Source organism: Schistocerca piceifrons, unplaced genomic scaffold (assembly GCF_021461385.2).
Source record: "Schistocerca piceifrons isolate TAMUIC-IGC-003096 unplaced genomic scaffold, iqSchPice1.1 HiC_scaffold_1887, whole genome shotgun sequence".
NCBI lineage: Eukaryota > Metazoa > Arthropoda > Insecta > Orthoptera > Acrididae > Schistocerca > Schistocerca piceifrons.
Genome location: NW_025727775.1, coordinates 1,508,136 through 1,652,314, shown reverse-complemented (window position 1 = coordinate 1,652,314; position 144,179 = coordinate 1,508,136).

The window sequence follows — 144,179 nt, the reverse complement described above, 5'->3', positions numbered from 1 at the left end:
CGGCGGTCGCTGAAAGTGTTACCTGGCTGAATTCTCGGAAGTTATTTGAAAGTTGTATACGCCAGAAGAAACTCAGGTCTATATGATTGTAAATCAGTGCCAGTACTCATTTCGGTCAGTCCTCGATTCACAGCTGTGCTTTAATAGAAGTCGTCTTCCATGTCTGCACCCATGTCACCGAGCGTTCCTGTATCGCGTCTGCCACCGTGTGTTGCTGGCAGATTACACTCTTCCATTTCTTCATGCCTACGTGTATTGTCGTGTAATGTTGCAGACACGTCCTTGCTGTACGGAATGAGATTTTCAATACGTCCCTGTGTTCCACGCCAGCCATTTGGCATTCTTTGCTTTGGGGTTTCTCCTGAAATTTTTTCCAATTCTTCGAGCCTCATCTCCTAGAGTCGCCGCCATTGCCTGGTTATGAACACCTTCTTCCTTATCGTCTTCCGATACCTGTGGATGGTTGGCTTTCCGTGTTTCCTTTTTCTCATTTCGTGCCTCCGCGGGTTGGTTGTTCGTATTTGCTGAATTTTTTTTTTTAATTTTTGTGGTGTTTTTGTATTCCTCTAATTTTCCTATTTCACGGTCTGACAGTTCTGCCACCCATGATTTCTTCGCCATTTATTGGTGATCTTATTGTCTTTCCGATGGTGTGTCATGTAGTTTCTGTAGTGCTTGCTTCGCTTTTCCTCTCAGGTGGGCGCACTTTTTTCAATTCCGTGATGGGCAATCCTCCGTTTTTTGTTTTCTGTGGTGGAGCTTTCTGTCGTTTCGTCGTTTGTCATCTGTGATACAGTCTCATGTGCGGACTTCTGCTGAGTATTTGGAGCTGCGGCCATGTCGTCGTCGTTTGCGCTGTTGTGCGCAGTATCTACACCACTGCCTTGTTTATTGTCGTGGGGCCGCATATCTGCATTTTCTGCTTTGGTCTTTTCCATCCGTGTGTCCTCTTCGAAGTGGCCCGCAGGATCATCAGTAACTTCCTCTGATGTCTTAGCTAGGGTTCCAAGAACTACTGGGACGTACGTTATCAGTAGTTGGCAGTTGCGACATAGTGGGTGATACAGCTGCCTCCCTCGTCCGTAGTTGGCTCACTCGGCGCTCCGGACACTGAAAGGGTACATGCCGCGTGGAACCACATCCAGTGCATGCTGTAGGCTGCCCCTCATAAATATTAATAGCCCTATATCCACAGACGATTATACGTGAGGGAACAGTCCAAGTCTCGTTTTCATAACAGTAACATCACCGACATTGCCGACAGAATGTTCAGTATAATCCACAAGTAGGTCACATTTTTCGGGATTCTTTAACTTAAGATAGACGGATTACTACTGGTCGACGGATGAATTTCAGTAAGTCTATGTGATCAAAAGTATCCTGACACCACCAAAAACATACGTTTTTCATATTAGGTGCATTGTGCTGCCACCTGCTGCCAGGTACTCCATATAAGTGACCTCAGTAGCCATTAGACATCGTGAGACACGAGAGTGGGCCGCTCCGCTGAACTCACGGACTTCGAACGTGGTCGGGTGATTGGGTGTCACTAGTCATTCGCCTGTACGCGAAATTTCCACACTAGGTCACTGTTTCCAATGTGACAGTAATATGGAAACGTGAAGGGGCACGCACAGCACAAAAGCGTACAGGCCGACGTCGTCTGTTGACTGACAGAGACCGCCAACAGTTGAAGACGGTCGTAATGTGTAATAGGCAGACATCTATCCACAGGAGTTCCAAAGTGCATCATGATCCACTGCAAGCACTATGATAGTTAGGCGGGAGGTGAGAAAACATGAATTTCATGGTCGAGCGGCTGCTCATAAGACACACATCACGCCAGTAAATGCCAAACGACAGCCTCCCTTGGTGCAAGGAGCGTAAACATTGGACGATTGAACAGTGGAAAAACCTTGTATGGAGTGATAAATCAGAGTAAACAATGTGGCGATCCGATGGCAGGCTGTGGTTATGGCGAATGCCCGGTGACCGTCATCTGCCAACGTTTGTAGTGAAATTAGTAAAATTCGGAGGCGTTAGTGTTATGGTATGGTCGTATTTTTCATGGAGAGGGCTAGTACCTCTTGTTGTTTTGCGTGGCACTATCACAGCACAGGCCTACATTGTTGTTCTACGCAACTTCTTGCTTCTCACTATTGAAGAGCAATTCGGGGATGGCGATTGCATCTTTCAACACGATCGAGCACCTGTTCATAATGCACGGCCTGTGGCGGAGTGGTTACACGACAATAATACCCCTGTAATGGACTGGCCTGCACAGAGTCCTCACCTGAATCCTATAGAACACCTTTGGGATGTTTTGGAACACCGACTTCGTGCCAAGCCTCACCGACCGACATCGATACCTCTCCTCAGTGCAGCACTCTGTGAAGAACGGGCTGCCATTCCTCAAGAAACCTTTCAGCACCTGACTGAACGTATACCTGCGAGAGTGTAAGCTGTCATCAAGGCTAAGGGTGGGCCAACACCATGCTAAATTCCAGCATTACCGATGAAGTGCGCCACGAACGTGTAGTTCATTTTCAGCCAAGTGTCCGGATACTTTTGATCACTTGGTGTATAATTCCACAATTAGATCACATTTTTCGGGATTCTTTAGCTTAAGATAGTCTACTACTGGTCGAAGGAAGGATTCCACTTATATCCTCAACTGTTAACTGCTTCTTCCATAAAGTCCTCTACCACAAACGGCTTAGGTCGTGCATAGTTATTGTCAAACATAAACTTCAAAGTGTTCTTCCTTACAGGTTCTGCCATCAAAAATGCTGTCTGATCTGTGGCAATAAGTTACGAAAGTTCAACGGCGTTAAACTCACTGACAACACCACACGGCCAGCTGGTGTGGCCGAGCGGTTCTAAGCGCTTCAGTCTGGAACCGCGCGACCTCTACGGTCGCAGGTTCGAATCCTGCCTCGGGCATGGATGTGTGTGATGTCCTTAGGTTAGTTAAGTTTAAGTAGTTACAAGTTCCAGGGAACTGATGACCTCAGATGTTAAGTCCCATAGAGCTCAGAGCCATTTGAGCCATTTTTGAACACCACACGACTGCCAGCAGCGGAGACGTAAGCACAACCCGCTTCTCTCGCCACAGCCGCCGGGGCCAAATGCGCTAGTCAGCTATCCCGAGCACGTCCTCACAGCTTTACACCCTTCAGTGCCTCATTAGGCAAGATTAGCACTCCTGGGATAAAGGATATTGCGGTGGCACGGATTATCCATAGCCTAGAGCTAAGCCGTGTCTCCGCAATATTCTTTCTTCCAGGCGTGTTAGTGTTGTATGTTCCGCAGGAGAGCTTCTGTGAAGTTTGGGAAGTATTAGATGAGATACTGGCGGAAGTATAGCTGTGAGAAGCGGCTGTAAGTCGCGCTTGGATAGCTCTGGTGGTAGTGTACTTGTCAGTGAAATGCAAAGGCTCCGATTTAGGTTTTCGATCCCGAAAACAATTTTTAATCTACCGAGAAGTTTCAAGAAATTATTTTGATTACGTTAACGTAGCGAAAACTTTGTTTTGGCTGATTCATTTTACCATTTTTATCCATCTTTCCCTCCTGTTTTAATGTTTCATTATATGTTTTCTGATTTCCTTCGTTCGGGCACCAGGCAGACCTAGTTCTCGGCGGCATTGCCCCTGTCATTATCGGTTGCAGTTTCTTTAATTGTACGGTGATAACTGTCCGCGTACCCTCTTAGAGTAAAGAACACAAATCGCGATGTGACGCAGTTTTCAACAATACTGCGGTCTCTTTAACGGCCCGGGCCGTATCTCAGCAACAGTCTGAGACGATTCGAATGGTGAGCAACTCGGGTGTTCCTGACCGCATTCAGCAAAACCTTCAAGGCTCGTGAAATGCAGTAGGGGCACGGGCAACAATGGCGGTGTCTGGTAAGTCACGAACAAGCATCTTACTTCTGTGAATGCTTAGCAGCCAAAACTAGAGGCGTCGATCAATTGTTCCTTTCTGCGGACGCATAACACAAATTCTCACGTCATATATGTTTAATGAAATAGAGACCTTCGACACAGCAATTATATTCAGGGCGATTTAATTATGCAAACCAATCGTCCAGACTGTTTATCGCGGTTAGTCTAAAGCAGTTTGTACTGGAGACAAATTAATTTTATAAATCTTGTAATTAGAGTGAGATCGGAATACTACAAATTGTAAATGCTCATATGGAGCTGCCCGTGCCACGTGCTTGTCGTATTCGCTCGTTTAAATAACGTTCGACAAGTCTGGTACATCGCCAAGCTGTCTTGAAACACACGTTTTCTAGGGTCCTATCATAAGAAATAATATACGTTTAAAAGAATTTCTAACGGGTTGTAGATGAATTTCAAGTATTAAGTGCTATTTGTGATTCCAACTGTCAGCTTTTACCAGTCACATCCTGTGTGATGCCATGAGTTCACGATCTGAGGAATGTACTGCATGATGTACTGGCGTTGTTATGAAATGTTATCTGTGGTTCTCTTAGTAACTGACGTAAAATATGCTGTTTTTTGCAAATATGTCGCTATTTTCGAGCGTGTGGCTAGGCAGGAACCTAAGTGAACAGCCCGAATTGCTGTGAGTGAATCAAGTAGCACTCGTATTTATAATCTTGGTTCTCCTAAATATATATGGCTACTTTTTTCCGAGTATGGCATGATTTCCGAAGGTGACTTTAAGTAAGAACCTAAGAGCAAAGCTTAAATTGCTACATGTGAAACGATTTGCAGCTATATTTATAATCTTGGTTCTCACAAAAATTTGGCTGTTTTTCTTTTTTTAGTATGTCGCACGATCGCCGAACGTGTGGTTACGCAGCAACCTAATAGCTTAATTTCAGTTCTCCATTTCACGGTTGATTATTTTTCCTGATTTTTCTTAGTGTTTATGTTTATTTCTGCTACGACTTTTTTGTGTCTCTATACGAGTCAAGTCGTGATTTTTCATAGAGTGTTTGTGTTTATATCTGCTGCGACTTTTTTTGTGTCTCTATACGAGTCAAGTCGTGATTTTTCATAGAGTGTTTGCGTTAATTTCTGCTGCGACTTTTTTTGTGCCTCTATACGAGTCTAGTTGTCGATTCCAACATTTGTTATTTTTAGCGTTTTACCAGTAGCTTAGTGAGCGATACGAACAAGTCAAATCCTTAACGAAATAATTAACAGCCAGTAAAAATGAAGAATAACGGAATGTGGAATCAACAATTAGAGTGATAGCATGGATGACAATTCTCAAAGAATGCACAATACACACCTACTGTAACAACAGCACTACAGAAAGCAACACCAAGAAAGCATAATCTACAGTGCATTCTTTTAGAGTTTTCGTATGTGGTACCGCTCTAATTGCCGATTCTACGTTCCTTTATTACGTCATTTTCTTTACGCGAAGGTTGCTAATTCCTTTAGGATTCAACTTATGATATTAATTCCTTTACTACTGCAAAAACGCTATAAATAACAAACCATGGAATCGATGACTGGAATTGACCTATGTAGGTGAAATCGAGTTACCGGTTCCTAGATATTTTATTTATCACGGTAGTACTGAAAGCGACACCAAAAACAGAAATCCTGTAGCAAAGAACTGCACACACCTACTACGAAAACAACGCTGAAAATAATGAATGTTGGAATCGATCAGAAGAGGAGGAGGATATTAGTGTTTAACGTCCCGTCGACAACGAGGTCATTAGAGACGGTCGATCAGAAGAACTATCCTATATAGCTCCATTCTAGTTATCGATTCCAAGATTTGTTTCTGCATTTTCGTTACCTGTGTAGTGCCCTTACTCTATGGAATTCAGTATTTTTTTCTCCTTATTTCCTGCTTATGTCCTTGTTACGCTTTCTGTATATTTTCCGTTGCAAGTGTTGTGTTAGATGTTAGTTGCCCCCGCCCAAAACCCCCACCTTCCCACTTTAATCCCGTTAGATTCAATACCTATTACTGAGAAGTACCACTATTCCATAACATTACGTGTTTACTATGCGTAATATTGTAGTGAACTGTAAATATCGTATATGGTTCTTTCACGACTACTCACGTAAACTCTGACCATAATTGAGGCATTGAGAACCATAAGGGCCCAAATAACATACACAAAGTTTTGAGAAAAGTAGATGTTTGTGAAAATCAAATTTATAGGGCAACCACCAGTTTCATAGCTTTGACTTTTCGGTTGTAAACCGTAACACATCAACTAAGATGGTGTTCAGATTTAAATTATCTGCTCTTCTTCTTCTTTTTCCTAGGCTGTATCCTGTATCTTCACGGGGCCAGTATGTTAATTTGTTAGTGGTACAGGGAGCACGATGCCCCTTCCCGTTGCCAACTCTTCTCCCCCCCCCCCCTCCTCCTGCAACCTTTTTTGGAAACAGTTTTGGCAGATCTATCAAGGGCGCAGGATTACCTCGGTACTACTTATATCAACTTTTATGCTGTGCTACATTTTTGTCAGTTAATCTTTCTCAAAATTGCCCTGGGAACGAAGTACTCAAGACAAATCAAATGTATTAGTGCAAAATACGTGTTTTGGCAAACTCATACGCATTTTTAAGTCGTGATATCTAGAAACACGCAAGGAATAAAAGAATTGTACACACAACTTTATCGTAAGTTTTATCATCTACAAAATTTATTCAGGCTATTTTAAACGAAATTCCACTGGACGGGAGATATGTGGGGGGAAAAGCATTTTGCCATGATTTCGGCTGGTTTGCTGAAACATGGCCGAATGCACACATGCGCTCCAATGACGAGATTTGGATTTTAAAACAGGAGGCCAGTGCATGCAACACACTAAAAAACTGGAACAACAGGGATGATAACGATCACGGATCATTAACTTCACTGGACAGCACACCTGCGTATGTCAGATATATTCTAGTGTATAGTTCTAACGTAAACAACAGCCTGACGGAGTCAGTTCACGCTGTGGAATATACTGTACGGTATTATTGCACCAAGTGGGCGTCACCAACACGAATTCCAAAGTAGTCATTTTGTTCACCATAGAGTTTTCGAATCCAGATCATTAACGTGTCACACGATGTACCATAAGATGAACATAAAATTGTCGTCTGTGTCAAAATAGACGTCATCAGATTCGTGCCGTGTATTTCCTGAGTCTCACATAGGAAGAACGGAAGCGACAAGAAATATTCGAAATGACTGCAACGGAATGCTGTTACGTCATTAATAACAACACATCTAACTTTTTTACCTGTTCCGACGCACAATCAATAAATAGAAAAGCAATTTCACTTACTGTATAGGTTTTGCCCATGGGTTAACGTGATGGATAACGACTGCCATGAAAGAGCGAGAACTCTTGAAATGTCAGCATTTCGAGTATATGTGTGACTCATACATGTTGCACTGACTACATGTGAGCATTTCATCACGTATCGTAGCTCATCTGGATGGAAGTAACACACATCTCAAAGACCTGCAGTTCTTACTGGGCACAATCACAGTTGTCCACACTCTCTTACTGGTAATACTCGTATATTCTGACCTTTATGCCAAGGAAACTTCCTCGTCCACACTGAAATACGAAATTCAAATTTTGTGTTACTGATCTCCTTAAAACAAAACTAGTTACTTGCGATTCAGCTTTTCTATTGCTGTCAACTGGTACATCATAGGATAGATCATTTACGATTCTCTTGTAACACTCACCTAGCAGCTTGTGAGTAGTGGAACAAAGCAGTCACCAGCGCATTTTGCTAGTGCCAGTTGCCTAGGTAAGGGACAGGTATGCACTCAGAGGCAAATCTACTGTTCTCCTTTGATTGACAGCTCATTAACCTCTTGTTCTCCTTTGATTGACAGAACCTTAACCTATTGTTCTGCTAAAAGGATCCTTCCTTTTGATTGACAGGTCCTTAACTTATTGTTCCTCGCCTCCTCCACCTCCCCCCCACCTCTCAGGAAAGTTCTCCCCTCGCTGCTATAGGTATACTTTCAGGTCTGAGTTATTGTAATAGCCCCTCTCACTCTTATCAATTCGATTGACTACTTAATTAAATTGATCAATTAATTAACCTCTGCCGGCCGCAGTGGTCTCACGGTTCTAGGTGCGCAGTCCGGAACCGTGCGACTGCTACGATCGCAGGTTCGAATCCTGCCTCGGGCATGGATGTGTGTGCTGTCCTTAGGTTAGTTAGGTTTAAGTAGTTCTAAGTTCTAGGGGACTGATGACCACAGCAGTTGAGTCCCATAGTGCTCAGAGCCATTTGAACCATTTTTTTTGGAAACCAGACCGCGCTATGGTTGGCCCGCTAGATGGCGCTGCCATAGGTCAAATGATATCAATTGCGTTTTTTAAATAGGAACCCCAGCATTTTATTGCATATTCGTGTAATACGTAAAGAAATATGAATGTTTTAGTTGGAGCACTTTTTTCGTTTTGTGATAGATGGCGCTGTAATAGTCCCAAACATATGGCTCACAATTTTAGATGAACAGTTGGTAACAGGTAGGTTTTTTTAAATTAAAATACTGAACGTGGGTACATTTGAACATTTTATTTCGGTTGTTCCAATGTGATACATGTACCTTAGTGAACTTATCATTTCTGATAACGCATGCTGTTACAGTGTGATTACCTGTAAATACCACATTAATGCAATAAATGCTCAAAATGATGTCCGTCAACCTCAATGCATTCGGCAATACGTGTAACAACAATTCCTCTCAAGAGCGAGTAGTTCACCTTCCGTAATGTTCGCACATGCATTGACAATGCGCTGATCCTGTGGTCAGGCGTTGTCGGTGGATCACTATAGCAAATATCCTTCAACTTTCCCCACAGAAAGAAATCCGGGGACGTCAGATCCGGTGAATGTGCGGGCCATGGTAGGGTGCTTCGACGACCAATCCACCTGTCATGAAATATGCTATTCAATACCACTTCAACTGCATGCGAGCTATGTGCCGGACATCCACCATGTTGGAAGTACATCGCCATTCTGTCGTGCAGTGAAACATCTTGTAGTAACATCGGTAGAACATTATGTAGGAAATTAGCATACATTGCACCATTTAGATTGCCATAGATAAAATGGGGCCACTTATCCTTCCTCCCATAATGCCGCACGATATGTTAACCCGCCAAGGTCGCTAATGTTCCACTTGTCGCAGCCATCATGGATTTTCCGTTGCCCAATAGTGCATATTATGCCAGTTTATGTTACCACTGTTGGTGAATGACGCTTCATCACTAAATAGAACGCATGTAAAAAATCTGTCATCGTCCCGCAGTTTCTCTTGTGCCCAGTGGCAGAACTGTACACGATGTTCAAAGTCGTCGCCATGCAATTCCTGGTGCGTAGAAATATGGTACGCCGGCCGCGGTGGTCTAGCGGTTCTAGGCGCTCAGTCCGGAACCGCGAGACTGCTACGGTCGCAGGTTCGAATCCTGCCTCGGGCATGGATGTGTGTGCTGTCCTTAGGTTAGTTAGGTTTAAGTAGTTCTAAGTTCTAGGGGACTGATGACCACAGATGTTAAGTCCCATAGTGCTCAGAGCCATTTGAACCAAATATGGTACGGGTGCAATCGATGTTGATGTAGCATTCTCAACACACGTTTTTGAGATTCCCGATTCTCGCGCAATTTGTCTGCTAATGATGTGCGGATTAGCCATGATCGTGATCGTTAGTGTTTAACGTCCCGTCGACAACGAGGTCATTAGAGACGGAGCGCAAGCTCGGGTTAGGGAAGGATTGGGAAGGAAATCGGCCGTGCCCTTTCAAAGGAACCATCCCGGCATTTGCCTGAAACGATTTAGGGAAATCACGGAAAACCTAAATCAGGATGGCCGGAGACGGGATTGAACCGTCGTCCTCCCGAATGCGAGTCCAGTGTGCTAACCGGATTAGCCATGACAGCAGGTAAAACACCTACTTGGGTATCATCAATTGTTGTGGTTGACGTATCAAATGTGTCTGAACACTTCCTGTTTTCTTAAATAACGTAACTATCCGGCGAATGGTCCCGACACTTGGATGATGTCATTCAGGATACCGAGCAGCATACATAGCACACCCCTGTTGGGCATTTTGATCACAATAGCCATACATCAACACGATATTGACCTTTTCTGCAATTGGTAAATGGCCCATTTCAACACAGGTAATGCATCACGAAGCAAATACTGTCTGCACTGGCGCAATGTTACGTGATACCACGTACTTATATGTTTGTGACTATTACAGTGCCATCTATCACAAAGCGAAAAAAGTGGTCCAACTAAAACATTCATATTTCTTTATGTACTACACGAATATGTAATAAAAATGGGGGTTCCTATTAAAAAAAAACGCTGTTGATATCCGTTTGACCTGTGGCAGCGCCATCTAGAGGGCCAATCATAGCGCCATCTGGTTTCCCCCTTCAAGCTAGACGAGTTTCGTTCTTTGTAGTTTTTTTCGTTTGATGTTTATTTCGTGAAATATTTGGCTCGGTCACTATCAATGGACCACCCTGTATAGAGGCTCCTATGTACTGTCACACAGGATATCTTGTGAATGAATGGAGCATTAGGATCAGCACTCACTGAATTTACCTGCCAAATTACTGATGCTGTCAGTATAGAACCACTGTCCGCCTTTTTCTTTCTGCAGACAAGACTTTCAGTCCCGAAACTATTTTGTACAGATCGCTATATTGCACTGACAGTTAAACCCTGCTAAAGTGAGCTACAGATCGTCAAATATGGAAAGATTCTTACTCAATTACACTGCTCCACAAATGAGGACGGAAGTTTGAACATAAGAGCATGAAACAGACCTCCAACCCAAAAATATGCCACCGCGTACTGTGTCGATGTAGTAAACATACAATTCGTATCTTGCGCCATACAAAATCGGCCCTTTCGCATCATTCATACAGCTATCGACCACCAGACACTCGTACATATACCGTGAAGAATCATTGTACAAAGGCCGCGTCGGTTCCCCTTGGCACAAAGGCGTCACTGTTCATGGTCCCAGCCTGCTTGCTTTGCTTGTTTTCTACATCAGTCTCCAGACTCTGGGGTTACAAGATCACATGTTATTTCACACGGCTTGCCAGAATATCATACCATTTTCGTGATACTTCTCGATATCTAGTACATAGCAATAGTGCGTGCTTAGCGTAAATGAGGTGGAGCTTGCTGTAAACAATCGAGTAACTAGAAAATGATCTCGCAGATAGATCATTGGAACAGATTTCTAAAGCGCTAGACCTGCAGCTCTGCATCATTGCGCCAGCAACGGTGCCGAGTTGAGCACATACTGCGACAAGTATTTCTCAGCTATCATGTGTCAAAGGGATGCCACCATCTCATCCTTGCGGGACCCGAGCTGACACCTGCATGTGGTTCAGCAGTTGATGGCCACGTCAACACTTTACGGTGCATCCTGACTCCTAGGAGCATGTGCGGTAGCTTCCTGTGCGGTCCAGTGGACAGGGTACGGTGGGCGGTGCGTGCTTCGCGATCGAAGGATTTTTAACTGTGTGATGGGTGTTTCATGACGCTATTCCTCACGCAACCAGAATAAAAAAAAGAAATGAGATCGATATAATTACTTCTCACAAAACCTGCATCTCTCCAAACAGCAGAAAATGATGAGCAAGTGAAATCCAAGCCCCACAAACTCTTTTATTTTATAAAAAACAATATACCCCTGAATTTCGCTTCATGAGATCCTTCCTCTCCACTGCTAATTTCCAGGTAGCAGATGGAAGGGAGAGAGTGAAGGGGGCGAGAGGGACGGTGATGGGGTGGCGGGGGTGGTGATCGATTTCCTGAAAATCTCTTTAAATAAATAAATAAACTTTTTAATAGTAATAATAAATAAAAAACTCGAGGACACTATTGGCAAGATCCCAGAGAGGAATACAATCAAATTACTGCATGATTTTAATGCCCAGTTAGGGAAAGAGCGGAAGTATAAGTATATAGTGGGGAAATACCCAGCTCACATGCGCACTAACAGAAATGGAGAATGGCTTGTGGGACTCTGTAAACCATTTAACCTAGTAATGAAATCAACAGCCTTTAAGCATCTACCAAGAAAGCAGATGACATGGACTTCACCCAATAAACTTCTAGGAGAGTTTCAAAAAGATCATGTGGTCATTTCAAGAAAGGCCTGTAGAGAAGTCCAGAATGTGAGAGTGTTAAGAAAGGTTAACTTGGACTCACACCACTACCTCTCCGATTTCTATCTAGGAATACAAGAAAGTCTCAAACTCCCAAACTCACCAAGTTTGACTTTGAAAAACTGAAAACCTGCAATATGCTTACAGAGAGAATGCAAACACTAGATCATGAAAGCAACAACTGGGACCAATTACCTGCGACCAAGCGATCACAAACAGACAAGCAGCTTGGCTAAGATGGAGCTCACAGAAGTCCAAAACAAATAAGGAGAAGTTCATAGAACAGCCCTGGCTAACTGCCAAAACCATCAAGCACGTTAAACATCAGTACACCCAGGACCAATTGACTAAAGTAGATGAAGATATCAAGGAGAAAACACTAGAAACTTTTACCAGACTTTCAAGCGAAACATTAGAAGCTATGCCCCACCCAGCTTACACTTCAGAGGACCAGATGGAAACATAGCCTATAATGACAAAGACAACTGCCACATATTAGCCAAATATTTTGTCATATATTTTGAGAATCTCCTCAACTGTGAGTCCCCTAAAACCTCCTTTATCTATTGAGACAGTCCCAGACAACCAAACTCTCGCCCTCCAACAGAAGAAGAAGTGAAAAGCATCATTCAGTCCCTGAAGAATAACAAAGCACCAGGAGAAGACGCTATAGTTGCAGAGCTGTGGAAGCAGACTGGAGACAAAGCAATTAGCAAGTTGACCGAGATCCTATGAAACATAGAGTGGCGAAAAGAAATGGAAGATCAAAATATACCGAGCGGTATTTACCTGGACACAAATGGAAGGGACTGGTAGTAGACTGTTTAGCTTTCACAGATGATCTGGCACTTATAGCAAGCTGAGTGGAAGTAGCAGTAAAGCAGCTCAATATGCCTAAACTCCAAGCTGCCAAGGTAGGACTTCAAATGTCACTAGAAAAGACAAAATTCCTCACCAACATCAGTGATACTCCCAGTGTTCTCCCCACCAACATCAGTCATGGAAGTGTGATGTTGTCGACAAAGTGGTTACGCGAGGGAACCTGTTCCGAGTTGGAGTGGCACCGGATCCATATTTCACTAAGTGTACTCTATAACACATCCAGGAACACCGTTCCGTGTGCGCAAATCAAAAGAAAATGTGGGCGTGGGTTCGCAAAAGAATGGCCCATATTACCTGCACAGCACCTTTATCAATACCAATAAAAATTTATTACAACCAGACTGGCACTGCTAAACGACTGCAAAGCTATTAAAAAAGAAGTCACAACAGAAACATAAAGAATTTATCTGCAATTTTTTGCAACTCCTTCAGATAGATTGAGGGTTTACACAAGAGATTTGCTCTTACTCTTCGAGGAAATCCTTATTGTTTTCTTTCAAGAAAAATTTCCACCATCTCCGATAGAGAGTCTTTGCGCTGTGTTTCTTCCCAACATGTTTCAGTTATTTCTTTAAGGGGAGTGGCAACTGTTTTTTTTAGGAGCGTTTTCTTTTCAGTGTCTTCCAGACTAATTTGGCATAACGTCTCTTCTTCCCATAATGAAATTACTTAATTTTCCTAGAGCAGATTTGTTTATTTTTCTTTCAATGGAGAGGTTATTTTATTCATGTACATGAAGAAGTTATTTCGAAGTTCTTCGTGAAGAAGCTCGTCTTCTACTACGATGAGTAACTTAAAAGAGTCTGGAAGACACCTCAGGAAAATTTCTCCGTTCGGGACTGGGCGTGTGTGTTGTCCTCACCATCATTTCGTCATCATCAACGCGCAAGTTGCCGAAGTGGCGTCAACTAAAAAGATCTGCACCAGGCAGCGGAAAATCCCCAATCCCCGCCAGTACTTCCATACGCATTTTTAATTTTTTTTTAACTTGTAGATATTTACTGAAGAATGTCGCTTTCCTTTAAGAACAAAAAGTGACTGGTAAACAGCAAGAGACCTGACCTTTTGCAGAAGGATCTCGTGTAACTACCCAACAACGTGAAGTTTTTTCGTTACATTTCCAGCCATTTAAGTGAACGCAGAACATAGGAAGCTTATATGGAATGCAATATCTGCCCTATTTAACGTACCAAACAAGCCAACACAACAACTTTCACTGAAGAGGACACCACAGAGACGTGATAATAAAACGTCAAAAGCTATAAAACAGTTTCCCGACACAGAAGAAACGTATGCTGCAGTTTTTGCTAGAAAGCGATAATCTTCAGCACAGTCGTCTTTTGAAGAAAAATTAATTACATTTACTTAATATCCGTGTGTTAGAAAGTCGAGTGACGTGTACGAAAGTGCTAATCATTAGACGTGTCAAGAAAGTGGCAATCATAATAAGAACAGGCAGCTGCATAAGTACCTACATGCTTCTTATTCATGAAACACTGTGATTACGTTATACTGCTTTCAGTGGAGTAAGCTACAGTTATTCAGTATACGAAAGTATTTCTTCACTGAATAAGCTGTTCACTGGATCAGCGAGATTTGGCTCTTTTTACATTTATTTCACGATAATTCATGTCTTAGTTAAGCAGAAATACAATCAAAAGCAAACATTAATTTCTCGAAGTTAGGGGGTGTTTATCTTGGTCAGACTGTGGACCTACTGTGTTGCAACAAAACAATGAGAGAATAGTAAATAACTCGTGGCGGAAAAAATAATCTTGTAGCGAAGGCCATTAAGTGTTTGCTGTCAGTTGTCTACATGGATTATATTTTTTTAAAAATTTGTATGATTATATCATAATCAGAAATAAGACAGACAATAAATAAGTGGACTACCGATTTGAAAACAACTACGTCTTTATCCAGTATATTTAGAGAAATGGTCCTCCAGTTTTATCCAGTTACTGTCGTTTCGCCACTTATGAAGAAAAAAGTTCGATAGTCGAAACTGAATTTTGAACATGGCTTCATTCTCACAAACACAAAGTTACGTACACGTATGTTATCATGTTTTGTTAGTTTGCTGTGGGTGACGTTAATCAGATTTATATAAAGTTTCTCACCTTCATCAGTTTTTCACCCTGCATTCAACACGAAACATTTTCTCGGAAACGTACTTGATATTGCGTTGTACTTATTGTTCCACGTCGTGTGCATCTCTACATATTCGGAATAGACACAACTGAGACAAAGTATCTCATGTTTCGGAAAAACGTATTCTTTATGCATCAACAGAGATGCCAACGGAGTGGATTACGAATGGAACTCTTTACCAAATGAGCAGTAGTGAATCAACAACTAATTCGACGGTGTTTGCTTATACGGGGTAGGTCCCACAACTCTCTTGCCTGACTACATATAATGGTACTATTTTTCAACGTAACCACTCTTTATGTCAATATACTTTTCACACCTCTATGCCTTTCAAAAAATAATCTTATACTGTATCGGCAAAATGTCCCACTACAGCAGCTTTCACTTTATCATCATCAAATTTCCTTCTTCGAAGAAATGGCTCAAATGGTTCTGAGCACTACGGGACTTAACATCTGAGGCCATCAGTCCGCTAGAACTTAGAACTACTTAAACCTAACTAACGTAAAGACATCACACACATCCAAGCCCAAGGCAGGATTTTAACCTACGACCGTAGCAGTCACGCGATTCCAGACTGAAGAGCCTAGAACCGCTCGGCCACAACAGATGGCTTTCTTCGAAGAACGTTCTTTAGTTTGGAGAAGAGGAGTAGTCACTGTTGGCTAGATCTGGACTACAGGTGGGTGGTCAGTCTCGTAGAAGCCACATTCCTTTACTGCAGCCTTCGCAACTGCCCCTGTGCGCACTGGCGCAGTGCCGTGGAGAAGACGAATACCATGTCACAACCTTCATCACCCCTGTAGTATGACGGACTCGCGGTATTTGTGCAGAAATGAAGCATAGTACTGTGCGTTCACAGTGGTATCCCTTTCTTTGAAATGAACTAGAAGAATTCCTCTGGAATCACAGAAGATTGTTCCGTGACCTTCTTTGTGGACTGAGTAGCCTTCGCCTTTCTTTGAGGAGCATCATCTGGTTTATGCCATTCAAGAGATTTTCTTTTGGACAGAGGATCGTAATAAAGAACCATAGATTCATCCCCTGTAACATACATTCCAGAACTTCTTTCTGGTTGCCACGGCACAGCTCCAAAAACTCGGTGTACGAGTCACGCACTGTTCCTTCTGCACTGCAAAGAGAAGTCTGGGCATCCGACTTGCACTAACCTTTTTCATGTGCAAATGACCATGCACGACCCGGAAAACGCTTGTTTTAGATAACTCTAACCTTGCTGCAATGTCCTTAACTTTCAACCGCCTGTCGCTCAGAACTTCACTTTCAGAAATAGCTATAGTTTTCTCAGTCGCCATCTCAGCTGGCCGACCAGCCTTTTTTTTATTATATGTCGCCTCCCCCCCCCCCCCCCATAGGGAGGGGGCGGACTGGCAGCAGTGTAATACGCCGCTCTGCAGCCTACAGATATAGTTAAAAACATAATGAGGAGACATAACAATAAAAAGAGGTGATAAAACGGTGACTGTTTAAAACTGGTGCCATACATGGCGAAAAAGTTGTGAAGAAAACATAAAAAACAAAGAGGTCAGTGATGCTCATTAAAAACACTTAGGAAATAGACAGGCACAATTAAGAAACATGGCGACAGTCTGGTTCTGTTCGCAACACTTCCAAAAGGGACGCACAACACTGAACACTACACTATGGCATATGCGCATGGGGGGGGGGGGAAGGACCCAGGCAGATTGGGGGGGGGGGGGGGGATCAGCAACGCTCTCTCTGCCTAGGCGAAACTGTTTAGACCATTCCTTCACTGTGAAGTATGATGGGGAAAAATCATCATAATACCATCCAAGTGGACACAGCCAGTGGAAACCCGAGGAACTTTATTCCTGCACGGTACTCGATTTTATCCATTGCAGCACCGCAGCAAGCAACACCTTACTGAAAGGAGTGTCACCATACGCCTGAGGCTAGCAGCGGACTGCAGTTTGTGTGAGCATCTACTGGCAGATGTCGCTAGCTCCCCTTCGCCCTCGTATTCAAGGCGAGGCCGGAAACTAATGGAACCTAATTCTAGGTGGCCTTCGATACTTGTATTATCTATAACTGCGAATGGAGTAAACTATTACATACACGTAAGACAGTTCTTCTTTAAAATACTTTGAGCAGCACATGAGCCCATTATAACCCTGAAAATTAATTTTAAATGTGCATGGCAAATACAACTTTTCTTCCGCCATTTTTCCCCGTCATTTGAGGCTTTAATGAAACAAATTGGTTACACATGTACCATTCAAAGTATTTTCCATCTCTGGTCACTACTTTCTCCCATCTTTTCGGCAGTGAACTAATCCCGCATCGAAAAAATTGTGCATCTTTTGAAGCGATCCACGAATTGATCCAATTTGTGATTTCTTCATGAGATCGGAAGTGTTGGTCAGCCAGGCCATGCGCCATTGATCTAAACAGGTGATAGAGAGTGCAATGTCTGGTGAATACGGCGGGTGGGGTAGGACTTCCCATTTTAACGTTTCCAAGTACGTTTTGACCTCTTTTGCAATGTAGGGTCGATCGTTGTCGTGCTGCAAAATCACTTTATCGAGTCTCTCGCTGTTTTGCGGCCGTTTGTCTTTTAATGCTCTGCTCAAACGCATTAATTGCGTTCTATAACGAGCACCTGTGGTTGTGTCACTTGGTTCTAACACCTCATAGTACTCGACGCCGAGCTGGTCCCACCAATGCAGAGCATGATCTTCGAGCCGTGAATATTAGGTTTGGCCGTCGACGTGGAAGCATTGCCGGGATACCACATTGATTTGCGTTTAGGGTTATCATAATTAACCCATTTTTCGTCCCCGGTCGCAATACAATGCAGAAATTCTTCCATTTTTGCCTCTGAAGCAACTGTTCACAAACACACAAACGCCATTCAACGTCTCTCGGTTTCAGCTCTCACGGGACCCAAGTTCCTTCTTTCTGTGAATCATGCCACTAGCCTTGAGACGTTTTGAAATGGCTTACTGTGTCACTCCCACTAATCGTGCCAATTCTTCTTGAGTTTGACCCGAGTCTTCACTCAGCAATGTCTCCAATTCTGCATCTTCGAAAACATTCTCTCTTCCACCACTATGCCGGTCTACGACAATAAAACCCACCGTTCTTGAAGCGTTGAAACCACTCACAAGACGTTCTTTCGCTAATAGCGTCCTTACCATGAGTACTTGAGAGCATTCGATGATACTCAACCGTTGTTTTCTTCATATTGAAACAAAATAGTAACACCTCCCGCAAATGACGAGAATTAGGCTCGTAAACTGACATTTTCAATCAAGAACGACTTTATAATGCAGACACAAATCGACTTATGTTTGAATGAGGTTATGTTGACCGTGGTCCAAGCCAACTGCCTGGCGTCTGCGATCGCTAAGCTTAGCAGACGTTACTCAGTCCAGCTCTGCATAAAACCGTAGGAGTGACAGGTCTGACTCAGACGCCGTCTTTCAGTTTCCCAGTTCCGAACACATCGAGACTGGGATGACAGGGGCGCTGTTGCATGGACCCGGATGGTGAAGTAAATGGTGGAGCAAGAGCGGTTGATCTTGACCATCCAAAGTAGACGGTGATGGCATTAAAAAGAAAGGAAACAGAAATAAATACTGAAACACTATCTAATTCAACGCGCATAAATGATTTTGGTGGTTGGCCTAGTGTCGGGCTTTTAAAAGGTATTAAATGATCCTTGCCCGACCTGCCGATAGCCCACAGATATTCACACGTGTAAGGCAGGCATGACCCTAGGGAGAAACAAGCACTTTCCTTCTAGTGGCGTATACGTTCATCACAAATAGTGCTGCCCTGTTTGGGGTGAAATTGTACACTTTGATTTGAAACTTTGGGTCGGATAGTGTAATAATTACTTAAACGGAATATTGGATGTCCATTATTTTCTGCCAACTACTGTGAAAACTTTCCGAGGCAAAGTATCTCATTCAAAGTGCTTTATCAGTATTACTGGATATTACAAAATCGATATCTCATCCGCACAGTTTGTCATATGAGCGATTCGATATATTGTACTATCAGTGAACGACGCCAGTATTCGGTGTCATTTTCCGGATTGCTTCTGAATTTTTGCTAGCATCCAGAACATAGAACATTAATTTCTATTTTCAATTCCTCTACAGTATTTACTTAAAACTTCCGGGCTGATAGGCCGTGATCGAAGTATAAAACTCTCCCCTGACGTTTCGACTGGGGGAGACATCCTCGGAGCTACAGTTGCGAACTGCTAAGAGAACTCGAGGAAGCGCTGATTATACAGGCGGTACAGAGGGCGCCACTGTCGATCACGTGGCGTCGGCTATGACATTGTCTCTGGTAATGCCAACATTCTCGATTGAAAGTAATCGATCGTCACGCTTGCGGTGCAACGCTGACATCCAAGCTGTACCTCCGAGGATGTCTCCCGCAGTCGGAGACGAAACGTCAGGGGAGAGTTCCACGACCTATCAGCCCGGAAGTTTTAAGTGAAGACAATACTGGCCGTGAAACCTTCCATTGTATGATCCCCTAGAGTAGTTCGTGTTTTTCCAAGTAATGCTGTAATTATTCTATCTGCTTCCTTCCGGTCGTTACTGAGAACGTCAAGGATTCCTGTGATGTTTTCCCTCGCCAAGGTCATATCTATAGACTTGTTAGATAGTTGGACATGAACTACTGGTTCCGAAACTGCTGGGCACTTGGTTATTGTTTGTAAAGCTAAGATCAACACTGGTTTGGCTGAATGTAACTGATACACAGATACTCTCGTTGCATAATATCCGTCTGTAGAATTTTTTTTTCCAGCTCCCACGATGTTGAGAAAATAGTCTGATGGTTTCATATTTCTCAGGCCATCTCGTCTTATACACTCCTGGAAATTGAAATAAGAACACTGTGAATTCATTGTCCCAGGAAGGGGAAACTTTATTGACACATTCCTGGGGTCAGATACATCACATGATCACACTGACAGAACCACAGGCACATAGACACAGGCAACAGAGCATGCACAATGTCGGCACTAGTACAGTGTATATCCACCTTTCGCAGCAATGCAGGCTGCTATTCTCCCATGGAGACGATCGTAGAGATGCTGGATGTAGTCCTGTGGAACGGCTTGCCATGCCATTTCCACCTGGCGCCTCAGTTGGACCAGCGTTCGTGCTGGACGTGCAGACCGCGTGAGACGACGCTTCATCCAGTCCCAAACATGCTCAATGGGGGACAGATCCGGAGATCTTGCTGGCCAGGGTAGTTGACTTACACCTTCTAGAGCACGTTGGGTGGCACGGGATACATGCGGACGTGCATTGTCCTGTTGGAACAGCAAGTTCCCTTGCCGGTCTAGGAATGGTAGAACGATGGGTTCGATGACGGTTTGGATGTACCGTGCACTATTCAGTGTCCCCTCGACGATCACCAGTGGTGTACGGCCAGTGTAGGAGATCGCTCCCCACACCATGATGCCGGGTGTTGGCCCTGTGTGCCTCGGTCGTATGCAGTCCTGATTGTGGCGCTCACCTGCACGGCGCCAAACACGCATACGACCATCATCGGCACCAAGGCAGAAGCGACTCTCATCGCTGAAGACGACACGTCTCCATTCGTCCCTTCATTCACGCCTGTCGCGACACCACTGGAGGCGGGCTGCACGATGTTGGGGCGTGAGCGGAGGACGGCCTAACGGTGTGCGGGGCCGTAGCCCAGCTTCATGGAGACAGTTGCGAATGGTCCTCGCCGATACCCCAGGAGCAACAGTGTCCCTAATTTGCTGGGAAGTGGCGGTGCGGTCCCCTACGGCACTGCGTAGGATCCTACGGTCTTGGCGTGCATCCGTGCGTCGCTGCGGTCCGGTCCCAGGTCGACGGGCACGTGCACCTTCCGCCGACCACTGGCGACAACATCGATGTACTGTGGAGACCTCACGCCCCACGTGTTGAACAATTCGGCGGTACGTCCACCCGGCCTCCCGCATGCCCACTATACGCCCTCGCTCAAAGTCCGTCAACTGCACATAAGGTTCACGTCCACGCTGTCGCGGCCTGCTACCAGTGTTAAAGACTGCGATGGAGCTCCGTATGCCACGGCAAACTGGCTGACACTGACGGCGGCGGTGCACAAATGCTGCGCAGCTAGCGCCATTCGACGGCCAACACCGCGGTTCCAGGTGTGTCCGCTGTGCCGTGCGTGTGATCATTGCTTGTACAGCCCTCTCGCAGTGTCCGGAGCAAGTATGGTGGGTCTGACACACCGGTGTCAATGTGTTCTTTTTTCCATTTCCAGGAGTGTACATTCGTGATAAATTCGAATCATATTTACAGCGTGTAGTCGATTCTCTAAAAATGTTTATAGTGTCTTTTACAATGGCAACAATATTCCTAATTTTCGGCACTGTGTTTGTATCTTAACCCATTTTGTAAAGCCTCGCCGCCAATTTTGTAAAGGCCTCGTCGCTACTGCTGTGGAGATCGAGCTTGTGAGTTGGTGAAACGGCTTCTGGTGCAATACAACGCTAAGACAATTTCTCCCTGCCACATATTACACAGCTATGCGCTAGGGCCAGGTAGCAGGATACGTTCTACAACACCCTAACAAATTAGTAACGAAGTGACACAAATGACTTGAAAAGGTTGATTTATCTTTGTGACTTGTTGAACAATGAAGTCTGCAACACTGCTTGTAATATAACACAAAAAGTCCCTCAATGGCTAAATGCAAATAATTGTAGGTAACCTTCACAGTACATAGCAAATGCAATTACAACAACAGTCTTGGTTCAAATGGCTCTGAGCACTATGGGACTTAACATCTGAGGTCATCAGTCCCCTAGAACTTAGAACTACTTAAACCTAAGGATTCGAACCTGCGACCAAAGCAGTCGCGCGGTTCCGGACTGAAGCGCCTAGAACCGCATGGCCACCGCGGCCGGCTACAACACTCTGTTCGCTAAGAGTTCGCTAAACGACGTTCCCTGACTAAGTCAGGACTGGACGATGATCTTTAACCAACTGGGCGAGAGCTGCTCGGCTCGCATCTTTGCGCCTGTGGTGATTTTGCCCTGACTGTGTCTTGTTCAGACGACACAGCAAGCCACAAGATTGAGTTTGTGGCTTGACCGAAGAAAGTGTGAGGATCGATAATGTTCTGTCTTAAAATGGCTTGTACACCGCTCTCTCTGCCCGCCATTGTAGAACATCCATCGAAGCAAAATCCTACACAGTCTCCAGCGTTGCACAGTTAATGTTCCCCCATGGTGGACGCCACAGGTTCCTTGAAATGAGGCTGGATTCCCACTTAGAAGTGTGCCTCGTGTCGAATCGCGACCAGCACAAAAAGTCTTGCGCCATTCCACAACGGCACATTCTCCATTCTCTGGTGGATGTCTACTGGTGTTCGTCCTTCAGCAATCACAAACAGAATAACAAAGGGTTGGTGCCTTTGGACACATTTGGTAATAACGTCGTCGTATTTCAGGTTTCCTCATTTACAACACGAGTGTCGGGAAGACACGAATGTCACACTAACCCCTTACCAACATGTTGGTGCTTGTATACTCTCATCCGAGTCGCGCGATGTTGCATATACGCTGCAGCAGCTCCTCAAACGGAAACTTTTTAAGCGGCCCTTACACTACCTGATGAAAATGACTTACAAGTTTGTGGCGCCCTCCATCGGTAATGCTGGAATTCAGTATGGTGTTGGTCCACCCTTAGCCTTGATGACAGCTTCCACTCTCACAGGCATACGTTCAATCAGGTCATGGAAGGCTTCTTGGGGAATGGCAACCCATTTTTCACGGAGTGCTGCACTGAGGAAAGGTATCGGTGTTGGTCGGTAAGACCTGGTACGAAGTTGGCGTTCCAAAACATCCCAAAGCTGTTCTATAGAATTCAGGTGAGGACTCTGTGCAGGCCGGTCCATTACAGGGATGTTATTGTCGTGTAACCACTCCGCCACAGGCCATGCATTATGAACAGGTGCTCGATGGTGTTGAAAGATGCAATCGCCATTCCCAAATTGCTCTTCAACAGTGGGAAGCAAGAAGCTGCTTAAAACATCAATATAGGCCTGTGCTGTGGTAGTGCCACGCAAAACAACAAGGGGTGCTAGCCCCCTCCATGAAACACACGACCACACCATAACACCACCACATTCAAATTTTAACGTTGCACTACACACGCTGGCAGATCAAGTTCACTGGGCATTCGCCATACCCACACCCTGCCTTCGGATCGCCACATTGTGTAGTGTGATTCGTCACTACACACAACGTTTTTCCACTGTTCAATCGTCCAATGTTCACGCTCCTTACACCAAGCGAGACTACGTTTGGCATTTACCGGCGTGATGTGTGACTTATGAGCAGCCGCTCGACCACGAAATGCAAGTTTTCTCACTTCCCACCTAACTTTCATAGTACTTGCAGTGAATCCTGATGCAGTTTGAAATTCCTGTGTGACGGTCTGGATAGATGCCTGCCTATAACACATTACGACCATCTTCAACTGTCGGCGGTCTCTGTTAGTCAACAGACGAGGTCGGCCTGTACGGTTTTGTGCTATACTTGTCCCTCCACGTTTCCACTTCACTGTCACATCGGAAACAGTGGATCTGTGGATGTTTAGTATTGTGGAAATCTCGCATACAGACGTATGACACATGTTACACCCATACACCTGACTGCGATCAAAGTTCGTGAGTTCCGCTTTCTTATTCTCTCACAATGTCTAATGACTACTGAGGTCGCTGATGTGGAGTACCTGGCAGTAGGTGGCAGCACAATGCCCCTAACATGAAAAAGTATGTTTTTGGGGGTGTCAGGATACTATTAAAAACATTCGTGGTAAGGTCTTATAGTACCAAACTACTTAGGTCATCGGTCCCTAAGCCTACATACCACTTAAACCAACTTACGCTATGGACAACACACATACCAAGGCTCGCGTGCGGACTCGAACCACCGACGGGGGTTGCCGCACGGACCGCGACAATGCGCGCAGACATCGCGCACGATTCTTTTGATCACATAGCGTGTATAATAATTTTCCGCGCAATAACAATGGCTATGCCACTGATGACAGTGCCTCTAAATCAGAGTTATTAAACACGGTTTTCAGAAACTCGTTCACCAAATGGGGCGAAGTAAATCTTCCAGAATTCGAATCCAGAACACCTGCCAACATGAGTTTCTTAGAAGTAGATATCATCAGTGTAGTGAAGCATCTTAAATCACTTAATAAAGGCAAGGTATCCGGTCCAAATTGCATACCAGTCGGATTCCTTTCAACAACAGTTCCGCATCTAACAATGACACACAAACGCTCGCTCATTGAAAAATCTGTACCTAAAGACTGGAAGGTCGTACAATTCGCATCGAGAAAGGAAACATGAGTAATCCGTTGAATAACAGACCCCTATCACTAACGTCCATTTGCAGTAGGTTTTCGGAACGTACTCTGTGTTCAAACATAATGAATTAGATCGAAGAAAACGATTTACTGACTAATAGCACGGATTCAGAAAACATCGTTCTTGTGAAACACAACTAGCTCTCTGTTCTCATGAAGTAATGAGTGCTGTCGACAGGGGTTGTAAAACTGATTCCGTATTTTTATATTTCCAGAAGGCTTTCGGCACCGTTCCTCACAAGTGTCTTCTAATCAACTCGCGTGCCTATGAAGTATCGTGTCAGTTGTGCGGCTGGATTCGTGTGTTCCTGTTGGGCAAGTCACAGTTCATAGTAACTGATGTAAAATCATCTAGTAAAATAGAAGTAATGTATGGTGTTTCCCAAGGAAGTGTTTAGGCCCTCCTAGATTGTTTGCAGAAAATACTGACATTTACCGTCTTGTAAGTCAAAAGATGACCAAAAGGAATTCGATAAAATATCTGTATGGTGCAAAAAGTGGCAGTTGAGCCTGAATAAAGAGAAGTGTGAAGTTATTCATATGAGTACTAAAAGAAATCCGCTAAATTTCGGTTACGCTATGAATCACACGAATCTAAAGGCTGTAAACTCAACTACATTCTTGGGGATTACAGTTACGAATAACTTCAGTTGTAATGGTCATATAGATAATGCTGTGGGTAAAGCAAACTGAAGACTGCGATTTATTGGTAGAGAATGTAGAAAATGCAACAGATCGACTAAAGAGACTGCGTACACATTGCTTGTGCGCCCTCTTCTGGAGTATTGATGTGCGGTGTGTGATCCGCATCAGGTGGGACTGACGCAGGACATCGAAAACGTTCAAAGAAGGGCAGCTCGTTTTTCATTGTTGCGAAATATGGGAGAGAGTGCAGCGCACATGATGCCCGAATTAGGGTGAAAGTCATTAAAAGGCGCTTTCCGTTGCGGTAGAATCTTCTCGTGAAATTTCGATCACCAACATTCTCCTCCGAATGCGAAAATATTTTGTTGGCACCCACCCACATAGCGAGAAATCATAATCATGATCAGAGCTCGCACAGCGCTCGTTTTTCCTGTGCGCTGTTAGACAGTGGAACCGTACAGAAATAGCTCGAAGGTGGTTCGATGAACCCTCTGCCACGAACTTAATTGCGAAGTGCAGAGTAATCACGTAGATGTAGATGTAGACAAGTGGGATGTTTCTTGTTCTTGTTGATGTCGGCTAACCACAATAGAGCACATACTCTGAGACAAGAAATCAATGTGAGCTCGTAGCAGACCGTTCACTATGTTATCATTAAAACTTGTTGAGGTACGACTGTGCAAACAAATGTCGGCTATGAATAATGTGGTATGCTGAGTTTTCTATTTTGTCTTTGACACATTTCCTAGTTCCTGGTAACACCTCTTCTCGTGAGACTACTTTTAAAAACCACATACTCAACAGGAATAAATCGTTAATAGCCCAGAACCACATGAATCATGTGTAAAGGTTGCTTTTTATGAGAATAAACAAAGGCTTTTGCAAAAGTTTATTTCTTTGTTACGCAAGTCTGCAACAAACAAAGGAAAAGTAAAATTTGACATCTCTTTCGCGTGCATGTTTAGCTATCGGTGTAACAAACTGTCAGCTAAAAATTTAAAGTTGCGGCACTGAGTCAACCAAAAACGAATTTCGAATCTTTGGTCTTTATAAATAGCTGGTCTTTATAAATGGATGGAAGAATTTGGCCATAATTTCTGTAAACATACAGGTCGACAGAGGGCTACTGCAATCGACGTTGCTATTTACAAAACAGTACATTACTCGAATTCATATATTATATTTTAAGCTCATGTCAACAATCTGTACGACTGATACGTAGCTTTTAGTCATGTTCGCTACGAGATTGTTTTTCCCGCCACGTATATTTACTCTTTGGCTGTTTTCCCGCAACGTATTAATTACTATCTGTTTTCCCGCAAGGAATAACTGCTCTTTGAATGGTGTATGTATACAAGTAGCTGTCACTTCGCAAGACTTGTCTTTTTTGCTCCGCCTTCGACAGTTACATACAAGACGTTTCGAAACTTCCAGTATTCTATAAAGGACTTCTGTAACAGAAGATTTTATTTTCTGTTTCCACCGTCAAGCAGAAATCTACTCGGCATGAAGGTAAGAGATACTCCTCTTTTGTAGCCCAGGATGAGACTGACGTATTATCATTAGCGGCTGTGCTTACAGGTACTTGCAAAAAATTGTCATGTTTCTGTTCTTCGAAGGTGTTAAGTTTGTTGGATTTGTATTGGACATTTTTTACATGAAAAAATTATGCGGGCGCATTGTACGCATTGTCAATTGAAAGTAATCGATCGTCACGCTTGCGCTGCAACGCTGACATCCAAGCTGAACCTCCGAGGATGTCTCCCGTAGTCGGAGACGAAACGTCATGGGAGAGTTTTATACTTCGAGCACTGTTTCACCACAGGGCAGGGAGGAGGGTCCAGAGCACAATACATTTTCTTTCTTTGGTAAGCATTTTTTCCGGTTTTATACATTTGGAATTTTAGCTTATCATGTTGATTTTAAAATAACCTTTTTCATGTTTGAAATGTACTAACTCGTTTTTTCCTCACAGCAGGTCAACTTGTGTGTGGTTGCAACATTACGCTCCCATTGAGTACATTTTTGGAGAAAGGGACATCTGTTGCACCACAAGGCAGGGAGGAGGGTGCGGAGCACGATACATTTTCTTTCGTCGGTAAGCATTTTTTTGTGTTTTATACTTCTGGAATTTTGGTTTTTCATATTGATTTTAAAATGACCTTTTTCATGTTTGAAATGTACTAACTCGTTTTTTCCTCACAGCAGGTCAACTTGTGTCTGCTTGCAGCATTACACTCCCTTGAGTACATATTTGGAGAAAGGGACATCTGTTGCACCACAGGGCGGGAGGAGGGTGCAGAGCACGACACATTCCTTTTCTTTGGTAATCATTTTCTTGTGTTTTATACATTTGGAATTTTGGTTTTTCATGTTGATTTAAAAATGACCTTTTTCATGTTTGAAATGTACTAACTCGTTTTTTTCTCACAGCAGGTCAACCTGTGTGTGGTTGCAACACTACAGTCCCATTGAGTACATTTTTGGAGAAAGGGACATCAGTTGCACCACAGGGCGGGAGGAGGGTGCCTAGCACGATACATTTTCTTCCTTCGGTAAGCATTTTTTTGTGTTTTGTACTTTTGGAATGTTGGTTTTTCATGTTGATTTTAAAATGGCCTTTTTCATCTTTGAAATGTACTAACTCGTTTGTTCCTCACAGCAGGTCAACTTGTGTGTGGTTGCAACACTACAGTCCCATTGAGTACATTTTTGGAGAAAGGGACATCAGTTTCACCACAGGGCGGGAGGAGGGTGCCTAGCACAATACATTTTCTTTCTTCGGTAAGCATTTTTTTGTGTTCTATACTTTTGAAATTTTGGTTTTTCATGTTGATTTTAAAAGGACCTTTTTCATGTTTGAAATGTACTAACTCGTTTTTTCCTCACAGCAGGTCAACTTGTGTGTGGTTGCAACATTACGGTCCCATTGAGAACATTTTTGGAGAAAGGGACATCAGTTGCACCACAGGGCGGGAGGAGGGTGCCTAGCACATTACATTTTCTTTCTTCGGTAAGCATTTTTTTGTGTTTTATACTTTTGGAATTTGGTTTCTCATGTTGATTTTAAAATGACCTTTTTCATGTTTGAAATGTACTAACTCGTTTTTTTCCTCACAGCAGGTCAACTTGTGTGTGGTTGCAACATTACGGTCCCATTGAGTACATTTTGGGTGAAAGGGACATCAGTTTCACCACAGGGCGGGAGGAGGGTGCCTAGCACGATACATTTTCTTTCTTCGGTAAGCATTTTTTTGTGTTTTATACGTTTGGAATTTTGGTTTTTCATGTTGATTTTAAAATGACCTTTTTCATGTCTGAAATTTACTAACTCGTTTTTTTCCTCACAGCAGGTCAACGTGTGTGTTGTTGCGACATTACGGTCCCATTGAGTATATTTTTTGGGAAAGGGACATCAGTTTCGCCACACGGCGGGTGGAGGGTGCCCAGCACATTACATTTTCTTTCTTCGGTAAGCATTTTTTTGTGTTTTATACTTTTGGAATTTTGGTTAATCATGTTGATTTTGAAATGACCTTTTTCATGTTTGAAATGTACTAACTCTTTTTTTTCCTCACAGCAGGTCAACTTGTGTGTGGTTGCAACATTACGGTCCCATTGAGTACATTTTTGGAGAAAGGGACATCAGTTTCACCACAGGGCGGGAGGAGGGTGCTAGGCACGATACATCTCCTTTCTTCGGTAAGCATTTTTTTGTGTTCTATACTTTCGGAATTTTGGTTTTTCATGTTCATTTTAAAAAGACCTTTCTCATGTTTGAAATGTACTAACTCGTTTTTTCCTCACAGCAGGTCAACTTGTGTGTGGTTGCAATATTACGGTCCCATTGAGTACATTTTTGGAGAAAGAGACATCAGTTTCACCACAGGGCGGGCGGAGGGTGCCTAGCATGATACATTTTCTTTCTTCGGTAAGCATTTTTTTGTGTTTTATACTTTTGGAATGTTGGTTTTTCATGTTGATTTTAAAATGACCTTTATCATGTTTGAAATGTACTAACTCGTTTTTTCCTCACAGCAGGTCAACTTGTGTGTGGTTGCAACATTACGGTCCCATTGAGTACATTTTTTAGAAAGGGATAGCATGATACATTTTCTTTCTTCGGTAAGCATTTTTTTGTGTTTTATACTTTTGGAATTTTCGTTTTTCATGTTGATTTTAAAATGACCTTTTTCATGTTTGAAATGTACTAACTCGTTTTTTCCTCACAGCAGGTCAACTTGTGTGTGGTTGCAACATTACGGTCCCATTGAGTACATTTTTTAGAAAGGGACATCAAATTGACCACATGGCGGGAGGTGGGTGCCTAGCACGATACATTTTCTTTCTTCGGTAAGCATTTTTTTGTGTTTTATACTTTTGGAATTTTGGTTTTTCATGTTGTTTTTAAAATGACCTTTCTCATGTTTGAAATGTACTGACTTGTTTTTTCCTCACAGCAGGTCAACTTGTGTGTGGTTGCAACTTTACGGTCCCATTGAGTACATTTTTGGAGAAAGGGACATCAGTTTCACCACAGGGCGGGAAGAAGGTTCCTAGCATGATACATTTTCTTTCTCCGGTAAGCATTTTTTTATTTTTTATACTTTTGGAATTTTGGTTTTTCATTTTGATATTAAAATGACCTTCTTCATGTTTGAAATGTACTAACTCGCTTTTTTCTCACAGCAGGGCAACTTGTGTGTGGTTGCAACATTACGGTCCCATTGAGTACATTTTTCGAGAAAGGGACATCAGTTTCACCACAGAGTGGGAGGAGGGTGCCTAGCACGATACATTTTCTTTCTTCGGTATGCATATTTTTGTGTTTTATACTTTTGGAATTTTGGTTAATCATGTTGATTTGAAAATGACCTTTTTCATGTTTGAAATGTACTAACTCTTTTTTTTCCTCACAGCAGGTCAACTTGTGTGTGGTTGCAACATTACGGTCCCATTGAGTACATTTTTGGAGAAAGGGACATCAGTTTCACCACAGGGAGGGGGGAGGGTGCTAGGCACGATACATTTCCTTTCTTCGGTAAGCATTTTTTTGTGTTCTATACTTTTGGAATTTTGGTTTTTCATGTTGATTTTAAAATGACCATTTTTGTGTTTGAAATGTACTAACTCGTTGTTTTACTCACAGCGGGTCAACTTGTGTGTGGTTGCAACATTACGGTCCCACTGAGTACATTTTTGGGGAAAGGGACATTAGTTGCACCACAGAGCGGGAGGAGGGTGCAGAGCACGATACATTTTTTTTCTTCGGTAAGCATTTTTCTGTGTTTTATGCTTTTGGAATTTGATTTATCGTGTTGATTTTAAAATGACCTTTTTCATGTCTGAAATGTACTATCTCGTTTTATTCCTCGCAGCAGGTCAACTTGTGTATGGTTGCAACATTACGCTCCCATTGAGTACAATTGTGGAGAAAGGGACATCAGTTGCACCACAGGGCGGGAGGAGCGTGCATAGCACGATACATTTTCTTTCGTCGGTAAGCATTTTTTTGTGTTTTATACTTCTGGAATTTTGGTTTTTCATATTGATTTTAAAATGAACTTTTTCATGTTTGAAATGTACTAAATTGTTTCTTCCTCAGAGCAGGTTAACTTGTGTCTGCTTGCAACATTACACTCCCTTGAGTACATATCTGGAGAAAGGGGCATCTGTTGCACCACAGGGCGGGAGGAGGGTGCAGTGCACGACACATTCCTTTTCTTTGGTAATGATTTTCTTGTGTTTTATACTTTAGGAATTTTGGTTTTTCATGTTGATTTAAAAATAACCTTTTTCATGTTTGAAATGTACTAACTCGTTTTTTTCTCACAGCAGTTCAACTTGTGTGGTTGCAACGTTATGGTCCCATTGAGTACATTTTTGGAGAAAGGGACATCAGTTTCACCACAGGGCGGGAGGAGGGTGCCTAGCAAGATGCATTTTATTTCTTCGGTAAGCATTTTTTTGTGTTTTATACTTTTGGAATTTTGGTTTTTCATGACGATTTTAAAATCACCTTTTTCATGTTTGAAATGTACTAACTCGTTTTTTCCTCACAGCAGGTCAACCTGTGTGTGGTTGCTACATTACGGACCCATCGAGTACATTTTTGTAGAAAGGGACATTAGTTGCACCGCAGGGCGGGAGGAGGGTGCCTAGCACGATACATTTTCTTCCTTCGGTAAGCATTTTTTTGTGTTTTGTACTTTTGGAATGTTGGTTTTTCATGTTGATTTTAAAATGGCCTTTTTCATCTTTGAAATGTACTAACTCGTTTTTTCCTCACAGCAGGTCAACTTGTGTGTGGTTGCAACATTACAGTCCCATTGAGTACATTTTTGGAGAAAGGGACATCAGTTTCACCACAGGGCGGGAGGAGGGTGCCTAGCACAATACATTTTCTTTCTTCGGTAAGCATTTTTTTGTGTTTTATAGTTTTTAAATTTTGGTTTTTCATTTTGTTTACAAAATGACCTTTTTCATGTTTGAAATGCACTAACTCGTTTTCTCCTCACAGCAGGTCAACTTGTGTGTGGTTGCAACATTACGGTCCCATTGAGAACATTTTTGGAGAAAGGGACATCAGTTGCACCACAGGGCGGGAGGAGGGTGCCTAGCAAGATACATTTTCTTTCTTCGGTAAGCATTATTTTGTGTTTGATACTTTTGGAATTTTGGTTTTTCATTTTGATTTATTATGACCTTTTGAATGTTTGAAATGTACTAACTCGTTTTTTCCTCACAGCGGGTCAACTTGTGTGTGGTTGCAACATTACGGTCCCATTGAGAACACATATTAGGAGAATGGGACATCAGTTGCACCACAGGACGGGAGGAGGGTGCTGAGCACGATACATTGTCTTTCTTCGGTAAGCATTTTATTGTGTTTTATACTTTTAGAATTTTGGTTTTTCATGTTGTTTTAAAATGAACTTTTTCATGTTTGAAATGTACTAACTCATTTTTTTTCCCCACAGCAAGTCAACTTGTGTGTGGTTGCAGCATTACGGTCCCATTGAGTACATTTTTGGAGAAAGGGACATCAGTTTCACCACAGGGCGGGCGGAGGGTGCCTAGCATGATACATTTTCTTTCTTCGGTAAGCATTGTTTTGCGTTTTATGCTTTTGGAATTTTGGTTTTTCATGTTGATTTGAAAATGAACTTTTTCATGATTGAAATGTACTAACTCATTTTTTCCTTACAGCAGGTCAACTTGTGTGTGGTTGCAACATTACGGTCCCATTGAGTACATTTTTTAGAAAGGGACATCAGTTTCACCGCAGGGCGGGAGGAGGGTTCCTAGCACGATACATTTTCTTTCTCCGGTAAGCATTTCTTTGTGTTCTATACTTTTGGAATTTTGATTTTTCATGTTCATTTTAAAAAGACCTTTCTCATGTTTGAAATGTACTAACTCGTTTTTTCCTCACACCATGTCAACTTGTGTGTGGTTGCAATATTACGGTCCCATTGAGTACATTTTTGGAGAAAGGGACATCAGTTGCACCACAGTGCGGGAGGAGGGTGCAGATCACGATACATTTTCCTTCTTCGGTAAGCATTTGTTTGTGTTTTATACTTTTGGATTTTTGGGTTTTCATGTTGATTTTAAAATGACCTTATTCATTTTTGAAATGTACTAACTCGTTTTTATCCGCACAGCAGGTCAACTTGTGTGTGGTTGCAACATTACCGTCCCATTGAGTACATTTTTGGAGAAAGGGACATCAGTTGCACCACAGGGCGGGAGGAGGGTGCAGAGCACGATACATTTTCTTTCTCCGGTAAGCATTTTTTTGTGTTTAATACTTTTGGAAGTTTGGTTTTTCATGTTGATTTTAAAATGACCTTTATTATGTTTGAAATGGACTGACTCGTTTTTTTCCTAGCAGCAGGTCAACTTATGTGTGGTTGCAACATCACGGTCCCATTGAGTACATTTTTGGAGAAAGGGACATCAGTTGCACCTCAGGGCGGGAGGAGGGTGCCTAGCACGATACATTTCCTTTTTTCGGTAAGCATTTTTTTGTGTTTTATACTTGTGGAATATTGGTGTTCCATGTTGATTATAAAATGACCTTTTTCATGTTTGAAATGTAGTAACTCGTTTTTTCCTCACAGCAGGTCAACTTGTGTGTGGTTGCAATATTACGAACCCATTGAGTACATTTTTGGAGAAAGTGACATCAGTTGCACCACAGGGCGGGAGGAGGGTGCCTAGCACGATACATTTTTTCTTCGGTTAGCATTTTTTTGTGTTTCATACTTTTGGAATTTTTTTTTTCATGTTGATTTTAAAATGACCTGATTCATGTTTGAAATGTACTAACTTGTTTTTTTTCCTCACAGCAGGTCAACTTGTGTGTGGTTGCAACATTACGGTCCCATTGAGTACATTTTTGGAGAAAGGGACGATAGTTGCAAAACAGTGTGGGAGGAGGGTGCCTAGCACGATACATTTTCTTTCTTCGGTAAGCATTGTTTTGTGTTTATACTTTTGAAATTTTGGTTTTTCATGTTGATTTTAAAATGACCTTTTTCATGTTTGAAATGTATAAACTCGTTTTTTCCTCACAGCAGGTCAACTTGTGTGTGGTTGCAACATTACGGTCCCATTGAGTACATTTTTGGAAAAAGGGACTTTAGTTGCACCACAGGGCGTGAGGAGGGTGCAGAGCACGAAACAATTTCTTTCTTCGGTAAGCATTTTTTTGTGTTTCATACTTTTGGAATTTTGGTTCTTCATGTTGATTTTAAAATGACCTTTTTCATATTTGAAATGTACTAACTCGTTTTTTCCTCACAGCAGGTCAACTTGTGTGTGGTTGCAACATTACGGTCCCATTGAGTACATTTTTGGAGAAAGGAACATCAGTTTCACCACAGGGCGGCCGGAGGGTGCCTAGCTTGATACATTTTCTTTCTTCGGTAAGCATTTTTTTGTGTTTTATTCTTTTGGAATTTTTGTTTTTCATGTTGATTTTAAAATGACCTTTTTCATGTTTGAAATGTACTAACTCGTTTTTTTCCTCACAGCAGGTCAACTTGTGTGTGGCTGCAACATTACAGTTCCGTTGAGTACATTTTTGGAGAAAGGGACATCAGTTGCACCACAGTGCGGGAGGAGGGTGCAGATCACGATACATTTTCCTTCTTCGGTAAGCATTTATTTGTGTTTTATACTTTTGGAAATTCGGGTTTTCATGTTGATTTTAAAATGACCTTTTCCATGTTTGAAGTGTACTAACTCGTTTTTTTCCTCACAGCAGGTCAAGTTGTGTGTGGTTGCAACATTACGGTCCCATTGAGTACATTTTTTAGAAAGGGACATCAGTTGCACCACAGGGCGGGAGGAGGGTGCAGAGCACGATACATTTTCTTTCTACGGTTAGCATTATCTTGTGTTTTATACTTTTGGAATTTTGCTTTTTCATGTTGATTTCAAAATGACCTTCTTCATGTTTGAAATGTACTAACTCGTTTTTATCTTCACAGCAGGTCAACTTGTGTGTGGTTGCAACAATACGGTCCCATTGCGTACAGTTTTGGAGAAAGGAACATCAGTTGCACCACAGGGCGGGGGGAGGGTGCAGAGCACGATACATTTTCTTTCTTCGGTAAGAATTTTTTTGTGTTTTATACTTATGGAATTTTGGTTTTTCATGTTGATTTCAAAATGACATTTTTCATGTTTGAATTGTACTGACTCGTTTTCTTCCTCACAGCAGGTCAACTTGTGTGTGGTGGCAACATTACGGTCCCATTGAGTACATTTTTGGAGAAAGGGACATTAGTTGCACCACTGGGCGGGAGGAGGGTGACTAGCACGATACATTTTCTTTCTTCGGTAACCATTTTTTTGTGTTTTATACTTTGGGAATTTTGGTTTTTCATGTTGATTTTAAAATGACCTATTTCATGTTTGAAATGTACTAACTCGTTTTTTCCTCACAACGAGTCAACTTCTGTGTGGTTGCAACGTTACGGTCCCATTGAGTACATTTTTGGAAAAAGGGACATTAGTTGCACCACAGGGCGTGAGGAGGGTGGAGAGCACGATACATTTTCTTTCTTCGGTAAGCATTTTTTTGTGTTTTATGCTTTTGGAATTTTGGTTCTTCATGTTGATTTTAAAATGACCTTTTTCATATTTGAAATGTACTAACTCGTTTTTTCCTCACAGCAGGTCAACTTGTTTGTGGTTGCAACATTACGGTCACATTGAGTACATTTTCGGAGAAAGGGACATCAGTTTCACCACAGGGCGGGCGGAGGGTGACTAGCATGATACATTTTCTTTCTTCGGTAAGCATTTTTTTGTGTTTTATACTTTTGGAATTTTGGTTTTTCATGTTGAATTTAAAGTGACCTTTTTCATGTTTGAAATGCACTAACTCGTTTTTTTCCTCACAGCAGGTCAACTTGTGTGTGGCTGCAACATTACAGTTCCGTTGAGTACATTTTTGGAGAAAGGGACATCAGTTGCACCACAGTGCGGGAGGAGGGTGCAGATCACGATACATTTTCCTTCTTCGGTAAGCATTTATTTGTGTTTTATACTTTTGGAAATTCGGGTTTTCATGTTGATTTTAAAATGACCTTTTCCATGTTTGAAGTGTACTAACTCGTTTTTTTCCTCACAGCAGGTCAAGTTGTGTGTGGTTGCAACATTACGGTCCCATTGAGTACATTTTTTAGAAAGGGACATCAGTTGCACCACAGGGCGGGAGGAGGGTGCAGAGCACGATACATTTTCTTTCTACGGTTAGCATTATCTTGTGTTTTATACTTTTGGAATTTTGCTTTTTCATGTTGATTTCAAAATGACCTTCTTCATGTTTGAAATGTACTAACTCGTTTTTATCTTCACAGCAGGTCAACTTGTGTGTGGTTGCAACAATACGGTCCCATTGCGTACAGTTTTGGAGAAAGGAACATCAGTTGCACCACAGGGCGGGGGGAGGGTGCAGAGCACGATACATTTTCTTTCTTCGGTAAGAATTTTTTTGTGTTTTATACTTATGGAATTTTGGTTTTTCATGTTGATTTCAAAATGACATTTTTCATGTTTGAATTGTACTGACTCGTTTTCTTCCTCACAGCAGGTCAACTTGTGTGTGGTGGCAACATTACGGTCCCATTGAGTACATTTTTGGAGAAAGGGACATTAGTTGCACCACTGGGCGGGAGGAGGGTGACTAGCACGATACATTTTCTTTCTTCGGTAACCATTTTTTTGTGTTTTATACTTTGGGAATTTTGGTTTTTCATGTTGATTTTAAAATGACCTATTTCATGTTTGAAATGTACTAACTCGTTTTTTCCTCACAACGAGTCAACTTCTGTGTGGTTGCAACGTTACGGTCCCATTGAGTACATTTTTGGAAAAAGGGACATTAGTTGCACCACAGGGCGTGAGGAGGGTGGAGAGCACGATACATTTTCTTTCTTCGGTAAGCATTTTTTTGTGTTTTATGCTTTTGGAATTTTGGTTCTTCATGTTGATTTTAAAATGACCTTTTTCATATTTGAAATGTACTAACTCGTTTTTTCCTCACAGCAGGTCAACTTGTTTGTGGTTGCAACATTACGGTCACATTGAGTACATTTTCGGAGAAAGGGACATCAGTTTCACCACAGGGCGGGCGGAGGGTGACTAGCATGATACATTTTCTTTCTTCGGTAAGCATTTTTTTGTGTTTTATACTTTTGGAATTTTGGTTTTTCATGTTGAATTTAAAGTGACCTTTTTCATGTTTGAAATGCACTAACTCGTTTTTTTCCTCACAGCAGGTCAACTTGTGTGTGGCTGCAACATTACAGTTCCGTTGAGTACATTTTTGGAGAAAGGGACATCAGTTGCACCACAGTGCGGGAGGAGGGTGCAGATCACGATACATTTTCCTTCTTCGGTAAGCATTTATTTGTGTTTTATACTTTTGGAAATTCGGGTTTTCATGTTGATTTTAAAATGACCTTTTCCATGTTTGAAGAGTACTAACTCGTTTTTTTCCTCACAGCAGGTCAACTTGTGTGTGGTTGCAACATTACGGTCCCATTGAGTACATTTTTGGAGAAAGGGACATTAGTTGCAAAACAGGGCGAGAGGAATGTGCCTAGCACAATAGATTTTCTTTCTTCGGTAAGCATTTTTTTGTGTTTTATACTTTTGGAATTTTGGTTTTTCATGTTGATATCAAAATGACATTATCATGTTTGAAATGTACTAACTCGTTTTTGTCGTCACAGCAGGACAACTTGTGTGGGGTTGCAACATTACGGTCCCATTGAGTACATTTTTATAGAAAGGGACATCAGTTGCACCACAGGGCGGGAGGTGGGTTCCTAGCAGGATACATGTTCTCTCTTCGGTAGGCATTTTTTTGTGTTTTATGCTTTTGGAATTTTGGTTTTTCATGTTGATTTTAAAATGACCTTTTTCATGTTTGAAATGTACTAGCTCGTTTTTTCCTCACAGCAGGTCAACTTGTGTGTGGTTGCAACATTACGGTCCCATTGAGTACATATTTGGAGAAAGGGACATCAGTTGCACCACAGGGCGGGAGGAGGGTGCCGAGAACGATACATTTTCTTTCTTCGGGATGCATTTTTTTGTGTTTGATAATTTTGGAAGTTTGGTTTTTCATGTTGAATTTAAAATGACCTTTTTCATGTTTGAAATGTACTAACTCGTTTTTTCCTCACAGCAGGTCAACTTGTGTGTGGTTGCAACATTACGGTCCCATTGAGTACATTTTTGGAGAAAGGGACATCAGTTGCTCCACAGGGCGGGAGTAGGGTTCCTAGCAGGATACATATTCTCTCTTCAGTAGGCATTTTTTTGTGTTTTATGCTTTTGGAATTTTGGTTTTTCATGTTGTTTTTAGAATGACCTTTTTCATGTTTGAAATGTACTAGCTCGTTTTTTCCTCACAGCAGGTCAACTTGTGTGTGGTTGCAACATTACGGTCCCATTGAGTACATATTTACAGAAAGGGACATCAGTTGCACCACAGGGCGGGAGGAGGGTGCCGAGCACGATACATTTTCTTTCTTCGGGATGCATTTTTTTGAGTTTGATACTTTTGAAATTTTGGTTTTTCCTGTTGATTTTAAAATGACCTTCTTCATGTTTGAAATGTACTAATTCGTTTTTTCTTCACAGCAAGACAACTTGTGTGTGGTTGCAACATTACAGTCCCAATGAGTACATTTTTGGAGAAAGGGACATCAGTCGCACCACAGGGCGGGAGGAGGCTGCAGAGCACGATTCATTTTCTTTCTTCAATAAGAATTTTTTTTTGTTTTATACTTTTGGAATTTTGGTTTTTCATGTTGATTTTAAAATGACCTGTTTCATGTTTGAAATGTACTAACTCGTTTTTTCCTCACAGCAAGACAACTTGTGTGTGGTTGCAACCTTACGGTCCCATTGAGTACATTTTTGGAGAAAGGGACGCCAGTTGCACCACAGGGCGGGGGGAGGGTTCCTAGCAGGATACATATTCTCTCTTCGGTAGGCATTTTTTTGTGTTTTATGCTTTTGGAATTTTGGTTTTTCATGTTGATTTTAAAATGACTTTTTTCATGTTGAACTGTACTAACTCGTTTTTTCCTCACAGCAGGTGAACTTGTGTGTGTTTGCAACATTACGGTCCCATTGAGTACATTTTTGGAGAAAGGGATATCAGTTGCACCACAGGGCGGGAGGAGGCGGCAAAACATGATACATTTTCTTTCTTCGGTAAGCATTTTTTTGTGTTTTATACTTTTGGAATTTTGGTTTTTCATGTTGAATTTAAAAAGACTGTTTTCATGTTTCAAATGTACTAACTCGTTTTTTACTCACAGCAAATCAACTTGTGTGTGGTTGGAACATTACGGTCCCATTGAGTACATTTTTAGAGAAAGGGATATCAGTTTCACCGGAGGGCGGGAGAAGGGTGCCTAGCACAATACATTTTCTTTCTTCGGTAAAATTTTTTTTGTGTTTTTATACTTTTGGAATTTTGGTTTTTCATGTTGAATTTTAAAATGACCTTCTTCATTTTTGAAATGTACTAACTCGTTTCTTCCTCACAGCAGGTCAACTTGTGAGTGGTTGCAACATTACCGTCCCATTGGGTTCATTTTTGGAGAAAGGGACATCAGTTGCACCACAGGGCGGTAGGACTGTGCCTAGCACGATACATTTTCATTCTTCGGTAAGCATTTTTTTGTGTTTTATACGTTTGGAATTTTGGTTTTTCATGTTGATTTTAAAAGGACCTTTTTCATGTTTGAAATGTACTAACTCGTTTTTTCCTCACAGCAGGTCGACTTGTGTGTGGTTGCAACTTTACGGTCACATTGAGTACATTTTTGGATAAAGGGACATCAGTTTCACCACAGGGCGGGAGGAGAGTGGCTAGCACGATACATTTTCTTTCTTCGGTAAGAATTTTTTTGTGTTTTATAATTTTGGAATTTTGGTTTTTCATGTTGAATTTAAAATGACCTTTTTCATGTTTGAACTGTACTAACTCGTTTTTTCCTCACAGCAGGTGAACTTGTGTGTGGTTGCAACATTACGGTCCCATTGAGTACATTTTTGGAGAAAGGGGTATCAGTTGCACCACAGGGCGGGTGGAGGCTGCAAAACATGATACATTTTCTTTCTTCGGTAAGAATTTTTTTGTGTTTTATAATTTTGGAATTTTGGTTTTTCATGTTGAATTTAAAATGACCTTTTTCATGTTTGAACTGTACTAACTCATTTTTTCCTCACAGCAGGTCAACTTGTGTGTGGTTTCAACATTACGGTCCCATGGAGTACATTTTTGGAGGAAGGGATATCAGTTTCACTGCAGGGCAGGAGAAGGGTGTCTAGCACGATACATTTTTTTTTTTTTCGGTAAGAATTTTTTTGTGTTTTATACTTTTGGAATTTTGAATTGTCATGTTGAATTTTAAAATGACCTTTTTCATGTTTGAAATGTACTAACTCGTTTTTTCCTCACAGCAGGTCAACTTGTGAGTGGGTGCAACATTACCGTCCCATTGGGTGCATTTTTGGAGAAAGGGACATCAGTTGCACCACAGGGCGGGAGGACTGTGCCTAGCACGATACATTTTCTTTCTTCGGTACGCATTTTTTTGTGTTTTATACGTTCGGAATTTTGGTTTTTGATGTTGATTTTAAAAGGACCTTTTTCATGTTTGAAATGTACTAACTCGTTTTTTCCTCACAGCAGGTCAACTTGTGTGTGGTTGCAACATTACGGTCCCATTGAGTACATTTTTGGAGATAGGGACGCCAGTTGCACCACAGGGCGGGAGGAGGGTTACTAGCAGGATACATATTCTCTCTTCGGTAGGCATTTTTTTTGTGTTTTATGCTTTTGGAATTTTGGTTTTTCATGTTGACTTTAAAATGACCTTTTTCATGATTGAAATGTACTAACTCGTTTTTTCCTCACAGCAGGTCAATTTGTGTGTGGTTGCAACATTACGGTCCCATTGAGTAAAATTTTGGCGAAAGGGACATCAGTTGCACCACAGGGCGGGAGGAGGCTGCAAAACATGATACATTTTCTTTCTTCGGTACGCATTTTTTTGTGTTTTATACTTTTGGAATTTTGGTTTTTCATGTAGAATTTAAAATGACCAATTTCATGTTTGAAATGTACTAACTCGTTTTTTCCTCACAGCAGGTCAACTTGTGTCTGCTTGCAGCATTACACTCCCTTGAGTACATATTTGGAGAAAGGGACATCTGTTGCACCACAGGGCGGGAGGAGGGTGCAGAGCACGACACATTCCTTTTCTTTGGTAATCATTTTCTTGTGTTTTATACATTTGGAATTTTGGTTTTTCATGTTGATTTAAAAATGACCTTTTTCATGTTTGAAATGTACTAACTCGTTTTTTTCTCACAGCAGGTCAACCTGTGTGTGGTTGCAACACTACAGTCCCATTGAGTACATTTTTGGAGAAAGGGACATCAGTTGCACCACAGGGCGGGAGGAGGGTGCCTAGCACGATACATTTTCTTCCTTCGGTAAGCATTTTTTTGTGTTTTGTACTTTTGGAATGTTGGTTTTTCATGTTGATTTTAAAATGGCCTTTTTCATCTTTGAAATGTACTAACTCGTTTGTTCCTCACAGCAGGTCAACTTGTGTGTGGTTGCAACACTACAGTCCCATTGAGTACATTTTTGGAGAAAGGGACATCAGTTTCACCACAGGGCGGGAGGAGGGTGCCTAGCACAATACATTTTCTTTCTTCGGTAAGCATTTTTTTGTGTTCTATACTTTTGAAATTTTGGTTTTTCATGTTGATTTTAAAAGGACCTTTTTCATGTTTGAAATGTACTAACTCGTTTTTTCCTCACAGCAGGTCAACTTGTGTGTGGTTGCAACATTACGGTCCCATTGAGAACATTTTTGGAGAAAGGGACATCAGTTGCACCACAGGGCGGGAGGAGGGTGCCTAGCACATTACATTTTCTTTCTTCGGTAAGCATTTTTTTGTGTTTTATACTTTTGGAATTTGGTTTCTCATGTTGATTTTAAAATGACCTTTTTCATGTTTGAAATGTACTAACTCGTTTTTTTCCTCACAGCAGGTCAACTTGTGTGTGGTTGCAACATTACGGTCCCATTGAGTACATTTTGGGTGAAAGGGACATCAGTTTCACCACAGGGCGGGAGGAGGGTGCCTAGCACGATACATTTTCTTTCTTCGGTAAGCATTTTTTTGTGTTTTATACGTTTGGAATTTTGGTTTTTCATGTTGATTTTAAAATGACCTTTTTCATGTCTGAAATTTACTAACTCGTTTTTTTCCTCACAGCAGGTCAACGTGTGTGTTGTTGCGACATTACGGTCCCATTGAGTATATTTTTTGGGAAAGGGACATCAGTTTCGCCACACGGCGGGTGGAGGGTGCCCAGCACATTACATTTTCTTTCTTCGGTAAGCATTTTTTTGTGTTTTATACTTTTGGAATTTTGGTTAATCATGTTGATTTTGAAATGACCTTTTTCATGTTTGAAATGTACTAACTCTTTTTTTTCCTCACAGCAGGTCAACTTGTGTGTGGTTGCAACATTACGGTCCCATTGAGTACATTTTTGGAGAAAGGGACATCAGTTTCACCACAGGGCGGGAGGAGGGTGCTAGGCACGATACATCTCCTTTCTTCGGTAAGCATTTTTTTGTGTTCTATACTTTCGGAATTTTGGTTTTTCATGTTCATTTTAAAAAGACCTTTCTCATGTTTGAAATGTACTAACTCGTTTTTTCCTCACAGCAGGTCAACTTGTGTGTGGTTGCAATATTACGGTCCCATTGAGTACATTTTTGGAGAAAGAGACATCAGTTTCACCACAGGGCGGGCGGAGGGTGCCTAGCATGATACATTTTCTTTCTTCGGTAAGCATTTTTTTGTGTTTTATACTTTTGGAATGTTGGTTTTTCATGTTGATTTTAAAATGACCTTTATCATGTTTGAAATGTACTAACTCGTTTTTTCCTCACAGCAGGTCAACTTGTGTGTGGTTGCAACATTACGGTCCCATTGAGTACATTTTTTAGAAAGGGATAGCATGATACATTTTCTTTCTTCGGTAAGCATTTTTTTGTGTTTTATACTTTTGGAATTTTCGTTTTTCATGTTGATTTTAAAATGACCTTTTTCATGTTTGAAATGTACTAACTCGTTTTTTCCTCACAGCAGGACAACTTGTGTGTGGTTGCAACATTACGGTCCCATTGAGTACATTTTTTAGAAAGGGACATCAAATTGACCACATGGCGGGAGGTGGGTGCCTAGCACGATACATTTTCTTTCTTCGGTAAGCATTTTTTTGTGTTTTATACTTTTGGAATTTTGGTTTTTCATGTTGTTTTTAAAATGACCTTTCTCATGTTTGAAATGTACTGACTTGTTTTTTCCTCACAGCAGGTCAACTTGTGTGTGGTTGCAACTTTACGGTCCCATTGAGTACATTTTTGGAGAAAGGGACATCAGTTTCACCACAGGACGGGAGGAAGGTTCCTAGCTTGATACATTTTCTTTCTCCGGTAAGCATTTTTTTATTTTTTATACTTTTGGAATTTTGGTTTTTCATTTTGATATTAAAATGACCTTCTTCATGTTTGAAATGTACTAACTCGCTTTTTTCTCACAGCAGGGCAACTTGTGTGTGGTTGCAACATTACGGTCACATTGAGTACATTTTTCGAGAAAGGGACATCAGTTTCACCACAGAGTGGGAGGAGGGTGCCTAGCACGATACATTTTCTTTCTTCGGTATGCATATTTTTGTGTTTTATACTTTTGGAATTTTGGTTAATCATGTTGATTTGAAAATGACCTTTTTCATGTTTGAAATGTACTAACTCTTTTTTTTCCTCACAGCAGGTCAACTTGTGTGTGGTTGCAACATTACGGTCCCATTGAGTACATTTTTGGAGAAAGGGATATCAGTTTCACCACAGGGCGGGAGGAGGGTGCTAGGCACGATACATTTCCTTTCTTCGGTAAGCATTTTTTTGTGTTCTATACTTTTGGAATTTTGGTTTTTCATGTTGATTTTAAAATGACCATTTTTGTGTTTGAAATGTACTAACTCGTTGTTTTACTCACAGCGGGTCAACTTGTGTGTGGTTGCAACATTACGGTCCCACTGAGTACATTTTTGGGGAAAGGGACATTAGTTGCACCACAGAGCGGGAGGAGGGTGCAGAGCACGATACATTTTTTTTCTTCGGTAAGCATTTTTCTGTGTTTTATGCTTTTGGAATTTGATTTATCGTGTTGATTTTAAAATGACCTTTTTCATGTCTGAAATGTACTATCTCGTTTTATTCCTCGCAGCAGGTCAACTTGTGTATGGTTGCAACATTACGCTCCCATTGAGTACAATTGTGGAGAAAGGGACATCAGTTGCACCACAGGGCGGGAGAAGCGTGCATAGCACGATACATTTTCTTTCGTCGGTAAGCATTTTTTTGTGTTTTATACTTCTGGAATTTTGGTTTTTCATATTGATTTTAAAATGAACTTTTTCATGTTTGAAATGTACTAAATTGTTTCTTCCTCAGAGCAGGTTAACTTGTGTCTGCTTGCAACATTACACTCCCTTGAGTACATATCTGGAGAAAGGGGCATCTGTTGCACCACAGGGCGGGAGGAGGGTGCAGTGCACGACACATTCCTTTTCTTTGGTAATGATTTTCTTGTGTTTTATACTTTAGGAATTTTGGTTTTTCATGTTGATTTAAAAATAACCTTTTTCATGTTTGAAATGTACTAACTCGTTTTTTTCTCACAGCAATTCAACTTGTGTGGTTGCAACGTTATGGTCCCATTGAGTACATTTTTGGAGAAAGGGACATCAGTTTCACCACAGGGCGGGAGGAGGGTGCCTAGCAAGATGCATTTTATTTCTTCGGTAAGCATTTTTTTGTGATTTATACTTTTGGAATTTTGGTTTTTCATGACGATTTTAAAATCACCTTTTTCATGTTTGAAATGTACTAACTCGTTTTTTCCTCACAGCAGGTCAACCTGTGTGTGGTTGCTACATTACGGACCCATCGAGTACATTTTTGTAGAAAGGGACATTAGTTGCACCGCAGGGCGGGAGGAGGGTGCCTAGCACGATACATTTTCTTCCTTCGGTAAGCATTTTTTTGTGTTTTGTACTTTTGGAATGTTGGTTTTTCATGTTGATTTTAAAATGGCCTTTTTCATCTTTGAAATGTACTAACTCGTTTTTTCCTCACAGCAGGTCAACTTGTGTGTGGTTGCAACATTACAGTCCCATTGAGTACATTTTTGGAGAAAGGGACATCAGTTTCACCACAGGGCGGGAGGAGGGTGCCTAGCACAATACATTTTCTTTCTTCGGTAAGCATTTTTTTGTGTTTTATAGTTTTTAAATTTTGGTTTTTCATTTTGTTTACAAAATGACCTTTTTCATGTTTGAAATGCACTAACTCGTTTTCTCCTCACAGCAGGTCAACTTGTGTGTGGTTGCAACATTACGGTCCCATTGAGAACATTTTTGGAGAAAGGGACATCAGTTGCACCACAGGGCGGGAGGAGGGTGCCTAGCAAGATACATTTTCTTTCTTCGGTAAGCATTATTTTGTGTTTGATACTTTTGGAATTTTGGTTTTTCATTTTGATTTATTATGACCTTTTGAATGTTTGAAATGTACTAACTCGTTTTTTCCTCACAGCGGGTCAACTTGTGTGTGGTTGCAACATTACGGTCCCATTGAGAACACATATTAGGAGAATGGGACATCAGTTGCACCACAGGACGGGAGGAGGGTGCTGAGCACGATACATTGTCTTTCTTCGGTAAGCATTTTATTGTGTTTTATACTTTTAGAATTTTGGTTTTTCATGTTGTTTTAAAATGAACTTTTTCATGTTTGAAATGTACTAACTCATTTTTTTTCCCCACAGCAAGTCAACTTGTGTGTGGTTGCAGCATTACGGTCCCATTGAGTACATTTTTGGAGAAAGGGACATCAGTTTCACCACAGGGCGGGCGGAGGGTGCCTAGCATGATACATTTTCTTTCTTCGGTAAGCATTGTTTTGCGTTTTATGCTTTTGGAATTTTGGTTTTTCATGTTGATTTGAAAATGAACTTTTTCATGATTGAAATGTACTAACTCATTTTTTCCTCACAGCAGGTCAACTTGTGTGTGGTTGCAACATTACGGTCCCATTGAGTACATTTTTTAGAAAGGGACATCAGTTTCACCGCAGGGCGGGAGGAGGGTTCCTAGCACGATACATTTTCTTTCTCCGGTAAGCATTTCTTTGTGTTCTATACTTTTGGAATTTTGATTTTTCATGTTCATTTTAAAAAGACCTTTCTCATGTTTGAAATGTACTAACTCGTTTTTTCCTCACAGCATGTCAACTTGTGTGTGGTTGCAATATTACGGTCCCATTGAGTACATTTTTGGAGAAAGGGACATCAGTTGCACCACAGTGCGGGAGGAGGGTGCAGATCACGATACATTTTCCTTCTTCGGTAAGCATTTGTTTGTGTTTTATACTTTTGGATTTTTGGGTTTTCATGTTGATTTTAAAATGACCTTATTCATTTTTGAAATGTACTAACTCGTTTTTATCCTCACAGCAGGTCAACTTGTGTGTGGTTGCAACATTACCGTCCCATTGAGTACATTTTTGGAGAAAGGGACATCAGTTGCACCACAGGGCGGGAGGAGGGTGCAGAGCACGATACATTTTCTTTCTCCGGTAAGCATTTTTTTGTGTTTAATACTTTTGGAAGTTTGGTTTTTCATGTTGATTTTAAAATGACCTTTATTATGTTTGAAATGGACTGACTCGTTTTTTTCCTAGCAGCAGGTCAACTTATGTGTGGTTGCAACATCACGGTCCCATTGAGTACATTTTTGGAGAAAGGGACATCAGTTGCACCTCAGGGCGGGAGGAGGGTGCCTAGCACGATACATTTCCTTTTTTCGGTAAGCATTTTTTTGTGTTTTATACTTGTGGAATATTGGTGTTCCATGTTGATTATAAAATGACCTTTTTCATGTTTGAAATGTAGTAACTCGTTTTTTCCTCACAGCAGGTCAACTTGTGTGTGGTTGCAATATTACGAACCCATTGAGTACATTTTTGGAGAAAGTGACATCAGTTGCACCACAGGGCGGGAGGAGGGTGCCTAGCACGATACATTTTTTCTTCGGTTAGCATTTTTTTGTGTTTCATACTTTTGGAATTTTTTTTTTCATGTTGATTTTAAAATGACCTGATTCATGTTTGAAATGTACTAACTTGTTTTTTTTCCTCACAGCAGGTCAACTTGTGTGTGGTTGCAACATTACGGTCCCATTGAGTACATTTTTGGAGAAAGGGACGATAGTTGCAAAACAGTGTGGGAGGAGGGTGCCTAGCACGATACATTTTCTTTCTTCGGTAAGCATTGTTTTGTGTTTATACTTTTGAAATTTTGGTTTTTCATGTTGATTTTAAAATGACCTTTTTCATGTTTGAAATGTATAAACTCGTTTTTTCCTCACAGCAGGTCAACTTGTGTGTGGTTGCAACATTACGGTCCCATTGAGTACATTTTTGGAAAAAGGGACTTTAGTTGCACCACAGGGCGGGAGGAGGGTGCCTAGCACGATACATTATCTTTCTTTGGTAAGCATTTTTTTGTGTTTTATACTATGGGAATTTCGGTTTTTCATGTTGATTTTAGGATGACCTATTTCATGTTTGAAATGTACTAACTTGATTTTCCTCAGACCGAGTCAACTTCTGTGTGGTTGCAACATTACGGTCCAATTGAGTACATTTTTGGAGAAAGGGACATTAGTTGCACCACAGGGCGTGAGGAGGGTGCAGAGCACGAAACAATTTCTTTCTTCGGTAAGCATTTTTTTGTGTTTCATACTTTTGGAATTTTGGTTCTTCATGTTGATTTTAAAATGACCTTTTTCATATTTGAAATGTACTAACTCGTTTTTTCCTCACAGCAGGTCAACTTGTGTGTGGTTGCAACATTACGGTCCCATTGAGTACATTTTTGGAGAAAGGAACATCAGTTTCACCACAGGGCGGCCGGAGGGTGCCTAGCTTGATACATTTTCTTTCTTCGGTAAGCATTTTTTTGTGTTTTATTCTTTTGGAATTTTTGTTTTTCATGTTGATTTTAAAATGACCTTTTTCATGTTTGAAATGTACTAACTCGTTTTTTTCCTCACAGCAGGTCAACTTGTGTGTGGCTGCAACATTACAGTTCCGTTGAGTACATTTTTGGAGAAAGGGACATCAGTTGCACCACAGTGCGGGAGGAGGGTGCAGATCACGATACATTTTCCTTCTTCGGTAAGCATTTATTTGTGTTTTATACTTTTGGAAATTCGGGTTTTCATGTTGATTTTAAAATGACCTTTTCCATGTTTGAAGTGTACTAACTCGTTTTTTTCCTCACAGCAGGTCAAGTTGTGTGTGGTTGCAACATTACGGTCCCATTGAGTACATTTTTTAGAAAGGGACATCAGTTGCACCACAGGGCGGGAGGAGGGTGCAGAGCACGATACATTTTCTTTCTACGGTTAGCATTATCTTGTGTTTTATACTTTTGGAATTTTGCTTTTTCATGTTGATTTCAAAATGACCTTCTTCATGTTTGAAATGTACTAACTCGTTTTTATCTTCACAGCAGGTCAACTTGTGTGTGGTTGCAACAATACGGTCCCATTGCGTACAGTTTTGGAGAAAGGAACATCAGTTGCACCACAGGGCGGGGGGAGGGTGCAGAGCACGATACATTTTCTTTCTTCGGTAAGCATTATTTTGTGTTTTATACTTGTGGAATTTTGGTGTTCCATGTTGATTTTAAAACGACCTTTTTCAAGTTCGAAATGTACTATTTAGTTTTTTTCCTCACAGCAGGTCAACTTGTGTGTGGTTTCAACTTTACGGTCCATTTGAGTACATTTTTGGAGAAAGGGACATCAGTTGCACCACATGGCGGGAGGAGGGTGCAGAGCACGATACATTTTCTTTCTTCGGTAAGAATTTTTTTGTGTTTTATACTTATGGAATTTTGGTTTTTCATGTTGATTTCAAAATGACATTTTTCATGTTTGAATTGTACTGACTCGTTTTCTTCCTCACAGCAGGTCAACTTGTGTGTGGTTGCAACATTACGGACCCATTGAGTACATTTTTGGAGAAAGGGACATTAGTTGCAAAACAGGGCGGGAGGAATGTGCCTAGCACGATACATCTTCTTTCTTCGGTAAGCATTTTTTGTGTTTTGCACTATTGGAATTTTGGTATTTCATGTTGATTTTAAAATGACCTTTGTCATGTTTGAAATGTACTGACTCGTTTTTTTCCTCACAGCAGGTCAACTTGTGTGTGGTTGCAACATTACGGTCCCATTGAGTAAATTTTTGGAGAAAGGGACATCAGCTGCACCACAGGGGGGGAGGAGGGTTTCTAGCACGATACATTTTCTCTCTTCGGTAAGGATTTTATTGTGTTTTATACTTTTATAATTTTGGTTTTTCTTGTTGATTTTAAAATGACCTCTTTCACGTCTGAAATGTACTAACTCGTTTTTTCCTCTCAGCAGGTCAACTTGTGTGTGGTGGCAACATTACGGTCCCATTGAGTACATTTTTGGAGAAAGGGACATTAGTTGCACCACTGGGCGGGAGGAGGGTGACTAGCACGATACATTTTCTTTCTTCGGTAAGCATTTTTTTGTGTTTTATACTTTGGGAATTTTGGTTTTTCATGTTGATTTTAAAATGACCTATTTCATGTTTGAAATGTACTAACTCGTTTTTTCCTCACAACGAGTCAACTTCTGTGTGGTTGCAACGTTACGGTCCCATTGAGTACATTTTTGGAAAAAGGGACATTAGTTGCACCACAGGGCGTGAGGAGGGTGGAGAGCAAGATACATTTTCTTTCTTCGGTAAGCATTTTTTTGTGTTTTATGCTTTTGGAATTTTGGTTCTTCATGTTGATTTTAAAATGACCTTTTTCATATTTGAAATGTACTAACTCGTTTTTTCCTCACAGCAGGTCAACTTGTTTGTGGTTGCAACATTACGGTCACATTGAGTACATTTTCGGAGAAAGGGACATCAGTTTCACCACAGGGCGGGCGGAGGGTGTCTAGCATGATACATTTTCTTTCTTCGGTAAGCATTTTTTTGTGTTTTATACTTTTGGAATTTTGGTTTTTCATGTTGAATTTAAAGTGACCTTTTTCATGTTTGAAATGCACTAACTCGTTTTTTTCCTCACAGCAGGTCAACTTGTGTGTGGCTGCAACATTACAGTTCCGTTGAGTACATTTTTGGAGAAAGGGACATCAGTTGCACCACAGTGCGGGAGGAGGGTGCAGATCACGATACATTTTCCTTCTTCGGTAAGCATTTATTTGTGTTTTATACTTTTGGAAATTCGGGTTTTCATGTTGATTTTAAAATGACCTTTTCCATGTTTGAAGAGTACTAACTCGTTTTTTTCCTCACAGCAGGTCAAGTTGTGTGTGGTTGCAACATTACGGTCCCATTGAGTACATTTTTTAGAAAGGGACATCAGTTGCACCACAGGACGGGAGGAGGATGGACGGCACGATACAATTTCTTTCTTCGGTAAGCATTTTTTTGTGTTTTGTAGTTTTGGAATTTTGGTTTTTCATGTTGATTTTAAAATGACCTTTTTCATGCGGAAATGTACTAACTCGTTTTTTTCCCCACAGCAGGTCAACTTGTGTGTGGTTTCAACATTACGGTCCCATAGAGTACATTTTTGGAGAAAGGGACATCAGTTTCACCACAGGGCGGGAGGAGGGTGCAGAGCACGATACATTTTCTCTCTACGGTTAGCATTATCTTGTGTTTTATACTTTTGGAATTTTGCTTTTTCATGTTGATTTCAAAATGACCTTTTTCATGTTTGAAATGCACTAACTCGTTTTTCTCCTCACAGCAGGTCAACTTGTGTGTGGTTGCAACATAACCGTCCCATTGAGTACATTTTTTAGAAAGGGACATCAGTTGCACCACAGGGCGGCAGGAGGGTGCAGAGCACGATACATTTTCTTTCTTCGGTAAGCATTTTTTTGTATTTTGTACTTATGGATTTTTGGGTTTTCATGTTGATTTTAAAATGACCTTTTTCATGTTTGAAATGTACTAACTCGTTTTTATCCTCACAGCAGGTCAACTTGTGTGTGGTTGCAACATTACGGTCCCATTGAGTACATTTTTGGAGAAAGGGACATCAGTTGCATCACAGGGCGGGAGGAGGGTGCAGAGCACGATACATTTTCTTTCTTTGGTAAGAATTTTTTTGTGTCTCATACTTTTGGAATTTTTGTTTTTCATGTTGATTTTAAAATGATCATTATCATGTTTGAAATGTACTGACTCGTTTTTTTCCACACAGCAGGTCAACTTGTGTGTGGTTGCAACATTACGGACCCATTGAGTACATTTTTGGAGAAAGGGACATTAGTTGCAAAACAGGGCGAGAGGAATGTGCCTAGCACAATACATTTTCTTTCTTCGGTAAGCATTTTTTTGTGTTTTATACTTTTGGAATTTTGGTTTTTCATGTTGATTTCAAAATGACATTTTCATGTTTGAAATGTACTAACTCGTTTTTGTCGTCACAGCAGGACAACTTGTGTGGGGTTGCAACATTACGGTCCCATTGAGTACATTTTTATAGAAAGGGACATCAGTTGCACCACAGGGCGGGAGGTGGGTTCCTAGCAGGATACATGTTCTCTCTTCGGTAGGCATTTTTTTGTGTTTTATGCTTTTGGAATTTTGGTTTTTCATGTTGATTTTAAAATGACCTTTTTCATGTTTGAAATGTACTAGCTCGTTTTTTCCTCACAGCAGGTCAACTTGTGTGTGGTTGCAACATTACGGTCCCATTGAGAACATATTTGGAGAAAGGGACATCAGTTGCACCACAGTGCGGGAGGAGGGTGCCGAGAACGATACATTTTCTTTCTTCGGGATGCATTTTTTTGTGTTTGATAATTTTGGAAGTTTGGTTTTTCATGTTGAATTTAAAATGACCTTGTTCATGTTTGAAATGTACTAACTCGTTTTTTCCTCACAGCAGGTCAACTTGTGTGTGGTTGCAACATTACGGTCCCATTGAGTACATTTTTGGAGAAAGGGACATCAGTTGCTCCACAGGGCGGGAGTAGGGTTCCTAGCAGGATACATATTCTCTCTTCAGTAGGCATTTTTTTGTGTTTTATGCTTTTGGAATTTTGGTTTTTCATGTTGTTTTTAGAATGACCTTTTTCATGTTTGAAATGTACTAGCTCGTTTTTTCCTCACAGCAGGTCAACTTGTGTGTGGTTGCAACATTACGGTCCCATTGAGTACATATTTACAGAAAGGGACATCAGTTGCACCACAGGGCGGGAGGAGGGTGCCGAGCACGATACATTTTCTTTCTTCGGGATGCATTTTTTTGAGTTTGATACTTTTGAAATTTTGGTTTTTCCTGTTGATTTTAAAATGACCTTCTTCATGTTTGAAATGTACTAATTCGTTTTTTTTTCACAGCAAGACAACTTGTGTGTGGTTGCAACATTACAGTCCCAATGAGTACATTTTTGGAGAAAGGGACATCAGTCGCACCACAGGGCGGGAGGAGGCTGCAGAGCACGATTCATTTTCTTTCTTCAATAAGAATTTTTTTTTGTTTTATACTTTTGGAATTTTGGTTTTTCATGTTGATTTTAAAATGACCTGTTTCATGTTTGAAATGTACTAACTCGTTTTTTCCTCACAGCAAGACAACTTGTGTGTGGTTGCAACCTTACGGTCCCATTGAGTACATTTTTGGAGAAAGGGACGCCAGTTGCACCACAGGGCGGGGGGAGGGTTCCTAGCAGGATACATATTCTCTCTTCGGTAGGCATTTTTTTGTGTTTTATGCTTTTGGAATTTTGGTTTTTCATGTTGATTTTAAAATGACTTTTTTCATGTTGAACTGTACTAACTCGTTTTTTCCTCACAGCAGGTGAACTTGTGTGTGTTTGCAACATTACGGTCCCATTGAGTACATTTTTGGAAAAAGGGATATCAGTTGCACCACAGGGCGGGAGGAGGCGGCAAAACATGATACATTTTCTTTCTTCGGTAAGCATTTTTTTGAGTTTTATACTTTTGGAATTTTGGTTTTTCATGTTGAATTTAAAAAGACTGTTTTCATGTTTCAAATGTACTAACTCGTTTTTTACTCACAGCAAATCAACTTGTGTGTGGTTGGAACATTACGGTCCCATTGAGTACATTTTTAGAGAAAGGGATATCAGTTTCACCGGAGGGCGGGAGAAGGGTGCCTAGCACAATACATTTTCTTTCTTCGGTAAAATTTTTTTTGTGTTTTTATACTTTTGGAATTTTGGTTTTTCATGTTGAATTTTAAAATGACCTTCTTCATTTTTGAAATGTACTAACTCGTTTCTTCCTCACAGCAGGTCAACTTGTGAGTGGTTGCAACATTACCGTCCCATTGGGTTCATTTTTGGAGAAAGGGACATCAGTTGCACCACAGGGCGGTAGGACTGTGCCTAGCACGATACATTTTCATTCTTCGGTAAGCATTTTTTTGTGTTTTATACGTTTGGAATTTTGGTTTTTCATGTTGATTTTAAAAGGACCTTTTTCATGTTTGAAATGTACTAACTCGTTTTTTCCTCACAGCAGGTCGACTTGTGTGTGGTTGCAACTTTACGGTCACATTGAGTTCATTTTTGGATAAAGGGACATCAGTTTCACCACAGGGCGGGAGGAGAGTGGCTAGCACGATACATTTTCTTTCTTCGGTAAGAATTTTTTTGTGTTTTATAATTTTGGAATTTTGGTTTTTCATGTTGAATTTAAAATGACCTTTTTCATGTTTGAACTGTACTAACTCGTTTTTTCCTCACAGCAGGTGAACTTGTGTGTGGTTGCAACATTACGGTCCCATTGAGTACATTTTTGGAGAAAGGGGTATCAGTTGCACCACAGGGCGGGTGGAGGCTGCAAAACATGATACATTTTCTTTCTTCGGTAAGAATTTTTTTGTGTTTTATAATTTTGGAATTTTGGTTTTTCATGTTGAATTTAAAATGACCTTTTTCATGTTTGAACTGTACTAACTCATTTTTTCCTCACAGCAGGTCAACTTGTGTGTGGTTTCAACATTACGGTCCCATGGAGTACATTTTTGGAGGAAGGAATATCAGTTTCACTGCAGGGCAGGAGAAGGGTGTCTAGCACGATACATTTTTTTTTTTTTCGGTAAGAATTTTTTTGTGTTTTATACTTTTGGAATTTTGAATTGTCATGTTGAATTTTAAAATGACCTTTTTCATGTTTGAAATGTACTAACTCGTTTTTTCCTCACAGCAGGTCAACTTGTGAGTGGGTGCAACATTACCGTCCCATTGGGTACATTTTTGGAGAAAGGGACATCAGTTGCACCACAGGGCGGGAGGACTGTGCCTAGCACCATACATTTTCTTTCCTCGGTACGCATTTTTTTGTGTTTTATACGTTCGGAATTTTGGTTTTTGATGATGATTTTAAAAGGACCTTTTTCATGTTTGAAATGTACTAACTCGTTTTTTCCTCACAGCAGGTCAACTTGTGTGTGGTTGCAACATTACGGTCCCATTGAGTACATTTTTGGAGATAGGGACGCCAGTTGCACCACAGGTCGGGAGGAGAGTTACTAGCAGGATACATATTCTCTCTTCGGTAGGCATTTTTTTTGTGTTTTATGCTTTTGGAATTTTGGTTTTTCATGTTGACTTTAAAATGACCTTTTTCATGATTGAAATGTACTAACTCGTTTTTTCCTCACAGCAGGTCAATTTGTGAGTGGTTGCAACATTACGGTCCCATTGAGTAAAATTTTGGCGAAAGGGACATCAGTTGCACCACAGGGCGGGAGGAGGCTGCAAAACATGATACATTTTCTTTCTTCGGTACGCATTTTTTTGTGTTTTATACTTTTGGAATTTTGGTTTTTCATGTAGAATTTAAAATGACCAATTTCATGTTTGAAATGTACTAACTCGTTTTTTCCTCACAGCAGGTCAACTTGTGTGTGGTTGCAACATTACGGTCCCATTGAGTACATTTTTGGAGAAAGGGACATCAGTTTCACCACAGGGCGGTAGGAGGATGCCTAGCACGATACATTTTCTTTCTTCAGTAACCATTTTTTTTGTGTTTTATACTTTTGGAATTTTTTTTTTCATGTTGATTTTAAAATGACCTGTTCCATGTTTGAAATGTACTAACACGTTTTCTTCCTCACAGCAGGTCACCTTGTGTGCGGTTGCAACATTACGGTCCCATTGAGTACATTTTTGGAAAAAGGGACGATAGCTGCAAAACAGGGCAGGAGGAGGGTGCCTAGCACGATACATTTTCTTTCTTCGGTAAGCATTTTTTTGTGTTTTATACTTCTGAAATTTTTGTTATTCATGTTGATTTTAAAATGACCTTGTTCATGTTTGAAATGTTCTAATACGTTTTTTTCTCACAGCACGTCAACTTTTGTGTGGTTTCAACATTACAGTCCCATTGAGTACATTTTTGGAGAAAGGGCCATCAGTAGCACCACAGGGCGGGAGGTGGGTGCCTAGCACGATACATTTTCTTTCTTTGGTAAGCATTTTTTTGTGTTTTATAATTTTGGAATTTTGGTTTTTCATGTTGAATTTAAAACGACCTTTTTCATGTTTGAAATGTACTAACTCGTTTTTTCCTCGCAGCAGGTCAACTTGTGAGTGGGTGCAACATTACCGTCCCATTGGGTACATTTTTGGAGAAAGGGACATCAGTTGCACCACAGGGCGGGAGGACTGTGCCTAGCACGATACATTTTCTTTCTTCGGTACGCATTTTTTTGTGTTTTATACTTTTAGGATTTTGGTTTTTCATGTCGATTTTAAAATGACCTTTTTCATGTTTGAAATGTACAAACTCGTTTTTTCCTCACAGCAGGTTAACTTGTGTGTGGTTGCAACATTACGCTCGCATTGGGTACATTTTTGGAGAAAGGGACATCAGTTGCCCCCCCGGGGGGGAGGAGGCTGAAGAGCTTGAAACATTTTCTTTCTTCGGTAAGCATTTTTTGGTGTTTTATACTTTTGGAATTTTGGTTTTTCATGTTGAATTTAAAATGACCGTTTTCATGTTTGAAATGTACTAACTCGTTTTCTCCTCACAGCAGGTCAACTTGTGTGTGGCTGCAGCATTACGGTCCCATTGAGTACATTTTTGGGGGAAGGGAGATCAGTTTCACCGCAGGGCGGGAGAAGGGTGCCTAGCACGATACATTTTCTTTCTTCGGTAAGAATTTTTTTGTGTTTTATACTTTTGGAATTTGGTTTTTCATGTTGAATTTTAAAATGACCTTTCTCATGTTTGTAATGAGCTAACACGTTTTTTCCTCACAGCAGGTCAACTTGTGTGTTGTTGCAACGCTACGGTCCCATTGAGTGAATTTTTGGAGACAGGGACATCAGTTTCAGCACAGGGCGGGAGGAGGGTGCCTATCACGATACATTTTCTTTCTTCGGTAAGCATTTTTTTGTGTTTTATACTTTTGGAATCTTGGTTTTTCATGTTGATTTTAAAATGACCTGTTTCATGTTTGAAATGTACTAACTCGTTTTTTCCTCACAGCAAGACAACTTGTGTGTGGTTCCAACATTACGGTCCCATTGAGTACATTTTTGGAGAAGGGTCATCAGTTGCACCACAGGGCGAGAGGAGGCTGCAGAGCACGATTCATTTTGTTTCTTCGGTAAGCATTTTTTTGTGTTGTATACTTTCGGAATTTTGGATTTTCATGTTGAATTTTAAAATGACCTTTTTCATGTTTGAAATGAACTAACTCGTTTTTTCCTCACAGCAGGTCAACTTGTGTGTGGTTCCAACATTACGGTCCCATTGAGTACATTTTTGGAGAAAGGGACATCAGTTGCACCACAGGGCGAGAGGAGGGTGCCTAGCACGATACATTTTCTTTCTTCGGTAAGCATTTTTTTGTGTTTTATACTTTTGGAATTGTGGTTTTTCATGTTGATTTTAAAATGACCTTTACCATGTTTGAAAGGTACTAACTCGTTTTTTTCCTCACAGCAGGTCATCTTGTGTGTGGTTGCAACATTACGGTCCCATTGAGTACATTTTTAGAGAAAGGGACATCAGTTTCACCAGAGGGCGGGAGGAGGGTGCATAGCACGATACATTTTCTTTCTTCGGTAAGCATTTCTTTGTGTTTTATACTTTTGGAATGTTTTTTTTCATGTTGATTTTAAAGTGACCTGTTCCATGTTTGAAATGTACTAACTCGTTTTTTTCCTCACAGCAGGTCAACTTGTGTGTGGTTGCAACATTACGGTCCCATTGAGTACATTTTTGGAAAAAGGGATGATAGTTGCACAACAGGGCGGGAGTAGGGTGCCTAGCACGATACATTTTCCTTCTCCGGTAAGCATTTTTTTTGTGTTTTATACTTTTGAAATTTTTTTTTTCATGTTGATTTTAAAATGACCTGTTTCATGTTTGAAATGTACTAACTCATTTTCTTCCTCACAGCAGGTCAACTTGTGTGTGGTTGCAACATTACGGTCCCATTGAGTACATTTTTGGAAAAGGGACGATAGTTGCAAAACAGGGCGGGTGGAGGGTGCCTAGCACAATACATTTTCTTTCTTCGGTAAGCATTTTTTTGTGTTTTATACTTTTGAAATTTTGGTTTTTCATGCTGACTTTAAAGTGACCTTTTTCATGTTTGAAATGTACTAACTCGTTTTGTCCTCACAGCAGGTCAACTTGTGTGTGGTTGAAACATTGCAGTCACATTGAGTACATTTTTGGAGAGAGGGACATAAGTTGCACCACAGGGCGGGGGGCGGCTGCAGAGCACGATTCATTTTCTTTCTTCGGTAAGAATTTTTTTTTGTTGTATACTTTTGGAATTTTGGTTTTTCATGTTGATTTAAAATGACCTGTTTCATGTTTGAAATGTACTAACTCGTTTTTTCCTCACAGCAACACAACTCGTGTGTGGTTGACACATTACGGTCCCATTGAGTACATTTTTGGAGAGAGGGACGCCAGTTGCACCACAGGGCGGGAGGAGGGTTCCTAGCAGGATACATATTCTCTCTTCGGTAGGCATTTTTTTGTGTTTTATGCTTTCGGAATTTTGGTTTTTCACGTTGAGTTTAAACTGACCTTTTTCATGTTTGAAATGTACTAACTGGTTTTTTCCTCACAGCAGGTCAACTTGTGTGTGGTTGCAACATTACGGTCCCATTGAGTACATTTTTGGAGAAAGGGACATCAGTTGCACCACAGGGCGGGAGGAGGTTGCCTAGCACGATACATTTTCTTTCTTCGGTAAGCATTTTTTTGTGTTTTATACTTTTGGAATTTTGGTTTTTCATGTTGATTTTAAAATGACCTTTTCCATGTTTGAAAAGTACTAACTCGTTTTTTTCCTCACAGCAGGTCATCTTGTGTGTGGTTGCAACATTACGGTCCCATTGAGTACATTTTTGGAGAAAGGGACATCAGTTTCACCACAGGGCGGGAGGAGGGTGCCTAGCACGATACATTTTCTTTCTTCGGTAAGCATTTCTTTGTGTTTCATACTTTTGGAATGTTTTTTTTCATGTTGATTTTAAAGTGACCTGTTCCATGTTTGAAATGTACTAACTCTTTATTTTCCTCACAGCAGGTCAACTTGTGTGTGGTTGCAACATTACGGTCCCATTGAGTACATTTTTTGAAAAAGGGATGATAGTTGCACAACAGGGCGGGAGTAGGGTGCCTAGCACGATACATTTTCTTTCTTCGGTAAGCATTTTTTTGTGTTTTATACTTTTGAAATTTTGGTTTTTCATGCTGATTTTAAAATGACCTTTTTCATGTTTGAAAAGTACTAATTCGTTTTTGCCTCACAGCAGGTCAAGTTCTGTGTGGTTGCAACATTACAGTCCCATTGAGTACATTTTTGGAGAAAGGGACATAAGTTGCACCACAGGGCGGGAGGAGACTGCAGAGCACGAATCATTTTCTTTCTTCGGTAAGAATTTTTTTTGTTTTATACTTTTGGAATTTTGGATTTTCATGTTGATTTTAAAATGACCTGTTTCATGTTTGAAATGTACTAACTCGTTTTTTCCTCACAGCAAGACAACTTGTGTGTGGTTGCAACATTACGGTCCCCTTGAGTACATTTTTGGAGAGAGGGACGCCAGTTGCACCACAGGGCGGGAGGAGGGTTCCTAGCAGGATACATATTCCCTCTTCGGTAGGCATTTTTTTGTGTTTTATGCTTTTGGAATTTTGGTTTTTCATGTTGAGTTTAAAATGACCTTTTTCATGTTTGAAATGTACTAACTCGTTTTTTCCTCACAGCAGGTGAACTTGTGTGTGGTTGCAACATTACGGTCCCATTGAGTACATATTTGGAGAAAGGGACATCAGTTGCACTCCAGGGCGGGAGGCGGCTGCAGAGCACGACTCATTTTCTTACTTCGGTAAGCATTTTTTTTTGGTATTATACTTTTGGAATTATGGTTTTTCATGTTGATTTTGAAAATGACTTTTTTCATGTTTGAAATGTACTAACTCGTTTTTTCCTCACAGCAGGTCAACTTGTGTGTTGTTGCAACGCTACGGTCCCATTGAGTACATTTTTGGAGACAGGGACATCAGTTTCAGCACAGGGCGGGAGGAGGGTGCCTAGCACGATACATTTTCTTTCTTCGGTAAGCATTTTTTTGTGTTTTATATTTTTGGAATTTTCGGTTTTTCATTTTGATTTTAGAATGACCTTTTTCATGTTTGAAATGTACTAACTCGTTTTTTCCTTACAGCAGGTCGACTTGTGTGTGGTTGCAATATTACGGTCACATTGAGTACATTTTTGGATAAAGGGCCATCAGTTTCACCACATGGCGGGAGGAGAGTGCCTAGCACGATACATTTTCTTTCTTCGGTAAGCATTATTTTGTGTTTTATTCTTTTAAAATTTTGGGTTTTCATGTTGATTTTAAAATGACTTTTTTCATGTTTGAAATGTACTAACTCTTTTTTTCCCTCACAGCAGGTCAGCTTGTGTGTGGTTGTAACATTACGGTCCCATTGAGTACATTTTTGGAGAAAGGGACATCAGTTTCACCACAGGGCGGTAGGAGGGTGCCTAGCACGATACATTTTCCTTCTCCGGTAAGCATTTTTTTTGTGTTTTATACTTTTGAAATTTTTTTTTTCATGTTGATTTTAAAATGACCTGTTTCATGTTTGAAATGTACTAACTCATTTTTTTCCTCACAGCAGGTCAACTTGTGTGTGGTTGCAACATTACGGTCCCATTGAGTACTTTTTTGGAAAAAGGGACGATAGTTGCAAAACAGGGCGGGTGGAGGGTGCCTAGCACGATACATTTTCTTTCTTCGGTAAGCATTTTTTTGTGTTTTATACTTTTGAAATCTTGGTTTTTCATGCTGACTTTAAAGTGACCTTTTTCATGTTTGAAATGTACTAATTCGTTTTGTCCTCACAGCAGGTCAACTTGTGTGTGGTTGAAGCATTACAGTCACATTGAGTACATTTTTGGAGAGAGGGACATAAGTTGCACCACAGGGCGGGGGGCGGCTGCAGAGCACGATTCATTTTCTTTCTTCGGTAAGAATTTTTTTTTGTTTTATACTTTTGGAATTTTGGTTTTTCATGTTGATTTGAAAATGACCTGTTTCATGTTTGAAATGTACTAACTCGTTTTTTCCTCACAGCAACACAACTTGTGTGTGGTTGACACATTACGGTCCCATTGAGTACATTTTTGGAGAGAGGGACGCCAGTTGCACCACAGGGTGGGAGGAGGGTTCCTAGCAGGATACATATTCTCTCTTCGGTAGGCATTTTTTGTGTTTTATGCTTTCGGAATTTTGGTTTTTCACGTTGAGTTTAAACTGACCTTTTTCATGTTTGAAATGTACTAACTGGTTTTTTCCTCACAGCAGGTCAACTTGTGTGTGGTTGCAACATTACGGTCCCATTGAGTACATTTTTGGAGAAAGGGATATCAGTTGCACCACAGGGCAGTAGGAGGGTGCCTAGCACGATACATTTTTTTTTTCGGTAAGCATTTTTTTGTGTTTTATAATTTTGGAATTTTGGTTTTTCATGTTGAAACTAAAATGACCTTTTTCATGTTTGAAATGAACCAACTGGTTTTTTCCTCACAGCAGGTCAACTTGTGTGTTGTTACAACGCTACGGTCCCATTGAGTACATTTTTGGAGACAGGAACATCAGTTTCAGCACAGGGCGGGAGGAGGGTGCCTAGCACGATACATTCTCTATCTTCGGCAAGCATTTTTTTGTGTTTTATATTTTTGGGATTTTGGTTTTTCATTTTGATTTTAAAATGACCTTTTTCATGTTTGAAATGTACTAACTCGTTTTTTCCTCACAGCAGGTCAACTTGTGAGTGGTTGCAACATTACGGTCCCATTGGGTACATTTTTGGAGAAAGGGACGTCAGTTGCACCACAGGGCGGTAGGAGGGTGCCTAGCACGATACATTTTCCTTCTCCGGTAAGCATTTTTTTTGTATTTTATACTTTTGAAATTTTTTTTTTCATGTTGATTTTAAAATGACCTGTTTCATGTTTGAAATGTACTAACTCGTTTTTTCCTCACAGCAGGTCAACTTGTGTGTTGTTGCAACATTACGGTCCCATTGAGTACATTTTTGGAGAAAGGGACATAAGTTGCACCAGAGGGCGGGAGGAGGCTGCAGAGCACGATTCATTTTCTTTCTTCGGTAAGAATTTTTTTTTTGTGTTATACTTTTAAAATTTTAGTTTTTCATGTTGATTTTAAAATGACCTGTTTTATGTTTGAAATGTACTAACTCGTTTTTTCCTCACAGCAAGACAACTTGTGTGTGGTTGCAACATTACGGTCCCATTGAGCACATTTATGGAGAAAGGGACGCCAGTTGCACCACAGGGCGGGAGGAGGGTTCCTAGCAGGATACATATTCTCTCTTCGGTAGGCATTTTTTTGTGTTTTATGCTTTTGGAATTTTGGTTTTTCATGTTGGTTTGAAAATGACCTTTTTCATGTTTGAAATGTACTAACTCGTTTTTCCCTCACAGCAGGTCACATTGTGTGTGGTTGCAACATTACGGTCCCATTGAGTACATTTTTGGAGAAAGGGACATCAGTTGCACCACAGGGCGGGAGGAGGCTGCAAAACATGATACATTTTCTTTCTTCGGTAATAATTTTTTTGTGTTTTATACTTTTGGAATTTTGGTTTTTCATGTTGAATTTTAAAGTGACCTTTTTCATGTTTGAAATGAACTAACTCGTTTTTTCCTCATAGCAGATGAACTTGTGTGTGGTTCCAACATTACGGTCCCATTGAGTACATTTTTGGAGAAAGGGACATCTGTTTCACCACAGGGCGGGAGGAGGGTGCCTAGCACGATACATTTTCTTTCATTGGTAAGCATTTTTTTGTGTTTTATACTTTTGGAATTTTTGTTTTTCATGTTGATTTAACAAGGACCTTTTTCATGTTTGAAATGCACTAACTCGTTTTTTCCTCACAGCAGGTCAACTTGTGTGTGGTGCAACATTACGGTCTCATTGAGTACATTTTTGGAGAAAGGGACATCAGTTTCACCACAGGGCGGGAGGAGAGTGCCTAGCGCGATACATTTTCTTTCTTCGGTAAGCATTATTTTGTGTTTTATTCTTTTGGAATTTTGGATTTTCATGTTGATTTTCAAATGACCTTTTTCATGTTTGAAATGTACTAACTCGTTTTTTCCTCACAGCAGGTCAACTTGTGTGTGGTTTCAACATTACGGTCCCATTGAGTACATTTTTGGAGAAAGGGACATCAGTTGCACCACAGGGCGGGAGGAGGCTGAAGAGCATGAAATATTTTCTTTCTTCGGTAAGCATTTTTTTGTGTTTTATACTTTTGGAATCTTGGTTTTTCATGTTGATTTTAAAATGACCTGTTTCATGTTTGAAATGTACTAACTCGTTTTTTCCTCACAGCAAGACAACTTGTGTGTGGTTCCAACATTACGGTCCCATTGAGTACATTTTTGGAGAAAGGGCCATCAGTTGCACCACAGGGCGAGAGGAGGCTGCAGAGCACGATTAATTTTGTTTCTTCGGTAAGCATTTTTTTGTGTTTTATACTTTTGGAATTTTGGTTTTTCATGTTGATTTTAAAATGACCTTTCCCATGTTTGAAAAGTACTAACTCGTTTTTTTCCTCACAGCAGGTCATCTTGTGTGTGGTTGCAACATTACGGTCCCATTGAGTACATTTTTGGAGAAAGGGACATCAGTTTCACCACAGGGCGGGAGGAGGGTGCCTAGCACGATACATTTTCTTTCTTCGGTAAGGATTTCTTTGTGTTTCATACTTTTGGAATGTTTTTTTTCATGTTGATTTTAAAGTGACCTGTTCCATGTTTGAAATGTACTAACTCGTTTTTTTCCTCACAGCAGGTCAACTTGTGTGTGGTTGCAACATTACGGTCCCATTGAGTACATTTTTTGAAAAAGGGATGATAGTTGCACAACAGGGCGGGAGTAGGGTGCCTAGCACGATACATTTTCTTTCTTCGGTAAGCATTTTTTTGTGTTTTATACTTTTGAAATTTTGGTTTTTCATGCTGATTTTAAAATGACCTTTTTCATGTTTGAAAAGTACTAATTCGTTTTTGCCTCACAGCAGGTCAACTTCTGTGTGGTTGCAACATTACAGTCCCATTGAGTACATTTTTGGAGAAAGGGACATAAGTTGCACCACAGGGCGGGAGGAGACTGCAGAGCACGATTCATTTTCTTTCTTCGGTAAGAATTTTTTTTGTTTTATACTTTTGGAATTTTGGATTTTCATGTTGATTTTAAAATGACCTGTTTCATGTTTGAAATGTACTAACTCGTTTTTTCCTCACAGCAAGACAACTTGTGTGTGGTTGCAACATTACGGTCCCCTTGAGTACATTTTTGGAGAGAGGGACGCCAGTTGCACCACAGGGCGGGAGGAGGGTTCCTAGCAGGATACATATTCCCTCTTCGGTAGGCATTTTTTTGTGTTTTATGCTTTTGGAATTTTGGTTTTTCATGTTGAGTTTAAAATGACCTTTTTCATGTTTGAAATGTACTAACTCGTTTTTTCCTCACAGCAGGTGAACTTGTGTGTGGTTGCAACATTACGGTCCCATTGAGTACATATTTGGAGAAAGGGACATCAGTTGCACTCCAGGGCGGGAGGCGGCTGCAGAGCACGACTCATTTTCTTTCTTCGGTAAGCATTTTTTTTTGGTATTATACTTTTGGAATTATGGTTTTTCATGTTGATTTTGAAAATAACTTTTTTCATGTTTGAAATGTACTAACTCGTTTTTTCCTCACAGCAGGTCAACTTGTGTGTTGTTGCAACGCTACGGTCCCATTGAGTACATTTTTGGAGTCAGGGACATCAGTTTCAGCACAGGGCGGGAGGAGGGTGCCTAGCACGATACATTTTCTTTCTTCGGTAAGCATTTTTTTGTGTTTTATATTTTTGGAATTTTCGGTTTTTCATTTTGATTTTAGAATGACCTTTTTCAAGTTTGAAATGTACTAACTCGTTTTTTCCTTACAGCAGGTCGACTTGTGTGTGGTTGCAATATTACGGTCACATTGAGTACATTTTTGGATAAAGGGCCATCAGTTTCACCACATGGCGGGAGGAGAGTGCCTAGCACGATACATTTTCTTTCTTCGGTAAGCATTATTTTGTGTTTTATTCTTTTGGAATTTTGGGTTTTCATGTTGATTTTAAAATGACTTTTTTCATGTTTGAAATGTACTAACTCTTTTTTTCCCTCACAGCAGGTCAGCTTGTGTGTGGTTGTAACATTACGGTCCCATTGAGTACATTTTTGGAGAAAGGGACATCAGTTTCACCACAGGGCGGTAGGAGGGTGCCTAGCACGATACATTTTCCTTCTCCGGTAAGCATTTTTTTTGTGTTTTATACTTTTGAAATTTTTTTTTTCATGTTGATTTTAAAATGACCTGTTTCATGTTTGAAATGTACTAACTCATTTTTTTCCTCACAGCAGGTCAACTTGTGTGTGGTTGCAACATTACGGTCCCATTGAGTACATTTTTGGAAAAAGGGACGATAGTTGCAAAACAGGGCGGGTGGAGGGTGCCTAGCACGATACATTTTCTTTCTTCGGTAAGCATTTTTTTGTGTTTTATACTTTTGAAATTTTGGTTTTTCAAGCTGACTTTAAAGTGACCTTTTTCATGTTTGAAATGTACTAATTCGTTTTGTCCTCACAGCAGGTCAACTTGTGTGTGGTTGAAGCATTACAGTCACATTGAGTACATTTTTGGAGAGAGGGACATAAGTTGCACCACAGGGCGGAGGGCGGCTGCAGAGCACGATTCATTTTCTTTCTTCGGTAAGAATTTTTTTTTGTTTTATACTTTTGGAATTTTGGTTTTTCATGTTGATTTGAAAATGACCTGTTTCATGTTTGAAATGTACTAACTCGTTTTTTCCTCACAGCAACACAACTTGTGTGTGGTTGACACATTACGGTCCCATTGAGTACATTTTTGGAGAGAGGGACGCCAGTTGCACCACAGGGTGGGAGGAGGGTTCCTAGCAGGATACATATTCTCTCTTCGGTAGGCATTTTTTGTGTTTTATGCTTTCGGAATTTTGGTTTTTCACGTTGAGTTTAAACTGACCTTTTTCATGTTTGAAATGTACTAACTGGTTTTTTCCTCACAGCAGATCAACTTGTGTGTGGTTGCAACATTACGGTCCCATTGCGTACCTTTTTGGAGAAAGGGATATCAGTTGCACCACAGGGCAGTAGGAGGGTGCCTAGCACGATACATTTTCTTTCTTCGGTAAGCATTTTTTTGTGTTTTATAATTTTGGAATTTTGGTTTTTCATGTTGAAACTAAAATGACCTTTTTCATGTTTGAAATGTACCAACTGGTTTTTTCCTCACAGCAGGTCAACTTGTGTGTTGTTGCAACGCTACGGTCCCATTGAGTACATTTTTGGAGACAGGAACATCAGTTTCAGCACAGGGCGGGAGGAGGGTGCCTAGCACGATACATTCTCTTTCTTCGGTAAGCATTTTTTTGTGTTTTATATTTTTGGAATTTTGGTTTTTCATTTTGATTTTAAAATGACCTTTTTCATGTTTGAAATGTACTAACTCGTTTTTTCCTCACAGCAGGTCAACTTGTGAGTGGTTGCAACATTACGGTCCCATTGGTTACATTTTTGGAGAAAGGGACGTCAGTTGCATCACAGGGCGGTAGGAGGGTGCCTAGCACGATACATTTTCCTTCTCCGGTAAGCATTTTTTTTGTATTTTATACTTTTGAAATTTTTTTTTTCATGTTGATTTTAAAATGACCTGTTTCATGTTTGAAATGTACTAACTCGTTTTTTTCCTCACAGCAGGTCAACTTGTGTGTTGTTGCAACATTACGGTCCCATTGAGTACATTTTTGGAGAAAGGGACATAAGTTGCACCAGAGGGCGGGAGGAGGCTGCAGAGCACGATTCATTTTCTTTCTTCGGTAAGAATTTTTTTTTTGTGTTATACTTTTAAAATTTTAGTTTTTCATGTTGATTTTAAAATGACCTGTTTTATGTTTGAAATGTACTAACTCGTTTTTTCCTCACAGCAAGACAACTTGTGTGTGGTTGCAACATTACGGTCCCATTGAGTACATTTATGGAGAAAGGGACGCCAGTTGCACCACAGGGCGGGAGGAGGGTTCCTAGCAGGATACATATTCTCTCTTTGGTAGGCATTTTTTTGTGTTTTATGCTTTTGGAATTTTGGTTTTTCATGTTGGTTTGAAAATGACCATTTTCATGTTTCAAATGTACTAACTCGTTTTTCCCTCACAGCAGGTCACATTGTGTGTGGTTGCAACATTACTGTCCCATTGAGTACATTTTTGGAGAAAGGGACATCAGTTGCACCACAGGGCGGGAGGAGGCTGCAAAACATGATACATTTTCTGTCTTCGGTAATAATTTATTTGTGTTTTATACTTTTGGAATTTTGGTTTTTCATGTTGAATTTTAAAGTGACCTTTTTCATGTTTGAAATGAACTAACTCGTTTTTTCCTCATAGCAGATCAACTTGTGTGTGGTTCCAACATTACGGTCCCATTGAGTACATTTTTGGAGAAAGGGACATCTGTTTCACCACATGGCGGGAGGAGGGTGCCTAGCACGATACATTTTCTTTCATTGGTAAGCATTTTTTTTAGTTTTATACTTTTGGAATTTTTGTTTTTCATGTTGATTTTACAAGGACCTTTTTCATGTTTGAAATGCACTAACTCGTTTTTTCCTCACAGCAGGTCAACTTGTGTGTGGTGCAACATTACGGTCTCATTGAGTACATTTTTGGAGAAAGGGACATCAGTTTCACCACAGGGCGGGAGGAGAGTGCCTAGCGCAATACATTTTCTATCTTCGGTAAGCATTATTTTGTGTTTTATTCTTTTGGAATTTTGGATTTTCATGTTGATTTTCAAATGACCTTTTTCATGTTTGAAATGTACTAACTCGTTTTTTCCTCACAGCAGGTCAACTTGTGTGTGGTTGCAACATTACGGTCCCATTGAGTACATTTTTGGAGAAAGGGACATCAGTTGCACCACAGGGCGGGAGGAGGCTGAAGAGCGTGAAACATTTTCTTTCTCCGGTATGCATTTCTTTGTGTTTTATACTTTTGGAATTTTGGTTTATCATGTTGATTTCAAAATGTCCTTTTTCATGTTTGAAATGTACTAACTTGTTTTTTCCTCATAGCAGGTCAACTTGTGTGTGGTTGCAACATTACGGTCCCATTGAGTACATTTTTGGAGAAAGGGACAGCAGTTGCACCACAGGGCGGGAGGTGGGTGTCTAGCACGATACATTTTCTTTCTTTGGTAAGCATTTTTTTGTGTTCTATAATTTTGGAATTTTGGTTTTTTCATGTTGAATTAAAATGACCTTTTTCATGTTTGAAATGTACTAACTCGTTTTTTCCTCACAGCAGGTGAACTTTAGTGTGGTTGCAACATTACGGTCCCATTGAGTACATTTTTGGAGAAGGGGCATCAGTTGCACCACAGGGCGGGAGGAGGCTTCCTAGCAAGATACATATTCTCTCTTCGGTAAGCATTATTTTGTGTTTGATACTTTTGGAAGTTTGGTTTATTCATGTTGACTTTAAAATGACCTTCTTCATGTTTGAAATGTACTAACTCTTTATTTTCCTCACCGCACATCATCTTGTGTGTTGTTGCAACATTACGGTCCCATTGAGTACATTTTTGGGGAAAGGGACATCAGTTTCACCACAGGGCGGGAGGAGGGTGCCTAGCACGATACATTTTCTTTCTTCGGTAAGCATTTTTATTGTGTTTTATACTTTTGGAATTTTTTTTTTTTCATGTTGATTTTAAAATGACCTGTTTCGTGTTTGAAATGTACTAACTCGTTTTTTTCCTCACAGCAGGTCAATTTGTGTGTGGTTGCAACATTACGGTCCCATTGAGTACATATTTGGAGAAAGGGACATCAGTTGCACCACAGGGCGGGAGGAGGGTGCCGAGCACGATACATTTTCTTTCTTCGGTAAGCATTATTTTGTGTTTGATACTTTTGGAAGTTTGGTTTACTCATGTTGATTTTAAAAGGACCTTTTTCATGTTTGAAATGCACTAACTCATTTTTCCCTCACAGCAGGTCAACTTGTGTGTGGTGCAACATTACGGTCCCATTGAGTACATTTTTGGGGAAAGGGACATCAGTTTCACCACAGGGCGGGAGGAGAATGCCTAACGCGATACATTTACTTTCTTCGGTAAGCATTATTTTGTGTTTTATTCTTTAGGAATTTTGGATTTTCATGTTGCTTTTAAAATGACCTTATTCATCTTTGAAATGTACTAACTCGTTTTTTCCTCACAGCAGGTCAACTTGTGTGTGGTTTCAACATTACGGTCCCATTGAGTACATTTTTGGAGAAAGGGACATCAGTTTCACCACAGGGCGGGAGGAGGGTGCCTAGCACGATACATTTTCTTTCTTCGGTAAGCATTTTTTTTTTGTTTTATACGTTCGGAATTTTTTTTTTCATGTTGATTTTAAAATGACCTGTTTCATGTTTGAAATGTACTAACTCGTTTTTTTCCTCACAGCAGGTCAACTTGTGTGTGGTTGCAACATTACGGTCCCAATGAGTACATTTTTGGAGAAAGGGTCATCAGTTGCACCACAAGGCGGGAGGAGGCTGCAGAGCACGATTCATTTTCTTTCTTCGGTAAAAATTTTTTTTTGTTTTATTCTTTTGGAATTGTGGTTTTTTATGTTGATTTTAAAACGACCTGTTTCATGTTTGAAATGTGCTAACTCGTTATTTCTTCACAGCATGACAACTTCTGTGTGGTTGCAACATTACGGTCCCATTGAGTACATTTTTGGAGAAAGGGACGCCAGTTGCACCACAGGGCGGGAGGAGGGTCCTAGCAGGATACATATTCTCTCTTCGGTAGGCATTTTTTTGTGTTTTATGCTTTTGGAATTTTGGTTTTTCATATTGATTTTAAAATGACCTTTTTCATGTTTGAAATGTACTATCTCGTTTTTTCCTTACAGCAGGTGAACTTGTGTGTGGTTGCAACATTACGGTCCCATTGAGTACACTGTTTGAGAAAGGGACATCAGTTGCACCACAGCGCGGGAGGAGGGTGCCTAGCATGATACATTTTCTTTCTTCGGTAAGCATTTTTTTATGTTTTATAATTTTCGAATTTTGGTTCTTCATGTTGAATTTAAAATGACCTTTTTCATGTTTGAAATGTACTAACTCGTTTTTTCCTCACAGAGGGTGAACTTGTGTGTGGTTGCAACATTACGGTCCCATTGAGTACATTTTTGGAGAAAGGGACACCAGTTGCACCACAGGGCGGGAAGAATGTGCAAAACATGATACATTTTTTTTCTTCGGTAATCATTTTTTTGTGTTTTATACTTTTGGAATTTTGGTTCTTCATGTTGAATTCAAAAGGACCGTTTACATGTTTGAAATGTACTAACTCGTTTTTTTCTCACAGCAGGTCAACTTGTGTGTGGTTGCAACATTACGGTCCCATTGAGTACATTTTTGGAGAAAGGGACATCAGTTTCATGACAAGGCGGGGGGAGGGTGCCTAGCACGATACATTTTCTTTCTTCGGTAAGCATTTTTTTTGTGTTTTATACTTTTGGCATTTTTTTTTTCATGTTGTTTTTATAATGACCTGTTTCATGTTTGAAATGTACTAATTCGTTTTTTCCTCACAGCAGGTCAACTTGTGTGAGGTTGCAACATTACAGTCCCATTGAGTACATTTTTGGAGAAAGGGACATAACTTGCACCACATGGCGGGAGGAGGCTGCAGAGCACGATTCATTTTCTTTCTTCGGTAAAAATTTTTTTTTGTTTTATACTTTTGGAATTTTGGTTTTTCATGTTGATTTTAAACGACCTGTTTCATGTTCAAAATGTACTAATTCGTTTTTTCCTCACAGCAAGACAACTTGTGTGTGGTTGCAACATTAGGGTCCCATTGAGTACATTTTTGGAGAAAGGGACGCCTGTTGCACCACAGGGCGGGAGGAGGGTTCCTAGCAGGATACATATTCTCTTTTCGGTAGGCATTTTTTTGTGTTTTATGCTTTTGGAATTTTGGTTTTTCATGTTGATTTTAAAATGACCTTTTTCATGTTTGAAATGTACTAACTCGTTTTTTCCTCAGAGCTAGACAACTTGTGTGTGGTTGCAACATTACGGTCCCATTCAGTACATTTTTGGAGATAGGGACATCAGTTGCACCACAGGGCGGGAGGATGGTGCCTAGCACGATACATTTTCTTTCTTCGGTAAGCATTTTTTTGTGTTTTATAATTTTGGAATTTTGGTTTTTCATGTTGAATTTAAAATGACCTTTTTCATGTTTGAAACGTACTAACTCGTTTTTTCCTGACAGCAGGTGAATTTTTGTGTGGTTGCAACATTACGGTCCCATTGAGTACATATTTGGAGAAAGGGACATCAGTTGCACCACAGGGCGGGAGGAGGCTGCAGAGCACGATTCATTTACTTTCTTCGGTAAGCATTTTTTTTTATTTTATACTTTTGGAATTTTGGTTTTTCATGTTGATTTTAAAATGACCTGTTTCATGTTTGGAATGTACTAACTCGTTTTTTCCTCACAGCAAGGCAACTTGTGTGTGGTTGCAACATCACGGTCCCATTGAGTAGATTTTTGGAGAAAGGGACATCAGTTGCACCACAGGGAGGGAGGAGGGTTCCTAGCAGGATACATATTCTCTCTTCGGTAGGCATTTTTTTGTGTTTCATGCTTTTGGAATTTTGGTTTTTCATGTTGATTTTAAAATGACCTTATTCATGTTTGAAATATACTAACTCGTTTTTTCCTCACAGCAGGTCAACTTGTGTGTGGTTGCAACATTACGGTCCCATTGAGTACATATTTGGAGAAAGGGACATCAGTTGCACCACAGGGCGGGAGGAGGGTGCCGAGCACGATACAATTTCTTTCTTCGGTAAGCATTATTTTGTGTTTGATACTTTTGGAAGTTTGGTTTTTCATGTTGACTTTAAAATGACCTTCTTCATGTTTGAAATGTACTAACTCGTTATTTTCCTCACCGCAGGTCATCTTGTGTGTGGTTGCAACATTATGGTCCCATTGAGTACATTTTTGGAGAAAGGGACATCAGTTTCACCACAGGGCGGGAGGAGGGTGCCTAGCACGATACCCTTTCTTTCTTCGGTAAGAATTTTTTTTGTGTTTTATACTTTTGGAATTGTTTTTTTCATGTTGATTTTAAAATGACCTGTTCCATGTTTGAAATGTACTAAGTCGTTTTTTTTCCTCACAGCAGGTCAACTTGTGTGTGGTTGCAACATTACGGTCCCATTGAGTACATTTTTGGAGAAAGGGACATCACTTGCACCACAGGGCGGGAGGAGGGTGCCTAGCACGATACATTTTCTTTCTTCGGTAAGCATTTTTTTGTGTTTTATAATTTTGGAATTTTGGTTCTTCATGTTGAATTTAAAATGACCTTTTTCTTGTTTGAAATGTACAAACTCGTTTTTTCCTCACAGCAGGTGAATTTTTGTGTGGTTGCAACATTACGGTCCCATTGAGTACATATTTGGAGAAAGGGACATCAGTTGCACCACAGGGCGGGAGGAGGCTGCAGAGCACGATACATTTTCTTTCTTCGGTAAGCAATTTTTTGTGTTTTAGACTTTTGAAATTTTGGTTTTTCATGTTGAGTTTAAAATGTCCTTTTTCATGTTTGAAATGTACTAACTCGTTTTTTTTTCACAGTAGGTCAATTTCTGTGTGGTTGCAACATTACGGTCCCATTGAGTACATTTTTGGAGAAAGGGACATCACTTGCACCACAGGGCGGGAGGAGGCTGCAGAGCAGGAGACATATTCTTTCTTCGGTAAGCATTTTTTTGTTTTTTATACGATAGGAATTTTGGTTTTTCATGTTGATTTTAGAATGACCTTTTTCATGTTTGAAATGTACTACCTCTTTTTTTCCCACAGCAGGTCAACTTGTGTGTGGTTGCAACATTACGATCCCATTGAGTACATTTTTGGAGAAAGGGACATCAGTTTCACCACAGGGCGGGAGGACGGTGCCTAGCACGATATATTTTCTTTCTTCGGTAAGCATTTTTTTGTGTTTTATGCTTTTGGAATTTTGGTTTTTCATGTTGATTTTAAAAGGACCTTTTTCATGTTTGAAATGTACTAATTCGTTTTTTCCTCACAACAGGTCAACTTGTGTGTGGTTGCAACATTACGGTCCCATTGAGTACATTTGTGGAGAAAGGGACATTAGTTGCACCACAGGGCGGGAGGAGGGTGCAGAGCACGAAACATATTTTTCTTCAGTAAGCATTTTTTTGTGTTTTATACTTTTGGAATTTTGGTTTTTCATCTCGATATCAAAATGACCTTTTTCATGTTTGAAATGTACTAACTCGTTTTTTCCTCACAGCAGGTCAACTTGTGTGTGGTTAGAACATTACGGTCCCATTGAGTAAATTTTTGGAGAAAGTGACATCACTTGCACCACAGGGCGGGACGAGGCTGGAGAGCACGAGACATTTTCTTTCTTCGGTAAACATATTTTTGTTTTATATACTATTGGAATTCTGGTTATTCATGTTGATTTTAAAATGACCGTTTTCATGTTTGAAGTAGACTACCTTGTTTTTTCCTCACAGCAGGTCAACTGGTGTGTGGTTGTAACATTACGGTCCCATTGAGTACATTTTTGGAGAAAGGGACATCAGTTTCAGCACAGGGCAGGAGGACGGTGCCTAGCACGATACATTTTCTTTCTTCGGTAAGCATTTTGTTGTGTTTTATACTTTTGGAATTTTGGTTTTTCATGTTGCTTTTAAAATGACCTTTTTCATGTTTGAAATGTACTAACTCGTTTTTTCCACACAGCAGGTCAACTTGTGTATGGTTGCAACAGTACGGTCCCATTGATTACATTTTTGGAGAAAGGGACATCAGTTGCACCACAGTGCGGGAGGAGGGTGCCTAGCATGATACATTCTCTTTCTTTGGTAAGCATTTTGTTGTGTTTCAGACTTTTGGAATTTTGGTTTTTCGTGTTGCTTTTAAAATGACCTTTTTCATGTTTGAAATGTACTAACTCGTTTTTTCCTCACAGCAGGTCAACTTGTGTGTGGTTGCAACATTACGGTCCCATTGAGTCCATTGTTTGAGTAAGGGACATCAGTTTCACCACAGGGCGGGAGGACGGGGCCTAGCACGATATATTTTCTTTCTTCGGTAAGCACTTTTTTGTGTTTTATTATTTTGAATTTTGGTTTTTCATGTTGATTTTAAAATGACCTTTTTCATGTTTGAAATAGACTACCTCGTTTTTTCCTCACAGCAGGTCAACTTGTGTGTGGTTGCAACATTACGGTCCCATTGAGTACATTTTTGGAGAAAGGGACATCAGTTGCACCACAGTGCGGGAGGAGGGTGCCTAGCACGATACATTCTCTTTCTTTGGTAAGCATTTTGTTGTGTTTCAGACTTTTGGAATTTTGGTTTTTCGTGTTGATTTTAAAATGAGATTTTTCATGTTTGAAATGTACTAACTCGTTTTTTGCTCACAGCAGATCAACTTGTGTGTGGTTGCAACATTATCGTCCCGTTGAGAACATTTTTGGAGAAAGTTACATCAGTTTCACCACAGAGCGGGAGGAGGATGCCTAGCACGACACATTTTCCTTCTTCGGTAAGCATTTTATAGTGTTTTACTCTTTTGGAATTTTGGTTTTTCATGTTGATCTTAAAATGACCTCTTTCATGTTTGAATTGTACTAACTCGTTTTTTCCTCACAGCAGGTCAACTTGTGTGTGGTTGCAACATTACGGTCCCATTGAGTACATTTTTGGAGAATGGGACATCTGTTGCACCACAGGGCGGGAGAAGGGTGCCTAGCACGATACATTTTCTTTCTTCGGTAAGCATTTTTTAGTGTTTTACTCTTTTGGAATTTTGGTTTTTCATGTTGATTTTAAAATGACCTCTTTCATGTTTGAATTGTACTAACTCGTTTTTTCCTCACAGCAGGTCAACTTGTGTGTGGTTGCAACATTACGGTCCCATTGAGTACATTTTTGGAGAAAGGGACATCAGTTGCACCACAGTGTGGGAGGAGGGTGCCTAGCACGATACATCTTCTTTCTTCGGTAAGCATTTATTAGTGTTTTACACTTTTGGAAATTTGGTTTTTCATGTTGACTTTAAAATGTCCTTTTTCATGTTTGAAATGTACTAACTCGTTTTTTCCTCACAGCGGGTCAGTTTGTGTGTGGTTGCAACATTATGGTCCCATTGAGTACATTTTTGGAGAAAGGGACATCAGTTGCACCACAGGGGGGGAGGAGGGTGCCTAGCATGATACATTTTCTTTCTTCGGTAAGCATTTCTTTGTGTTTTATACTCTTGGAATTTTGGTTACTCGTGTTGATTTTAAATTACCTTTTTCACTTTTGAAATGTACTAACTCGTTTTTTCCTCACAGCAGGTCAACTTGTGTGTGGTTGCAACATTACGGTCCCATTGAGTACATTTTTGGAGAATGGGACATCTGTTGCACCACAGGGCGGGAGAAGGGTGCCTAGCACGATACATTTTCTTTCTTCGGTAAGCATTTTTTTGTGTTTTATACTTTTGGAATTTTGGTTTTTCATGTTGATTTTAAAATGAGCCTTTTCATGTTAGAAATGTACTAACTCGTTTTTTCCTCACAGCAGGTCAACTTGTGTGTGGTTGCAACATTGCGGTCCCATTGAGTACATTTTGGGAGAAAGGGACATCACTTGCACCACAGTGCAGGAGGAGGGTGCCTAGCACGATACATTTTGTTTCTTCGGTAAGCATTTTTTTGTGTATTATACTTTTGGAATTTAGGTTTTTCATGTTGATTTCAAAAAGTCCTTTTTCATGTTTGAAATGTACTAACTCATTTTTTCCTCACAGCAGGTCAACTTGTGTGTGGTTGCAACATTACGGTCCCACTGAGTACATTTTTGGAGAAAGGGACATCAGTTGCACCACAGGGCGGGAGGAGGCAGCAGAGCACGATACATTTTCTTTCTTCGGTATGCATTTTTTTGTTTTTTATACTATTGGAATTTTGGTTTTTCATGTTGATTTTGAAATGACGTTATTCGTGTTTGAAATTTACTAACTCGTTTTTTCCTCACAGCAGGTCGACTTTTGTGTGGTTGCAACATTACGGTCCCATTGAGTACCTTTTTGGAGAAAGGGACATCAGTTTCACCACAGGGCGGGAAGACGGTGCGTAGCACGATACATTTCCTTTCTTCGGTAAGCATTTTTATGTGTTTTATACTTTAGGTATTTAGGTTTTTCATGTTGCTTTTAAAATGACCTTTTTCATGTTCGAAAAGTCCTAACTCGTTTTTTCCACACAGCAGGTCAACTTGTGTATGGTTGCAACATTACGGTCCCATTGAGTACATTTTTGGAGAATGGGACATCAGTTGCACCACAGGGCGGGAGGAGGGTGCCTAGCACGGTACATTTTCTTTCTTCGGTATGCATTTTTTTGTGTTTTATACTTTTGGAATTTTGGTTTTTTATGTTGATTTTAAAATGACCTTTTTCATGTTTGAAATGTACTAACTCGTCTTTTCCTCACAGCAGGTCAACTTGTGTGTGGTTGCAACATTACGGTCCCATTGAATTCATTTTTGGAGAAAGGGACATGAGTTACACCACAGGGCGGGAGGAGGGTGCCTAGCATGATACATTTTCTTTCTTCGGTAAGCATTTTTTTGTGTTTTAGACTTTTGGAATTGTGGTTATTCGTGTTGATTTTAAAATGCCCTTTTTCATGTTTGAAATGTAATAACTCGTTTTTTCCTCACAGCAGGTCAACTTGTGTGTGGTTGCTACATTACGGTCTCATTGAGTACATTTTTGGAGAAAAGGACATCAGTTGCACCACAGGGCGGGAGGAGGGTGCAGAGCACAATACATTTTCTTTCTTCGGTAAGCATTTTTTTTGTGTATTATACTTTTGGAATATTGGTGTTTCATGTTGCTTTTAAAATGACCTTTTTCATGTTTGAAATGTACTAAATCGTTTTTTCCTCACAGCAGGTCAGCTTGTGTGTGGTTGCAACATTACAGTTCCATTGAGTACATTTTTAGAGTAAGGGGCATCAGTTTCACCACAGTGTGGGAGGAGGATGCCTAGCACGACACATTTTCTTTCTTTGGTAAGCATTATTATCTGTTTTATTCTTTTGGAATTTTGGTTTTTCAAGTTGATTTTAAAATGACCTTTTTCATGTTTGAAATGTACTAACTCATTTTTTCCTCACAGCAGGTCAACTTGCGTGTGGTTGCAAACTTACGGTCCCATTGAGTACATTTTTGGAGAAAGGGACATCACTTGCACCACAGGGCGGGAGGAGGCTGCAGAGCACGATACATTTTCTTTCTTCGGTAAGCATTTTTTTTGTTTTTTTATACTATTGGAATTTTGGTTTTTCATGTTGATTTTAAAATGACCTTTTTCAAGTTTGAAATTTACTAACTCGTTTTTTCCTCACAGCAGGTCAACTTGTGTGTGGTTGCAACATTACGGTCCCATTTAGTACATTTTTGGAGAAAGGGACATCTGTTTCACCACAGGGCGGGAGGACAGTGCCTAGGACGATACATTTTTTTTCTTTGGTAAGCATTTTTTTGTGTTTTATGCTTTTGGAAATTTCGGTTTTTCATGGTGCTTTTAAAATGACCTTTTTCATGTTTGAAATGCACTAACTCGTTTCTTCCGCACAGCAGGTCAACTTGTGTATGGTTGCACCATTACGGTCCCATTGAGTACATTTTTGGAGAATGGGACGTCAGTTGCACCACAGGGCGCGAGGAGGGTGCCTAGCACGATACATTTTTTTTCTATGGTAAGCATTTTTTAGTGTTTTAGACTTTTGGAATTTTGGTTTTTCATGTTGATTTAAAAATGATCTTTTTCATGTTTGAAATGTACTAATTCGTTTTTTCCTCACAGCAAGACAACTTGTGTGTGGTTGCAACATTAGGGTCCCATTGAGTACATTTTTGGAGAAAGGGACGACTGTTGCACCACAGGGCGGGAGGAGGGTTCCTAGCAGGATACATATTCTCTTTTCGGTAGGCATTTTTTTGTGTTTTATGCTTTTGGAATTTTGGTTTTTCATGTTGATTTTAAAATAACCTTTTTCATGTTTGAAATGTACTAACTCGTTTTTTCCTCAGAGCTAGACAACTTGTGTGTGGTTGCAACATTACGGTCCCATTGAGTACATTTTTGGAGATAGGGACATCAGTTGCACCACAGGGCGGGAGGAGGGTGCCTAGCACGATACATTTTCTTTCTTCGGTAAGCATTATTTTGTGTTTTATTCTTTTGGAATTTTGGTTTTTCATGTTGATTTTAAAATGACATTTTTCACGTTTGAAATGTACTAACTCGATTTTTCCTTACAGCAGGTCAACTTGTGTGTGGTTGCAACACTACGGTCCCATTGAGTACATTTTCGGAGATAGGGACATCAGTTGCACCACAGGGCGGGAGGAGGGTGCCTAGCACGATACATTTTCTTTCTTCGGTAAGCATTTTTTTGTGTTTTATAATTTTGGAATTTTGGTTTTTCATGTTGAATTTAAAATGACCTTTTTCATGTTTGAAACGTACTAACTCGTTTTTTCCTGACAGCAGGTGAATTTTTGTGTGGTTGCAACATTACGGTCCCATTGAGTACATATTTGGAGAAAGGGACATCAGTTGCACCACAGGGCGGGAGGAGGCTGCAGAGCACGATTCATTTACTTTCTTCGGTAAGCATTTTTTTTTGTTTTATACTTTTGGAATTTTGGTTTTTCATGTTGATTTTAAAATGACCTGTTTCATGTTTGAAATGTACTAACTCGTTTTTTCCTCACAGCAAGGCAACTTGTGTGTGGTTGCAACATCACGGTCCCATTGAGTACATTTTTGGAGAAAGGGACATCAGTTGCACCACAGGGCGGGAGGAGGGTTCCTAGCAGGATACATATTCTCTCTTCGGTAGGCATTTTTTTGTGTTTCATGCTTTTGGAATTTTGGTTTTTCATGTTGATTTTAAAATGACCTTATTCATGTTTGAAATATACTAACTCGTTTTTTCCTCACAGCAGGTCAACTTGTGTGTGGTTGCAACATTACGGTCCCATTGAGTACATATTTGGAGAAAGGGACATCAGTTGCATCACAGGGCGGGAGGAGGGTGCCGAGCACGATACATTTTCTTTCTTCGGTAAGCATTATTTTGTGTTTGATACTTTTGGAAGTTTGGTTTTTCATGTTGATTTTAAAAGGACCTTTTTCATGTTTGAAATGTACTAACTCGTTTTTTCCTCACAACAGGTCAACTTGTGTGTGGTTGCAACATTACGGTCCCATTGAGTACATTTGTGGAGAAAGGGACATTAGTTGCACCACAGGGCGGGAGGAGGGTGCAGAGCACGAAACATATTTTTCTTCAGTAAGCATTTTTTTGTGTTTTATACTTTTGAAATTTTGGTTTTTCATCTCGATATCAAAATGACCTTTTTCATGTTTGAAATGTACTAACTCGTTTTTTCCTCACAGCAGGTCAACTTGTGTGTGGTTGGAACATTACGGTCCCATTGAGTACATTTTTGGAGAAAGGGACTTTAGTTTCACCACAGGGCGGGAGGAGGGTGCCTAGCACGATACCCTTTCTTTCTTCGGTAAGAATTTTTTTTGTGTTTTATACTTTTGGAATTGTTTTTTTCATGTTGATTTTAAAATGACCTGTTCCATGTTTGAAATGTTCTAACTCGTTTTTTTTCCTCACAGCAGGTCAACTAGTCTGTGGTTGCAATATTACGGTCCCATTGAATACATTTTTGGAGAAAGGGACATCACTTGCACCACAGGGCGGGAGGAGGGTGCCTAGCACGATACATTTTCTTTCTTCGGTAAGCATTTTTTTGTGTTTTATAATTTTGGAATTTTGGTTCTTCATGTTGAATTTAAAATGACCTTTTTCATGTTTGAAATGTACTAACTCGTTTTTTCCTCACAGCAGGTGAATTTTTGTGTGGTTGCAACATTACGGTCCCATTGAGTACATACTTGGAGAAAGGGACATCAGTTGCACCACAGGGCGGGAGGAGGCTGCAGAGCACGATACATTTTCTTTCTTCGGTAAGCATTTTTTTTTGTTTTAGACTTTTGAAATTTTGGTTTTTCATGTTGAGTTTAAAATGTCCTTTTTCATGTTTGAAATGTACTAACTCGTTTTTTTTTCACAGTAGGTCAATTTCTGTGTGGTTGCAACATTACGGTCCCATTGAGTACATTTTTGGAGAAAGGGACATCACTTGCACCACAGGGCGGGAGGAGGCTGCAGAGCAGGAGACATATTCTTTCTTCGGTAAGCATTTTTTTGTTTTTTATACGATAGGAATTTTGGTTTTTCATGTTGATTTTAGAATGACCTTTTTCATGTTTGAAATGTACTACCTCTTTTTTTCCCACAGCAGGTCAACTTGTGTGTTGTTGCAACACTACGATCCCATTGAGTACATTTTTGGAGAAAGGGACATCAGTTTCACCACAGGGCGGGAGGACGGTGCCTAGCACGATATATTTTCTTTCTTCGGTAAGCATTTTTTTGTGTTTTATGCTTTTGGAATTTTGGTTTTTCATGTTGATTTTAAAAGGACCTTTTTCATGTTTGAAATGTACTAACTCGTTTTTTCCTCACAACAGGTCAACTTGTGTGTGGTTGCAACATTACGGTCCCATTGAGTACATTTGTGGAGAAAGGGACATTAGTTGCACCACAGGGCGGGAGGAGGGTGCAGAGCACGAAACATATTTTTCTTCAGTAAGCATTTTTTTGTGTTTTATACTTTTGGAATTTTGGTTTTTCATCTCGATATCAAAATGACCTTTTTCATGTTTGAAATGTACTAACTCGTTTTTTCCTCACAGCAGGTCAACTTGTGTGTGGTTGGAACATTACGGTCCCATTGAGTAAATTTTTGGAGAAAGGGACATCACTTGCACCACAGGGCGGGAGGAGGCTGGAGAGCACGAGACATTTTCTTTCTTCGGTAAACATATTTTTGTTTTATATACTATTGGAATTCTGGTTTTTCATGTTGATTTTAAATTGACCGTTTTCATGTTTGAAGTAGACTACCTCGTTTTTTCCTCACAGCAGGTCAACTGGTGTGTGGTTGCAACATTACGGTCCCATTCAGTACATTTTTGGAGAAAGGGACATCAGTTTCAGCACAGGGCAGGAGGACGGCGCCTAGCACGATACATTTTCTTTCTTCGGTAAGCATTTTGTTGTGTTTTATACTTTTGGAATTTTGGTTTTTCATGTTGCTTTTAAAATGACCTTTTTCATGTTTGAAATGTACTAACTCGTTTTTTCCACACAGCAGGTCAACTTGTGTATGGTTGCAACAGTACGGTCCCATTGATTACATTTTTGGAGAAAGGGACATCAGTTGCACCACAGTGCGGGAGGAGGGTGCCTAGCACGATACATTCTCTTTCTTTGGTAAGCATTTTGTTGTGCTTCAGACTTTTGGAATTTTGGTTTTTCGTGTTGCTTTTAAAATGACCTTTTTCATGTTTGAAATGTACTAACTCGTTTTTTCCTCACAGCAGGTCAACTTGTGTGTGGTTGCAACATTACGGTCCCATTGAGTCCATTGTTTGAGTAAGGGACATCAGTTTCACCACAGGGCGGGAGGACGGTGCCTAGCACGATATATTTTCTTTCTTCGGTAAGGACTTTTTTGTGTTTTATTATTTTGAATTTTGGTTTTTCATGTTGATTTTAAAATGACCTTTTTCATGTTTGAAATAGTCTACCTCGTTTTTTCCTCACAGCAGGTCAACTTGTGTGTGGTTGCAACATTACGGTCCCATTGAGTACATTTTTGGAGAAAGGGACATCAGTTGCACCACAGTGCGGGAGGAGGGTGCCTAGCATGATACATTCTCTTTCTTTGGTAAGCATTTTGTTGTGTTTCAGACTTTTGGAATTTTGGTTTTTCGTGTTGATTTTAAAATGAGTTTTTTCATGTTTGAAATGTACTAACTCGTTTTTTGCTCACAGCAGATCAACTTGTGTGTGGTTGCAACATTTTCGTCCCGTTGAGAACATTTTTGGAGAAAGTTACATCAGTTTCACCACAGAGCGGGAGGAGGATGCCTAGCACGACACATTTTCCTTCTTCGGTAAGCATTTTATAGTGTTTTACTCTTTTGGAATTTTGGTTTTTCATGTTGATTTTAAAATGACCTCTTTCATGTTTGAATTGTACTAACTCGTTTTTTCCTCACAGCAGGTCAACTTGTGTGTGGTTGCAACATTACGGTCCCATTGAGTACATTTTTGGAGAATGGGACATCTGTTGCACCACAGGGCGGGAGAAGGGTGCCTAGCACGATACATTTTCTTTCTTCGGTAAGCATTTTTTAGTGTTTTACTCTTTTGGAATTTTGGTTTTTCATGTTGATTTTAAAATGACCTCTTTCATGTTTGAATTGTACTAACTCGTTTTTTCCTCACAGCAGGTCAACTTGTGTGTGGTTGCAACATTACGGTCCCATTGAGTACATTTTTGGAGAAAGGGACATCAGTTGCACCACAGTGTGGGAGGAGGGTGCCTAGCACGATACATCTTCTTTCTTCGGTAAGCATTTATTAGTGTTTTACACTTTTGGAAATTTGGTTTTTCATGTTGACTTTAAAATGTCCTTTTTCATGTTTGAAATGTACTAACTCGTTTTTTCCTCACAGCGGGTCAGTTTGTGTGTGGTTGCAACATTATGGTCCCATTGAGTACATTTTTGGAGAAAGGGACATCAGTTGCACCACAGGGCGGGAGGAGGGTGCCTAGCATGATACATTTTCTTTCTTCGGTAAGCATTTCTTTGTGTTTTATACTCTTGGAATTTTGGTTACTCGTGTTGATTTTAAATTACCTTTTTCACTTTTGAAATGTACTAACTCGTTTTTTCCTCACAGCAGGTCAACTTGTGTGTGGTTGCAACATTACGGTCCCATTGAGTACATTTTTGGAGAATGGGACATCTGTTGCACCACAGGGCGGGAGAAGGGTGCCTAGCACGATACATTTTCTTTCTTCGGTAAGCATTTTTTAGTGTTTTATACTTTTGGAATTTTGGTTTTTCATGTTGATTTTAAAATGAGCCTTTTCATGTTAGAAATGTACTAACTCGTTTTTTCCTCACAGCAGGTCAACTTGTGTGTGGTTGCAACATTGCGGTCCCATTGAGTACATTTTGGGAGAAAGGGACATCACTTGCACCACAGTGCAGGAGGAGGGTGCCTAGCACGATACATTTTGTTTCTTCGGTAAGCATTTTTTTGTGTATTATACTTTTGGAATTTAGGTTTTTCATGTTGATTTTAAAAAGTCCTTTTTCATGTTTGAAATGTACTATTTCATTTTTTCCTCAGAGCAGGTCAACTTGTGTGTGGTTGCAACATTACGGTCCCACTGAGTACATTTTTGGAGAAAGGGACATCAGTTGCACCACAGGGCGGGAGGAGGCTGCAGAGCACGATACATTTTCTTTCTTCGGTATGCATTTTTTTGTTTTTTATACTATTGGAATTTTGGTTTTTCATGTTGATTTTGAAATGACGTTTTTCGTGTTTCAAATTTACTAACTCGTTTTTTCCTCACAGCAGGTCGACTTTTGTGTGGCTGCAACATTACGGTCCCATTGAGTACCTTTTTGGAGAAAGGGACATCAGTTTCACCACAGGGCGGGAAGACGGTGCGTAGCACGATACATTTCCTTTCTTCGGTAAGCATTTTTATGTGTTTTATACTTTAGGTATTTAGGTTTTTCATGTTGCTTTTAAAATGATCTTTTTCATGTTCGAAAAGTACTAACTCGTTTTTTCCACACAGCAGGTCAACTTGTGTATGGTTGCAACATTACGGTCCCATTGAGTACATTTTTGGAGAAAGGGACATCACTTGCACCACAGGGCGGGAGGAGGCTGCAGAGCACGATACATTTTCTTTCTTCGGTAAGCATTTTTTTTGTTTTTTTATACTATTGGAATTTTGGTTTTTCATGTTGATTTTAAAATGACCTTTTTCAAGTTTGAAATTTACTAACTCGTTTTTTCCTCACAGCAGGTCAACTTGTGTGTGGTTGCAACATTACGGTCCCATTTAGTACATTTTTGGAGAAAGGGACATCTGTTTCACCACAGGGCGGGAGGACAGTGCCTAGGACGATACATTTTTTTTCTTTGGTAAGCATTTTTTTGTGTTTTATGCTTTTGGAAATTTCGGTTTTTCATGGTGCTTTTAAAATGACCTTCTTCATGTTTGAAATGTACTAACTCGTTTTTTCCGCACAGCAGGTCAACTTGTGTATGGTTGCACCATTACGGTCCCATTGAGTACATTTTTGGAGAATGGGACGTCAGTTGCACCACAGGGCGCGAGGAGGGTGCCTAGCACGATACATTTTTTTTCTATGGTAAGCATTTTTTAGTGTTTTAGACTTTTGGAATTTTGGTTTTTCATGTTGATTTAAAAATGATCTTTTTCATGTTTGAAATGTACTAACTCGTTATTTCCTCACAGCAGGTCAACTTGTGTGTGGTTGCAACATTACGGTCCCATTGAGTACATTTTTGGAGAAAGGGACATCAGTTGCACCACAGGGCGGGAGGAGGGTGCCTAGCATGATACATTTTCTTTCTTCGACAACCTTTTTATTGTGTTTTATACTTTTCGAATTTTGGTTATTCGTGTTGATTTTAAAATGACCTTTTTCATGTTTGAAATATACTAACTCGTTTTTCCCTCACAGCAGGTCAAATTGTGTGTGGTTGCAATATTACGGCCCCATTGAGTACATTTTTGGAGAATGGGACATCTGTTGCCCCACAGGGCGGGAGAAGGGTGCCTAGCACGATACAATTTCTTTCTTCGGTAAGCATTTTTAATGTTATATACTTTTGGAATTTTGGTTTTTCATGTTGATTTTAAAATGACCTTTTTCATGTTTGAAATGTACTAACTCGTTTTTTCCCCACAGCAGGTCAACTTGTGTGTCGTTGCAACATTACGGTCCCATTGAGTCCATTTTTTGAGTAAGGGACATCAGTTGCACCACAGGGCGGGAGGAGGGTGCCTGGCACGGTACATTTTCTTTCTTCGGTAAGCATTTTCTTGTGTTTTATACTTTTGAAATTTTGGTTTTTCATGTTGATTTTAAAATGACCTTTTTCGTGTTTGAAATGTACTAACTCGTTTTTTCCTCACAGCAGGTCAACTTGTGTGTGGTTTCAACATTACTGTCCCATTGAGTACATTTTTGGAGAAAAGGACATTAGTTGCATCACAGGGCGGGACGAGGGTGCCTAGCACGATACATTTTCTTTCTTCGGGAGGCATTTTTTAGTGTTTTATAATTCTGGAATTCGGGTTTTTCATGTTGATTCTAAGATGACATTTTTCATTTTTGAAATGTACTAACTCGTTTTTTCCTCGCAGCGGGTCAACTTGTGTGTGGTTGCAACATTACGGTCCCATTGAGTACATTTTTGGAGAAAGGGACATCAGTTGCACCAAAGGGCGGGTGGAGGGTGCAGAGCACGATACATTTTCTTTCTTTGGTAAGCATTTTTTTGTGTAATATACTTTTGGAATTTTGGTTTTTCATGTTGATTTTAAAATGACCTTTTTCATGTTTGAAATGTACGAACTCGTTTTTCCCTCACAGCAGGTCACATTGTGTGTGGTTGCAACATTACGGTCCCATTGAGTACATTTTTGGATAAAGGGACATCAGTTGCACCACAGGGCGGGTGGAGGGTGCAGAGCACGATACATTTTCTTTCTTCGGTAAGCATTTTTTTCTGTATTATACTTTTGGAATTTTGGTTTTTCATGTTGATTATAAAATGAGCTTTTTCATGTTTGAAATGTACTAACTCGTTTTTCCCTCACAGCAGGTCACATTGTGTGTGGTTGCAACATTACGGTCCCATTGAGTACATTTTTGGAGAAAGGGACATCAGTTGCACCACAGGGCGGGTGGAGGGTGCAGAGCACGATACATTTTCTTTCTTCGGTAAGCATTTTTTTGTGTAATATACTTTTGGAATTTTGGTTTTTCATGTTGATTTTAAAATGACCTTTTTCATGTTTGAAATGTACTAACTCGTTTTTTCCTCACAGCAGGTCACATTGTGTGTGGTTGCAACATTACGGTCCCATTGAGTACATTTTTGGAGAAAGGGACATCAGTTGCACCACAGGGCGGATGGAGGGTGAAGAGCACGATACATTTTCTTTCTTCGGTAAGCATTATTTTGTGTATTATACTTTTGGAATTTTGGTTTTTCATATTGATTTTATAATGACCTTTTTCATGTTTGAAATGTACTAACTCGTTTTTCCCTCACAGCAGGTCACATTGTGTGTGGTTGCAACATTACGGTCACATTGAGTACATTTTTGGAGAAAGGGACATCAGTTGCACCACAGGGCGGGCGGAGGGTGCAGAGCACGATACATTTTCTTTCTTCGGTAAGAATTTTTTAGTGTATTATATTTTTGGAAATTTGGTTTTTCATGTTGATTTTAAAATGACCTTGATCATGTTTGAAATGTACTAACTCGTTTTTCCCTCACAGCAGGTCACATTGTGTGTGGTTGCAACATTACGGTCCCATTGAGTACATTTTTGGAGAAAGGGACATCAGTTGCACCACAGGGCGGGTGGAGGGTGCAGAGCACGATGCATTTTCTTTCTTCGGTAAGCATTTTTTTGTGTATTATACTTTTGGAATTTTGGTTTTTCATGTTGATTTTAAAATGACCTTTTTCATGTTTGAAATGAACTAACTCATTTTTCCCTTACAGCAGGTCAACTTTTGAGTGGTTGCGACATTACGGTCATAATGAGTACCATTTTGGAGAAAGGGACATCAGTTGCACCACAGGGCGGGAGGAGGGTGCAGAGCACGATACATTTTCTTTCTTCGGTAAGCATTTTTTTGTGTATTATACTTCTAGAATTTTGGTTTTTCATGTTGATTTTAAAATGACCTTTTTCATGTTTGTAATGTACTAACTAGTTTTTCCCTCACAGCAGGTCACATTGTGTGTGGTTGCAACATTACGGTCCCATTGAGTACATTTTTGGAGAAAGGGACATCAGTTGCACCACAGGGCGGGTAGAGGGTGGAGAGCACGATACATTTTCTTTCTTCGGTAAGCATTTTTTTGTGTATTATACTTTTGGAAATTTGGTTTTTCATGTTGATTTTAAAATGACCTTTTTCATGTTTGAAATGTACTAACTCGTTTTTCCCTCACAGCAGGTCACATTGTGTGTGGTTGCAACATTACGGTCCCATTGAGTACATTTTTCGAGAAAGGGACATCAGTTGCACCACAGGGCGGGTGGAGGGTGCAGAGCACGATACATTTTCTTTCTTTGGTAAGCATTTTTTTGTGTATTATACTTTTGGAATTTTGGTTTTTCATGTTGATTTTAAAATGACCTTTTTCATGTTTGAAATGAACTAACTCATTTTTCCCTCACAGCTGGTCAACTTTTGTGTGGTTGCGACATTACGGTCACATTGAGTACCATTTTGGAGAAAGCGACATCAGTTGCACCACAGGGCAGGTGGAGGGTGCAGAGCACGATACATTTTCTTTCTTCGGTAAGCATTTTTTTGTGAATTATACTTTTGGAATTTTGGTCTTTCATGTTGATTTTAAAATGACCTTTTTCATGTTTGAAATGTACTAACTCGTTTTTCCCTCACAGCAGGTCACATTGTGTGTGGTTGCAACATTACAGTCCCATTGAGTACATTTTTGGAGAAAGGGACATCATTTGCACCACAGGGTGGGTGGAGGGTGCAGAGCACGATCCATTTTCTTTCTTCGGTAAGCATTCTTTTGTGTATTATACTTTTGGAATTTTGGTTTTTCATGTTGATTTTAAAATGACCTTTTTCATGTTTGAAATGTACTAACTCAATTTTCCCTCACAGCAGGTCACATTGTGTGTGGTTGCAACATTACGGTCCCATTGAGTACATTTTTCGAGAAAGGACATCAGTTGCACCACAGGGCGGGTGGAGGGTGCAGAGCACGATACATTTTCTTTCTTTGGTAGGCATTTTTTTGTGTATTATACTTTTGGAATTTTGGTTTTTCATGTTGATTTTAAAATGACCTTTTTCATGTTTGAAATGTACTAACTCGTTTTTCCCTCACAGCAGGTCACATTGTGTGTGGTTGCAACATTACGGTCACATTGAGTACATTTTTGGAGAAAGGGACATCAGTTGCACCACAGGGCGGTTGGAGGGTGCAGAGCATGATACATTTTCTTTCTTCGGTAAGCATTTTTTTGTGTATTATACTTTTGGAATTTTGGTTTTTCATGTTGATTTTAAAATGACCTTTTTCATGTTTGAAATGTACTAACTCGTTTTTCCCTCACAGCAGGTCACATTGTGTGTGGTTGCAACATTACGGTCCCATTGAGTACATTTTTGGAGAAAGGGACATCAGTTGCACCACAGGGCGGGTGGAGGGTGCAGAGCACGATACATTTTCTTTCTTCGGTAAGCATTTTTTTGTGTATTATACTTTTGGAATTTTAGTTTTTCATGTAGATTTTAAAATGACTTTTTTATGTTTGAGATGTACTAACTCGTTTTTCCCTCACAGCAGGTCACATTGTGTGTGGCTGCAACATTACGGTCACATTGAGTACATTTTTGGAGAAAGGGACATCAGTTGCACCACAGGGCGGGAGGAGGGTGCAGAGCACGATACGTATTCTTTCTTTGGTAGTCATTTTTTTGTTTTTTATACTTTTGGAAATTTGGTTTTTCATGTTGATTTTATAATGACCTTTTTCATGTCTGAAATGTCGTAACTCGTTTTCTGCTCACAGCAGGTCAACTTTTGTGTGGTTGCAACATTACGGTCATATTGAGTACCATTTTGGAGAAAGGGACAACAGTTGCACCACAGGACGGGTGGAGGGTGCAGAGCACGATACATTTTCTTTCTTCGGTAAGCATTTTTTTGTGTATTATACTTTTGGAATTTTGGTTTTTCATGTTGCTTTTAAAATGAGCTTTTTCATGTTTGAAATGTACTAACTCGTTTTTTCCTCACAGCAGGTCACATTGTGTGTGGTTGCAACATTACGGTCACATTGAGTATACTTTTGGAGAAAGGAACATCAGTTGCACCACAGGGCGTGTGGAGGGTGCAGAGCACGATACATTTTCTTTCTTCGGTAAGCATTTTTTTGTGTATTACACTTTTGGAATTTTGGTTTTTCATGTTGATTTAAAAATGATCTTTTTCATGTTTGAAATGTACTAACTCGTTTTTCCCTCACAGCAGGTCACATTGTGTGTGGTTGCAACATTACGGTCACATTGAGTACATTTTTGGAGAAAGGGACATCAGTTGCACCACAGGGCGGGTGGAGGGTGCAGAGCACGATACATTTTCTTTCTTTGGTAAGGATTTTTTTGTGTATTATACTTTTGGAATTTTGGTTTTTCATGTAGATTTTAAAATGACCTTTTTCATGTTTGAAATGTACTAACTCGTTTTTCCCTCACAGCAGGTCACATTGTGTGTGGTTGCAACATTACGGTCCCATTGAGTACATTTTTCGAGAAAGGACATCAGTTGCACCACAGGGCGGGTGGAGGGTGCAGAGCACGATACATTTTCTTTCTTTGGTAAGCATTTTTTTGTGTATTATACTTTTGGACTTTTGGTTTTTCATGTTGATTTTAAAATGACCTTTTTCATGTTTGAAATGTACTAACTCGTTTTTCCCTCACAGCAGGTCATATTGTGTGTGGTTGCAACATTACGGTCACATTGAGTACATTTTTGGAGAAAGGGACATCAGTTGCACCACAGGGCGGGAGGAGGGTGCAGAGCACGATACATTTTCTTTCTTCGGTAAGCATTTTTTTGTGTATTATACTTTTGGAATTTTGGTTTTTCATGTTGATTTTAAAATGACCTTTTTCATGTTTGAAATGTACTAACTCGTTTTTCCCTCACAGCAGGTCACATTGTGTGTGGTTGCAACATTACGGTCCCATTGAGTACATTTTTGGAGAAAGGGACATCAGTTGCACCACAGGGCGGGTGGAGGGTGCAGAGCACGATACATTTTCTCTCTTCGGTAAGCATTTTTTTGTGTATTATACTTTTGGAATTTTAGTTTTTCATGTAGATTTTAAAATGACTTTTTTATGTTTGAGATGTACTAACTCGTTTTTCCCTCACAGCAGGTCACATTGTGTGTGGTTGCAACATTACGGTCACATTGAGTACATTTTTGGAGAAAGGGCATCAGTTGCACCACAGGGCGGGAGGAGGGTGCAGAGCACGATACGTATTCTTTCTTTGGTAGTCATTTGTTTGTTTTTTATACTTTTGGAAATTTGGTTTTTCATGTTGATTTTATAATGACCTTTTTCATGTCTGAAATGTGGTAACTCGTTTTCTGCTCACAGCAGGTCAACTTTTGTGTGGTTGCAACATTACGGTCATATTGAGTACCATTTTGGAGAAAGGGACAACAGTTGCACCACAGGACGGTTGGAGGGTGCAGAGCACGATACATTTTCTTTCTTCGGTAAGCATTTTTTTGTGTATTATACTTTTGGAATTTTGGTTTTTCATGTTGATTTTAAAATGAGCTTTTTCATGTTTGAAATGTACTAACTCGTTTTTCCCTCACAGCAGGTCACATTGTGTGTGGTTGCAACATTACGGTCACATTGAGTATACTTTTGGAGAAAGGGACATCAGTTGCACCACAGGGCATGTGGAGGGTGCAGAGCAGGATACATTTTCTTTCTTCGGTAAGCATTTTTTTGTGTATTACACTTTTGGAATTTTGGTTTTTCATGTTGATTTAAAAATGATCTTTTTCATGTTTGAAATGTACTAACTCGTTTTTCCCTCACAGCAGGTCACATTGTGTGTGGTTGCAACATTACGGTCACATTGAGTACATTTTTGGAGAAAGGGACATCAGTTGCACCACAGGGCGGGTGGAGGGTGCAGAGCACGATACGTTTTCTTTCTTTGGTAATCATTTCTTTATTTTTTATACTTTTGGAAATTAGGTTTTTCATGTTGATTTTAAAACGACCTTTTTCATGTTTGAAATGTCGTATTTCGTTTTCTGCTCACAGCAGGTCAACTTTTGTGTGGTTGCAAAATTACGGTCATATTGAGTACCATTTTGGAGAAAGGGACATTAGTTGCACCACAGGGCGGGTGGAGGGTGCAGAGCACGATACATTTTCTTTCTTCGGTAAGCATTTTTTTGTGTATTATACTTTTGGGATTTTATTTTTTCATGTTGATTTTAAAATGACCTTTTTCATGTTTGAAATGTACTAACTCGTTTTTCCCTCACAGCAGGTCACATTGTGTGTGGTTGCAACATTACGGTCACATTGAGTACATTTTTGGAGAAAGGGACATCAGTTGCACCACAGGGCGAGTGGAGGGTGCAGAGCACGATACATTTTCTTTCTTCGGAAAGCATTTTTTTGTGTATTATACTTTTGGAATTTTGGTTTTTCATGTTGATTTTAAAATGACCTTTTTCATGTTTGAAATGTACTAACTCGTTTTTCCCTCACAGCAGGTCACATTGTGTGTGGTTGCAACATTACGGTCCCATTGAGTACATTTTTGGAGAAAGGGACATCAGTTGCACCACAGGGCGGGAGGAGGGTGCAGAGAACGATACATTTTCTTTCTTCGGTAAGGATTTTTTTGTGTATTATACTTTTGGAATTTTGGTTTTTCATGTTGATTTTAAAATGATCTTTTTCATGTTTGAAATGTACTAACTCGTTTTTCCCTCACAGCAGGTCACATTGTGTGTGGTTGCAACATTACGGTCCCATTGAGTACATTTTTGGAGAAAGGGACACCAGTTGCACCACAGGGCGGGAGGAGGGTGCAGAGCACGATACATTTTCTTTCTTCGGTAAGCATTTTTTTGTGTATTATACTTTTGGAATTTTGGTTTTATCATGTTGATTTTAAAATGAACTTTTTCATGTTTGAAATGTACTAACTCGTTTTTCCCTCACAGCAGGTCACATTGTGTGTGGTTGCAACATTACGGTCACATTGAGTACATTTTTGGAGAAAGGGACATCAGTTGCACCACAGGGCGGGTGGAGGGTGCAGAGCACGATACATTTTCTTTCTTCGGTAAGCATTTTTTTGTGTATTATACTTTTGGGGTTTTGTTTTTTCATGTTGATTTTAAAATGATCTTTTTCATGTTTGAAATGTACTAACTGGTTTTTCCCTCACAGCAGGTCACATTGTGTGTGGTTGCAACATTACGGTCCCATTGAGTACATTTTGGGAGAAAGGGACATCAGTTGCACCACAGGGCGGGAGGAGGGTGCAGAGCACGATACATTTTCTTTCTTCGGTAAGCATTTTTTTGTGTATTATACTTTTGGAATTTTGGTTTTTCATGTTGATTTTAAAATGATCTTTTTCATGTTTGAAATGTACTAACTCGTTTTTCCCTCACAGCAGGTCACATTGTGTGTGGTTGCAACATTACGGTCCCATTGAATACATTTTTGGAGAAAGGGACATCAGTTGCACCACAGGGCGGGTGGAGGGTGCAGAGCACGATACATTTTCTTTCTTCGGTAAGCATTTTTTTGTGTATTATACTTTTGGAATTTTGGTTTTTCATGTTGATTTTAAAATGATCTTTTTCATGTTTGAAATGTACTAACTCGTCTTTCCCTCACAGCAGGTCACATTGTGTGTGGTTGCAACATTACGGTCACATTGAGTACATTTTTGGAGAAAGGGACATCAGTTGCACCACAGGGCGGGAGGAGGGTGCAGAGCACGATACATTTTCTTTCTTCGGTAAGCATTTTTTTGTGTATTATACTTTTGGAATTTTGGTTTTTCATGTTGATTTTAAAATGATCTTTTTCATGTTTGAAATGTACTAACTCGTTTTTCCCTCACAGCAGGTCACATTGTGTGTGGTTGCAACATTACGGTCCCATTGAGTACATTTTTGGAGAAAGGGACATCAGTTGCACCACAGGGCGGGAGAAGGGTGCAGAGCACGATACATTTTCTTTCTTCGGTAACCATTTTTTGGTGTATTATACTTTTGGAATTTTGGTTTTTCATGTTGATTTTAAAATGACCTTTTTCATGTTTGAAATGTACTAACTCGTTTTTCCCTCACAGCAGGTCACATTGTGTGTGGTTGCAACATTACGGTCACATTGAGTACATTTTTGGAGAAAGGGACATCAGTTGCACCACAGGGCGGGTGGAGGGTGCAGAGCACGATACATTTTCTTTCTTCCGTAAGCATATTTTTGTGTGTTATACTTTTGGGGTTTTGTTTTTTCATGTTGATTTTAAAATGATCTTTTTCATGTTTGAAATGTACTAACTCGTTTTTCCCTCACAGGAGGTCACATTGTGTGTGGTTGCAACATTACGGTCCCATTGAGTACATTTTTGGAGAAAGGGACATCAGTTGCACCACAGGGCGGGAGGAGGGTGCAGAGCACGATACATTTTCTTTCTTCGGTAAGCATTTTTTTGTGTATTATACTTTTGGAATTTTGGTTTTTCATGTTGATTTTAAAATGATCTTTTTCATGTTTGAAATGTACTAACTCGTTTTTCCCTCACAGCTGGTCACATTGTGTGTGGTTGCAACTTTACGGTCACATTGAGTACATTTTTGGAGAAAGGGACATCAGTTGCACCACAGGGCGGGAGGAGGGTGCAGAGCATGATACATTTTCCTTCTTCGGTAAGCATTTTTTTGTGTATTATACTTTTGGAAGTTTGGTTTTTCATGTTGATTTTAAAATGATCTTTTTCATGTTCGAAATGTACTAACTCGTTTTTCCTTCACAGCAGGTCACATTGTGTGTGGTTGCAACATTACGGCACATTGAGTACATTTTTGGAGAAAGGGACATCAGTTGCACCACAGGGCGGGAGGAGGGTGCAGAGCACGATACATTTTCTTTCTTCGGAAAGCATTTTTTTGGGTATTATACTTTTGGAATTTTGGTTTTTCATGTTGATTTTAAAATGATCTTTTTCATGTTTGAAATGTACTAACTCGTTTTTCCCTCACAGCAGGTCACATTGTGTGTGGTTGCAACATTACGGTCCCATTGAGTACATTTTTGGAGAAAGGGACATCAGTTGCACCACAGGGCGGGAGGAGGGTGCAGAGCACGATACATTTTCTTTCTTCGGTAAGCATTTTTTTGTGTATTATACTTTTGGAATTTTGGTTTTTCATGTTGATTTTAAAATGACCTTTTTCATGTTTGAAATGTACTAATTCGTTTTTCCCTCACAGCAGGTCACATTGTGTGTGGTTGCAACATTACGGTCACATTGAGTACATTTTTGGAGAAAGGGACATCAGTTGCACCACAGGGCGGGTGGAGGGTGCAGAGCACGATACATTTTCTTTCTTCGGTAAGCATTTTTTTGTGTATTATACTTTTGGGGTTTTGTTTTTTCATGTTGATTTTAAAATGACCTTTTTCATGTTTGAAATGTACTAACTCCTTTTTCCCTCACAGCAGGTCACATTGTGTGTGGTTGCAACATTACGGTCACATTGAGTACATTTTTGGAGAAAGGGACATCAGTTGCACCACAGGGCGGGTGGAGGGTGCAGAGCATGATACATTTTCTTTCTTCGGTAAGCATTTTTTTGTGTATTATACTTTTGGAATTTTGGTTTTTCATGTTGATTTTAAAATGATCTTTTTCATGTTTGAAATGTACTAACTCGTTTTTCCCTCACAGCAGGTCACATTGTGTGTGGTTGCAACATTACGGTCCCATTGAGTACATTTTTGGAGAAAGGGACATCAGTTGCACCACAGGGCGGGTGGAGGGTGCAGAGCACGATACATTTTCTTTCTTCGGTAAGCATTTTTTTGTGTATTATACTTTTGGAATTTTGGTTTTTCATGTTGATTTTAAAATGATCTTTTTCATGTTTGAAATGTACTAACTCGTCTTTCCCTCACAGCAGGTCACATTGTGTGTGGTTGCAACATTACGGTCACATTGAGTACATTTTTGGAGAAAGGGACATCAGTTGCACCACAGGGCGGGAGGAGGGTGCAGAGCACGATACATTTTCTTTCTTCGGTAAGCATTTTTTTGTGTATTATACTTTTGGAATTTTGGTTTTTCATGTTGATTTTAAAATGATCTTTTTCATGTTTGAAATGTACTAACTCGTTTTTCCCTCACAGCAGGTCACATTGTGTGTGGTTGCAACATTACGGTCCCATTGAGTACATTTTTGGAGAAAGGGACATCAGTTGCACCACAGGGCGGGAGAAGGGTGCAGAGCACGATACATTTTCTTTCTTCGGTAACCATTTTTTGGTGTATTATACTTTTGGAATTTTGGTTTTTCATGTTGATTTTAAAATGACCTTTTTCATGTTTGAAATGTACTAACTCGTTTTTCCCTCACAGCAGGTCACATTGTGTGTGGTTGCAACATTACGGTCACATTGAGTACATTTTTGGAGAAAGGGACATCAGTTGCACCACAGGGCGGGTGGAGGGTGCAGAGCACGATACATTTTCTTTCTTCCGTAAGCATATTTTTGTGTGTTATACTTTTGGGGTTTTGTTTTTTCATGTTGATTTTAAAATGATCTTTTTCATGTTTGAAATGTACTAACTCGTTTTTCCCTCACAGGAGGTCACATTGTGTGTGGTTGCAACATTACGGTCCCATTGAGTACATTTTTGGAGAAAGGGACATCAGTTGCACCACAGGGCGGGAGGAGGGTGCAGAGCACGATACATTTTCTTTCTTCGGTAAGCATTTTTTTGTGTATTATACTTTTGGAATTTTGGTTTTTCATGTTGATTTTAAAATGATCTTTTTCATGTTTGAAATGTACTAACTCGTTTTTCCCTCACAGCAGGTCACATTGTGTGTGGTTGCAACTTTACGGTCACATTGAGTACATTTTTGGAGAAAGGGACATCAGTTGCACCACAGGGCGGGAGGAGGGTGCAGAGCATGATACATTTTCCTTCTTCGGTAAGCATTTTTTTGTGTATTATACTTTTGGAAGTTTGGTTTTTCATGTTGATTTTAAAATGATCTTTTTCATGTTCGAAATGTACTAACTCGTTTTTCCTTCACAGCAGGTCACATTGTGTGTGGTTGCAACATTACGGCACATTGAGTACATTTTTGGAGAAAGGGACATCAGTTGCACCACAGGGCGGGAGGAGGGTGCAGAGCACGATACATTTTCTTTCTTCGGAAAGCATTTTTTTGGGTATTATACTTTTGGAATTTTGGTTTTTCATGTTGATTTTAAAATGATCTTTTTCATGTTTGAAATGTACTAACTCGTTTTTCCCTCACAGCAGGTCACATTGTGTGTGGTTGCAACATTACGGTCCCATTGAGTACATTTTTGGAGAAAGGGACATCAGTTGCACCACAGGGCGGGAGGAGGGTGCAGAGCACGATACATTTTCTTTCTTCGGTAAGCATTTTTTTGTGTATTATACTTTTGGAATTTTGGTTTTTCATGTTGATTTTAAAATGACCTTTTTCATGTTTGAAATGTACTAATTCGTTTTTCCCTCACAGCAGGTCACATTGTGTGTGGTTGCAACATTACGGTCACATTGAGTACATTTTTGGAGAAAGGGACATCAGTTGCACCACAGGGCGGGTGGAGGGTGCAGAGCACGATACATTTTCTTTCTTCGGTAAGCATTTTTTTGTGTATTATACTTTTGGGGTTTTGTTTTTTCATGTTGATTTTAAAATGACCTTTTTCATGTTTGAAATGTACTAACTCCTTTTTCCCTCACAGCAGGTCACATTGTGTGTGGTTGCAACATTACGGTCACATTGAGTACATTTTTGGAGAAAGGGACATCAGTTGCACCACAGGGCGGGTGGAGGGTGCAGAGCATGATACATTTTCTTTCTTCGGTAAGCATTTTTTTGTGTATTATACTTTTGGAATTTTGGTTTTTCATGTTGATTTTAAAATGATCTTTTTCATGTTTGAAATGTACTAACTCGTTTTTCCCTCACAGCAGGTCACATTGTGTGTGGTTGCAACATTACGGTCACATTGAGTACATTTTTGGAGAAAGGGACATCAGTTGCACCACAGGGCGTGTGGAGGGTGCAGAGCACGATACATTTTCTTTCTTCGGTAAGCATTTTTTTGTGTATTATACTTTTGGAATTTTGGTTCTTCATGTTGATTTTAAAATGACCTTTTTCATGTTTGAAATGTACTAACTCGTTTTTCCCTCACAGCAGGTCACATTGTGTGTGGTTGCAACATTACGGTCCCATTGAGTACATTTTTGGAGAAAGGGACATCAGTTGCACCACAGGGCGGGAGGAGGGTGCAGAGCACGATACATTTTCTTTCTTCGGTAAGCATTTTTTTGTGTATTATACTTTAGGAATTTTGGTTTTTCATGTTGATTTTAAAATGATCTTTTTCATGTTTGAAATGTACTAACTCGTTTTTCCCTCACAGCAGGTCACATTGTGTGTGGTTGCAACATTACGGTCCCATTGAGTACATTTTTGGAGAAAGGGACATCAGTTGCACCACAGGGCGGGAGGAGGGTGCAGAGCACGATACATTTTCTTTCTTCGGTAAGCATTTTTTTGTGTATTATACTTTAGGAATTTTGGTTTTTCATGTTGATTTTAAAATGACCTTTTTCATGTTTGAAATGTACTAACTCGTTTTTCCCTCACAGCAGGTCACATTGTGTGTGGTTGCAACATTACGGTCCCATTGAGTACATTTTTGGAGAAAGGGACATCAGTTGCACCACAGGGCGGGAGGAGGGTGCAGAGCACGATACATTTTCTTTCTTCGGTAAGCATTTTTTTGTGTATTATACTTTAGGAATTTTGGTTTTTCATGTTGATTTTAAAATGACCTTTTTCATGTTTGAAATGTACTAACTCGTTTTTCCCTCACAGCAGGTCACATTGTGTGTGGTTGCAACATTACGGTCCCATTGAGTACATTTTTGGAGAAAGGGACATCAGTTGCACCACAGGGCGGGAGGAGGGTGCAGAGCACGATACATTTTCTTTCTTCGGTAAGCATTTTTTTGTGTATTATACTTTTGGAATTTTGGTTTTTCATGTTGATTTTAAAATGATCTTTTTCATGTTTGAAATGTACTAACTCGTTTTTCCCTCACAACAGGTCACATTGTGTGTGGTTGCAACATTACGGTCCCATTGAGTACATTTTTGGAGAAAGGGACATCAGTTGCACCACAGGGCGGGAGGAGGGTGCAGAGCACGATACATTTTCTTTCTTCGGTAAGCATTTTTTTGTGTATTATACTTTAGGAATTTTGGTTTTTCATGTTGATTTTAAAATGACCTTTTTCATGTTTGAAATGTACTAACTCGTTTTTCCCTCACAGCAGGTCACATTGTGTGTGGTTGCAACATTACGGTCCCATTGAGTACATTTTTGCAGAAAGGGACATCAGTTGCACCACAGGGCGTGTGGAGGGTGCAGAGCACGATACATTTTCTTTCTTCGGTAAGCATTTTTTTGTGTATTATACTTTTGGAATTTTGGTTTTTCATGTTGATTTTAAAATGACCTTTTTCATGTTTGAAATGTACTATCTCGTTTTTCCCTCACAGCAGGTCACATTGTGTGTGGTTGCAACATTACGGTCACATTGAGTACATTTTTGGAGAAAGGGACATCAGTTGCACCACAGGGCGGGTGGAGGGTGCAGAGCACGATACATTTTCTTTCTTCGGTAAGCATTTTTTTGTGTATTATACTCTTGGGGTTTTGTTTTTTCATGTTGATTTTAAAATGACCTTTTTCATGTTTGAAATGTACTAACTCGTTTTTCCCTCACAGCAGGTCACATTGTGTGTGGTTGCAACATTACGGTTACATTGAGTACATTTTTGGAGAAAGGGACATCAGTTGCACCACAGGGCGGGTGGAGGGTGCAGAGCATGATACATTTTCTTTCTTCGGTAAGCATTTTTTTGTGTATTATACTTTTGGAATTTTGGTTTTTCATGTTGATTTTAAAATGATCTTTTTCATGTTTGAAATGTACTAACTCGTTTTTCCCTCACAGCAGGTCACATTGTGTGTGGTTGCAACATTACGGTCACATTGAGTACATTTTTGGAGAAAGGGACATCAGTTACACCACAGGGCGTGTGGAGGGTGCAGAGCACGATACATTTTCTTTCTTCGGTAAACATTTTTTTGTGTATTATACTTTTGGAATTTTGGTTTTTCATGTTGATTTTAAAATGACCTTTTTCATGTTTGAAATGTACTAACTCGTTTTTCCCTCACAGCAGGTCACATTGTGTGTGGTTGCAACATTACGGTCCCATTGAGTACATTTTTGGAGAAAGGGACATCAGTTGCACCACAGGGCGGGAGGAGGGTGCAGAGCACGATACATTTTCTTTCTTCGGTAAGCATTTTTTTGTGTATTATACTTTTGGAATTTTGGTTTTTCATGTTGATTTTAAAATGATCTTTTTCATGTTTGAAATGTACTAACTCGTTTTTTCCTCACAGCAGGTCACATTGTGTGTGGTTGCAACATTACGGTCCCATTGAGTACATTTTTGGAGAAAGGGACATCAGTTGCACCACAGGGCGGGAGGAGGGTGCAGGGCACGATACATTTTCTTTCTTCGGTAAGCATTTTTTTGTGTATTATACTTTTGGAATTTTGGTTTTTCATGTTGATTTTACAATGACCTTTTTCATGTTTGAAATGTACTAACTCGTTTTTCCCTCACAGCAGGTCACATTGTGTGTGGTTGCAACATTACGGTCCCATTGAGTACATTTTTGGAGAAAGGGACATCAGTTGCACCACAGGGCTGGAGGAGGGTGCAGAGCACGATACATTTTCTTTCTTCGGAAAGCATTTTTTTGTGTATTATACTTTTGGAATTTTGGTTTTTCATGTTGATTTTAAAATGATCTTTTTCATGTTTGAAATGTACTAACTCGTTTTTCCCTCACAGCAGGTCACATTGTGTGTGGTTGCAACATTACGGTCACATTGAGTACATTTTTGGAGAAAGGGACATCAGTTGCACCACAGGGCGGGTGGAGGGTGCGGAGCATGATACATTTTCTTTCTTCGGTAAGCATTTTTTTGTGTATTATACTTTTGGAATTTTGGTTTTTCATGTTGATTTTAAAATGATCTTTTTCATGTTTGAAATGTACTAACTCGTTTTTCCCTCACAGCAGGTCACATTGTGTGTGGTTGCAACATTACGGTCACATTGAGTACATTTTTGGAGAAAGGGACATCAGTTGCACCACAGGGCGTGTGGAGGGTGCAGAGCACGATACATTTTCTTTCTTCGGTAAACATTTTTTTGTGTATTATACTTTTGGAATTTTGGTTTTTCATGTTGATTTTAAAATGACCATTTTCATGTTTGAAATGTACTAACTCGTTTTTCCCTCACAGCAGGTCACATTGTGTGTGGTTGCAACATTACGGTCCCATTGAGTACATTTTTGGAGAAAGGGACATCAGTTGCACCACAGGGCGGGAGGAGGGTGCAGAGCACGATACATTTTCTTTCTTCGGTAAGCATTTTTTTGTGTATTATACTTTAGGAATTTTGGTTTTTCATGTTGATTTTAAAATGACCTTTTTCATGTTTGAAATGTACTAACTCGTTTTTCCCTCACAGCAGGTCACATTGTGTGTGGTTGCAACATTACGGTCCCATTGAGTACATTTTTGGAGAAAGGGACATCAGTTGCACCACAGGGCGGGAGGAGGGTGCAGAGCACGATACATTTTCTTTCTTCGGTAAGCATTTTTTTGTGTATTATACTTTTGGAATTTTGGTTTTTCATGTTGATTTTAAAATGATCTTTTTCATGTTTGAAATGTACTAACTCGTTTTTCCCTCACAGCAGGTCACATTGTGTGTGGTTGCAACATTACGGTCCCATTGAGTACATTTTTGGAGAAAGGGACATCAGTTGCACCACAGGGCGGGAGGAGGGTGCAGAGCACGATACATTTTCTTTCTTCGGTAAGCATTTTTTTGTGTATTATACTTTAGGAATTTTGGTTTTTCATGTTGATTTTAAAATGACCTTTTTCATGTTTGAAATGTACTAACTCGTTTTTCCCTCACAGCAGGTCACATTGTGTGTGGTTGCAACATTACGGTCCCATTGAGTACATTTTTGCAGAAAGGGACATCAGTTGCACCACAGGGCGTGTGGAGGGTGCAGAGCACGATACATTTTCTTTCTTCGGTAAGCATTTTTTTGTGTATTATACTTTTGGAATTTTGGTTTTTCATGTTGATTTTAAAATGACCTTTTTCATGTTTGAAATGTACTATCTCGTTTTTCCCTCACAGCAGGTCACATTGTGTGTGGTTGCAACATTACGGTCACATTGAGTACATTTTTGGAGAAAGGGACATCAGTTGCACCACAGGGCGGGTGGAGGGTGCAGAGCACGATACATTTTCTTTCTTCGGTAAGCATTTTTTTGTGTATTATACTCTTGGGGTTTTGTTTTTTCATGTTGATTTTAAAATGACCTTTTTCATGTTTGAAATGTACTAACTCGTTTTTCCCTCACAGCAGGTCACATTGTGTGTGGTTGCAACATTACGGTTACATTGAGTACATTTTTGGAGAAAGGGACATCAGTTGCACCACAGGGCGGGTGGAGGGTGCAGAGCATGATACATTTTCTTTCTTCGGTAAGCATTTTTTTGTGTATTATACTTTTGGAATTTTGGTTTTTCATGTTGATTTTAAAATGATCTTTTTCATGTTTGAAATGTACTAACTCGTTTTTCCCTCACAGCAGGTCACATTGTGTGTGGTTGCAACATTACGGTCACATTGAGTACATTTTTGGAGAAAGGGACATCAGTTACACCACAGGGCGTGTGGAGGGTGCAGAGCACGATACATTTTCTTTCTTCGGTAAACATTTTTTTGTGTATTATACTTTTGGAATTTTGGTTTTTCATGTTGATTTTAAAATGACCTTTTTCATGTTTGAAATGTACTAACTCGTTTTTCCCTCACAGCAGGTCACATTGTGTGTGGTTGCAACATTACGGTCCCATTGAGTACATTTTTGGAGAAAGGGACATCAGTTGCACCACAGGGCGGGAGGAGGGTGCAGAGCACGATACATTTTCTTTCTTCGGTAAGCATTTTTTTGTGTATTATACTTTTGGAATTTTGGTTTTTCATGTTGATTTTAAAATGATCTTTTTCATGTTTGAAATGTACTAACTCGTTTTTTCCTCACAGCAGGTCACATTGTGTGTGGTTGCAACATTACGGTCCCATTGAGTACATTTTTGGAGAAAGGGACATCAGTTGCACCACAGGGCGGGAGGAGGGTGCAGGGCACGATACATTTTCTTTCTTCGGTAAGCATTTTTTTGTGTATTATACTTTTGGAATTTTGGTTTTTCATGTTGATTTTACAATGACCTTTTTCATGTTTGAAATGTACTAACTCGTTTTCCCTCACAGCAGGTCACATTGTGTGTGGTTGCAACATTACGGTCCCATTGAGTACATTTTTGGAGAAAGGGACATCAGTTGCACCACAGGGCTGGAGGAGGGTGCAGAGCACGATACATTTTCTTTCTTCGGAAAGCATTTTTTTGTGTATTATACTTTTGGAATTTTGGTTTTTCATGTTGATTTTAAAATGATCTTTTTCATGTTTGAAATGTACTAACTCGTTTTTCCCTCACAGCAGGTCACATTGTGTGTGGTTGCAACATTACGGTCACATTGAGTACATTTTTGGAGAAAGGGACATCAGTTGCACCACAGGGCGGGTGGAGGGTGCGGAGCATGATACATTTTCTTTCTTCGGTAAGCATTTTTTTGTGTATTATACTTTTGGAATTTTGGTTTTTCATGTTGATTTTAAAATGATCTTTTTCATGTTTGAAATGTACTAACTCGTTTTTCCCTCACAGCAGGTCACATTGTGTGTGGTTGCAACATTACGGTCACATTGAGTACATTTTTGGAGAAAGGGACATCAGTTGCACCACAGGGCGTGTGGAGGGTGCAGAGCACGATACATTTTCTTTCTTCGGTAAACATTTTTTTGTGTATTATACTTTTGGAATTTTGGTTTTTCATGTTGATTTTAAAATGACCATTTTCATGTTTGAAATGTACTAACTCGTTTTTCCCTCACAGCAGGTCACATTGTGTGTGGTTGCAACATTACGGTCCCATTGAGTACATTTTTGGAGAAAGGGACATCAGTTGCACCACAGGGCGGGAGGAGGGTGCAGAGCACGATACATTTTCTTTCTTCGGTAAGCATTTTTTTGTGTATTGTACTCTTGGAATTTTGGTTTTTCATGTTGATTTTAAAATGATCTTTTTCATGTATGAAATGTACTAACTCGTTTTTCCCTCACAGCAGGTCACATTGTGTGTGGTTGCAACATTACGGTCCCATTGAGTACATTTTTGGAGAAAGGGACATCAGTTGCACCACAGGGCGGGAGGAGGGTGCAGAGCACAATACATTTTCTTTCTTCGGTAAGCATTTTTTTGTGTATTATCCTTTTGGAATTTTGGTTTTTCATGTTGATTTTAAAATGACCTTTTTCATGTTTGAAATGTACTAACTCGTATTTCCCTCACAGCAGGTCACATTGTGTGTGGTTGCAACATTACGGTCCCATTGAGTACATTTTTGGAGAAAGGGACATTAGTTGCACCACAGGGCGGGAGGAGGGTGCAGAGCACGATACATTTTATTTCTTCGGAAAGCATTTTTTTGTGTATTATACTTTTGGAATTTTGGTTTTTCATGTTGATTTTAAAATGATCTTTTTCATGTTTGAAATGTACTAACTCGTTTTTCCCTCACAGCAGGTCACATTGTGTGTGGTTGCAACATTACGGTCCCATTGAGTACATTTTTGGAAAAAGGGACATCAGTTGCACCGCAGGGCGGGAGGAGGGTGCAGAGCACGATACATTTTCTTTCTTCGGTAAGCATTTCTTTGTGTATTATACTTTTGGAATTTTGGTTTTTCATGTTGATTTTAAAATGACCTTTTTCATGTTTGAAATGTACTAACTCGTTTTTCCCTCACAGCAGGTCACATTGTGTGTGGTTGCAACATTACGGTCACATTGAGTACATTTTTGGAGAAAGGGACATCAGTTGCACCACAGAGCGGGAGGAGGGTGCAGAGCACGATACATTTTCTTTCTTCGGTAAGCATTTTTTTGTGTATTATACTTTTGGAATTTTGGTTTTTCATGTTGATTTTAAAATGACATTTGTCATGTTTGAAATGTACTAACTCGTTTTTCCCTCACAGCAGGTCACATTGTGTGTGGTTGCAACATTATGGTCCCATTGAGTACATTTCTGGAGAAAGGGACATCAGTTGCACCACAGGGCGGGAGGAGGGTGCAGAGCACGATACATTTTCTTTCTTCGGAAAGCATTTTTTTGTGTATTATACTTTTGGAATTTTGGTTTTTCATGTTGATTTTAAAATGGTCTTTTTCATGTTTGAAATGTACTAACCCGTTTTTCCCTCACAGCAGGTCACATTGTGTGTGGTTGCAACATTACGGTCCCATTGAGTACATTTTTGGAGAAAGGGACATCAGTTGCACCACAGGGCGGGAGGAGGGTGCAGAGCACGATACATTTTCTTTCTTCGGTAAGCATTTTTTTGTGTATTATACTTTTAGAATTTTGGTTTTTCATGTTGATTTTAAAATGACCTTTTTCATGTTTGAAATGTACTAACTCGTTTTTCCCTCACAGCAGGTCACATTGTGTGTGGTTGCAACATTACGGTCACATTGAGTACATTTTTGGAGAAAGGGACATCAGTTGCACCACAGGGCGGGTGGAGGGTGCAGAGCACGATACATTTTCTTTCTTCGGTAAGCATTTTTTTGTGTATTATACTTTTGGGGTTTTGTTTTTTCATGTTGATTTTAAAATGACCTTTTTCATGTTTGAAATGTACTAACTCGTTTTTCCCTCACAGCAGGTCACATTGTGTGTGGTTGCAACATTACGGTCACATTGAGTACCATTTTGGAGAAAGGGACAACAGTTGCACCACAGGGCGGGTGGAGGGTGCAGAGCACGATACATTTTCTTTCTTCGGTAAGCATTTTTTTGTGTATTATACTTTTGGAATTTTGGTTTTTCATGTTGATTTTAAAATGATCTTTTTCATGTTTGAAATGTACTAACTCGTTTTTCCCTCACAGCAGGTCACATTGTGTGTTGTTGCAACATTACGGTCACATTGAGTACATTTTTTGAGAAAGGGACATCAGTTGCACCACAGGGCGGGTGGAGGGTGCAGAGCACGATACATTTTCTTTCTTCGGTAAGCATTTTTTTGTGTATTATACTTTTGGGATTTTGTTTCTTCATGTTGATTTTAAAATGACCTTTTTCATGTTTGAAATGTACTAACTCGTTTTTCCCTCACAGCAGGTCACATTGTGTGTGGTTGCAACATTACGGTCCCATTGAGTACATTTTTGGAGAAAGGGACATCAGTTGCACCACAGGGCGGGAGGAGGGTGCAGAGCACGATACATTTTCTTTCTTCGGTAAGCATTTTTTTGTGTATTATACTTTTGGAATTTTGGTTTTTCATGTTGATTTTAAAATGACCTTTTTCATGTTTGAAATGTACGAACTCGTTTTTCCCTCACAGCAGGTCACACTGTGTGTGGTTGCAACATTACGGTTACATTGAGTACATTATTGGAGAAAGGGAAATCAGTTGCACCACAGGGCGGGTGGAGGGTGCAGAGCACGATACATTTTCTTTCTTCGGTAAGCATTTTTTTGTGTATTATACTTTTGGGATTTTGTTTTTTCATGTTGATTTTAAAATGACCTTTATCATGTTTGAAATGTACTAACTCGTTTCTCCCGCACAGCAGGTCACATTGTGTTTGCAACATTACGGTCCCATTGAGTACATTATTGGAGAAAGGGACATCAGTTGCACCACAGGGCGGGTGGAGGGTGCAGAGCAAGATACATTTTCTTTCTTCGGTAAGCATTTTTTTGTGTATTATACTTTTGGGATTTTGTTTCTTCATGTTGATTTTAAAATGACCTTTTTCATGTTTGAAATGTACTAACTCGTTTTTCCCTCACAGCAGGTCACATTGTGTGTGGTTGCAACATTACGGTCACATTGAGTACCATTTTGGAGAAAGGGACAACAGTTGCACCACAGGGCGGGTGGAGGGTGGAGAGCAAGATACATTTTCTTTCTTCGGTAAGCATTTTTTTGTGTATTATACTTTTGGAATTTTGGTTTTTCATGTTGATTTTAAAATGACCTTTTTCATGTTTGACATGTACTAACTCGTTTTTCCCTCACAGCATGTCACATTGTGTGTGGTTGCAACATTACGGTCACATTGAGTACATTTTTGGAGAAAGGGACATCAGTTGCACCACAGGGTGTGTGGAGGGTGCAGAGCACGATACATTTTCTTTCTTCGGTAAGCATTTTTTTGTGTATTATACTTTTGGAATTTTGGTTTTTCATGTTGATTTTAAAATGACCTTTTTCATGTTTGAAATGTACTAACTCGTTTTTCCCTCACAGCAGGTCACATTGTGTGTGGTTGCAACATTACGGTCGCATTGAGTACATTTTAGGAGAAAGGGACATCAGTTGCACCACAGGGCGGGAGGAGGGTGCAGAGCACGATACATTTTCTTTCTTCGGTAAGCATTTTTTTGTGTATTATACTTTTGGAATTTTGGTTTTTCATGTTGATTTTAAAATGACCTTTTTCATGTTTGAAATGTACTAACTCGTATGTCCCTCACAGCAGGTCACATTGTGTGTGGTTGCAACATTACGGTCCCATTGAGTACATTTTTGGAGAAAGGGACATCAGTTGCACAACAGGGCGGGTGGAGGGTGCAGAGCACGATACATTTTCTTTCTTCGGTAAGCATTTTTTTGTGTATTATACTTTTGGAATTTTGGTTTTTCATGTTGATTTTAAAATGACCTTTTTCATGTTTGAAATGTACTAACTCGTTTTTCCCTCACAGCAGGTCACATTGTGTGTGGTTGCAACATTACGGTCCCATTGAGTACATTTTTGGAGAAAGGGACATCAGTTGCACCACAGGGCGGGTGGAGGGTGCAGAGCACGATATATTTTCTTTCTTCGGTAAGCATTTCTTTGTGTATAATACTTTTGGAATTTTGGTTTTTCATGTTGATTTTAAAATGACCTTTTTCATGTTTGAAGTGTACTAACTCGTTTTTCCCTCACAGCAGGTCACATTGTGTGTGGTTGCAACATTAGGGTCACATTGAGTACATTTTTGGAGAAAGGGACATCAGTTGCACCACAGGGCGGGAGGAGGGTGCAAAGCACGATACGTTTTCTTTCTTTGGTAATCATTTTTTTGTGTTTTATACTTTTGGAAATTTGGTTTTCATGTTGATTTTAAAATGACCTTTTTCATGTTTGAAGTGTCGTAACTCGTTTTCTGCTCACAGCAGTTCAACTTTTGTGTTGTTGCAACATTACGGTCATATTGAGTATCATTTTGGAGAAAGGGACATCTGTTGCACCACAGGGCGGGTGGAGGGTGCAGAGCACAATACATTTTCTTTCTTCAGTAAGCATTTTTTTGTGTATTACACTTTTGGAATTTTGGTTTTTCATGTTGATTTTAAAATGACCTTTTTCATGTTTGAAATGTACTAACTCGTTTTTCCCTCACAGAAGGTCACATTGTGTGTGGTTGCAACATTACGGTCACATTGAGTACATTTTTGGAGAAAAGGACATGAGTTGCACCACAGGGCGGGAGGAGGGTGCAGAGCACGATACGTTTTCTTTCTTTGGTAATAATTTTTTTGTGTTTTATACTTTTGGAAATTTGGTTTTTCATGTTGATTTTAAAATGACCTTTTTCATTATTGAAATGTCGTAACTCGTTTTCTGCTCACAGCAGGCCAACTTTTGTGTGGTTGCAACATTACGGTCATAGTGAGTACCATTTTGGAGAAAGGGACATCAGTTGCACCACAGGGCGGGTGGAGGGTACAGAGCACGATACATTTTCTTTTTTCGGTAAGCATTTTTTTGTGTATTATACATTTGGAATTTTGGTTTTTCATGTTGATTTTAAAATGACCTTTTTCATGTTTGAAATGTACTAACTCGTTTTTCCCTCACAGCAGGTCACATTGTGTGTGGTTGCAACATTACGGTCCCATTGAGAACATTTTTGGAGAAAGGGATATCAGTTGCACCACAGGGCGGGTGGAGGGTGCAGAGCACGATACATTTTCTTTCTTCGGTAAGCATTTTTTTGTGTGTTATAGTTTTGGAATTTTGGTTTTTCATGTTGATTTTAAAATGACCTTTTTCATGTTTGAAATGTACTAACTCGTTTTTCCCTCACAGCAGGTCACATTGTGTGTGGTTGCAACATTACGGTCACATTGAGTACATTTTTGGAGAAAGAGACATCAGTTGCACCACAGGGCGGGTGGAGGGTGCAGAGCACGATACATTTTCTTTCTTCGGTAAGCATTTTTTTGTGTATTATACTTTTGGAATTTTGGTTTTTCATGTTGATTTTAAAATGACCTTTTTCATGTTTGAAATGTACTAACTCGTTTTTTCCTCACAGCAGGTCACATTGTGTGTGGTTGCAACATTACGGTCACATTGAGTACATTTTTGGAGAAAGGGACATAAGTTGCACCAGAGGGCGGGTGGAGGGTGCAGAGCACGATACATTTTCTTTCTTCGGTAAGAATTTTTTGTGTATTATACTTTTGGAATTTTGGTTTTTCATGTTGATTTTAAAATGACCTTTTTCATGTTTGAAATGTACTAACTCGTTTTTCCCTCACAGCAGGTCACATTGTGTGTGGTTGCAACATTACGGTCACATTGAGTACATTATTGGAGAAAGGGACATCAGTTGCACCACAGGGCGGGTGGAGGGTGCAGAGCACGATACATTTTCTTTCTTCGGTAAGCATAGTTTTGTGTATTATACTTTTGGAATTTTGTTTTTTCATGTTGATTTTAAAATGACCATTTTCATGTTTGAAATGTACTAACTCGTTTTTCCCTCACAGCAGGTCACATAGTGTGTGGTTGCAACATTACGGTCACATTGAGTACATTTTTGGAGAAAGGGACATCAGTTGCACCACAGGGCGGGTGGAGGGTGCAGAGCACGATACATTTTCTTTCTTCGGTAAGTATTTTTTTGTGTATTATACTTTTGGAATTTTGGTTTTTCATGTTGATTTTAAAATGATTTTTTTCATTTTTGAAATGTATTAACTCGTTTTTCCCTCACAGCAGGTCACATTGTGTGTGGTTGCAACATTACGGTCCCATTGAGTACATTATTGGAGAAAGGGACATCAGTTGCACCACAGGGCGGGTGGAGGGTGCCGAGCACGATACATTTTCTTTCTTCGGTAAGCATTTTTTTGTGTATTATACTTTTGGAATTTTGGTTTTTCATGTTGATTTTAAAATGACCTTTTTCATGTTTGAAATGTACTAACTCGTTTTTCTCTCACAGCAGGTCACATTGTGTGTGGTTGCAACATTACGGTCCCATTGAGTACATTTTTGGAGAAAGGGACATCAGTTGCACCACAGGGCGGGAGGAGGGTGCAGAGCACGATACGTTTTCTTTCTTTGGTAAGCATTTTTTTGTGTATTATACTTTTGGAAATTTGGTTTTTCATGTTGATTTTAAAATGACTTTTTTCATGTTTGAAATGTCGTAACTCGTCTTCTGCTCACAGCAGGTCAACATTTGTGTGGTCGCAACATTACGGTCATATTGAGTACCATTTTGGAGAAAGGGACATCAGTTGCACCACAGGGCGGGTGGAGGGTGCAGAGCACGATACATTTTCTTTCTTCGGTAAGCATTTTTTTGTGTATTATACTTTTGGAATTTTGGTTTTTCATGTTGATTTTAAAATGACCTTTTTCATGTTTCAAATGTACTAACTCGTTTTTCCCTCACAGCAGGTCACATTGTGTGTGGTTGCAACATTACGGTCACATTGAGTACATTTTTGGAGAAAGGGACATCAGTTGCACCACAGGGCGGGTGGAGGGTGCAGAGCACGATACATTTTCTTTCTTCGGTGAGAATTTTTTTGTGTATTATACTTTTGGAATTTTGGTTTTTCATGTTGATTTTAAAATGACCTTTTTCATGTTTGAAATGTACTAACTCGTTTTTCTCTCACAGCAGGTCACATTGTGTGTGGTTGCAACATTACGGTCCCATTGAGTACATTATTGGAGAAAGGGACATCAGTTGCACCACAGGGCGGGTGGAGGGTGCAGAGCACGATACATTTTCTTTCTTCGGTAAGCATTTTTTTGTGTATTACACTTTTGGAAATTTGGTTTTTCATGTTGATTTTAAAATGACGTTTTTCATGTTTGAAATGTCGTAACTCGTCTTCTGCTCACAGCAGGTCAACATTTGTGTGGTCGCAACATTACGGTCATATTGAGTACCATTTTGGAGAAAGGGATATCAGTTGCACCACAGGGCGGGTGGAGGGTGCAGAGCACGATACATTTTCTTTCTTCGGTAAGCATTTTTTTGTGTATTATACTTTTGGAATTTTGGTTTTTCATGTTGATTTTAAAATGACCTTTTTCATGTTTGAAATGTACTAACTCGTTTTTCCCTCACAGCAGGTCACATTGTGTGTGGTTGCAACATTACGGTCCCATTGAGTAAATTTTTGGAGAAAGGGACATCAGTTGCACCACAGGGCAGGTGGAGGGTGCAGAGCACGATACATTTTCTTTCTTCGGTAAGCATTTTTTTGTGTATTATACTTTTGGAATTTTGGTTTTTCATGTTGATTTTAAATCGACCTTTTTCATGTTTGAAATGTACTAACTCGTTTTTCCCTCACAGCAGGTCACATTGTGTGTGGTTGCAACATTTCGGTCCCATTGAGTACATTTTTGGAGAAAGGGACATCAGTTGCACCACAGGGCGGGTGGAGGGTGCAGAGCACGATACATTTTCTTTCTTCGGTAAGCATTTTTTTGTGTATTATACTTTTGGAATTTTGGTTTTTCATGTTGATTTTAAAATGACCTTTTTCATGTTTGAAATGTACTAACTCGTTTTTCCCTCACAGCAGGTCACATTGTGTGTGGTTGCAACATTACGGTCCCATTGAGTACATTTTGAAGAACGGGACATCAGTTGCACCACAGGGCGGGTGGTGGGTGCAGAGCACGATATATTTTCTTTCTTCGGTAAGCATTGTTTTGTGTATTATACTTTTGGAATTTTGGTTTTTCATGTTGATTTTAAAATGAGCCTTTTCATGTTTGAAATGTACTAACTCGTTTTTCCCTCACAGCAGGTCACATTGTGTGTGGTTACAACATTACGGTCCCATTGAGTACATTTTTGGAGAAAGGGACATCAGTTGCACCACAGGGCGGGTGGAGGGTGCAGAGCACGATACATTTTCTTTCTTCGGTAAGCATTTTTTTGTGTATTATACTTTTTGAATATTGGTTTTTCATGTTGATTTTAAAATGACCTTTTTCATGTTTGAAATGTACTAACTCGTATTTCCCTCACAGCAGGTCACATTGTGTGTGGTTGCAACATTACGGTCCCATTGAGTACATTTTGGAGAAAGGGACATCAGTTGCACCACAGGCGGGAGGAGGGTGCAGAGCACGATACGTTTTCTTCCTTTGGTAAGCATTTTTTTGTGTATTATACTTTTGGAAATTTGGTTTTTCATGTTGATTTTAAAATGACCTTTTTCAAGTTTGAAATGTCGTAACTCGTTTTCTGCTCACAGCAAGTCAACTTTTGTGTGGTTGCAACATTACGGTCATATTGAGTACCATTTTGGAGAAAGGGACATCAGTTGCACCACAGGGCGGGTGGAGGGTGCAGAGCACGATACATTTTCTTTCTTCGGTATGCATTTTTTTGTGTATTATACTTTTGGAAATTTGGTTTTTCATGTTGATTTTAAAATGACCTTTTTCATGTTTGAAATGTACTAACTCGTTTTTCCCTCACAGCAGGTCACATTGTGTGTGGTTGCAACATTACGGTCCCATTGAGTACATTTTTGGAGAAAGGGACATCAGTTGCACCACAGGGCGGGTGGAGGGTGCAGAGCACGATACATTTTCTTTCTTCTGTAAGCATTTTTTTGTGTATTATACTTTTTGAATATTGGTTTTTCATGTTGATTTTAAAATGACCTTTTTCATGTTTGAAATGTACTAACTCGTTTTTCCCTCACAGCAGGTCAACTTTTGTGTGGTTGCAACATTACGGTCGTATTGAGTACATTTTTGGAGAGAGGGACATCAGTTGCACCACAGAGCGGGTGGAGGGTGCAGAGCACGATACATTTTCTTTCTTCGGTAAGCATTTTTTTGGGTATTATACTTCTGGAATTTTGGTTTTTCATGTTGATTTTAAAATGACCTTTTTCATGTTTGAAATGTACTAACTCGTTTTTCCCTCACAGCAGGTCACATTGTGTGTGGTTGCAATATTACGGTCCCATTGAGTACATTTTTGGAGAAAGGGACATCAGTTGCACCACAGGGCAGGTGGAGGGTGCAGAGCACGATACATTTTCTTTCTTCGGTAAGCAATATTGTTGTGTATTATACTTTTGGAAATTTGGTTTTTCATGTTGATTTTAAAATGACCTTTTTCATGTTTGAAATGTACTAACTCGTTTTTCCCTCACAGCAGGTCACATTGTGTGTGGTTGCAACATTACGGTCGCATTGAGTATATTTTTGGAGAAAGGGACATCAGTTGCACCACAGGGCGGGTGGAGGGTGCAGACCACGATACATTTTCTTTCTTCGGTAAGCATTTTTTTGTGTATTATACTTTTGGAATTTTGGTTTTTCATGTTGATTTTAAAATGACTTTTTTCATGTTTGAAATGTACTAACTCGTTTTTCCCTCACAGCAGGTCACATTGTGTGTGGTTGCAACATTACGGTCCCATTGAGTACATTTTTGGAGAAAGGGACATCAGTTGCACCACAGGGCGGGAGGAGGGTGCAGAGCACGATACATTTTCTTTCTTCGGTAATCATTTTTTTGTGTATTATACTTTTGGAAATTTGGTTTTTCATGTTGATTTTAAAATGACCTTTTTCATGTTTGAAATGTACTAACTCGTTTTTCCCTCACAGCAGATCAACTTGTGTGTGGTTGCAACATTACGGTCCCATTGAGTGCATTTTTGGAGAAAGGGACACCAGTTGCACCACAGGGCGGGAGGAGGGTGCAGAGCACAATACATTTTCTTTCTTCGGTAAGCATTTTTTTGTGTATTATACTTTTGGAATTTTGGTTTTTCATGTTGATTTTAAAATGACCTTTTTCATGTTTGAAATGTACTAACTCGTTTTTCCCTCACAGTAGGTCACATTGTGTGTGGTTGCAACATTACGGTCCCATTGAGTAAATTTTTGGAGAAAGGAACATCAGTTGCACCACAGGGCAGGTGAAGGGTGCAGAGCACGATACATTTTCTTTCTTCGGTAAGCATTTTTTTGTGTAATATACTTTTGGAATTTTTGTTTTTCATGTTGATTTTAAAATGACCTTTTTCATGTTTGAAATGTACTAACTCGTTTTTCCCTCACAGCAGGTCACATTGTGTGTGGTTGCAACATTACGGTCCCATTGAGTACATTTTGGAGAAAGGGACATCAGTTGCACCACAGGGCAGGTGGTGGGTGCAGAGCACAATATATTTTCTTACTTCGGTGAGCATTTTTTTGTGTATAATACTTTTGGAATTTTCGTTTTTCGTGTTGATTTTAAAATAACCTTTTTCATGTTTGAAATGTACTAACTCGTTTTTCCCTCACAGCAGGTCACATTGTGTGTGGTTGCAACATTACGGTCACATTGAGTACATTTTTGGAGAAAGGGACATAAGTTGCACCACAGGGCGGGAGGAGGGTGCACAGCACGATACGTTTTCTTTCTTTGGTAATCATTTTTTTGTGTTTTATACTTTTGGAAATTTGGTTTTTCATGTTGATTTTAAAATGACCTTTTCATGTTTGAAATGTCGTAACTCGTTTTCTGCTCACAGCAAGTCAACTTTTGTGTGGTTGCAACATTACGTTCATATTGAGTACCATTTTGGAGAAAGGGACATCAGTTGCACCACAGGGCGGGTGGAGGGTGCAGAGCACGATACATTTTCTTTCTTCGGTATGCATTTTTTTGTGTATTATACTTCTGGAATTTTGGTTTTTCATGTTGATTTTAAAATGACTTTTTTCATGTTTGAAATGTACTAACTCGTTTTTCCCTCACAGCAGGTCACATTGTGTGTGGTTGCAACATTACGGTCCCATTGAGTACATTTTTGGAGAAAGGGACATCAGTTGCAGCACAGGGCGGGTGGAGGGTGCAGAGCACGATACATTTTCTTTCTTCAGTAAGCATTTTTTTGTGTATTATACTTTTGGAAATTTGGTTTTTCATGTTGATTTTAAAATGACCTTTTTCATGTTTGAAATGTACTAACTCGTTTTTCCCTCACAGCAGGTCACATTGTGTGTGGTTGCAACATTACGGTCCCATTGAGTACATTTTTGGAGAAAGGGACATCAGTTGCACCACAGGGCGGTTGGAGGGTGCAGAGCACGATACATTTTCTTTCTTCGGTAAGCATTTTTTTGTGTATTATACTTTTGGAATTTTGGTTTTTCATGTTGATTTTAAAATGACCTTTTTCATGTTTGAAATGTACTAACTCGTTTTTCCCTCACAGCAGGTCACATTGTGTGTGGTTGCAACATTACGGTCCCATTGAGTACATTTTTGGAGAAAGGGACATCAGTTGCACCGCAGGGCGGGTGGAGGGTGAAGAGCACGATACATTTTCTTTCTTCGGTAAGCATTTTTTTGTGTATTATTCTTTTGGAATTTTGGTTTTTCATGTTGATTTTTAAATGACCTTTTTCATGTTTGAAATGTAGTAACTCGTTTTTCCCTCACAGCAGGTCAACTTTTGTGTGGTTGCAACATTACGGTCACATTGAGTACATTTTTGGAGAAAGGGACATCAGTTGCACCACAGGGCGGGAGGAGAGTGCAGAGCACGATACGTTTTCTTTCTTTGGTAATCATTTTTTTGTGTTTTATACTTTTGGAAATTTGTTTTTTCACGTTGATTTTAAAATGACCTTTTTCATGTTTGAAATGTCGTAACTCGTTTCCTGCTCACAGCAGGTCAACTTTTGTGTGGTTGCAACATTACGGTCATATTGAGTACCATTTTGGAGAAAGGGACATCAGTTGCACCACAGGGCGGGTGAAGGGTGCAGAGCACGATACATTTTCTTTCTTCGGTAAGCATTTTTTTGTGTATTATACTTTTGGAAATTTGGTTTTTCATGTTGATTTTAAAATGACCTTTTTCATGTTTGAAATTTACAAACTCGTTTTTCCCTCACAGCAGGTCACATTGTGTGTGGTTGCAACATTACGGTCCCATTGAGTACATTTTTGGAGAAAGGGACATCAGTTGCACCACAGGGCGGGTGGAGGGTGCAGAGCACGATACATTTTCTTTCTTCGGTAAGCATTTTTTTGTGTATTATACTTTTGGAATTTTGGTTTTTCATGTTGATTTTAAAATGACCTTTTTCATGTTTGAAATGTACTAACTCGTTTTTCCCTCACAGCAGGTCACATTTTGTGTGGTTGCAACAATACGGTCCCATTGAGTACATTTTTGGAGAAAGGGACATCAGTTGCACCACAGGGCGGGTGGAGGGTGCAGAGCACGATACATTTTCTTTCTTCGGTAAGCATTTTTTTGTGTATTATACTTTTGGAATTTTGGTTTTTCATGTTGATTTTAAAATGACCTTTTTCATGTTTGAAATGTACTAACTCGTTTTACCCTCACAGCAGGTCACATTGTGTGTGGTTGCAACATTACGGTCCCATTGAGTACATTTTTGGAGAAAGGGACATCAGTTGCACCACAGGGCGGGTGGAGGGTGCAGAGCACGATACATTTTCTTTCTTCGGTAAGCATTTTTTTGTGTATTATACTTTTGGAAATTTGATTTTTCATGTTGATTTTAAAATGACCTTTTTCATGTTTGAAATGTACTAACTCGTTTTTACCTCACAGCAGGTCACATTGTGTGTGGTTGCAACATTACGGTCCCATTGAGTACATATTTGGAGAAAGGGACATCAGTTGCACCACAGGGCGGGTGGAGGGTGCAGAGCACGATACATTTTCTTTCTTCGGTAAGCATTTTTTTGTGTATAATACTTTGGAATTTTGGTTTTTGATGTTGATTTTAAAATGACCTTTTTCATGTTTGAAATGTACTAACTCGTTTTTCCCTCACAGCAGGTCACATTGTGTGTGGTTGCAACATTACGGTCCCATTGAGTACATTTTTGGAGAAAGGGACATCAGTTGCACCACAGGGCGGGTGGAGGGTGCAGAGCACGATACATTTTCTTTCTTCGGTAAGCATTTTTTTGTGTATTATACTTTTGGAATTTTGGTTTTTCATGTTGATTTTAAAATGACCTTTTTCATGTTTGAAATGTACTAACTCGTTTTTCCCTCACAGCAGGTCAACTTTTGTGTGGTTGCAACATTACGGTCACATTGAGTACATTTTTGGAGAAAGGGACATCAGTTGCACCACAGGGCGGGAGGAGGGTGCAGAGCACGATACGTTTTCTTTCTTTGGTAATCATTTTTTTGTGTTTTATACTTTTGGAAATTTGGTTTTTCATGTTGATTTTAAAATGACCTTTTTCATGTTTGAAATGTCGTAACTCGTTTCCTGCTCACAGCAGGTCAACTTTTGTGTGGTTGCAGCATTACGGTCATATTGAGTACCATTTTGGAGAAAGGGACATCAGTTGCACCACAGGGCGGGTGGAGGGTGCAGAGCACCATACATTTTCTTTCTTCGGTAAGCATTTTTTTGTGTATTATACTTTTGGAATTTTGTTTTTTCATGTTGACTTTAAAATGACCTTTTTCATGTTTGAAATGTACTAACTCGTTTTTCCCTCACAGCAGGTCAACTTTTGTGTGGTTGCAACATTACGGTCACATTGAGTACATTTTTGGAGAAAGGGACATCAGTTGCACCACAGGGCGTGGGGAGGGTGCAGAGCACGATACGTTTTCTTTCTTTGGTAATCTTTTTTTTGTGTTTTATACTTTTGGAAATTTGGTTTTTCATGTTGATTTTAAAATGACCTTTTTCCTGTTTGAAATGTCGTAACTCGTTTCCTGCATACAGCAGGTCAACTTTTGTGTGGTTGCAACATTACGGTCATATTGAGTACCATTTTGGAGAAAGGGACATCAGTTGCACCACAGGGCGGGTGAAGGGTGCAGAGCACGATACATTTTCTTTCTTCGGTAAGCATTTTTTTGTGTATTATACTTTTGGAAATTTGGTTTTTCATGTTGATTTTAAAATGACCTTTTTCATGTTTGAAATGTACTAACTCGTTTTTCCCTCACAGCAGGTCACATTGTGTGTGGTTGCAACATTACGGTCCCATTGAGTACATTTTTGGAGAAAGGGACATCAGTTGCACCACAGGGCGGGTGGAGGGTGCAGAGCACGATACATTTTCTTTCTTCGGTAAGCATTTTTTTGTGTATTATACTTTTGGAATTTTGGTTTTTCATGTTGATTTTAAAATGACCTTTTTCATGTTTGAAATGTACTAACTCGTTTTTCCCTCACAGCAGGTCACATTTTGTGTGGTTGCAACATTACGGTCCCATTGAGTACATTTTTGGAGAAAGGGACATCAGTTGCACCACAGGGCGGGTGGAGGGTGCAGAGCACGATACATTTTCTTTCTTCGGTAAGCATTTTTTTGTGTATTATACTTTTGGAATTTTGGTTTTTCATGTTGATTTTAAAATGACCTTTTTCATGTTTGAAATGTACTAACTCGTTTTTCCCTCACAGCAGGTCACATTGTGTGTGGTTGCAACATTACGGTCCCATTGAGTACATTTTTGGAGAAAGGGACATCAGTTGCACCACAGGGCGGGTGGAGGGTGCAGAGCACGATACATTTTCTTTCTTCGGTAAGCATTTTTTTGTGTATTATACTTTTGGAAATTTGGTTTTTCATGTTGATTTTAAAATGACCTTTTTCATGTTTGAAATGTACTAACTCGTTTTTACCTCACAGCAGGTCACATTGTGTGTGGTTGCAACATTACGGTCCCATTGAGTGCATTTTTGGAGAAAGGGACATCAGTTGCACCACAGGGCGGGTGGAGGGTGCAGAGCACGATACATTTTCTTTCTTCGGTAAGCATTTTTTTGTGTATTATACTTTTGGAATTTTGGTTTTTCATGTTGATTTTAAAATGACCTTTTTCATGTTTGAAATGTACTAACTCGTTTTTCCCTCACAGCAGGTCACATTGTTTGTGGTTGCAAAATTACGGTCCCATTGAGTACATTTTTGGAGAAAGGGACATCAGTTGCACCACAGGGCGGGTGGAGGGTGCAGAGCACGATACATTTTCTTTCTTCGGTAAGCATTTTTTTGTGTATTATACTTTTGGAATTTTGGTTTTTCATGTTGATTTTAAAATGACCTTTTTCATGTTTGAAATGTACAAACTTGTTTTTCCCTCACAGCAGGTCACATTGTGTGTGGTTGCAACATTACGGACCCATTGAGTACATTTTTGGAGAAAGGGACATCAGTTGCACCACAGGGCGTGTGGAGGGTGCAGAGCACGATACATTTTCTTTCTTCGGTAAGCATTTTTTTGTGTATTATACTTTTGGAATTTTGGTTTTTCATGTTGATTTTAAAATGACCTTTTTCATGTTTGAAATGTACTAACTCGTTTTTCCCTCACAGCAGGTAACATTGTGTGTGGTTGCAACATTAAGGTCCCATTGAGTACATTTTTGGAGAAAGGGACATCAGTTGCACCACAGGGCGGGTGGAGGGTGCAGAGCACGATACATTTTCTTTCTTCGGTAAGCATTTTTTTGTGTATTATACTTTTGGAATTTTGGTTTTTCATGTTGATTTTAAAATGACCTTTTTCATGTTTGAAATGTACTAACTCGTTTTTCCCTCACAGCAGGTCACATTGTGTGTGGTTGCAACATTACGGTCCCATTGAGTACATTTTTGGAGAAAGGGACATCAGTTGCACCACAGGGCGGGTGGAGGGTGCAGAGCACGATACATTTTCTTTCTTCGGTAAGCATTTTTTTGTGTATTATACTTTTGGAATTTTGGTTTTTCATGTTGATTTTAAAATGACCTTTTTCATGTTTGAAATGTACTAACTCGTTTTTCCCTCACAGCAGGTCACATTGTGTGTGGTTGCAACATTACGGTCCCATTGAGTACATTTTTGGAGAAAGGGACATCAGTTGCACCACAGGGCGGGTGGAGGGTGAAGAGCACGATACATTTTCTTTCTTCGGTAAGCATTTTTTTGTGTATTATACTTTTGGAATTTTGGTTTTTCATGTTGATTTTAAAATGACCTTTTTCATGTTTGAAATGTACTAACTCGATTTTCCCTCACAGCAGGTCACATTGTGTGTGGTTGCAACAATACGGTCCCATTGAGTACATTTTTGGAGAAAGGGACATCAGTTGCACCACAGGGCGGGTGGAGGGTGCAGAGCACGATACATTTTCTTTCTTCGGTAAGCATTTTTTTGTGTATAATACTTTGGATTTTTGGTTTTTCATGTTGATTTTAAAATGACCTTTTTCATGTTTGAAATGTACTAACTCGTTTTTCCCTCACAGCAGGTCACATTGTGTGTGGTTGCAACATTACGGTCCCATTGAGTACATTTTTGGAGAAAGGGACATCAGTTGCACCACAGGGCGGGTGGAGGGTGCAGAGCACGATACATTTTCTTTCTTCGGTAAGCATTTTTTTGTGTATTATACTTTTGGAATTTTGGTTTTTCATGTTGATTTTAAAATGACCTTTTTCATGTTTGAAATGTACTAACTCGTTTTTCCCTCACAGCAGGTCACATTGTGTGTGGTTGCAACATTACGGTCCCATTGAGTACATTTTTGGAGAAAGGGACATCAGTTGCACCACAGGGCGGGTGGAGGGTGCAGAGCACGATACATTTTCTTTCTTCGGTAAGCATTTTTTTGTGTATTATACTTTTGGAATTTTGGTTTTTCATGTTGATTTTAAAATGACCTTTTTCATGTTTGAAATGTACTAACTCGTTTTTCCCTCACAGCAGGTCAACTTTTGTGTGGTTGCAACATTACGGTCACATTGAGTACATTTTTGGAGAAAGGGACATCAGTTGCACCACAGGGCGGGAGGAGGGTGCAGAGCACGATACGTTTTCTTTCTTTGGTAATCATTTTTTTGTGTTTTATACTTTTGGAATTTTGGTTTTTCATGTTGATTTTAAAATGACCTTTTTCATGTTTGAAATGTACTAACTCGTTTTTCCCTCTCAGCAGATCACATTGTGTGTGGTTGCAACATTACGGTCCCATTGAGTACATTTTTGGAGAAAGGGACATCAGTTGCACCACAGGGCGGGTGGAGGGTGCAGAATACGATACATTTTATTTCTTCGGTAAGCATTTTTTTGTGTATTATACTTTTGGAATTTTGGTTTTTCATGTTGATTTTAAGATGACCTTTTTCATGTTTGAAATGTACTAACTCGTTTTTCCCTCACAGCAGGTCACATTGTGTGTGGTTGCAACATTACGGTCCCATTGAGTACATTTTTGGAGAAAGGGACATCAGTTGCACCACAGGGCGGGTGGAGGGTGCAGAGCACGATACATTTTCTTTCTTCGGTAAGCATTTTTTTGTGTATTATACTTTTGGAATTTTGGTTTTTCATGTTGATTTTAAAATGACCTTTTTCATGTTTGAAATGTACTAACTCGTTTTTCCCTCACAGCAGGTCACATTGTGTGTGGTTGCAACATTACGGTCCCATTGAGTACATTTTTGGAGAAAGGGACATCAGTTGCACCACAGGGCGGGTGGAGGGTGCAGAGCACGATACATTTTCTTTCTTCGGTAAGCATTTTTTTGTGTATTATACTTTTGGAATGTTGGTTTTTCATGTTGATTTTAAAATGACCTTTTTCATGTTTGAAATGTACTAACTCGTTTTTCCCTCACAGCAGGTCAACTTTTGTGTGGTTGCAACATTACGGTCACATTGAGTACATTTTTGGAGAAAGGGACATCAGTTGCACCACAGGGCGGGAGGAGGGTGCAGAGCACGATACGTTTTCTTTCTTTGGTAATCATTTTTTTGTGTTTTATACTTTTGGAAATTTGGATTTTCATGTTGATTTTAAAATGACCTTTTTCATGTTTGAAATGTCGTAACTCGTTTCCTGCTCACAGCAGGTCAACTTTTGTGTGGTTGCAGCATTACGGTCATATTGAGTACCATTTTGGAGAAAGGGACATCAGTTGCACCACAGGGCGGGTGGAGGGTGCAGAGCACAATACATTTCCTTTCTTCGGTAAGCATTTTTTTGTGTATTATACTTTTGGAATTTTGTTTTTTCATGTTGACTTTAAAATGACCTTTTTCATGTTTGAAATGTACTAACTCGTTTTTCCCTCACAGCAGGTCAACTTTTGTGTGGTTGCAACATTACGGTCACATTGAGTACATTTTTGGAGAAAGGGACATCAGTTGCACCACAGGGCGGGGGGAGGGTGCAGAGCACGATACGTTTTCTTTCTTTGGTAATCATTTTTTTGTGTTTTATACTTTTGGAAATTTGGTTTTTCATGTTGATTTTAAAATGACCTTTTTCCTGTTTGAAATGTCGTAACTCGTTTCCTGCTCACAGCAGGTCAACTTTTGTGTGGTTGCAACATTACGGTCATATTGAGTACCATTTTGGAGAAAGGGACATCAGTTGCACCACAGGGCGGGTGAAGGGTGCAGAGCACGATACATTTTCTTTCTTCGGTAAGCATTTTTTTGTGTATTATACTTTTGGGAATTTGGTTTTTCATGTTGATTTTAAAATGACCTTTTTCATGTTTGAAATGTACTAACTCGTTTTTCCCTCACAGCAGGTCACATTGTGTGTGGTTGCAACATTACGGTCCCATTGAGTACATTTTTGGAGAAAGGGACATCAGTTGCACCACAGGGCGGGTGGAGGGTGCAGAGCACGATACATTTTCTTTCTTCGGTAAGCATTTTTTTGTGTATTATACTTTTGGAATTTTGGTTTTTCATGTTGATTTTAAAACGACCTTTTTCATGTTTGAAATGTACTAACTCGTTTTTCCCTCACAGCAGGTCACATTGTGTGTGGTTGCAACATTACGGTCCCATTGAGTACATTTTTGGAGAAGGGGACATCAGTTGCACCACAGGGCGGGTGGAGGGTGAAGAGCACGATACATTTTCTTTCTTCGGTAAGCATTTTTTTGTGTATTATACTTTTGGAATTTTGGTTTTTCATGTTGATTTTAAAATGACCTTTTTCATGTTTGAAATGTACTAACTCGTTTTTCCCTCTCAGCAGGTCACATTGTGTGTGGTTGCAACATTACGGTCCCATTGAGTACGTTTTTGGAGAAAGGGACATCAGTTGCACCACAGGGCGGGTGGAGGGTGCAGAGCACGATACATTTTCTTTCTTCGGTAAGCATTTTTTTGTGTATTATACTTTTGGAATTTTGGTTTTTCATGTTGATTTTAAAATGACCTTTTTCATGTTTGAAATGTACTAACTCGTTTTTCCCTCACAGCAGGTCACATTGTGTGTGGTTGCAACATTACGGTCCCATTGAGTACATTTTTGGAGAAAGGGACATCAGTTGCACCACAGGGCGGGTGGAGGGTGCAGAGCACGATACATTTTCTTTCTTCGGTAAGCATTTTTTTGTGTATTATACTTTTGGAATTTTGTTTTTTCATGTTGATTTTAAAATGACCTTTTTCATGTTTGAAATGTACTAACTCGTTTTTCCGTCACAGCAGGTCAACTTTTGTCTGGTTGCAACATTACGGTCATATTGAGTACCATTTTGGAGAAAGGGACATCAGTTGCACCACAGGGCGGGTGGAGGGTGCAGAGCACAATACATTTTCTTTCTTCGGTAAGCATTTTTTTGTGTATTATACTTTTGGAATTTTGGTTTTCATGTTGATTTTAAAATGACCTTTTTAATGTTTGAAATGTACTAACTCGTTTTTCCCTCACAGCAGGTCACATTGTGTGTGGTTGCAACATTACGGTCCCATTGAGTACATTTTTGTAGAAAGGGACATCAGTTGCACCACAGGGCGGGTGGAGGGTGCAGAGCACGATACATTTTCTCTCTTCGGTAAGCATTTTTTTGTGTATTATACTTTTGGAATTTTGGTTCTTCATATTGATTTTAAAATGACCTTTTTCATGTTTGAAATGTACTAACTCGTTTTTCCCTCACAGCAGGTCACATTGTGTGTGGTTGCAACATTACGGTCCCATTGAGTGCATTTTTGGAGAAAGGGACATCAGTTGCACCACAGGGCGGGTGGAGGGTGCAGAGCACGATACATTTTCTTTCTTCGGTAAGCATTTTTTTGTGTATTATACTTTTGGAATTTTGGTTTTTCATGTTGATTTTAAAATGACCTTTTTCATGTTTGAAATGTACTAACTCGTTTTTCCCTCACAGCAGGTCACATTGTTTGTGGTTGCAAAATTACGGTCCCATTGAGTACATTTTTGGAGAAAGGGACATCAGTTGCACCACAGGGCGGGTGGAGGGTGCAGAGCACGATACATTTTCTTTCTTCGGTAAGCATTTTTTTGTGTATTATACTTTTGGAATTTTGGTTTTTCATGTTGATTTTAAAATGACCTTTTTCATGTTTGAAATGTACAAACTCGTTTTTCCCTCACAGCAGGTCACATTGTGTGTGGTTGCAACATTACGGTCCCATTGAGTACATTTTTGGAGAAAGGGACATCAGTTGCACCACAGGGCGTGTGGAGGGTGCAGAGCACGATACATTTTCTTTCTTCGGTAAGCATTTTTTTGTGTATTATACTTTTGGAATTTTGGTTTTTCATGTTGATTTTAAAATGACCTTTTTCATGTTTGAAATGTACTAACTCGTTTTTCCCTCACAGCAGGTAACATTGTGTGTGGTTGCAACATTAAGGTCCCATTGAGTACATTTTTGGAGAAAGGGACATCAGTTGCACCACAGGGCGGGTGGAGGGTGCAGAGCACGATACATTTTCTTTCTTCGGTAAGCATTTTTTTGTGTATTATACTTTTGGAATTTTGGTTTTTCATGTTGATTTTAAAATGACCTTTTTCATGTTTGAAATGTACTAACTCGTTTTTCCCTCACAGCAGGTCACATTGTGTGTGGTTGCAACATTACGGTCCCATTGAGTACATTTTTGGAGAAAGGGACATCAGTTGCACCACAGGGCGGGTGGAGGGTGCAGAGCACGATACATTTACTTTCTTCGGTAAGCATTTCTTTGTGTATTATACTTTTGGAATTTTGGTTTTTCATGTTGATTTTAAAATGACCTTTTTCATGTTTGAAATGTACTAACTCGTTTTTCCCTCACAGCAGGTCACATTGTGTGTGGTTGCAACATTACGGTCCCATTGAGTACATTTTTGGAGAAAGGGACATCAGTTGCACCACAGGGCGGGTGGAGGGTGAAGAGCACGATACATTTTCTTTCTTCGGTAAGCATTTTTTTGTGTATTATACTTTTGAAATTTTGGTTTTTCATGTTGATTTTAAAATGACCTTTTTCATGTTTGAAATGTACTAACTCGATTTTCCCTCACAGCAGGTCACATTGTGTGTGGTTGCAACATTACGGTCCCTTTGAGTACATTTTTGGAGAAAGGGACATCAGTTGCACCACAGGGCGGGTGGAGGGTGCAGAGCACGATACATTTTCTTTCTTCGGTAAGCATTTTTTTGTGTATAATACTTTGGATTTTTGGTTTTTCATGTTGATTTTAAAATGACCTTTTTCATGTTTGAAATGTACTAACTCGTTTTTCCCTCACAGCAGGTCACATTGTGTGTGGTTGCAACATTACGGTCCCATTGAGTACATTTTTGGAGAAAGGGACATCAGTTGCACCACAGGGTGGGTGGAGGGTGCAGAGCACGATACATTTTCTTTCTTCGGTAAGCATTTTTTTGTGAATTATACTTTTGGAATTTTGTTTTTTCATGTTGATTTTAAAATGACCTTTTTCATGTTTGAAATGTACTAACTCGTTTTTCCGTCACAGCAGGTCAACTTTTGTGTGGTTGCAACATTACGGTCATATTGAGTACCATTTTGGAGAAAGGGACATCAGTTGCACCACAGGGCGGGTGGAGGGTGCAGAGCACGATACATTTTCTTTCTTCGGTAAGCATTTTTTTGTGTATTATACTTTTGGAATTTTGGTTTTCATGTTGATTTTAAAATGACCTTTTTAATGTTTGAAATGTACTAACTCGTTTTTCCCTCACAGCAGGTCACATTGTGTGTGGTTGCAACATTACGGTCCCATTGAGTACATTTTTGGAGAAAGGGACATCAGTTGCACCACAGGGCGGGTGGAGGGTGCAGAGCACGATACATTTTCTCTCTTCGGTAAGCATTTTTTTGTGTATTATACTTTTGGAATTTTGGTTTTTCATGTTGATTTTAAAATGACCTTTTTCATGTTTGAAATGTACTAACTCGTTTTTCCCTCACAGCAGGTCACATTGTGTGTGGTTGCAACATTACGGTCCCATTGAGTACATTTTTGGAGAAAGGGACATCAGTTGCACCACAGGGCGGGTGGAGGGTGCAGAGCACGATACATTTTCTTTCTTCGGTAAGCATTTTTTTGTGTATTATACTTTTGGAATTTTGGTTTTTCATGTTGATTTTAAAATGACCTTTTTCATGTTTGAAATGTACTAACTCGTTTTTCCCTCACAGCAGGTCACATTGTGTGTGGTTGCAACATTACGGTCCCATTGAGTACATTTTTGGAGAAAGGGACATCAGTTGCACCACAGGGCGGGTGGAGGGTGCAGAGCACGATACATTTTCTTTCTTCGGTAAGCATTTTTTTGTGTATTATACTTTTGGAATTTTGGTTTTTCATGTTGATTTTAAAATGACCTTTTTCATGTTTGAAATGTACAAACTTGTTTTTCCCTCACAGCAGGTCACATTGTGTGTGGTTGCAACATTACGGACCCATTGAGTACATTTTTGGAGAAAGGGACATCAGTTGCACCACAGGGCGTGTGGAGGGTGCAGAGCACGATACATTTTCTTTCTTCGGTAAGCATTTTTTTGTGTATTATACTTTTGGAATTTTGGTTTTTCATGTTGATTTTAAAATGACCTTTTTCATGTTTGAAATGTACTAACTCGTTTTTCCCTCACAGCAGGTAACATTGTGTGTGGTTGCAACATTAAGGTCCCATTGAGTACATTTTTGGAGAAAGGGACATCAGTTGCACCACAGGGCGGGTGGAGGGTGCAGAGCACGATACATTTTCTTTCTTCGGTAAGCATTTTTTTGTGTATTATACTTTTGGAATTTTGGTTTTTCATGTTGATTTTAAAATGACCTTTTTCATGTTTGAAATGTACTAACTCGTTTTTCCCTCACAGCAGGTCACATTGTGTGTGGTTGCAACATTACGGTCCCATTGAGTACATTTTTGGAGAAAGGGACATCAGTTGCACCACAGGGCGGGTGGAGGGTGCAGAGCACGATACATTTTCTTTCTTCGGTAAGCATTTTTTTGTGTATTATACTTTTGGAATTTTGGTTTTTCATGTTGATTTTAAAATGACCTTTTTCATGTTTGAAATGTACTAACTCGTTTTTCCCTCACAGCAGGTCACATTGTGTGTGGTTGCAACATTACGGTCCCATTGAGTACATTTTTGGAGAAAGGGACATCAGTTGCACCACAGGGCGGGTGGAGGGTGAAGAGCACGATACATTTTCTTTCTTCGGTAAGCATTTTTTTGTGTATTATACTTTTGGAATTTTGGTTTTTCATGTTGATTTTAAAATGACCTTTTTCATGTTTGAAATGTACTAACTCGATTTTCCCTCACAGCAGGTCACATTGTGTGTGGTTGCAACAATACGGTCCCATTGAGTACATTTTTGGAGAAAGGGACATCAGTTGCACCACAGGGCGGGTGGAGGGTGCAGAGCACGATACATTTTCTTTCTTCGGTAAGCATTTTTTTGTGTATAATACTTTGGATTTTTGGTTTTTCATGTTGATTTTAAAATGACCTTTTTCATGTTTGAAATGTACTAACTCGTTTTTCCCTCACAGCAGGTCACATTGTGTGTGGTTGCAACATTACGGTCCCATTGAGTACATTTTTGGAGAAAGGGACATCAGTTGCACCACAGGGCGGGTGGAGGGTGCAGAGCACGATACATTTTCTTTCTTCGGTAAGCATTTTTTTGTGTATTATACTTTTGGAATTTTGGTTTTTCATGTTGATTTTAAAATGACCTTTTTCATGTTTGAAATGTACTAACTCGTTTTTCCCTCACAGCAGGTCACATTGTGTGTGGTTGCAACATTACGGTCCCATTGAGTACATTTTTGGAGAAAGGGACATCAGTTGCACCACAGGGCGGGTGGAGGGTGCAGAGCACGATACATTTTCTTTCTTCGGTAAGCATTTTTTTGTGTATTATACTTTTGGAATTTTGGTTTTTCATGTTGATTTTAAAATGACCTTTTTCATGTTTGAAATGTACTAACTCGTTTTTCCCTCACAGCAGGTCAACTTTTGTGTGGTTGCAACATTACGGTCACATTGAGTACATTTTTGGAGAAAGGGACATCAGTTGCACCACAGGGCGGGAGGAGGGTGCAGAGCACGATACGTTTTCTTTCTTTGGTAATCATTTTTTTGTGTTTTATACTTTTGGAATTTTGGTTTTTCATGTTGATTTTAAAATGACCTTTTTCATGTTTGAAATGTACTAACTCGTTTTTCCCTCTCAGCAGATCACATTGTGTGTGGTTGCAACATTACGGTCCCATTGAGTACATTTTTGGAGAAAGGGACATCAGTTGCACCACAGGGCGGGTGGAGGGTGCAGAATACGATACATTTTATTTCTTCGGTAAGCATTTTTTTGTGTATTATACTTTTGGAATTTTGGTTTTTCATGTTGATTTTAAGATGACCTTTTTCATGTTTGAAATGTACTAACTCGTTTTTCCCTCACAGCAGGTCACATTGTGTGTGGTTGCAACATTACGGTCCCATTGAGTACATTTTTGGAGAAAGGGACATCAGTTGCACCACAGGGCGGGTGGAGGGTGCAGAGCACGATACATTTTCTTTCTTCGGTAAGCATTTTTTTGTGTATTATACTTTTGGAATTTTGGTTTTTCATGTTGATTTTAAAATGACCTTTTTCATGTTTGAAATGTACTAACTCGTTTTTCCCTCACAGCAGGTCACATTGTGTGTGGTTGCAACATTACGGTCCCATTGAGTACATTTTTGGAGAAAGGGACATCAGTTGCACCACAGGGCGGGTGGAGGGTGCAGAGCACGATACATTTTCTTTCTTCGGTAAGCATTTTTTTGTGTATTATACTTTTGGAATGTTGGTTTTTCATGTTGATTTTAAAATGACCTTTTTCATGTTTGAAATGTACTAACTCGTTTTTCCCTCACAGCAGGTCAACTTTTGTGTGGTTGCAACATTACGGTCACATTGAGTACATTTTTGGAGAAAGGGACATCAGTTGCACCACAGGGCGGGAGGAGGGTGCAGAGCACGATACGTTTTCTTTCTTTGGTAATCATTTTTTTGTGTTTTATACTTTTGGAAATTTGGATTTTCATGTTGATTTTAAAATGACCTTTTTCATGTTTGAAATGTCGTAACTCGTTTCCTGCTCACAGCAGGTCAACTTTTGTGTGGTTGCAGCATTACGGTCATATTGAGTACCATTTTGGAGAAAGGGACATCAGTTGCACCACAGGGCGGGTGGAGGGTGCAGAGCACAATACATTTCCTTTCTTCGGTAAGCATTTTTTTGTGTATTATACTTTTGGAATTTTGTTTTTTCATGTTGACTTTAAAATGACCTTTTTCATGTTTGAAATGTACTAACTCGTTTTTCCCTCACAGCAGGTCAACTTTTGTGTGGTTGCAACATTACGGTCACATTGAGTACATTTTTGGAGAAAGGGACATCAGTTGCACCACAGGGCGGGGGGAGGGTGCAGAGCACGATACGTTTTCTTTCTTTGGTAATCATTTTTTTGTGTTTTATACTTTTGGAAATTTGGTTTTTCATGTTGATTTTAAAATGACCTTTTTCCTGTTTGAAATGTCGTAACTCGTTTCCTGCTCACAGCAGGTCAACTTTTGTGTGGTTGCAACATTACGGTCATATTGAGTACCATTTTGGAGAAAGGGACATCAGTTGCACCACAGGGCGGGTGAAGGGTGCAGAGCACGATACATTTTCTTTCTTCGGTAAGCATTTTTTTGTGTATTATACTTTTGGGAATTTGGTTTTTCATGTTGATTTTAAAATGACCTTTTTCATGTTTGAAATGTACTAACTCGTTTTTCCCTCACAGCAGGTCACATTGTGTGTGGTTGCAACATTACGGTCCCATTGAGTACATTTTTGGAGAAAGGGACATCAGTTGCACCACAGGGCGGGTGGAGGGTGCAGAGCACGATACATTTTCTTTCTTCGGTAAGCATTTTTTTGTGTATTATACTTTTGGAATTTTGGTTTTTCATGTTGATTTTAAAACGACCTTTTTCATGTTTGAAATGTACTAACTCGTTTTTCCCTCACAGCAGGTCACATTGTGTGTGGTTGCAACATTACGGTCCCATTGAGTACATTTTTGGAGAAGGGGACATCAGTTGCACCACAGGGCGGGTGGAGGGTGAAGAGCACGATACATTTTCTTTCTTCGGTAAGCATTTTTTTGTGTATTATACTTTTGGAATTTTGGTTTTTCATGTTGATTTTAAAATGACCTTTTTCATGTTTGAAATGTACTAACTCGTTTTTCCCTCTCAGCAGGTCACATTGTGTGTGGTTGCAACATTACGGTCCCATTGAGTACGTTTTTGGAGAAAGGGACATCAGTTGCACCACAGGGCGGGTGGAGGGTGCAGAGCACGATACATTTTCTTTCTTCGGTAAGCATTTTTTTGTGTATTATACTTTTGGAATTTTGGTTTTTCATGTTGATTTTAAAATGACCTTTTTCATGTTTGAAATGTACTAACTCGTTTTTCCCTCACAGCAGGTCACATTGTGTGTGGTTGCAACATTACGGTCCCATTGAGTACATTTTTGGAGAAAGGGACATCAGTTGCACCACAGGGCGGGTGGAGGGTGCAGAGCACGATACATTTTCTTTCTTCGGTAAGCATTTTTTTGTGTATTATACTTTTGGAATTTTGTTTTTTCATGTTGATTTTAAAATGACCTTTTTCATGTTTGAAATGTACTAACTCGTTTTTCCGTCACAGCAGGTCAACTTTTGTCTGGTTGCAACATTACGGTCATATTGAGTACCATTTTGGAGAAAGGGACATCAGTTGCACCACAGGGCGGGTGGAGGGTGCAGAGCACAATACATTTTCTTTCTTCGGTAAGCATTTTTTTGTGTATTATACTTTTGGAATTTTGGTTTTCATGTTGATTTTAAAATGACCTTTTTAATGTTTGAAATGTACTAACTCGTTTTTCCCTCACAGCAGGTCACATTGTGTGTGGTTGCAACATTACGGTCCCATTGAGTACATTTTTGTAGAAAGGGACATCAGTTGCACCACAGGGCGGGTGGAGGGTGCAGAGCACGATACATTTTCTCTCTTCGGTAAGCATTTTTTTGTGTATTATACTTTTGGAATTTTGGTTCTTCATATTGATTTTAAAATGACCTTTTTCATGTTTGAAATGTACTAACTCGTTTTTCCCTCACAGCAGGTCACATTGTGTGTGGTTGCAACATTACGGTCCCATTGAGTGCATTTTTGGAGAAAGGGACATCAGTTGCACCACAGGGCGGGTGGAGGGTGCAGAGCACGATACATTTTCTTTCTTCGGTAAGCATTTTTTTGTGTATTATACTTTTGGAATTTTGGTTTTTCATGTTGATTTTAAAATGACCTTTTTCATGTTTGAAATGTACTAACTCGTTTTTCCCTCACAGCAGGTCACATTGTTTGTGGTTGCAAAATTACGGTCCCATTGAGTACATTTTTGGAGAAAGGGACATCAGTTGCACCACAGGGCGGGTGGAGGGTGCAGAGCACGATACATTTTCTTTCTTCGGTAAGCATTTTTTTGTGTATTATACTTTTGGAATTTTGGTTTTTCATGTTGATTTTAAAATGACCTTTTTCATGTTTGAAATGTACAAACTCGTTTTTCCCTCACAGCAGGTCACATTGTGTGTGGTTGCAACATTACGGTCCCATTGAGTACATTTTTGGAGAAAGGGACATCAGTTGCACCACAGGGCGTGTGGAGGGTGCAGAGCACGATACATTTTCTTTCTTCGGTAAGCATTTTTTTGTGTATTATACTTTTGGAATTTTGGTTTTTCATGTTGATTTTAAAATGACCTTTTTCATGTTTGAAATGTACTAACTCGTTTTTCCCTCACAGCAGGTAACATTGTGTGTGGTTGCAACATTAAGGTCCCATTGAGTACATTTTTGGAGAAAGGGACATCAGTTGCACCACAGGGCGGGTGGAGGGTGCAGAGCACGATACATTTTCTTTCTTCGGTAAGCATTTTTTTGTGTATTATACTTTTGGAATTTTGGTTTTTCATGTTGATTTTAAAATGACCTTTTTCATGTTTGAAATGTACTAACTCGTTTTTCCCTCACAGCAGGTCACATTGTGTGTGGTTGCAACATTACGGTCCCATTGAGTACATTTTTGGAGAAAGGGACATCAGTTGCACCACAGGGCGGGTGGAGGGTGCAGAGCACGATACATTTACTTTCTTCGGTAAGCATTTCTTTGTGTATTATACTTTTGGAATTTTGGTTTTTCATGTTGATTTTAAAATGACCTTTTTCATGTTTGAAATGTACTAACTCGTTTTTCCCTCACAGCAGGTCACATTGTGTGTGGTTGCAACATTACGGTCCCATTGAGTACATTTTTGGAGAAAGGGACATCAGTTGCACCACAGGGCGGGTGGAGGGTGAAGAGCACGATACATTTTCTTTCTTCGGTAAGCATTTTTTTGTGTATTATACTTTTGAAATTTTGGTTTTTCATGTTGATTTTAAAATGACCTTTTTCATGTTTGAAATGTACTAACTCGATTTTCCCTCACAGCAGGTCACATTGTGTGTGGTTGCAACATTACGGTCCCTTTGAGTACATTTTTGGAGAAAGGGACATCAGTTGCACCACAGGGCGGGTGGAGGGTGCAGAGCACGATACATTTTCTTTCTTCGGTAAGCATTTTTTTGTGTATAATACTTTGGATTTTTGGTTTTTCATGTTGATTTTAAAATGACCTTTTTCATGTTTGAAATGTACTAACTCGTTTTTCCCTCACAGCAGGTCACATTGTGTGTGGTTGCAACATTACGGTCCCATTGAGTACATTTTTGGAGAAAGGGACATCAGTTGCACCACAGGGTGGGTGGAGGGTGCAGAGCACGATACATTTTCTTTCTTCGGTAAGCATTTTTTTGTGAATTATACTTTTGGAATTTTGTTTTTTCATGTTGATTTTAAAATGACCTTTTTCATGTTTGAAATGTACTAACTCGTTTTTCCGTCACAGCAGGTCAACTTTTGTGTGGTTGCAACATTACGGTCATATTGAGTACCATTTTGGAGAAAGGGACATCAGTTGCACCACAGGGCGGGTGGAGGGTGCAGAGCACGATACATTTTCTTTCTTCGGTAAGCATTTTTTTGTGTATTATACTTTTGGAATTTTGGTTTTCATGTTGATTTTAAAATGACCTTTTTAATGTTTGAAATGTACTAACTCGTTTTTCCCTCACAGCAGGTCACATTGTGTGTGGTTGCAACATTACGGTCCCATTGAGTACATTTTTGGAGAAAGGGACATCAGTTGCACCACAGGGCGGGTGGAGGGTGCAGAGCACGATACATTTTCTCTCTTCGGTAAGCATTTTTTTGTGTATTATACTTTTGGAATTTTGGTTCTTCATATTGATTTTAAAATGACCTTTTTCATGTTTGAAATGTACTAACTCGTTTTTCCCTCACAGCAGGTCACATTGTGTGTGGTTGCAACATTACGGTCCCATTGAGTGCATTTTTGGAGAAAGGGACATCAGTTGCACCACAGGGCGGGTGGAGGGTGCAGAGCACGATACATTTTCTTTCTTCGGTAAGCATTTTTTAGTGTATTATACTTTTGGAATTTTGGTTTTTCATGTAGATTTTAAAATGACCTTTTTCATGTTTGAAATGTACTAACTCGTTTTTCCCTCACAGCATGTCACATTGTTTGTGGTTGCAAAATTACGGTCCCATTGAGTACATTTTTGGAGAAAGGGACATCAGTTGCACCACAGGGCGGGTGGAGGGTGCAGAGCACGATACATTTTCTTTCTTCGGTAAGCATTTTTTTGTGTATTATACTTTTGGAATTTTGGTTTTTCATGTTGATTTTAAAATGACCTTTTTCATGTTTGAAATGTACAAACTCGTTTTTCCCTCACAGCAGGTCATATTGTGTGTGGTTGCAACATTACGGTCCCATTGAGTACATTTTTGGAGAAAGGGACATCAGTTGCACCACAGGGCGTGTGGAGGGTGCAGAGCACGATACATTTTCTTTCTTCGGTAAGCATTTTTTTGTGTATTATACTTTTGGAATTTTGGTTTTTCATGTTGATTTTAAAATGACCTTTTTCATGTTTGAAATGTACTAACTCGTTTTTCCCTCACAGCAGGTCACATTGTGTGTGGTTGCAACATTACGGTCCCATTGAGTACATTTTTGGAGAAAGGGACATCAGTTGCACCACAGGGCGGGTGGAGGGTGCAGAGCACGATACATTTTCTTTCTTCGGTAAGCATTTTTTTGTGTATTATACTTTTGGAATTTTGGTTTTTCATGTTGATTTTAAAATGACCTTTTTCATGTTTGAAATGTACTAACTCGTTTTTCCCTCACAGCACGTCACATTGTGTGTGGTTGCAACATTACGGTCCCATTGAGTACATTTTTGGAGAAAGGGACATCAGTTGCACCACAGGGCGGGTGGAGGGTGCAGACCACGATACATTTTCTTTCTTCGGTAAGCATTTTTTTGTGTATTATACTTTTGGAATTTTGGTTTTTCATGTTGATATTAAAATGACCTTTTTCATGTTTGAAATGTACTAACTCGTTTTTCCCTCACAGCAAGTCACATTGTGTGTGGTTGCAACATTACGGTCCCATTGAGTACATTTTTGGAGAAAGGGACATCAGTTGCACCACAGGGCGGGTGGAGGGTGCAGAGCACGATACATTTTCTTTCTTCGGTAAGCATTTTTTTGTGTATTATACTTTTGGAATTTTGGTTTTTCATGTTGATTTTAAAATGACCTTTTTCATGTTTGAAATGTACTAACTCGTTTTTCCCTCACAGCAGGTCACATTGTGTGTGGTTGCAACATTACGGTCCCATTGAGTACATTTTTGGAGAAAGGGACATCAGTTGCACCACAGGGCGGGTTGAGGGTGAAGAGCACGATACATTTTCTTTCTTCGGTAAGCATTTTTTTGTGTATTATACTTTTGGAATTTTGGTTTTTCATGTTGATTTGAAAATGACCTTTTTCATGTTTGAAATGTACTAACTCGTTTTTCCCTCACAGCAGGTCACATTGTGTGTGGTTGCAACATTACGGTCCCATTGAGTACATTTTTGGAGAAAGGGACATCAGTTGCACCAATGGGCGGGTGGAGGGTGCAGAGCACGATACATTTTCTTTCTTCGGTAAGCATTTTTTTGTGTATTATACTTTTGGAATTTTGGTTTTTCATGTTGATTTTAAAATGACCTTTTTCATGTTAGAAATTTACTAACTCGTTTTTCCCTCACAGCAGGTCAACTTTTGTGTGGTTGCAACATTACGGTCATATTGAGTACCATTTTGGAGAAAGGGACATTAGTTGCACCACAGGGCAGGTGGAGGGTGCAGAGCACGATACATTTTCTTTCTTCGGTAAGCATTTTTTTGTGTATTATACTTTTGGAATTTTGTTTTTTCATGTTGATTTTAAAATGACCTTTTTCATGTTTGAAATGTACTAATTCGTATTTCCCTCACAGCAGGTCACATTGTGTGTGGTTGCAACATTACGGTCCAATTGAGTACATTTTTGGAGAAAGGGACATCAGTTGCACCACAGGGCGGGTGGAGGGTGCAGAGCACGATACATTTTCTTTCTTCGGTAAGCATTGTTTTGTGTATTATACTTTTGGAATTTTGGTTTTTCATGTTGATATTAAAATGACCTTTTTCATGTTTGAAATGTACTAACTCGTTTTTCCCTCACAGCAGGTCACATTGTGTGTGGTTGCGACATTACGGTCCCATTGAGTACATTTTTGGAGAAAGGGACATTAGTTGCACCACAGGGCGGGTGGAGGGTGCAGAGCACGATACATTTTCTTTCTTCGGTAAGCATTTTTTTGTGTATTATACTTTTGGAATTTTGTTTTTTCATGTTGATTTTAAAATGACCTTTTTCATGTTTGAAATGTACTAACTCGTTTTTCCCTCACAGCAGGTCACATTGTGTGTGGTTGCAACATTATGGTCCCATTGAGTACATTTTTGGAGAAAGGGACATCAGTTGCACCACAGGGCGGGTGGAGGGTGCAGAGCACGATACATTTTCTTTCTTCGGTAAGCATTTTTTTGTGTATTATACTTTTGGAATTTTGGTTTTTCATGTTGATTTTAAAATGACCTTTTTCATGTTTGAAATATGCTAACTCGTTTTTCCCTCACAGCAGGTCACATTGTTTGTGGTTGCAACATTACGGTCCCATTGAGTACATTTTTGGAGAAAGGGACATCAGTTGCACCACAGGGCGGGTGGAGGGTGCAGAGCACGATACATTTTCTTTCTTCGGTAAGCATTTTTTTGTGTATTATACTTTTGGAATTTTGGTTTTTCATGTTGATTTTAAAATGACCTTTTTCATGTTTGAAATGCACTAACTCGTTTTTCCCTCACAGCAGGTCACATTGTGTGTGGTTGCAACATTACGGTCGCATTGAGTACATTTTTGGAGAAAGGGACATCAGTTGCACCACAGGGCGGGTGGAGGGTGCAGAGCACGATACATTTTCTTTCTTCGGTAAGCATTTTTTTGTGTATTATACTTTTGGAATTTTGGTTTTTCATGTTGATTTTAAAATGACCTTTTTCATGTTTGAAATGCACTAACTCGTTTTTCCCTCACAGCAGGTCACATTGTGTGTGGTTGCAACATTACGGTCCCATTGAGTACATTTTTGGAGAAAGGGACATCAGTTGCACCACAGGGCGGGTGGAGGGTGCAGAGCACGATACATTTTCTTTCTTCGGTAAGCATTTTTTTGTGTATTATACTTTTGGAATTTTGGTTTTTCATGTTGATTTTAAAATGACCTTTTTCATGTTTGAAATGTACTAACTCGTTTTTCCCTCACAGCAGGTCACATTGTGTGTGGTTGCAACATTATGGTCCCATTGAGTACATTTTTGGAGAAAGGGACATCAGTTGCACCACAGGGCGGGTGGAGGGTGCAGAGCACGATACATTTTCTTTCTTCGGTAAGCATTTTTTTGTGTATTATACTTTTGGAATTTTGGTTTTTCATGTTGATTTTAAAATGACCTTTTTCATGTTTGAAATATGCTAACTCGTTTTTCCCTCACAGCAGGTCACATTGTTTGTGGTTGCAACATTACGGTCCCATTGAGTACATTTTTGGAGAAAGGGACATCAGTTGCACCACAGGGCGGGTGGAGGGTGCAGAGCACGATACATTTTCTTTCTTCGGTAAGCATTTTTTTGTGTATTATACTTTTGGAATTTTGGTTTTTCATGTTGATTTTAAAATGACCTTTTTCATGTTTGAAATGCACTAACTCGTTTTTCCCTCACAGCAGGTCACATTGTGTGTGGTTGCAACATTACGGTCCCATTGAGTACATTTTTGGAGAAAGGGACATCAGTTGCACCACAGGGCGGGTGGAGGGTGCAGAGCACGATACATTTTCTTTCTTCGGTAAGCATTTTTTTGTGTATTATACTTTTGGAATTTTGGTTTTTCATGTTGATTTTAAAATGACCTTTTTCCTGTTTGAAATGTACTAACTCGTTTTTCCCTCACAGCAGGTCACATTGTGTGTGGTTGCAACATTACGGTCCCATTGAGTACATTTTTGGAGAAAGGGACATCAGTTGCACCACAGGGCGGGTGGAGGGTGCAGAGCACGATACATTTTCTTTCTTCGGTAAGCATTTTTTTGTGTATTATACTTTTGGAATTTTGGTTTTTCATGTTGATTTTAAAATGACCTTTTTCATGTTTGAAATGCACTAACTCGTTTTTCCCTCACAGCAGGTCACATTGTGTGTGGTTGCAACATTACGGTCCCATTGAGTACATTTTTGGAGAAAGGGACATCAGTTGCACCACAGGGCGGGTGGAGGGTGCAGAGCACGATACATTTTCTTTCTTCGGTAAGCATTTTTTTGTGTATTATACTTTTGGAATTTTGGTTTTTCATGTTGATTTTAAAATGACCTTTTTCCTGTTTGAAATGTACTAACTCGTTTTTCCCTCACAGCAGGTCACATTGTGTGTGGTTGCAACATTACGGTCCCATTGAGTACATTTTTGGAGAAAGGGACATCAGTTGCACCACAGGGCGGGTGGAGGGTGAAGAGCACGATACATTTTCTTTCTTCGGTAAGCATTTTTTTGTGTATTATACTTTTGGAATTTTGGTTTTTCATGTTGATTTTAAAATGACCTTTTTCATGTTTGAAATGTACTAACTCGTTTTTCCCTCACAGCAGGTCACATTGTGTGTGGTTGCAACATTACGGTCCCATTGAGTACATTTTTGGAGAAGGGGACATCAGTTGCACCACAGGGCGGGTGGAGGGTGAAGAGCACGATACATTTTCTTTCTTCGGTAAGCATTTTTTTGTGTATTATACTTTTGGAATTGTGGTTTTTCATGTTGATTTTAAAATGACCTTTTTCATGTTTGAAATGTACTAACTCGTTTTTCCCTCACAGCAGGTCACATTGTGTGTGGTTGCAACATTACGGTCCCATTGAGTACGTTTTTGGAGAAAGGGACATCAGTTGCACCACAGGGCGGGTGGAGGGTGCAGAGCACGATACATTTTCTTTCTTCGGTAAGCATTTTTTTGTGTATTATACTTTTGGAATTTTGGTTTTTCATGTTGATATTAAAATGACCTTTTTCATGTTTGAAATGTACTAACTCGTTTTTCCCTCACAGCAGGTCACATTGTGTGTGGTTGCAACATTACGGTCCCATTGAGTACATTTTTGGAGAAAGGGACATCAGTTGCACCACAGGGCGGGTGGAGGGTGCAGAGCACGATACATTTTCTTTCTTCGGTAAGCATTGTTTTGTGTATTATACTTTTGGAATTTTGGTTTTTCATGTTGATTTTAAAATGACCTTTTTCATGTTAGAAATTTACTAACTCGTTTTTCCCTCACAGCAGGTCAACTTTTGTGTGGTTGCAACATTACGGTCATATTGAGTACCATTTTGGAGAAAGGGACATTAGTTGCACCACAGGGCAGGTGGAGGGTGCAGAGCACGATACATTTTCTTTCTTCGGTAAGCATTTTTTTGTGTATTATACTTTTGGAATTTTGTTTTTTCATGTTGATTTTAAAATGACCTTTTTCATGTTTGAAATGTACTAATTCGTATTTCCCTCACAGCAGGTCACATTGTGTGTGGTTGCAACATTACGGTCCAATTGAGTACATTTTTGGAGAAAGGGACATCAGTTGCACCACAGGGCGGGTGGAGGGTGCAGAGCACGATACATTTTCTTTCTTCGGTAAGCATTGTTTTGTGTATTATACTTTTGGAATTTTGGTTTTTCATGTTGATATTAAAATGACCTTTTTCATGTTTGAAATGTACTAACTCGTTTTTCCCTCACAGCAGGTCACATTGTGTGTGGTTGCGACATTACGGTCCCATTGAGTACATTTTTGGAGAAAGGGACATTAGTTGCACCACAGGGCGGGTGGAGGGTGCAGAGCACGATACATTTTCTTTCTTCGGTAAGCATTTTTTTGTGTATTATACTTTTGGAATTTTGGTTTTTCATGTTGATTTTAAAATGACCTTTTTCATGTTTGAAATGTACTAACTCGTTTTTCCCTCACAGCAGGTCACATTGTGTGTGGTTGCAACATTATGGTCCCATTGAGTACATTTTTGGAGAAAGGGACATCAGTTGCACCACAGGGCGGGTGGAGGGTGCAGAGCACGATACATTTTCTTTCTTCGGTAAGCATTTTTTTGTGTATTATACTTTTGGAATTTTGGTTTTTCATGTTGATTTTAAAATGACCTTTTTCATGTTTGAAATATGCTAACTCGTTTTTCCCTCACAGCAGGTCACATTGTTTGTGGTTGCAACATTACGGTCCCATTGAGTACATTTTTGGAGAAAGGGACATCAGTTGCACCACAGGGCGGGTGGAGGGTGCAGAGCACGATACATTTTCTTTCTTCGGTAAGCATTTTTTTGTGTATTATACTTTTGGAATTTTGGTTTTTCATGTTGATTTTAAAATGACCTTTTTCATGTTTGAAATGCACTAACTCGTTTTTCCCTCACAGCAGGTCACATTGTGTGTGGTTGCAACATTACGGTCCCATTGAGTACATTTTTGGAGAAAGGGACATCAGTTGCACCACAGGGCGGGTGGAGGGTGCAGAGCACGATACATTTTCTTTCTTCGGTAAGCATTTTTTTGTGTATTATACTTTTGGAATTTTGGTTTTTCATGTTGATTTTAAAATGACCTTTTTCCTGTTTGAAATGTACTAACTCGTTTTTCCCTCACAGCAGGTCACATTGTGTGTGGTTGCAACATTACGGTCCCATTGAGTACATTTTTGGAGAAAGGGACATCAGTTGCACCACAGGGCGGGTGGAGGGTGAAGAGCACGATACATTTTCTTTCTTCGGTAAGCATTTTTTTGTGTATTATACTTTTGGAATTTTGGTTTTTCATGTTGATTTTAAAATGACCTTTTTCATGTTTGAAATGTACTAACTCGTTTTTCCCTCACAGCAGGTCACATTGTGTGTGGTTGCAACATTACGGTCCCATTGAGTACATTTTTGGAGAAGGGGACATCAGTTGCACCACAGGGCGGGTGGAGGGTGAAGAGCACGATACATTTTCTTTCTTCGGTAAGCATTTTTTTGTGTATTATACTTTTGGAATTGTGGTTTTTCATGTTGATTTTAAAATGACCTTTTTCATGTTTGAAATGTACTAACTCGTTTTTCCCTCACAGCAGGTCACATTGTGTGTGGTTGCAACATTACGGTCCCATTGAGTACGTTTTTGGAGAAAGGGACATCAGTTGCACCACAGGGCGGGTGGAGGGTGCAGAGCACGATACATTTTCTTTCTTCGGTAAGCATTTTTTTGTGTATTATACTTTTGGAATTTTGGTTTTTCATGTTGATATTAAAATGACCTTTTTCATGTTTGAAATGTACTAACTCGTTTTTCCCTCACAGCAGGTCACATTGTGTGTGGTTGCAACATTACGGTCCCATTGAGTACATTTTTGGAGAAAGGGACATCAGTTGCACCACAGGGCGGGTGGAGGGTGCAGAGCACGATACATTTTCTTTCTTCGGTAAGCATTTTTTTGTGTATTATACTTTTGGAATTTTGTTTTTTCATGTTGATTTTAAAATGACCTTTTTCATGTTTGAAATGTACTAACTCGTTTTTCCCTCACAGCAGGTCACATTGTGTGTGGTTGCAACATTATGGTCCCATTGAGTACATTTTTGGAGAAAGGGACATCAGTTGCACCACAGGGCGGGTGGAGGGTGCAGAGCACGATACATTTTCTTTCTTCGGTAAGCATTTTTTTGTGTATTATACTTTTGGAATTTTGGTTTTTCATGTTGATTTTAAAATGACCTTTTTCATGTTTGAAATGTGCTAACTCGTTTTTCCCTCACAGCAGGTCACATTGTTTGTGGTTGCAACATTACGGTCCCATTGAGTACATTTTTGGAGAAAGGGACATCAGTTGCACCACAGGGCGGGTGGAGGGTGCAGAGCACGATACATTTTCTTTCTTCGGTAAGCATTTTTTTGTGTATTATACTTTTGGAATTTTGGTTTTTCATGTTGATTTTAAAATGACCTTTTTCATGTTTGAAATGTACTAACTCGTTTTTCCCTCACAGCAGGTCACATTGTGTGTGGTTGCAACATTACGGTCCCATTGGGTACATTTTTGGAGAAAGGGACATCAGTTGCACCACAGGGCGGGTGGAGGGTGCAGAGCACGATACATTTTCTTTCTTCGGTAAGCATTTTTTTGTGTATTATACTTTTGGAATTTTGGTTTTTCATGTTGATTTTAAAATGACCTTTTTCCTGTTTGAAATGTACTAACTCGTTTTTCCCTCACAGCAGGTCACATTGTGTGTGGTTGCAACATTACGGTCCCATTGAGTATATTTTTGGAGAGAGGGACATCAGTTGCACCACAGGGCGGGTGGAGGGTGAAGAGCACGATACATTTTCTTTCTTCGGTAAGCATTTTTTTGTGTATTATACTTTTGGAATTTTGGTTTTTCATGTTGATTTTAAAATGACCTTTTTCATGTTTGAAATGTACTAACTCGTTTTTCCCTCACAGCAGGTCACATTGTGTGTGGTTGCAACATTACGGTCCCATTGAGTACATTTTTGGAGAAAGGGACATCAGTTGCACCACAGGGCGGGTGGAGGGTGAAGAGCACGATACATTTTCTTTCTTCGGTAAGCATTTTTTTGTGTATTATACTTTTGGAATTTTGGTTCTTCATGTTGATTTTAAAATGACCTTTTTCATGTTTGAAATGTACTAACTCGTTTTTCCCTCACAGCAGGTCACATTGTGTGTGGTTGCAACATTACGGTCCCATTGAGTACATTTTTGGAGAAAGGGACATCAGTTGCACCACAGGGCGGGTTGAGGGTGAAGAGCACGATACATTTTCTTTCTTCGGTAAGCATTTTTTTGTGTATTATACTTTTGGAATTTTGGTTTTTCATGTTGATTTTAAAATGACCTTTTTCATGTTTGAAATGTACTAACTCGTTTTTCCCTCACAGCAGGTCACATTGTGTGTGGTTGCAACATTACGGTCCCATTGAGTACATTTTTGGAGAAAGGGACATCAGTTGCACCAATGGGCAAATGGAGGGTGCAGAGCACGATACATTTTCTTTCTTCGGTAAGCATTTTTTTGTGTATTATACTTTTGGAATTTTGGTTTTTCATGTTGATTTTAAAATGACCTTTTTCATGTTAGAAATTTACTAACTCGTTTTTCCCTCACAGCAGGTCAACTTTTGTGTGGTTGCAACATTACGGTCATATTGAGTACCATTTTGGAGAAAGGGACATTAGTTGCACCACAGGGCAGGTGGAGGGTGCAGAGCACGATACATTTTCTTTCTTCGGTAAGCATTTTTTTGTGTATTATACTTTTGGAATTTTGTTTTTTCATGTTGATTTTAAAATGACCTTTTTCATGTTTGAAATGTACTAATTCGTATTTCCCTCACAGCAGGTCACATTGTGTGTGGTTGCAACATTACGGTCCCATTGAGTACATTTTTGGAGAAAGGGACATCAGTTGCACCACAGGGCGGGTGGAGGGTGCAGAGCACGATACATTTTCTTTCTTCGGTAAGCATTGTTTTGTGTATTATACTTTTGGAATTTTGGTTTTTCATGTTGATATTAAAATGACCTTTTTCATGTTTGAAATGTACTAACTCGTTTTTCCCTCACAGCAGGTCACATTGTGTGTGGTTGCGACATTACGGTCCCATTGAGTACATTTTTGGAGAAAGGGACATTAGTTGCACCACAGGGCGGGTGGAGGGTGCAGAGCACGATACATTTTCTTTCTTCGGTAAGCATTTTTTTGTGTATTATACTTTTGGAATTTTGGTTTTTCATGTTGATTTTAAAATGACCTTTTTCATGTTAGAAATGTACTAACTCGTTTTTCCCTCACAGCAGGTCAACTTTTGTGTGGTTGCAACATTACGGTCATATTGAGTACCATTTTGGAGAATGGGACATCAGTTGCACCACAGGGCGGGTGGAGGGTGCAGAGCACGATACATTTTCTTTCTTCGGTAAGCATTTTTTTGTGTATTATACTTTTGGAATTTTGGTTTTCATGTTGATTTTAAAATGACCTTTTTAATGTTTGAAATGTACTAACTCGTTTTTCCCTCACAGCAGGTCACATTGTGTGTGGTTGCAACATTACGGTCCCATTGAGTACATTTTTGGAGAAAGGGACATCAGTTGCACCACAGGGCGGGTGGAGGGTGCAGAGCACGATACATTTTCTCTCTTCGGTAAGCATTTTTTTGTGTATTATACTTTTGGAATTTTGGTTCTTCATATTGATTTTAAAATGACCTTTTTCATGTTTGAAATGTACTAACTCGTTTTTCCCTCACAGCAGGTCACATTGTGTGTGGTTGCAACATTACGGTCCCATTGAGTGCATTTTTGGAGAAAGAGACATCAGTTGCACCACAGGGCGGGTGGAGGGTGCAGAGCACGATACATTTTCTTTCTTCGGTAAGCATTTTTTTGTGTATTATACTTTTGGAATTTTGGTTTTTCATGTAGATATTAAAATGACCTTTTTCATGTTTGAAATGTACTAACTCGTTTTTCCCTCACAGCATGTCACATTGTTTGTGGTTGCAAAATTACGGTCCCATTGAGTACATTTTTGGAGAAAGGGACATCAGTTGCACCACAGGGCGGGTGGAGGGTGCAGACACGATACATTTTCTTTCTTCGGTAAGCATTTTTTTGTGTATTATACTTTTGGAATTTTGGTTTTTCATGTTGATTTTAAAATGACCTTTTTCATGTTTGAAATGTACAAACTC